The following is a 139,425-nucleotide window of genomic DNA, read 5'->3' as shown; positions in this document are numbered from 1 at the left end:
TCTTTTAAAACTACTTCAGCCTGAAATAAACATACATATATATACAGGAATATTCATTTTATTTTGGGGATTTTAACACTTTAAAGGCCAGTATATTTACACAGCTCCACTGATTTTAATCAAACAAAGTCACAAAAACACAAATATACAAACACACACACACTTTTTACACACACACCATGATCCAACATCAGTAGAGACACACGTTTATCAATCCAGTAGCATGGCACCTTTGCAGAATACAGTGAAAGTGTGAAATTTTGCAGCATGCTTTGATAGGGAAAAAGTAGCGCCATCAGGTGGACAAATATAAAAATTAAAAATTAAAAGTGTTTACTCCAAAATAGAATCAAACATAAAGGAATTCATTAGTTTATGTTAAGATCAATGTGGGATCAAAAATTTCCTTTTCAATGGTTTTCAATGGGGCATTTTTGGTCCTGTCTGTTTTTGTGTAGTTTAGCCATTTTAGGCTAATTTAAGAAACTGACCACATTTCTAAAATGCTTTAAAACTGAATTTTTCTGGCAAATTTGAGCTTTATTCATTCAACACAGCTAAAATGGTTTGAAAATAAGAATTTGAATGGCATAAAACGTCCCAAGGATCTCTCAAAGCCTGGTGTACACTGTGCGATTTTCGTCGGATTCAACTTTGAGCGTTGAATCGCTTTGAAGTCGTGCCGACTTTCCTTCAGTCTGATCAGGTGTTGTTTGTCGTGCTTTGTGCAGGGGAATACGACAGCCTACATAAACCCAGTCAGCCGACTGGTCCATATGACCCAAGCGGCAACCTCTGGTCCTGAATGAAATCAATTGATTGATTGACTGATTTCATGAAGGACTTTTTCGTGTTAGCAGACTGTTTACTCAGCTTTATTAACGTTTTTTTTATTTAGGACAAAAAACAGAAAACAACCTCCGGTCTTTCAAAATGAAGCCAATGCAAAAAATTGCAATACTGCAAGTGTCCACTAGAGGCTGGCTGCAGGAACACCACAAGTCCAGTCTAGACACCAGTTAAAAAGCCGATTTTTACGCTAGAAATAAACTGGTTTACAGCCTGGTTCTAAACACCAAACGTGTCTCATTAGCTAATGTCTTCATGTGCTCTCACTGTAATATGGAGGGGGGGTATACCACAATCGTTTAGATCAGGGGTTTTCAAAGTGTGGGAGAGTGAGCCTCCCCTAAGGAGAAATTGGGTTTTTTTGGAGGACCCCCACCCACAAAAATGATTAAAATTGAGAAAAAAATTAACAACATTTTAAACATTTATGTCTAATCTCTAAACATTTTTAAAATTAATACACATTGGATATTTTGGGTTGCACATGTCCTTAAATATCTGCCTTTCCCTCTTATTCAGTTATAATGCCATTAAATACCTCTTTTTCATATTTTTTTGGCCATTTTAAAACTTCTTTTTTGCCACTTTTTCCCAATTTTTTCCACTTTTTACCCCATTTTTGCCCCTTTTCACCTTTTTGCCCATTTAAGCTACCCGTCATCATTAAATGTCCCTTTTATCCCTTTTTTGTTGCTTATTTTTGTGACATCTTTTTGCTATTTTTTCTACTTTTACTCCCATTTTTTGCCACTTTTTGCCCATTTATTAAACTACCTTTTGCCATTACATGCCACTTGTTTCCTATCTTTGCCCATCTTTGCCATCTTCACCGATTTTTGCCCATTTTAGTCACTTTCCACTCATTTTTTTGTCACTTCTCACCCATTTCTGCTTCTTTCTGACCATTTTTCCGCTGTTTCTCCCCATTTTCACCCCTTTTTACCCATTTTTTGCTCTTTTTTGACCATTTTGCCACCTTTAACCTATTTTTATTGCTACTTCAAGCTGTTTTTGCCACTTTTCACCTCTTAGATTATGGCTTTTGCAAAGGTATTTTTCAACAATTTTGCTCTTTGGTGGAGAGTTGAGTAACACTGCTCTATAGCATAGTCCCTACAGTAACTATAAGTCTCAATGCACAGCAGAGGTTAGCAAAGCAAATCACCTTTTTTCAGGTTTATGGTTCCACACCTCCCCTGAAGCTCTGTGGTGCCCCCCAGGGGAGGCCTGCCTCACACTTTGAAAACCACTAATTTAGATTATATTTAGGAAAAACCTCACTGTGGACTGACTGGCGCGTCTAATTTCACTGACAGATAGCTCGACAGGCAGAGGCTACGTTTCTGTCAACCAGAATGCTAGCTAGCTAGCTGACAGGAAGTTGCGCTTGGTGAACGGGCCGTTAGGTCGATCCAGAGTTCGACTGAGACCGTGATTTCAATATGGAAGCCTCCGTGGATTGGCTTCAAGAGCTGTTTGAGTCCGCCTATTGTAAGCAGACGGCTGACGTCACACAGGGTTGGTCCAATTCTTTCTACAGTCTATGATCTGACCCGAATGGTCTGCTGGATTTCTGACACCTTTGATATTTTGTTTTGTATGACTCCAGACACTCCCACACAACAGAATAAACAACATCGGAAGATTTTTTCCTTTGTAAACTGTCAGGAGATGTCCCGACTTCTCTCATACAGTGTGGGCACTCAGGTCATGCACGACTAGCCGCACACAAATCGTGTGCAATGGTTGTGCGTTGTAAATGATTCAGACGCACAGTATGAGTTGACATTCTGCCATGACTGTCATATGGTTGGCTTAATATCACAGTGTATACCCAGCTTAAAGGTTAACCAAGCACTTGTAAAGTAAAACACTAATGCAGCTCACTATGACTTTATTTTTCTTTCAGGTTACATCCAAAAATGCCAATCTTCCCTAAAATCTTTCCTTGAAAAGGAAACAGAGAATTTGTGTCAGGGCCCAGAGGAAGATGGATCATCAACTCTTTCAGACAAGATCTATACGGAGCTCTACATCACCAAAGGAGGCAGTGGGGAGGTCAACACTGAACATGAAGTCATTGAATTAGAGTTTAAAAGGTGTCAGAGTGAGGAGACAAAAATTAACCTCAATGACATTTTCCAACCTTTATCAAATGAAGACAACCCACCTCGGAGAGTTCTGACCAAGGGAATCGCTGGGATCGGAAAAACGGTCTCTGTTCTGAAATTCACTCGGGACTGGGCGAGAGGGGACACCAACCAAACCTTTGAGTTTTTATTTCCATTCACATTTAGAGAGCTGAACCTAATCAAAGATAAGAGATTGAGTCTCATGGAGTTGATCACCCACTATTTTATAGAAGTGCAGGATTTGGAGGCCTCAGATTACAATCGTTTAAGGGTATTGTTCATCTTTGACGGCCTGGATGAAAGCAAATTGGATTTCAAGAAAAACAAGCTGTGCCGCAGCGTCACAGAGCCTAACACAGTGGACGTCCTACTAACCAACTTAATCAGCGGGAAACTAATGTGCAACGCCTCGGTCTGGATCACAAGTCGGCCAGCAGCATCCATGAAGATTCCCCTGGAGTACATCCACAGGGTGACCGAGGTCCGCAGCTTTAATGACGAGCAGAAAGAGGAGTACTTTCAGAAGAAAGTGACCGACAAGGTTATGGCTCAGAAGATCTTCCAGCATCTCCAGTCCAAGCCCCTGAGAAGTCTCTTCATCATGTGCCACATCCCTGTCTTCTGTTGGATTTCTGCCACGGTTCTCCAGAACCTTCTGACAGAAAGTCACGAAGGTGAGCTACCCAAGACGGTGACTGAGATGTACACACACTTCCTAATAGTCCTGCTGAAGATGACACAAGAGAAGGATTACCAGGACAGAGAAACAGACAGAGTGCTGATTATGAAACTAGGAAAGCTGGCTTTTGAACAGCCGAAGAAAGGCAACGTGATCTTTGATAAAAATGCCCTGAGAGACTGTAAGATTGACCTGATCCAAGCCGCGAGTTATTCAGGACTTTGTAGGCAGATCATCAAAAAAAGAACGTGGCCTTCACAAACATGAGATGTACTGTTTTATACATTTGAGTGTTCATGAATTTCTTGCAGCCCTGTACGTCTTAGAGACCTTCATTGATCGTGGAAAAAATCTACTTGGCAGATGGACAGATGTATGGACAGGAATGATGCCAAAACTTCAGTCAACCATCTTCCTCCACAGGAATGCTGTAGATATGGCTTTGACCAGCGACTACGGACAGTGGGACTTGTTCCTGCGCTTTCTGCTGGGTTTATCCCAGGATGAAAACCAGAGGCTCATTCAGAAAGTATTTGAATTCAAAGCAGGACGTCTGCTGAGCAACAAGGAGGTGATTAGCTACATTCACCAGAAGATTAAGAAGCAGACTTATACCAAACATAGTATCAATCTGTTCCACTGTCTGAACGAGCTGGGGGACCATTCTCTGGTAGATCAAGTCCTGAAGTACCAGAGCTCAGGATATATTGGTGAGATCTCACCTGCACACTGGTCAGCCTTGGCCGATAACCTGCTCATTTCCAATGAAGACCTGGATCTCTTTGACCTGACGAAGTTCTGTAAATCAGAGGACGCTCTGGAGAGGCTGCTGCCTGTGGTCAAAGTCTCAAAGACGGCTTTGTAAGTATTAAACCTCCTAAAACAAAACTGCTATAAGGGTGGTTTCATGTAGGGACCTGGGCCCAGATCCATAAACACTTGAACTCAAAGTCCTGTTCATTAGATCAGTGTGAACACTGGCGTACCAAACTAAAATCTGATCCAGGCTAACCTTGCATAGCAGATGGATTCGCCCATTTCCGTGTTTCTTTTCCGTGAATCCACCTTGCAAAGCTCCCGTCTGAACCGTTTGGGCCCGGTTAGAAAGTGACAGGACCAATCAGCATTGAGGAGCAGTACTTTAGCAGTCCTTTGGGCGGAATCGTGACATAGGCAAGTAGCAACAAGAGGCCGGTATAGATACGGTGACAGACATTAGTGTGGATGCTGCTAAAGCGCCAGTTTTATCAGAACTTGATGACTATGCTTCATTAAAACAAGAACAAAAAACAGTAGTGAGTTGTTTTGTTTTCAAAAACCACAAAAGTCGTGTACTGACATGTCTACAGTCGCCATGGTTCACATTATTCCTCGGTAGCAGCACATGTGCAGCTCGGTGGTGGCTACGTCATGTGTTTTGTTGCTCTGATTGGCCCGTAAAGATGTGACAGACAGTCACATCCAATCACCCCCTGAGTTTTTTTTTTCAAATCCTCAGCCCTTTCCCAAATGCTGTCTATGAGTGGTTTTCCAGATGGATGTGTGAAACAAATCCATCAAGCTGTCAGGTTACTGTTTTTTATACCCTATCATAGATGAAGTCTCTGAACATCTCTGAAATCTTTGGCGCCCCCTAGGGGTGCCAGGAGCCCAGGTTGGGAACCACTGATGGACTATCAGGCTGTTCACACTGCTAGTGTTCTTGCACTGGGGGTAGGGATGTTCTCTAACTTTATTTTAACTGAACACTGGTTAATTCTGCTGTTTTTTTACCTAAGCTGACTGACTGTAGGCTCACTGACAGAGGCTGTCGCTACATGTCATCAGTTCTCAGCTTTAAGTCGTCTGGTCTGGAGACGTTGGACCTGAGCAGAAATAATCTTGGCGACTCTAGAATGAGACTGCTTTCTGATGGCCTGAAGAGTCCCAACTGCAAACTCCAGAGGCTCATGTAAGGAGAGAACACTAGGACTTCCACTTTTAGGACTCTACAGGGCGCTTAGACCAAGAGTCACTGTTTTCTATGGAGCACTGATCATGTACAGACGTCCAGATGTGTTTTTGCAGAAAGTGTAAGAGAAAGTCAAAGCCTCTGAGTCTGATAGTAGATGCCAGTTTAGGATTCTCTTGTTCTTGCATTCTTTCTAGTGTCCAGCAGGAGGGGCTCTACTGTTACCCATGCCTGGTTAAACAACAGTCCTACTGAAAAGGAGAATGATTCCTTCAGTAAACCTATCCTCAATGTGTTTAAGGTCTTAATCTCTAGTTTAACGTCTTTGAGAACACAGCATGATGTTACTTTAGTAAATTATAGTAATTCAGAGTCAAATGGAGGATAAAGCTGGGGAGGATTTAGAGCAGAGCTGTCTGAGATTAGTCATGCAAAATCTAAAAGAAACACAGGAATCAGCAGCTCTTCTTAGATACACATTGTCTAAAACTTTTGTCCATCAAAAAAGGATCCTAATAATCTGTTTACTTTGGATCTATCCTCAAATGACCCTGATTGATCCGTTCACTCTCTGTCCAAGAACAAGTGCATCAGCTTCAAGGTTTGACAGATGGATCAGCCTGATGACAGACACAGAATCTGGACCATCAGCTTTGTACGCTCAGCTAGAATTAATGTTGGAGCTGAACTGGAATGTAGGCAGCTCCAAGTCGTCCTGCCAAAAACGCACAGTCAGCACCACAGCAGAAGCTAGCGCTAAACCAGCAACATGCACAAAGTCACTGTAGATAGTCAGATCTACCCAGTGGTGGACAGTAACAGAGTACATTTACTTGAGTACTGTACTGAAGTACATTTTTTCAGTATTTGTACATTACTTGAGTATTTGTTTTTTGGAAACTTGTGACTCCCACTCTACTACATTTCAAAGACAAATATTTTACTTTCAACTCCACTACATTTCTAGGAAGCTTGTCGTTCCTTGTTCCTTTTAAGTTCAGCACAGCTCTGTAGTCAGATGTTGGTGTTTTTCTTTTCTAAAATGCAATTGGCCACACCCTGTGCTCCTCACAGAAGGGAACCAATCACAGTCACCGCTCACACCTGGGATGGATTTGGAAATAGGCTATGTCATCCTCACTGTGTAGCAAGCTCTCCCGCTTTCATTCAAACAAAACTCGGCAATGGAGATGGCAGGAGAAACTCAAGCTGAAAAACCAGCGCACCCATGGCCATATCTCAGCTCCATGTTTGAGATTTCAGAAATGAGAAATGATTCATATCATTTCAAATGTCTTCTGTGTACACTGCAATCAAACTACATTTCTGCATTCAAGAACTCATTAGGTGGTTTCAGAAATTTACAAGGTTCTGTCAAAGCACTGAGAAAACAATACAGCAATGTACTGATATTAGAAAATGTACTTTGTACCTTTGAATACTTAAGTATTTTTAAAAGTAAGTACTTTAGTTCTTTAACTTGAGTAAAATTTCACTGAGCAACTTTTGCTTGTACTTGAGTAAGATTTGACTCAAGTACTGGAGTTCAATACTTTGTCCACCACTGGATCTACCTGAGTTCTCCTTTGGTGGCTGTATCATTTCACAGCATAAATCTGTGGTTGCAGGCAGAGGTTTGGTGAATATGCATGTATCTCATTCAGACTTATTCATTCCTCTTCTCCTAATCTACACCGTATTTCCTACAGGTTTGAGCTTTGTTCCCCTTTTTCTTTTGTACAGCTTAAATGGATGTAAAATCACCATGGAGGGATGTCAGTCTTTGGCCAGTGCTTTGACTTAAAACCCCTCACACATCAGAGAGTTGGATCTCAGCGAGAATAGATTCCAGGACAAAGGACTGCAGCCACTTCTAGGAATTCTTGACAGATGCTCTCTGGAAACTCTGAGGTAACTTTCAAACAGCAGTTTATCATTTCTAGAACTTTCTAAGAAATAGTCCAAATGTTCCTGAGGGAGGTGAATGTGGGAAAAATCTTTGGGTCATTAAATCCAACGGGTACGTCCTTTAGAGAGCAGGAAAAAATCAGGACCTGCCACACCAACATGTTAGATTCTGCTGTGGAGTTTGCCCAAATGATGTGGTGGGGAGGGAGTAGGAATCATCCGCTGGGGACAATAACTGTTAACTTCTGCTGAACTAAGAGCCAGGCGTCTCCCTGCAGGCTGTGTGACTGTGGCATCACAGGGAGTCTGGGTCTCAGACTGAATCCACACAACCTGAAAAACCTGGATCTGAGCAAAAACCATCTTACAGGACCCGCATTCAACCAGCTCTCTGACATTTTGAAGCACCCTGACTGCCAAGTGGAAAGACTTTGGTAAGTTTGATAGAGGAAAGACTCAAACCATTGGTTTTTAATTCAGGAGAAACAAAATGTTCAAGTCTTTGGAAATTTGGCACGGAACTGTAGAAATACTTGTATGATTGTAAAGCTGCATTGATAACCATAAACTTTCATATTAAAGCCTAGCTCAAAGTGTGCTGTCTAACTTATTCTCAGGATTAAATGGTTATTACCAGAGGTATTGGATTTAAATACACTATATTGCCAAAAGTATTCCCTCACCTGCCTTGACTCGCATATGGACTTTAGTGACATCCCATTCTTAATCCATAGGGTGTGGGCTTGTTTTTCAGGAGCTGGGCTTGGCCCCTTAGTTCCAGTCAAAGGAACTCTGAATGCTTCAGCATTCCAAGAGATTCTGGACAATTCCATGCTCCCAACTTTGTGGGAACAGTTTGGGGATGGCCCCTTCCTGTTCCAACATAACTGTGCACCAGTGCACAAAGCAAGGTCCATAAAGACATGGATGAGAGAGTTTGGTGTGGATCAATTTGACTGGCCTGCACAGAGTCCTGACCTCAACCCCACAGAACACCTTTGGGATGAATTAGAGTGGAGACTGAGAGCCAGGCCTTCTGGTCCGACATCAGTGTGTGACTTCACAAATGTGCTTCTGGAAGAATGGTCAACAATTCCCATAAACACACTCCTAAACCTTGTGGAAAGCCTTCCCAGAAGAGTTGAAGCTGTTATGGCTGCAAAGGGTGGACCCACATCATATTAAACTCTATGGGTTAATGGGATGTCACTTAAGTTCATATGTGAGTCAAGGCAGGTGAGCCAATACTTTTGGCAATATAGTGTACTTTGCTTTGGACAAAGGTGCTTAGCCTTTGAAATTATGTCAAACTCGTTTCTGAGTTCCTCCTTCAAAAACTCCCTCACTCATCTCCCACTGGCTTTTTCATGTTCCCTCCTCTTGACAAATGTATTTCTTTCTGCCATCTCGACCCATAGAGCAGATGTCCCCTGCTTCCAGGCTTTCCCATGATCTCGTTTCATGCAGCTATGTTTGTTTTTTACCATCATGAGCAGACAAACAGGGTTTGATTTCAGAATCAGGATGGTTCCTTTTCCATGAAGTGACAGCTACAAAAATGAGAAAGATCACAAGTTGCTCTTAGAGACCCTCAGTATGAAGGTTTTTAAAAAAGGAAACATTTTTCTGAAGGCTTTATAGGACAAGTCTACAAGAGGAAAGAGCTGACACCCTGATCTCTGCTCTCCTGCTGAACCCTTCCCACCTGAGGGAATTGGACCTTGGATTGAATAATCTCAGCGACAATGGAGCGACGAAGATCGCTGCTCTGCTGAAGGATCCAAACTGCAGAGTGGAAACACTGAGGTGAACCATAACGTTACCAACCCTGTCAGACCAGGTCCAGCTTTTTAGACAACAGACACATTCACTTATACCCCTTTCCCACTGGCCGAAAAACCTGTTTAAACCCGCTAACAATTGGCTTTTGTCAGCAGTGGGAAAGGCTCTAATCGGCATTCAGACCCGGGTCAACCGACCCTGCAATGGGTTTTTATCAGCTCGTCTCCGATCGGCTCCAGTGGGAACGTCACACCCGGGTGAACACGGGATGACTTTGGCATAATGTGCATATGTTTATATTAATACAAGTAATACATTTATGTTCCTTGCCTGTTGTGATCTCATGGATCCTTTTTGTTGTTGCACAGAAACTTTATTCTGTCAGCTATGCGTTTAAGCCTGATGAGGAGGCAGGAGTTTAAAGGCAGAAGTTTCACAGCACGGCAGCGCAGTTTAACGGCACATATAAACACAAAAATGCTTGTCTAGCTCACTCTTGTCATAATGAAGATATCTACTGAAAGCTGTTATTTTTTTGTGAACCAGTCAGGCTTCCACAGCCTTGGATTTCTCATGGTTTATCACATGAAGCGCAGCGCTTCCTGCGTAAAAACACAGCTGGAGAATGGGAGACTTTTCTAAAAGGTTGTTTCCATTTTCCTTTATCATATGTCTGCTCCTTGGAAATGACTATATATTCTTTTTTTTTTTTTTTTTTTAGTTTTCACCCTTAAATCTCAGTCTGAATAGTCTGCCATCTCCTGCATCAGCTGTTTAGCCTGATGACAGCTGATGGAGGGCACAGGAGTTTGGCAGGCTGAAGTTTCTGTTTTAAATCATTAAAAAGATCGGTTTGCCTAATATTTCCCAGAAGCAGATAGATGTGAAAAATGAAATGGAAACATTGTTTATAAAAGGTTCTCCTTTACTTTATTTGGCTGCACTCATAAGTAGGAAGCGCTGCACTTTGCTGGATAATCCACGACAAATTCAAGGCTGTAGGAGCTGAATATGTCAGTAGGACATTAATTACTCTCAGCAGATATCTTTGGTATAGAAAGACTGAGCTACAAAAGCAACGTGATGACATCAGCTTGATGTACCAGAGGAAAAAAACAGCCATGCAGCTCATCTGCTGGCGATCAGACCCGGGTCTACTGGCAATGGGAAAGGAGTCACTTGCCGATTGTTACCAGGTTTACCCGCGTTTAAAAAAACCTGCTTTTACACGCTAATTTTAGTGGGAAAGCGGTATAAGTTAGTCCACGTCTTTGGTGACTAGCCAGAGAACCAGCTAGGCCTGGGAACACAGCCCTGAACTTAATCCCTGCCAAGATCCGAGTTCCTGAAGGCCATAGGGTCACCCTGTGAATCCAAACCAACGCTTGACCAGTAAAATTCTGGATATCAAAGTGTTCTGGTTTCTATTTCTACTCCACGTTAGATCGTCCTCTGGTGTTTCAGTGAGCTTTAATTGTATGGAGGTAACTGCATTGGTCACATGGTTGAATGAAGAGGGATGTGAAGCATCAGCCAGAGCAAATGTAGCATGGCCCTCAGGGTTGTACTTTTTTTTGCCATAGTCAGGGGTCCAATGGTTCAGAGTTAGAGATCTGAACATAAAGAGCCCTATCCTTAGTGTTTCTTTGGCAGGTTTGGTAGCAGGTTGGGTGAAGTCAAACATCACTGCCCCTGTATTTAAGCATTAATGACTAAATCTGTTTTCCTGACAGGCTGGCTGATTGTGAGTTTTCAGAAGTCGGCTGTGCTGCTCTCGCTTTCTCTCTGAGATCAAACCCCACCCACCTCAAAGACCTGGATCTGGGAGGGAATAAGCTCAAAGACAACGGGGTTCACAGCCTTTCTGAGTTTTTGACTGACTCGCTTTGTGGACTGGAGAGACTGAGGTGAGTCCTAGGCTGTGTGTCCATGACAGTCTTCTTTTGCACTGGCAGCACTCAGGACCTCAGGTCCAGACCACTTCTGGTTGCTGACCAGTGAGTCTCTGATGATCTGATCCACTGTTCAATCTGTTTAAATGTCTTCCAGTTTGAACGTCTGCATGCTTACAGAACTCAGCTGCTCTTATCTGGGCCAAATCCGCTGCCCAGCACTCAAGGAGCTGGACCTGAGCTCCAACCAGCTGGGGGAGGCAGGGGTGGAGCATCTTTGTAAATGGCTGGGTAAACCTCAGTGCTGTCTGGAGATCCTGAGGTGAGGAGCTTCTAAATGTTTGTCAATCAGTCCACTTACAGCAACAATATGTAACAAGTCAGTACCGTGTTCCTCGGCGCCCATCAGAGGTCTACAACTGATCCTGTTTCCACCAACTCACCAATAACAAGAGCTTCAAGCTTTTGTTTACATTCAATTTAGCCAATTTCATGTGAAGTAGACAGTCATTTTAACGAATTGCCGTAATGGTCAATTTGCTCTAACATGGGAAAACGCCAAAGACTTTCAAATAAGTCAACACTTTGTTTTTACAAACACATGTAAGGAAGTTTAGCCTATCCAACCAAATAGCACACACACAAGCCACGAAAACACTCAACCTTACCTCTAAGAAATGATTAAATTTTAGCTCCAGGAATCCTTTAACAGATATATCCCGGACGAGCCCCCATTTACGTTACGACCCAGCTCGTGAGGGGATAGGGAGGTAACATAAAAACCAGATTGTGTGGTTCATCAAAAGTTATTTATTAACAAAGAAGTAAAAAATGTTCACAAATCTAAAGGTGAGGCTAATAGCAAAAGAGAGGGCATGCAGGTGCTGATTACATAAATTATGAACTAGAGCAAAAGAGAGTAACTAGAGTTTGAAGTGCTACCTTACCTTAGTGAAACAAAATGGAAAGAAAACCTAGCTCCCTACTCTCTCTAACCAACCAAAATACAAGTGAAACAGCAGCCCTAAACCTAGTGACTCTAACAAAGCAAAAGTACTAAAGTCAATGTGTGTGTGCTCCTAAAGATGACTAGATTCCTAGCCCAGACAAGAGAAACACCAGTGCCTCCTAACAAGAAATACTAAGTCACATAACTGGAAGTTGAACAATATGACTAAAACCAACACTAACAAAGAGGCACAGAGGCCAGCTGAATCAAATGAAGCTGGGCCCAGACTGAAAGGTGGACACGCTTTTATAGCTGCAGGTTCTCAGGTGCTCCTCTCTGATTGGTTGATTGACCTAGCAGGGCTGCACACCAATCAGGCTTGATAGCTGAAAAGACACCATCACACATACCACACACACACACACACACACACCCACACACCCCTACACACACACACACAAATGCAAACACACACAGAACACTCCAGAGTGGGGTTAGTCACCTTTCAGGAGAGGGAGTACAGCTGTGGCCGTAACAACTGGTGCTTCAGTGAGCTTTAATTGTATGGAGGTAACTGGATTGGTCACATGGTTGAATGAAGAGGGATGTGAAGCATCAGCCAGAGCAAATGAAGCATGGGCCTCAGGGTTGTAGTTGTTTTTTTTTGCCATAGTCAGGGGTCCAATGGTTCAGAGTTAGAGATCTGAACATAAAGAGCCCTGTCCTTAGTGTTTCTTTGGCAGGTTTGGTAGCAGGTTGGGTGAAGTCAAACATCACTGCCCCTGTATTTAAGCATTAATGACTAAATCTGTTTTCCTGACAGGCTGGCTCGTTGTCGGTTTTCAGAAGTCAGCTGTGCTGCTCTCGCTTCCTCTCTGAGATCAAACCCCACCCACCTCAAAGTCCTGGATCTGTGCTTGAATGAGATAAAAAACAATGGGGTCCGCAGCCTTTCTAAGTCCTTGACTGACTCGCTTTGTGGGCTGGAGAGACTGAGGTGAGTCCTAGGCTGCGTGTCCATGACCATCCTCTTTTGCACTGGCAGCACTCAGGACCTCAGGTCCAGACCACTTCTGGTTGCTGACCAGTGAGTCTCTGATGATCTGATCCACTGTTCAATCTGTTTAAATGTCTTCCAGTTTGAAAGGCTGCAATCTTGCAGGACTCAGCTGCTCTTATCTGGGCCAAATCCGCTGCCCAGCGCTCAAGGAGCTGGACCTGAGCTCCAACCAGCTGGGGGAGGCAGGGGTGAAGCATCTTTGTGAATGGCTGGGTAAACCTCAGTGCTGTCTGGAGATCCTGAGGTGAGGAGCTTCTAAATGTTTGTCAATCAGTCCACATACAGCGACAATATGTAACAAGTCAATACCGTGTTCCTCGGCGCCCCCCCCCCCCCCATCAACAACATGCAGATGCCCAGCATCAGACCTGCAGCTGACTGCTTCACAAAGTTCTCGACAGCTTCATCCGTCACTCTCATACCCCTTTTCCATCAAAAGAACCAGGTGCTCGTTTGGTGCTGGTGCTAGTGCCAGTGCTTAGTTGGTTCTAATCACATTCTTCATAAGAACCGGTTTGGTTTTTCATCGGCAAGGAGCCAAGTTGGAGCCACGTCACTGCGTCACCGTAAAACGTCAGTACGTCACTGCATACGCAGCCTTTAACCAAAGGACGCTCGCGCCATGCGCAAGTAAACAAAGCAATGGAGGAGATCATCGTATACATGCGATCGATGTTCCTGGCTTTGCAAGCCTGTATAAAGATCCAGAGCCAAATGTAAAACAACTGCTACAGAATATCCGTCTTCATTGGAGTCACAGGGAACAGAGACTACGTTTGAGAATACAGGTAATTATCAGACACGTTAGTGTTAGCCTTTGCTAACACTACTACTTAGCCTCGACTACGCTTGCATCAAGTACATAGCAGTTAAACAAACGTAATAAATTGACGATATGTTTGTTTATGATTATAGATGGTCTTCAGGCTGACTGTGAGGAGGTGCATTCTAAAAGAAATGACTACAAGCTGGAGCTGAGCAAGAAAATGTCGATGACCTGCTGTGTACTCCATAATGTTTAACCATGCAGATCGGTGATTTTCTTTGTGTGTGGCTGAAGGCATGCTGTTCTATCCAAATAAACTGTTTTTTGTTTCGTACCCAGCGCTGTTGTTTGACTTGTTTGTTTGAGATGAGGAAATCACCATTTCATTATTTACTGAAATGCCCCACTTTTTATGTCAGTATAGCATGAACTTATTACATTTTCCATAGATTTATCGAAATCAACAATACAAATCAAGTAATATATGTGCTAGAGTAGGACATTATCTATCTAGCTTGGTATGAAAAAAGAAAACTCACATGCTGCTATGTTTGAAATTGAAAATGTGTGGATGAACTCATTTTTGACACTATTAGCCCCTTTTCATTATTTCATTCCTGCATATTTTTGCCCCTTTGTGCCACTCCAAAGCACATTTTGCCACTCTCTAACCCCTTTAATCCCTCACTCAGGACATTTTTGCAATGTTTCTGCCAGTCTTAACCCATTTTTTTAAAAGGATATTACTAATAATGGCTGAAGAGTAAATTTCTGTAGAAACAGATCAACATCAGATCATTCTAAAGCTATTTAAACAGTAATTGTTTTTGGGGTGAATTTAAAAGCTGCAGACATTTGAAGCCAAAAGATACTCTTAAAACCAGAGCCTGATTTGGCCCTCGGGCCGCCAGTTAATGATCAGTGGCTTATGGATGAAACATGCATCTCTTTTTACAAATAACTTTATTTACACAAAGTACAAATGAACATAATCACAAATAAACTTTTAAACCAAACTATTTGGTCCGAGAGGAAGACGAAGAAGACGAGCTGCAGGATGGAACAGGCGTGCTGCAAGATGGGACTGGCGATGCTGGCTGTGGTAACAGAGCCTCCAAATCCAAGGTCGACGACTCTAAAATGAGCAAGAAACGTTGTTACCATAGAGTTCAGTAATATAATTAAACGGGCCATCGTGTAACAGCGAGGGAAGTTCTGAATACAGGTCTTGCAGGGAATTATTGCTGCTGCTTTTTTTCAGGATTCTTAAGGCATTGTTATTGTTTGTTAGCTTACTAGCGGCTAACTGGCCTGCAAACAATAGCACGCACCACGTTAGCTGGCGTAACGTTCATAATATTGATGAGGGAATATTGTAGCAAGTGTATTCATGGTAGGCGAACAACAGGGTGAATTAAAACTTACCAGGATCAGTAACTGTGGTCTGCAGAATGGAGCCAACCAGCACGTACTCCGTCTGTGGCCAAGTTCAAAATGGCTGTTTTCCACCATGTCATGATAACCCCACCCCATGTCCCCTGTCCCCCCTTAGGCCAGTTTGCTCTGGCCCTCGCTCTGGCCTAGCAAAGAGTTGATGCTTGTTAAGCACCAGTTTTTAGCACCTGGAGCCAGTGCTTTGTTGGTGGAAACAGAAAGAACCGGTGCTAACCCAGGCACTAGCCTGGAACTAGCCCTAGCACCAGCTCGGTAGAAAAGGGGCATCTGTTTCTTCAGCCTTTGTATCAAACAGCTCTGAGATGGGATAACTGGCTTCTTTTTAGCACAAGGCTGGTGTGTGGACTGTAAAGATGTACAAACTGCTCATGACAGGATCACGGCCCACTGCCAAAGATACACAGGGACGCCCTGTGGACATGAAAACACTGTGTTCTTCCTGTCTGAACTTCCTGTACAGCTAGATCCACCTGAAACTACTTGGGAAAGTGGAAAAGTTACAAATTGTTGCTTTAAAGTTCCTCCTTTTGTCCCTGACAGGCTCACATAGATGGTAGCAAAAATATCTCAGAGCAACATTTAGAAACAGACCGCTGTTCCACTTTAAATATGGCACTCAAAGTGCTTTTATTCAGTCTCCACAAACGTGTTTTCATCAATTTGGGAATCTGATGGATTATATCAAATCAAAGATGTGCAGGAAACTCCTAGTGAGCGACTTTAAGGACCTGAGAGGTGATTACCAGGTGAGAAAGCCTACTGAAGTCTTGTTTTCAGCTTCTATTTTTTGTCTCTCAGGTTGTCTTGGCTGTCAGGTAGAAGCTGTGAGGATCTGGCCTTGACTCTGAAGAAGACTTCACAACTCAGAGAGCTGCACCTGAAGGGGACTAGAAAAGAGGGGCCTGGTCTGGAGCATTTGTATAACCTAGAGAAGGATGATCAAAACACACTGAAGATTCTTACAGTCACCAACTGATCAGATAATCAGCCACAAGAACCAGGACCAAGAGACTCGGTTTCCAAAGACCCACTACCTACTACTATAGAGCTGTTTGGATTTTATCTGGCTTTTCTAAAGGAGGCAGAACAGGGGGAGGGGGAGGGGGTTAAGGATCTGCTCCACTGCTATAGTTTCTCTGTAAGCTTCATCCATTATACACTAAACAACAGTCTTCTCCTCTGTGTTTGCTCTGACGCCACCTTGTGGCAAAAGTCATGCAGCACATCTTTCTCTTCACAGGTTAACAACAGCTGCAGAAATAATGATCCAGTTTAGAAAAAGACACCAACACTGGCAGTAAAAAGGCTCAAATAGTCAGCAGAGTACAGAAAAACGGTGTAGGGAGGCGCTACACGTGATCCTAGGGCCGGGCAGTCTGGTTTAAAAATTCAAATGACAAATAAACTATTCAAACAGGTTTACTTTCATTTTATCAACAGCATGTGACAAAAGTAAAGAGAATTTTCCTCTACAGGTTAAAGCAGTGATACTCAACGTGGGGCTTTGATGTCTGTGTAGGTCTCACTAGGTTCCAGTGCTAGCTATCCCACCAGCTAAACAGTCTCCAAAGAACTCCACAACAAGATGACTTTCATGACGCTTACTTCATCCTATGTTTCATTCTTGACTGTGAAGCTGCAAAAAATACAAACAGTTCCATTAAACCTTTTACAAAAAAATAAAATAAGACATGTCTAAACATAAATTAACACAGAATTACTCTATTAGTTGGGTAGTGCTAGCTTATTAGCATGTTAGCATTAGCATATCTGCTAGCCACAAGCTGTTTCAATTAAGGATGCAGTAGGTAACTTTCTGCTAACAATGCTAATTTTGTTCTGTTCTATTTAGATCAAATGTTCGTACACCCATAGAGAGCTCTTAATGATAGGAGTAAAATGACACTATTGCCAGATCTCTGTTTCCATATGCCTGAGTAATCAGCAGCCAAAAATTCTCCACCGCTCCAGGTATCACCGACCAATCAGATTCACCTCTGACTTCTCTACCCTGATTGGTTGAGGGGCAGGGCTTACTCCCCTGCCCTGATTCGTTGAGGAGCTTTCCCTGCGTGAATGCGCTTGGAGGACTAAACAACATTGATCATGGCTGAAAATGGCAAACAGTAGCTACTCAAGGAACGGAGACAATATTGTATTTTTTTTTCTTTTGCTAACACAGCAATCAGCATACCAGTATACCAGTAACAACACGACTAACACACTGCAAACGCTTGGAGAGAGGAGGACTGAGCAGGAAATAAAACCAGAGTAAACATGGGCGCAGCGTGCCATCTGAGGAAGGCTGGGAGCTGGAAAGTTTCATTTCAGATGCAGGGCTGACTACTTCTCTCCTGGACAGGTAACTGGCCTTTTTCTTTATCATGCTATGTTGTCTCGCAACGAGAAGTATAACTATTTGTATAAATATCACCTGCTGTATGATTTAGCCTTATTGAGGCCTACTAGCCCGCAGCGTAGCGTAGCCTTGTTGACCGGGGAAATGTCACTGCCGTTGAAGGCTCATTACCCCGAGTTAGGGGGATTTATTGGGGAAATTCAGGACTATATGGACATACATTACACCCGTTATGAAGCGTTTTTCCAGAGCCCAGGAATGCTTCTTTGTGAAAACCGGGACTTCTTGTGTACACATTACACCGCGCAAAGTGGAGGCATTGCTGGGGGGCTGCGTTTTAACTTAGCGGTGCTGCCTGGAGATAACCTTGCAAAGCAGGTGGATACGCCCGTTTCCTTGTTTTTCGCTGGCGAATCCATCTTGTTAAGCACCCGTCTGAACCGTTTGGGCCCGGTTAGCTGGCGACAGGACCAATCAGCGACGAGGGGCAGTACACTCGGCAGTGTCGTTATGCAAACAAGCAGCAGCAAGAGCTGGTGCAGTTATGGAGGAAGAGATTAGCGTGGATGCTGCTAAAGCGCCAGTTTTATCAGAACTTGATGACAAGTCTTCATGAAAAGAAGAACAAAGAACAGCAGAGAGTTGTTTTCTTTTCAAAAACGACAAAAGTCGAGTACTGACATGTCTATAGTCGCCATGTTTCGTGTTAATCCTTGCTAGCAGCGCGAGCACCGCTAGATAGCTACTACATCACGTGTTTTGTTGCTCTGTTAGGCTGAGATGTGACAGACGTTCATCCAATCACACTCCGAGTTTTTTTTCAAATCCTCTGCCTTTTCTCAAACGTTTCCTGTTGAAGCTTGGATGTGTGAAACACACACATCCATCTGGCGTGTCAGGTTAGCCTGGAGAGACTTCTGGTAGAGTTTACGGGTCCTAGTTAACATTTTCTAATTGTTTTGCATTGACAGCTGGTAGGATGATGATATTTCAGTTTTCAAGTCATTTTACCAGCTAATCAGAGAAGGTAATATTCTCCCGCACTAACCCCTGAGCTTGCTTAGCACGGACGTGGTTTTAAAGTCATTATGTGGAAACATGTAACACTTACCAGAAAGAGGGGCCGGTTTAAGTTATTTCCCTTTCCCCTCAGTTTTAAGTCTCATGAATTTGTGCTATAGAATAAATGACAGCGAATGTATGGCATTGTATTAGATATTGGTTTAGAGACAGTAGGTTTTAATTTGCATTAACGATTAAACTGTTGTCTTCATAGCATGTGTTCACTGGAGCTTAGAAGCTCCTTTGTTCTATTTACAGATCCATTAAGTTCACTCCAACATTATTACTCCCAGGAAGTGATCAGAAAACATCTGTGACCCTGAATAGATAATAAGAGGACAGCTTCATCTATGTTATATACAGTATATGTCAGAGTGCTCAATACAACAGCAAGGCCATTGAAATACAGCACAGATAATCTACAGCCACACTGTTGAATTTACAGCCATTGGATGGTGGATCAGTGTATTCTGATTTCTTCAGTGCCTTTCATTTTTGTTTCATCAGGACAGGTGGTGATCTACAGAAGAAGTAATGGTAGGATGCACTTCCAGCTGTGAAACTGTATTAAACCATGGATGAAGAGTAAACTCCTGAAGATGCACTCCTACCCCCAGACCATGTCCCAGTCTGCTGCACTGAAGATCTCATAGGACAAGCATTCATTGCTTATTTCAACTGTCTTAGACAGCTAGCTGAGAACCATATCTTATGCACAAAAAATCTGTTTATTATACCTGATAAAATACTTTTGGACCATATTTTCTCATCTTTTATGCAGCATAGTACTTGGTGATGTATTAAACAAAGTTACAGTGATTACTTACATAAGAGAGGATGATTTATTTCAAGGGTGGCTTGAAACATATACATGGCACATTAATGATTTCATTTTACTCTAAAGTCAATGTTTTGACTGCACATCTACAAGTACTTTACAATGCTAAGGGAACAAAGTAAAAGTATAGCAAGTGTTGAAATCGCTAAAGGTAAAACTAAGGTATAAAGCAGAATCAAATTTTAAACTGAAAATAAATAAATAAAATAAATTATACAGTAAAAAAAATTGAATTAAACATGATAACCTGGAACCTAAAAAGGGAAACATGTAAATGTCCACAGAGTAATAAGCGTATTAAAAACAAACCTGTATGATGATGGCTGTGAACCCTGGATGGTGATGAAGATCTTTCAGTCATCTCTGCAGCTGCTCCAGGGTGAGGCCTCTGATTCTACCCTGGTAAAGAAAAATAAACAGCCTCATTACAAATTTATACAAGAGGGGTCAACTACATCAGCTTTACAATGTGGAAAATATGCATTCAAAGACACACTCACTCTTCTGCCATTATTTGAGCTCCGAAAGGCTTCACCTCTACGAGATCTTTGTTTATCAGACCGTCGGCTGTTGCTCCTCCATGTCCATGTCCAGCCACGGCCGCTTCTCCCTCGGCTCAGCAGCTTCGGTCGCGCCGGCCCCGCTACACCTCGCCTTCCAGCTGTGGATGGTCCCGACTTTTAGCCACCGCTGGAGTCGAGGCTTTCGTCTTTTTCATTCTGAAAATAAAAATGTGTTTCTTTATTCGGTGCTCGCTAGCGTTTGTAAACCTATACTGTGTTATTTCAGTGCTAACTAGCCGGCTAGCTGCTAGCATCGTCCTTGTTTAGCTGGTATAAGCTATCTGAGCTTCGTTTCTGACAAATATTCAAATGTGAAATCGCAGGATGTAAATCCCTGAGCTTATATTTGAATTATATTCAGACATCACAAGCTTTCTTACCTTAGAATCAGATAAGGCCGTATTCCTCGCTTCTTCTGCTGACAACTGTCCGATGCCATGTTAGTTAAAACTAGATTGTGCGCGAGCTTGTGGGAGGGGCTCAGAGGAGTGTGGGGAGTGGACTGAGAGAGAAACATTGGGCCTCATTCACAAATAGTGCGTACACACAAATTTGTGCTTAAATTGTGCGTACGAATGTTTGACGCACAAATCAGTGATTCATCAATATGTTCTTACTTGAATTTGTTCTTACTCTGCGAACAAATTTATAACCTCCTAAGACCATGCGTACGCACAAATAATGAAGGATTACCTTTCAGAAACTTTAAACATATATTTTACCCAAGATACACAATGCATTGAAACTACATTGATTTATAAAGGGATTAAAGATAATCATTAAAACCGGGAATTAGCTTAAAAGTTGATCAAATGTACTAAATAACCATGAAATGGACACTTTTCCATTGTTCATATACTTAAAATCTTGAATCTTCAATTTAACACTTCATTTACCAAAAAAAAAAAACAACTTTGACACGTCACTGTCATCTGGGCCTACAGATTAATTGATTGTTGGAATCAGCATTGGCAATTTCAGTTAAATAAAGTTTTTTCTGATTGACTTCACTCATTTGCAAGAGATTAAGAATTCCAGCTGTAAACAAATAAATAATTACAGGTAACCTGATGGATGAATGTCATCACTTTCACCCTCGTTCTGTTGACTTAGGCCAGAGATGGATGAGTTTCTAATTACTGCAGCCAGTCGCTCATCCTGTGGAGTGAGATCAGGTGGTCCTCCTCCAGTTTGCTTCTTTTTTCTCTGGTCTGATATCCTTTTCTTTGCATCCACCTTAATATGAAACCACTTTCTCTTCACCTGAGCCTGTGCGGACCTCAGGTGACACTGCATTGACAGCCTCTGTGATAGAGGCCCAGGTATCTTTTTTATCATCGAGACTCCAGTGGAAACGCTTTGAAAAAGTGTCGTTTTCCTTGACTCCACCTCTGACACGATAACTTCAATTTCCGCCGTTGTGATATTTCTTCCTCTAATTTTTGGGGCCATCCGTCGCAATTTCAAACCTTCTCACCGATTTCATTTTGATGCATCAAACGGATGTCCTTTTATAGAGAAACAGGGGCGTGGTTTACGCAGATTGCAGGCACAAGCCTGTCAATTTGAATGATTCTGATTCACTAACATACAGACTGTGGTGAGTAGAAAATTAGCCGGTGCGCATGTGTCATGAATCCGACGGTGATTTTGCATATACACTGAACTTGTGCGCAGAGTAAGAACATTTCTACGCATTTATCAGTGAATGAGGCCCATAGACTGTAGAAAGAATTGGACAAACCCCGTGTGACGTCAGTCGTCTGCTTACAATAGGCGGACTCAAACGGCTTTTGAAGCCCATTCGTGGAGGCTTCCATATTGAAAGCGTGGTCTCAGCCGAACTTACCGCTCACCCACTAAGCGTGACTTCCTGTCAGCCTGCTGGCTAGCATTTCGGTTGACAGCAATGGAGCCTCTGCCTGCCGAGCTATCTGTCAATCAAATGAGATGTGCCAATCAGCTTTCATCCTAAATATCAGCCAAACGATCGTGGTACAAAGAAATTCACCCCCCGTACAGTGGGAGCACAATAAGACGCTAGCTAATGAGACACGTCTGGTGTTTTGAACCAGGCTGTAAACCAGTTTATTTCGTGTGTCAAAACCAGCTGTTTAACATGTGTTCAGACGGGACTTCTGATGTTCCTGCAGCCAGTCTCTAGTGGAAACCCACGGTATAGCAATTTTTTCTGCATTTCCGCATTGGCTTCATTTTTCAGGACCGGAGGTTGCCACTTGGAGAGAAACAGGTCGGGAGGGACTGTGCTGGTTTTCAAATCTCAACCTAGCTGGCTGTGTGCCAAAATATTACCAACTGCCCCTTTAACATCACATAAACTTCAAAGAAACTTCCAAACACAGCAGGTAAGTCAACATAAACATTGTAAACACTGTTCATACTTACAGACATTGCTTTAGCATGAAGAAAGGAAAGAATCCAAGCTCAACTGGGTGCTAACGGACCACAGAATCACTGAAATAACGCTGCTTCTGGTTTAGACAGGAAGTGCAGGTAAAAATACGTGAGAGCAGAAAATAATACTCCCGACTACCACAAGATGCCGTCATTACATTACAAACATGGACAAAATAACATGACCACTACTGTGGGGGCAGAACAATGTCTTAATTTTAAATATTATTCTCACAGTAACCTTAAAAAAGGGATTTTTTTTTAACCAATTTTCACCCATTTAAGCTACCTTTTGATTTAATAACCCTTTTTCCTGTTTTTTTTGGCCCATTTTAGCCACTTCTTTTTGCCATATGTTTCCAATTTTTGCCCCTTTTTCACATTTTTTGCCATTTCTTGCCCATTTAAGCTACCTTTTACCATGAAATACCACATTTCCTATTTATGCCCAGTTTTGCCACTCTTGACTGCTTTTTGCCCATTTTAATCACTTTTCTAACTTTTTTTCGTAATTTTTTTTCACTTTTGGACCATTTTTGCCCTTTTTCACCATTTCTTTTGACACTTTTTGCCCATTTAAGCTACCTTTTACCATTAAATACCAATTGTTTATTCTTTTATGTCTGTTTGGCAACTCATTTTTAAAACTTTTTTTCCCATTTTTGCCATTTCCTACTGTTTTGCCCATTTGTGCACTTCTTTTTGCAGCTTCTCTCCATTTTTTGGCCACTTTTATCCCATTTTTGCTCTTTTTCCTCCCAAATTTTGCCCATTTAAGCTACCTTTTACCATGAAATACCACTTCTTTCCTTATTTTTCCCAGTTTTGCCACTCTTGACTGCTTTTTGCCCATTTTAGTCACTCTTCTTAAATTGTTTGCCACATTTTTGCCACTTTTGGACCATTTTTATGCCACCTTGAACTTGTTTTGTTGTCACTTCTCACCCATTTGTACTACTTCAATACCCTTTTTCCATGATTCCTCCCCATTTTCTCCCCTCTTCACCCATTTTTGCTGCATTTTGACCATTTTTGCCTTCTTTAACTCATTTTTATTGCTACTTCTAGCTGTTTTTGCCTCTTTTCACCATGTAGATTGTGGCTCTAGCAAAGGTATTTTTCAATCATTTGTCTCTTTGGCTGAGTAACACTGGGTTAAAGTGTCAGCTTTAAAAGAGTGCACTGTGGAGGGTTATTTACATGAACACTCAGGTTCTGAGTTTTTATCTGCTTCAGAAACAGACTGAAAGGAATGCTGATGTCTCTCCATGATCATTGCAACTAAACAAGAGCATCAGGAGATTGTGTCTGTATTTGTGTTTGAATGACCGAAAGGATGGACCATTTAGTGGACTGGGCTGCCAGAACTAACATCAAACTGAAGTTCCTGACAGTAGTTTTTACTGTTTGTACTATTGCAGGGACATTTCCAGGGAAATCTAAAATTTTAATTTTCCAAAACCAGATTTATCCATTTTTTGTCTAACAAATCTGATCTATGTACATTTTTAGGAAATTGCAGATAATAAACTCAGCCATAGGCCACCATGCTGTTAACTCTGCAGGGCATCCTGGGTAGTGACATCACTCAGCTTCTTCATCCTCTTCCTGGTTCCTGTTCCCTGTCAAATAAACATCCATCAAGCCTTTTACAAAACAACCCCTGGCTCTTAGCCCCCCTAGGAGGTGGCACGGTGCTGTTTGAAACTAAACCTACATTTATTTACAACCAATAGTTAAATGAGACAATAATGTTAAAGTAGTCCGGTGTCGCCATAGCAACCTAACAAAAATCGAACTAAGATGGGGAGCGGGGATCAAATGAGGAGCAGGGTCTCTCAGCCTCTCCCTCCTAGTTCCCACTGAAGGTGAGCCTGCTCTGATTATGATGAGAACACCGGGCCCAGGTGTTCCCAATCTGATCGCCCGCCAGGCCACACCCACTGGTTCCTGAAAACAAAACACGCCACAGCCAGCAGACTGGCAACCAGTACACTGTAAATGATTTGGTGCTTACCAAGATTTAAAACCTTAGATTAGGAAGTGTGAGATAGTTTATCTTGTTTAACAGTTAATTTATTTTAAGTGTGTAACTTTACAGTTTAATCTTAAATCAAGCATGATCATGTCTTTTTTGTCTCTATTAGTCAGGAAGTCCTGAAACTAAGTAAATAAGTGTTAAAATAAGCTTCATTAGTTCTCTCACCCACAGTCTCATCAAAATAGATCTGCTTTCAAGATTCAGTAACAAACTCAAGCTGATGATTTAAGAATTACGGAGCCCCAGACATGACATGGTCAAAAAAATTAAATTCTGGCAACAATATAGCTATAACGTGAGCACGAAATACTAATTAATAATATGAATATCATTCCTGGACAGCTGGGTAAGCAAATTGAGTGCACCTTCCTATCCTGGGGTCTAAGTCGTACCTCCGCTGGTAAAGCAACCTGGCTCTCAGTATTGTGTTTAAATGCCTCTGGGTAATCATGGTTCCTTCAATGCCAGGCTTTAGAATGTCTTTGTAGCTCATTCCAGCCTCACATCAAATTCAGTCATACTATCCTTGTCCATCGTGTAGCTTCAGCCCCTCTACTGCCTCTACCTTAGACCTTAGAGAAGGTGCGCTCCATTTGCTTACCCAGCTGTCCAGGAATGATATTAATATTATTAATTAGTATTTTGTGTCCACGTTATACTTAATTCATGGTCACGAATTAGTGTTTTGTGGCCATGAATTACTATTTCGTGTGCATGTTAAAGCAATATTGTGGCCACAATTTAATTTTTTTTTTTCCATGTCATGTCTGGGCTCTGTAAAGAATCACACATAAAGCATCAATAGAAAAATATGAGTGCTTGCTATTCCACGTTTTTTTTGTGTTGTTTGCTTAAATCACTCAGCAGGTTGATCTTAGGTCTAATTTTGACTTTACAGAGGCTTGAATTTTAAAAGATACTTTAGTTGACAAATGTTGATGTAGAGCTGAGATGGCTGAGAGATAACGCATTATTTTAACTTTTATTCTTCTTTTTTCTTTGGATTGTCTCGTCTTCCTTTGGCATTAAGAACATAGGTTTGTGTGATGATTGCCGTTTGCTCTGTGGTTCTAAAGTTCTGTTAAAATGTCTTTGAGCCATAAAAAGGTGGTGAATGTTGTCAGACTGATGTTGAGAGTGTGCAGCAGCCCTCACTCTCTGTTGATTGTGCTGACAGTTATCAGACCTATCATCCTGGTTGTGATTTCAGTAGAAACATTAAGATGTATGGTCTAGAAATATGGACTGGTTTTAACTTTTATGGTTTAGTTTTAACATGGATGTAGACCGAGGCTGCACGGTGGTGCAGGGGTTAGCGCTGTTTCCTCACAGTCAGAAGGTCCCTGCTTCACTTCCCGGTCAGGGACTTTCTGGGTTTCCATGTTCTCCTTGTGCATGTGTGCAACCTGGAATTGAAGAAAACACATCAAAAACAAGGCAATGATGCAGCAAGGAATAAAACCTGAGTTATGGAATTGAACGTTACTTTGTAAACAAACATGGTAACATCGTCAACATCAGCTCATCATAGGTGATTGCCTTAGGTCAAGTATTCTAATAGGAGGACTAGCTAGTCCTTGTGAGCTACTATTTCTCTCCATTTAGGTTTCCCACCTTGCAGTGACATCACCATTGAAATACATGATTGTCAGCCTCTTTGTGTTTAGCTCAGTGAGTGCTTCTGGCTTGTCTGTGAGGAGACTTTTGTATTTGCTGAAGCTCCTCTCACAGTCCACTGAGCTGACTGGGAAGTAGATGCAGGGCATGGCTACTTCAGCAGCTCTTGGGAATCTTGCACTTAGGCCTCTCCAGTAGTTAGCAAGCTGTGTATGATCAGTGGGCAGGGGCACTGTTCACTGAACTCTGCCGATGGGTTTGCCGTGGGCGTCAAATCTGAGTAGGCTTCAATCTGCTTTTCCATTGCTGGAGCCTGTCTGGGATCAAACACTCTGATCAGCCTGTAGACCTCTCTGGCTGGATGTGTGTCCCACTGCTTTGAGAACTTTGTGAAAGCCAAATGGAAAGCATCATGGAGATTGTCCAGCACCTCCCTCTTCTCTGGAACCCCCATTTGTCTCAGTAGTTCATCTGCCTTGGCACCAAAACCACGTTTTTGCCGTAGCACTCACCAGGTAAGAGCCCAGATCCTCCATGACATTGAATGCAGACACTGCTGTGGGAATGTGGGTTCCTTCCAGGATGGTCAGGGCTGTCATCAGTTTGGAGCAGGCCTCTGAGATGAAGGTAAGCTAGAGAGCAAGGGCCTGCACCTTCTGGTCTGTTTCCAGCTGGCTGAGGACATTAGTGACTGCCATGGCAGTTGACTCCTCTGCCAACAGGAACTCTCTGTACAGGTGAAGATGCTCTGCATGATACTTGACAGCCTCAAACCAGCTATTCCTTGAGGAGGAGACTTGGTCCACCCATCTTCTCTTTCTAGCAGGTTTTCTGAAGAAGACTGATCTCATCCATGTCATAAGTGAGGCAGCATCTGAGAAGTATTTGTAATGCTGCCAGGTCTCACCCACCATTGCTCCTTCTGAAGATCACCACCTGTCCTGTTTACACAAAAATGAAAGGCAAAAAAGAAATCAGAATACACCGATCCACAGTCCAATGGCTGTAAATTCAGCAGTGTGGATGTAGATTATCTGTGCTGGATTTCAATGGCCTTGCTGCTGTATTGAGCACTCTGACATATATATAACATAGATGAAGCTGTCCTCTTTATTCAGGGTCACAGCTGTTTTCTGATCACTTCCTGGGAGTAATAATGTTGGAATGAACTTAATGAATCCAAATAATGATACTTGAAATTAAGGAAAAGGAAAGTAACTAAAACAGTTAATAACAGTTAATCCAATCAGGGTTCAGGGCTCTGGGTTTAGGGAGGAGTTTGAGATTCAGCCAGAAACTAAAACGGAGTAAATCAACCTCCCAGCGGTCAATGCAAAACAGTTTGAAAATGTTACCTATGACCTGTAAACTCTACCAGAAGCCTCTCCAGGCAGCAGCACTATGATAAAAAGCAGCCCCCCCCCCTTTGCTGGGTGTAATGTGTACACAATAAGTCCTGGTTTTCACTGAGCTAAGAAGCGTTCCTGGACTCCAGAACAACGCTTCATAACAGGAGTAATGTATGCACAGATAGCCCTGATTCTCCCCAATAATGCTGCGTCCCATTTACCTTGGAGGTCAGAAGTCTGAACTGGGAATGACGTCACATTGGTCTGCAAAGACAGATTTCCCAGTTGTTTGTCGTAACCACGATGAGTTGGTAAAAAATGAGCGTCTCCATAGTGGCTTATTTTGGTGTGGATGTAGAGCAACTCTCTAATGTACAAACCGGCTCCAAAGTTGGGCTGAAAGAAAAGGATGCGATCTTTTACTATGACAATAGAAACGGAAACTGTCAAAAGCTTTATCTTTTGAATGTACTTGTATTGTTTGATAAATATTATATCCATAAGTGTAAATGGACTCAAAGGTTACCACAGATACAACTTCAAATGGAAACAGAAGATTATATGAGCTCACTGCATGGAATGAAACACAAAAAAGCAATGACAACTCTGAACTTTAGTGAATCCCTAAATGTGTTTATTTCATTTCTAGGTAGCCCATGTATATAGTGTATTAATGCATACATACACAGGTGAATCATTTCAATAATGCCTGTAAGTATGCGTGTATGTGCTTCACATATATCAATAAATAAAAGATGGAAAAGTGGCAGATGCTGTTCTTGTGTTAGGCTGTCATTGTTTTTAGCAACATTTATCAGTTGTTAGCAGATAACGCTTTAAAACAGCACATTGCGCAGTACTTCATGTACTAAAAGACTGTTGCTGCACACGACATACAACCACAGGGTAGTGCTGAGTCTACAATTTCTAAAAATGCACTGAGAAACAGCAAAAACTTTGGTACCCTGTAGTTTTGTTTATATGATGTTTATAACTCTGTCCGGACCGGATTGGGGCGGTAACCTTCTCCTCTGGCACACGCCCCTCTCCTCCTAGACACGCCCCCAGGGGCAGCAGTGCTGCTGCAGGTAAATGTTCCACCCAAACAGCTGAGAGGAGTGTAAATGGCAGACTCCAGTCCTAAGCGGTCGACCGAAGGCCTGCCATCGACTTCCCCTCCACCTAAAAAGCCTCGATATTTGTCTAGGAAACTCTCTGACAAAGCGAAAGGAAAAACTAGAGTTAATATCAGACTTGCTTTTCCTCGGTGGCGAGCCCTACGCGATGCTAAAAAGCCCTCGCATGACTCAGAACTGATTTGCTTCTCGTGGATACGTAAGTAGGCTACATCTTTTCATTCATTGTGCGCATTGTCTCAACGTTTGTCCAGTGTTGATTTATTGACACAGCACTATTCTTATGGTTGGACATTTAAGCTGAGTGTGATAGCACGGCTGAAATAAATGTGGGGTAAAAATGAATGGAAGCTAGGCGTGCTAATGTTAGCCTGCTGCTAATAAATGGAGGCTGCAGACGGAGGTAGATCTACTCAAATCAGGTAGTGTCTCAAAATATGTTTATCTCAAATCACCCAAGTCTTGTTTGAAGCTGATGTTTTCATGTTTAATTGATGCTATAACATAACCGGCCAGGATAAGAAGAACTCGTGAAATGGTTTACTGCAGCTGAAAAAAGGTATTAGCAGTAAAGGTTGCCTTGAACGTTACATATAAACTTGTACATGATCGGTGTTTAGGATCAACAGAAGCTAAAGTGGCTAAAGGGGGAGGCTTCAAAGTGGCGGAGGTGTGTAAAAACTCCTCTTGTTTACATTTTCAAGGCTCTGCTCTCCTACGACACCTAGTGGAAAAAAAAATTGCATAGTCTACCTTTAAAAACTCTCTATGGGTGTATGAACATTTGATCTACATAGAACAGAACAAAATTAGCATTGGTTAGCATAAAGTTACCTAGTGCACCTTTAACTATTGGTTGTAAATAAATGTAGGTTTAGTTTCAAACAGCGCCGTGCCACCTCCTAGGGGGGCTAAGAGCCAGGGGTTGTTTTGTAAAAGGCCTGATGGATGCTTATTTGACAGGGAACAGGAACCAGGAAGAGGATGAAGAAGCTGCGTGATGTCACTACCCAGGATGCCCTGCAGAGTTAACAGCATGGTGGCCTATGGGTGAGTTGATTATCTGCATTAGACAAAAAATGGATAAATCTTTTTTGGAAAATCAAGATACGGAAAATTGAAATTTTAGATTTCCTTAGAAACTTCCCTGCAATAGTACCAAAAGTAAAAACTACTGTCAGGAACTTCAGTTTGATGTTAGTTCTGGCAGTCCAGTCGACTAAATGTTCCATCTTTTAGGTCGTTCATACACCTGACAGTCCGGGGGACTCGGTCTGGTTTGGGCTCAAATTGCAGCATAGTTGCTCTTTCCTGTGGTTGGGTTCACTTTCACACTGATCTTGGTCAAAGAACCGAACTGCCTGGAGAACATCTGCAGCCATACTTCTGTGGCGATGGCACTGGTGAAGAAAAGGAGACGTAGAAGACAAAACCAGAAATCCACCTCCTTCAGCGGGTCTTTTTCTAATCACATAAACAATGAAAGCACACAAGCTGTTCTTTACATCAGACGACTGAATCAGTACGTAGAAGAAGACAATGAGAGAAATGGGCTACCACATGTTGCCATGGTTACACAGATGCAGAGCGAGGTACTGACATGTATTTGAATATATCGAATCACATGAATTTATCCATAAATCATTTCACTTTATGCCACTTCCTGCCTTTGGTTCACAAGTTGGTCCGCTTTGCTTTCACACCTCAAACAAACCGCACCAGGATTAGTTTGGAGGCGAAACCAAACCCCTGAGTTCATGTGAGCTGTCATACCACTCCAAATGAACCGGACCCCCCTGCGAAACAGACCTGGGTTCATTTAAAGAGGACCAAACAGCTGCGGTGTGAACGCGACCTTACTTACATGCTGCTCATGTGTAACCAGTGTTCTCAGGTATCAAACTGAAATGTCTTTTCCTCTGACACTGAACCTGTGGCAGCGATGAAAAGCAATCAAACACAAATACAGAAATAATCTCCTGATGCTCTTGTTTACTTGCAATGATCATGGAGAGACATCAGCATTCCTTTCAATCTGTTTCTGAAGCAGATAAAAATTCAGAACCTGAGTGTTCATGTAAATAATCCTCCACAGCGCATTCTTTTTAAAGCTTACACTTTAACCCAGTGTTACTCAACCAAAGAGCCAAATTATTGAAAATACCTTTGCAAGAGCCACAATCTAAGTGGTGAAAAGTGGCAAAAAAAGGTTGAAGTAGCAATAAAAATGAGTTAAAGAAGGCAAAAATGGTCAAAATGCAGCAAAAATGGGTGAAGAGGGGAGAAAATGGGGAGGAATCATGGAAAAAAGGCTAAGAAAGTAGCAAAAATGGGTGAGAAGTGACAAGACAAGTTAAAGGTGGCATAAAAATGGTCCAGAAATGGCAAAAACATGGTAAAAAAATGTAAAAGGGTAACTAATATGGGCAAAAAAGGAAAGAAGTTGTATTTAATGGCAAAAGGTTGCTTAAATGAACAAAAATGGGGAGGAAAAGGGGCAACAATGGGATGAAAGTGGCAAAAAAATGGGGAAAAGTTGCAAAAACAAGTGACACAAATGGGCAAAAAAGTAGGAAAATGGCAAAAATGGGATGAAAGTTGTAAAAAGAAGTTGCAAAAATAGGTATAAGACAAGGAAAAAGTAGTATTTAATGGCAAAAGGTAGCTTAAATGGGTGAAAAGTGGCAAAAAAGTTTCCCTTTTTTATGGTTAATGAAGGAATAATATTTAAAATGAAGACATAAAAGAGCCACACGTTGAGTATCACTGCTTTAACCTGTAGAGGAAAATTCTCTTTACTTTTGTCACATGCTGTTGATAAAATGAAAGTAAACCTGTTTGAATAGTTTATTTGTCATTTGAATTTTTAAACCAGACTGCCCGGCCCTAGGATCACGTGTAGCGCCTCCCTACACCGTTTTTCTGTACTCTGCTGACTATTTGAGCCTTTTTACTGCCAGTGTTGGTGTCTTTTTCTAAACTGGATCATTATTTCTGCAGCTGTTGTTAACCTGTGAAGAGAAAGATGTGCTGCATGACTTTTGCCACAAGGTGGCGTCAGAGCAAACACAGAGGAGAAGACTGTTGTTTAGTGTATAATGGATGAAGCTTACAGAGAAACTATAGCAGTGGAGCAGATCCTTAACCCCCTCCCCCTCCCCCTGTTCTGCCTCCTTTAGAAAAGCCAGATAAAATCCAAACAGCTCTATAGTAGTAGGTAGTGGGTCTTTGGAAACCGAGTCTCTTGGTCCTGGTTCTTGTGGCTGATTATCCAATCCAGTCCCTGACTATCAGAGTCTGCAGTCTGTTTCGATCGTCCTTCTCTAGGTTATACAAATGTTCCAGACCAGGCCCCCCTTTTCTAGTCTCCTCCAGGTGCAGCTCTCTGAGTTGTGAAGTCTTCTCCACAATCAAGGCCAGATCCTCACAGCTTCTATCTGACAGTCCAGACAACCTGTGAGACAAAAAATAGAAGCTGAAAACAAGACTTCAGTAGGCTTTCTCACCTGGTAATCACCTCTCAGGTCCTTAAAGTCGGCTTACTAGGAGTTTCCTGCACATCTTTGGTTTGATATAATCCATCAGAATCCCAAATTGATGAAAACACGTTTGTGGAGACTGAATAAAAGCACTTTGAGTGCCATATTTAAAGTGGAACAGCGGTCTGTTTCTAAATGTTGCTCTGAGATATTTTTGCTACCATCTATGTGAGCCTGTCAGGGACAAAAGGAGGAACTTTAAAGCAACAATTTGTAACTTTTCCACTTTCCTAAGTAGTTTCAGGTGGATCTAGCTGTACAGGAAGTTCAGACAGGGAGAATAGTATGGGCTGATTTAGCTGATAGCTTGATTTGAATGTGAATTCAATGTTTTGAAATTGAATTTAATGTTTTGAAACAGAATTTATTTGCTTTGAAATTGAATTTTATTCACTTGAGCATTCAACTCTATATATTCCTTAAATTCAAAAATAAGAAATTAAAATTCAGCTCATTCAATTCAATTTCAGTTCAGTGTGGCACACCGTTTATGTCACCCACTTCCTTGAGGAAGAGTAATCGAGCACAGATAGTTCTCAACTGAGCGGGACTGCCGAAAATACAAGTAGAAGAAGAACTGAGCGGAGCTGGCGTCTTTTCTTTTTACAAGAAAAAAAAAAAAAAAAACGCAGTCTAAGTCCTAACATTACTGTAGCTATTGGAGCTAGCTACTAATATGGTTCAGCATGGCCGCAGTCAATATGACAGGGATAGCTCGCTTCCAGTGTTTTCCTCCAGTGCATGTAATGCCCAACAGCCAAGCTACCTTAACGCCATTTAAAATAGTTATTATTTTGCTGTTCTGTGCTCCGTGTATGAATGAGGCTTTTAAAGAATGACAGAGCGTAACAGCGCCCCGCCAGAGGTTCGGCAGTTTATTGATCACGGAGACAAAACTTTTATGAAACGAGGTGCCCAGATGGTCGGCAAAAATCCCTCTCAGGTATAATCGGACACTGATGTGAAACCCTGCGCTGTCAGACAGCCATTCCCCCTGTTCATGCTTACCTGTTCAGTAACAGGTGCACTGTGGTTGTCAGACAGCCTGTCTGTCCTGTTTCTTTGCGTGCAAACATTTTTACTATTTAAAATGGCGTTAAGGTAACTTGGCTGTTTAAGAGGAACAATTTCCACCACCCTCCCCCAGTCTTTTCGTGTCATCAGTGCGCTCCTTGTGTATCTTTGGCAGTGGGCCGTGATCCTGTCATGAGCAGTTTGTACATCTTTACAGTCCACACACCAGCCTTCTGCTAAAAAGAAGCCAGTTATCCCATCTCAGAGCTGTTTGATACAAAGGCTGAAGAAACGGAGAGTGACGGATGAAGCTGGAGAGAACTTCGTGAACCAGTCAGTGCACGTATCTGCATGTTGTTGATTGACAAACATTTAGAAGCTCCTCACCTCAGGATCTCCAGACAGCACTGAGGTTTACCTAGCCATTCACAAAGATGCTCCACCCCTGCCTCCCCCAGCTGGTTCCAGGTCAGGTCCAGGTCCTTGAGTGCTGGGCAGCAGATTTGGCCCAGATAAGAGCAGCTGAGTTCTGTAAGCATGCAGAGTTCCAAACTGGAAGACATTTAAACAGATTGAACAGTGGATCAGATCATCAGAGACTCACTGGTCAGCAACCAGAAGTGGTCTGGACCTGAGGTCTTGACATGCCAGTGCAAAAAGAAGATGGTCATGGACACACAGCCTAGGACTCACCTCAGTCTCTCCAGTCCACAAAGAGAGTCAGTCAAAAACCCAGAAAGGCTGTGGACCCCGTTGTCTCTGAGCTCATTCCAGTCCAGATCCAGGACTTTGAGGTGGGTGGGGTTTGATCTCAGAGAGGAAGCCAGAGCAGCACAGCCGACTTCTGAAAACTCACAACCAGCCAGCCTGTCAGGAAAACAGATTTAGTCATTAATGCTTAAATACAGGGGCAATGATGTTTGACTTCACCCAACCTGCTACCAAACCTGCCAAAGAAACACTAAGGACAGGGCTCTTTATGTTCAGATCTCTAACTCTGAACCATTGGACCCCTGACTATGGCAAAAAAGAACTACAACCCAGAGGCCCATGCTTCATTTGCTCTGGCTGATGCTTCACATCCCTCTTCATTCAACCATGTGACCAATCCAGTTACCTCCATACAATTAAAGCTCACTGAAACACCAGTTGTTATGGCCACAGCTGTACTCCCTCTCCTGAAAGGTGACTAACCCCACTCTGGAGTGTTCTGTGTATGTTTGCATGTGTGTGGGTGTGTGTGTGTGTGTCTGTGTGTGGTATGTGTGATGGTGTCTCCTCAGCTATCAAGCCTGATTGGTGTGCAGCCCTGCTAGGTCAATCAACCAATCAGAGAGGAGCACCTGAGAACCTGCAGCTATAAAAGCGTGTCCACCTTTCAGTCTGGGCCCAGCTTCATTTGATTCAGCTGGCCTCTGTGCCTCTTTGTTAGTGTTGGTTTTAGTCATATTGTTCAACTTCCAGTTATGTGACTTAGTATTTCTTGTTAGGAGGCACTGGTGTTTCTCTTGTCTGGGCTAGGAATCTAGTCATCTTTAGGAGCACACACACATTGACTTTAGTACTTTTGCTTTGTTAGAGTCACTAGGTTTAGGGCTGCTGTTTCACTTGTATTTTGGTTGGTTAGAGAGAGTAGGGAGCTAGGTTTTCTTTCCATTTTGTTTCACTAAGGTAAGGTAGCACTTCAAACTCTAGTTACTCTCTTCTGCTCTAGTTTGTCATTTATGTAATCAGCACCTGCATGCCCTCTCTTTTGCTATTAGCCTCACCTTTAGATTTGTGAACATGTTTTACTTCTTTGTTAATAAATAACTTTTGATGAACCACACAATCTGGTTTTTATGTTACCTCCCTATCCCCTCACGAGCTGGGTCGTAACATAATTGGGGGCTCGTCCGGGATATATCTGTTAAAGGATTCCTGGAGCTAAAAGTTATTTATTTCTTAGAGGTAAGGTTGAGTGTTTTCATAGCTAGTGTGTGCGCTGTTAGGTTGGATAGGCTAAACTTCCTCACATGTTTGTAAAAACAAAGTGTTGACTTATTTGAAAGTCTTTGGCGTTTTCCCATGTTAGAGCAAATTGACCATTGCTGCAATTTGTTAAAATGACTGTCTACTTCACATGAAATTGGCTAACTTGAATGTAAACATTAGCTTGAAGCTCTTGTTATTGGTGAGTTGGTGGAATCAGGATCAGTTGTGTTATTGGTGCAATTAGTATCTGCTGAGTTTGACCCAAACAGCATGAGTGTGGGGGCGGGTAGCAACAAACCTGTGGTCAGCGCTGGCCCTGGGGTGGCTGATGTTACTCTACCAGCATGTAACCTGCTGAGGGATGCACCCCTCCCTGCGGGGGGGGGGCAGCCCTATGTGTGTTTGGGACAGTGTAGTTACACCTGTAGACCTCTGATGGGTGCCGAGGAACACGGTATTGACTTGTTACATATTGTCGCTGTATGTGGACTGACTGACAAACATTTAGAAGCTCCTCACCTCAGGATCTCCAGACAGCACTGAGGTTTACCCAGCCATTCACAAAGATGCTTCACCCCTGCCTCCCCCAGCTCGTTGAAGCTCAGGTCCAGGTCCTTGAGCACTGGGCAGCAGATTTGGCCCAGATAAGAGCAGCTGAGTTCTGTAAGCATGCAGACTTTCAAACTGAAAGACATTTAAACAGATTGAACAGTGGATCAGATCATCAGAGACTCACTGGTCAGCAACCAGAAGTGGTCTGGACCTGAGGTCCTGAGCGCTGCCAGTGCAAAAGAAGACTGTCATGGACACACAGCCTAGGACTCACCTCAGTCTCTCCAGTCCACAAAGTGAGTCAGTCAAAAACCCAGAAAGGCTGTGGACCCCGTTGTCTTTGAGCTCATTCCTTTCCAGATCCAGGACTTTGAGGTGGGTGGGGTTTGATCTCAGAGAGGAAGCCAGAGCAGCACAGCCGACTTCTGAAAACCCACAACCAGCCAGCCTGTCAGGAAAACAGATTTAGTCATTAATGCTTAAATACAGGGGCAGTGATGTTTGACTTCACCCAACCTGCTACCAAACCTGCCAAAGAAACACTAAGGACAGGGCTCTTTATGTTCAGATCTCTAACTCTGAACCATTGGACCCCTGACTATGGCAAAAAAAACCAACTACAACCCTGAGGCCCATGCTTCATTTGCTCTGGCTGATGCTTCACATCCCTCTTCATTCAACCATGTGACCAATCCAGTTACCTCCATACAATTAAAGCTCACTGAAGCACCAGTTGTTATGGCCACAGCTGTACTCCCTCTCCTGAAAGGTGACTAACCCCACTCTGGAGTGTTCTGTGTGTGTTTGCATTTGTGTGTGTGTGTGTGTGTGTGTGTGTGTGTGGTATGTGTGATGGTGTCTCCTCAGCTATCAAGCCTGATTGGTGTGCAGCCCTGCTAGGTCAATCAACCAATCAGAGAGGAGCACCTGAGAACCTGCAGCTATAAAAGCGTGTCCACCTTTCAGTCTGGGCCCAGCTTCCTTTGATTCAGCTGGCCTCTGTGCCTCTTTGTTAGTGTTGGTTTTAGTCATATTGTTCAACTTCCAGTTATGTGACTTAGTATTTCTTGTTAGGAGGCACTGGTGTTTCTCTTGTCTGGGCTAGGAATCTAGTCATCTTTAGGAGCACACACACATTGACTTTAGTACTTTTGCTTTGTTAGAGTCACTAGGTTTAGGGCTGCTGTTTCACTTGTATTTTGGTTGGTTAGAGAGAGTAGGGAGCTAGGTTTTCTTTCCATTTTGTTTCACTAAGGTAAGGTAGCACTTCAAACTCTAGTTACTCTCTTCTGCTCTAGTTTGTCATTTATGTAATCAGCATCCGCATGCCCTCTCTTTTGCTATTAGCCTCACCTTTAGATTTGTGAACATTTTTTACTTCTTTGTTAATAAATAACTTTTGATGAACCACACAATCTGGTTTTTATGTTACCTCCCTATCCCCTCATGAGCTGAGTCGTAACGTAAATGGGGGCTCGTCCGGGATATATCTGTTAAAGGATTCCTGGAGCTAAAAGTTATTTAGTTCTTAGAGTTAAGGTTGAGTGTTTTCATAGCTAGTGTGTGCGCTGTTAGGTTGGACAGGCTATACTTCCTCACATGTGTTTGTAAAAACAAAGTGTTGACTTATTTGAAAGTCTTTGGCGTTTTCCCATGTTAAAGCAAATTGACCATTGCTACAATTTGTTAAAATGACTGTCTACTTCACATGAAATTGGCTAACTTGAATGTAAACAAAAGCTTTGGGCTCTTGTTATTGGTGAGTTGGCAGAATCAGGATCAGTTGTGTTATTGGTGCAATTAGTATCTGCTGTGTTTGACCCAAACACCATGAGTGCGGGGGCGGGTGGCAACAAACCTGTTGTCAGCGCTGGCCCTGGGGTGGCTGATGTTACTCTACCAGCATGTAACCTGCAGCGGGGGGGGGGGCAGCCCTATGTGTGTTTGGGACAGTGTAGTTACACCTGTAGACCTCTGATGGGTGCCGAGGAACACGGTACTGACTTGTTACATATTGTTGCTGTAAGTGGACTGACTGACAAACATTTAGAAGCTCCTCACCTCAGGATCTCCAGACAGCACTGAGGTTTACCCAGCCATTCACAAAGATGCTTCACCCCTGCCTCCCCCAGCTGGTTGGAGCTCAGGTCCAGCTCCTTGAGCACTGGGCAGCAGATTTGGCCCAGATAAGAGCAGCTGAGTTCTGTAAGCATGCAGACTTTCAAACTGAAAGACATTTAAACAGATTGAACAGTGGATCAGATCATCAGAGACTCACTGGTCAGCAACCAGAAGTGGTCTGGACCTGAGGTCTTGACATGCCAGTGCAAAAAGAAGATGGTCATGGACACGCAGCCTAGGACTCACATCAGGCTCTCCAGTCCACAACGTGAGTCAGTCAAAAACTCAGAAAGGCTGTGAACCCCGTTGTCTTTGAGCTCATTCTCTCCCAGATCCAGGACTTTGAGGTGGGTGGGGTTTGATCTCAGAGAGGAAGCCAGAGCAGCACAGCCGACTTCTGAAAACCCACAACCAGCCAGCCTGTCAGGAAAACAGATTTAGTCATTAATGCTTCAATACAGGGGCAGTGATGTTTGACTTCACCCAACCTGCTACCAAACCTGCCAAAGAAACACTAAGGACAGGGCTCTTTATGTTCAGATCTCTAACTCTGAACCATTGGACCCCTGACTATGGCAAAAAAACAACTACAACCCTGAGGCCCATGCTTCATTTGCTCTGGCTGATGCCTCACATCTCTCCTATTCAACCATGTGACCAATCCAGTTACCTCCATACAATTAAAGCTCACTGAAGCACGAGTGGACGATCTAACTTGGAGTAGAAATGGAAACCAGAACACTTTGATATCCAAAATTTTACTGGTTAAGTGTTGGTCTGGATTCACAGGGTGACCCCATAGCCTTCAGGGACTCAGATCTTGGCAGAGATTAAGTTCGGGGCTCTGAGCCCATGCCTAGCTGGTTCTCTGGCTGGTCACCAAACACGTGGACTAAGTAAGTGCTCTCTAAAGCAGTGGTTCTCAACCTTGGGGTCACTGATAGGGGGTCAGTAGATGCCTTAAAAAAAAAAAACTAAGAATATTTTTTAGATAACACTGTTGCCACTTTACACCAAATTTACCAAATTTTAACCCAATTTTATCACTTTTTAACACCAATTTTGCACATATACACATCTTTGTCACATAAAACACATTTTTGTCTATTTAAAACCCTTTCCATCACTTTTTCTGCCTTTTTGCCATTTCTAAACCAATTTTTGTCACTTTCTAGCTATTGTTGCCTCTGTTGACCAAATATTGCCTCTATCAGCCCCTTTTGCACCCCTTTTATGCCAATTTTAACCATAGTTAATGCAATTTTCCCAGTTTATATCAATTTTTCATCCATTTCCACCAACTTTCCAATAATTTTTTGCACTTTAAAGCCATTTCAGGCACTTATAAATCCCCTTTTACCACTTTTTTGTGCCCATTGTTGCCACTTTAACCAATTCTAGATTATTTATTGCCCCTTTTATCAATTTTTTTGCCGCTTTTAACCCATTAATGATCTTTAAAAATCCAATTTCACCGCCTTTACCATTATTTTTTGCCATTATTATCCCATTTTAGGATTTTAAACCTATCTAAATTATGTTTGTAAGAAATTTTTTTTAATCTAAAGACGGCTAAATGAATAAATAAAGATGTTTGTTTCTTTGGTAAGAGTGGTTATTATTCAGGTTAAATATAAATTATGGTTTTCACAGCTTAAGTCCACAATGGACCATAGTTTTGTTGACCTCCATGGGCCCCCAGTTTGGCTGAGTCCCAGGGTGCTTCCACATTAGGGACCCAGTCCCGGATCCAAGTGCACTTTAGCCTAAAGTCCACTTTGTTTGGGTAGTGTGAATGCAAATAAAAACGCGCCTGGGCCCACTTGGGGAGGTGGTCTCGGGCACGATTTAAGTGGACTCTGGCTTGGTTCAGATGAGATGTGAATGCAACCGCGCTCAGATACGGGACAGAGCGCCCTATCAGCTTAATGACGTCATCATAAAACCTAAAATTCTTTCCACAGTCCAGCAGTTTGTTCAAATTTTTCCTCAATAAAGGGCGGAAATCATCAGAATCCAGTCAATAAACGGTCTGTTGTGACTCACCTTACAGATGAACACAAGTTGGAGTCAGTGAGAGGAGGTGCAAAGACAATAAAAGTCTCCTGTCACCCCAAAAACCGCTGTATCTGCACAGCGCGAGCCCATTTAATCCTCTGAGCTGTAGTAGATGTGCAGATATGAAGAGCGACGTTGCTGGCATCTTAAAAAGTGATTTTAAATCCTCCATGGCTGCCGGGTGGATTTTTTGCCATGTCAAAACAAAAACAATCTTCATTACCCCAGTGGTTGCCATGGTAGCTTCTTCTTTTTTCTCCTCCCTGTTGGGGTTTAAAACCTGCTACGTGCATACCACCACCTGCTGTTTCAGACTGAGTAAATACACAAGTGGGCCCAGGCACATATCGATGTTGCTAGTGTGAAAGCAAGCCAGCGAAGGGGAAGGGGGAGGGGGAGGAATCACGCCATGGCACGTTTCGAAACAACTGGGCCTAATGTGAAAGTGCCCCCAGAAACCTTTCCCTTTATCCCCCCTTATGGACGGCCTTGTCTCCACATGACTTTTCTAGAATGTTCCTGGCTGTTCAACCACCTTCAGGTACAGTGGGGGTCCTCAGTCTCTGGCACCTTTATTTTGGGGGTCGGGGGCTGAAAAGGTTGAGAACCTCTGTTCTAAAGGACGTACCCGTTCAATTTAATGACCCAAAGATTTTTCCCACATTCACCTCCCTCAGGAACATTTGGACTGTTTCTAAGAAAGTTCTACAAATGATAAACTGCTGTTTGAAAGTTACCTCAGAGTTTCCAAAGAGCATCTGTCAAGAATTCCTAGAAGTGACTGCAGTCCTTCATCCTGGAATTTATTCTCGCTGAGATCCAACTCTCTGAGGTGTGAGGGGTCTGAAGTCAAAGCATTGGCCAGAGAATGACATCCCTCCATGGTGATGTTACATCCATTTAAACTGGACAAAAGAAGAAGAAGAACAAAGCTCAAACCTGTAGGAAATACGGTGTAGATCAGGAGAAGAGGAATCAATAAGTCTGAATGAGATACATGCATATTCACCAAACCTCTGCCTGCTACTACAGATTTATGCTGTGAAATGATGCAACCATAGAGACCAAAGGAGAACTCAGGTAGATCTGACTATCTACAGTGACTTTGTGCATGTTGCTGGTTTGGCGCTAGCTTCTGCTGTGGTGCTGACTGTGCATTTTTGGCAGAAGGACCTGGAGCTGCCTACATTCCAGTTCAGCTCCAACATTAATTCTAGCTAAGTGTACAAACCTGATGGAGGGTCCAGATTCTGAGTCTGTCATCAGGCTGATCCGTCTTTCAAACCTTGAAGCTGATGCACTTGTTCTCGGACAGAGAGTGACCGGATCAGTTAGGGTCATTTGAGGACTGAGGATTGATCCAAAGTAAACAGATAATTAGGATTCTTTTTTTTTTATGATGGACAAAAGTTTTAGACAATGTATCTAAGAAAAGCCACTGATTCCTGCATTTCTTTTAGACTTTGGATGACTAATCTCAGGCAGCTCTGCTCTAAATCCTCCCCAGCTTTATCGACCATTTGACTCTAAATGACTATAATTTACTAAAGTAATATCATGCTGTTTTCTCAAAGATGTTAAACTAGAGATTAAGACCTTAAACTCATTGAGGACAAGTTTACTGAAGGACTCATTCTCCTTTTCAGTAGGACTGGTGTTTAACCAGGCATGGGTGACAGTAGAGCCCCCCCTGCTGGACACTAAAAAGAATGCAAGAACAAGAGAATCCTAAACTGGCCTCTACTATCAGACTCAGAGGCTTTGACTTTCTCTTACACTTTCTGCAAAAACACATCTGGACGTCTGTACATGATCAGTGCTCCATAGAAAACAGTGACTCTTGGTCTGAGCGCCCTGTAGAGCCCTAGAAGTGGAAGTCCTAGTGTTCTCTCCTTACATGAGCCTCTGGAGTTTGCAGTTGGGACTCTTCAGTCCGTCAGAAAGCAGTCTCATTCCAGAGTCTTGAAGATCATTTCTGCTCAGGTCCAACGTCTCCAGACCAGACGACTTAAAGCTGAGAACTGATGACATGTAGCGACAGCCTCTGTCAGTGAGCCTACAGTCAGTCAGCCTAGGTAAAAAAACAGCAGAATTAACCAGTGTTCAGTTAAAATAAAGTTAGAGAACATCCCTACCCCCAGTGCAAGAACACTAGCAGTGTGAACAGCCTGATAGTCCATCAGTGGTTCCCAACCTGGGCTCCTGGCACCCCTAGGGGGCGCCAAAGATTTCAGAGATGTTCAGAGACTTCATCTATGATAGGGTATAAAAAACAGTAACCTGACAGCCAGATGGATTTATTTCACACATTCAACTGGAAAACCTCTCATAGACAGCATTTGGGAGACAGCAGAGGATTGGAAAAAAGTCGGAGGGTGACTGGATGAACATTCTGTCACATCTTTACGGGCCAATCAGAGCAACAAAACACGTGACATAGCCGCTACAGAGGAGTAAACTCCATAGAGAATTGCATTACGTCAACCATGGTGACTGCAGACATGTCAGTGCATGACTTTTGTGGTTTTTGAAAAGAAAACAACTCACTGCTGATCTTTGTTCTTCTTTTAACGAAGAAATGTAGCCAAGTTCTGATAAAACTGGCACTTTAGCAGCATCCACGCTAATCTCTTCCGCCATAATTGTACCAGCCTCTTGTTGCTGCTTGCCTACGTCACGACTCTGCCATGCCTGCGAAAGTACTGCTCCTTGATGCTGACTAGTCCTGTCACTTTCTAACCAAGCCCGAACAGTTCAGACAGGAGCTTTGCAAGATGGATTCACCAGTGAGAAACACAGAAACGGGTGTATTCATCTGCTATGCAAGGTTAGCCTGGATCACTGTTTCAAGCAGGTTTTAGTTTGGTACGCCAGTGTTCACACTGATCTAATGAACAGGACTTTGAGTGTAAATGTTCATGGATCTGGGCCCAGGTCCCTACATGAAACCACCCTTGTAGCAGTTTTGTTTTAGGAGGTTTAATACTTACAAAGCCGTCTTTGAGACTTTGACCACAGGCAGCAGCCTCTCCAGAGCGTCCTCTGATTTACAGAACTTCCTCAGGTCAAAGAGATCCAGGTCTTCATTGGAAATGAGCAGATTATAGGCCAAGGCTGACCAGTGTGCAGGTGAGATCTCACCAATATATCTTGAGCTCTGGTACTTCAGGACTTGATCTACCAGAGAATGGTCCCCCAGCTCATTCAGACATTGAAACAGATTGATACGGTGTTCGGTATGAGTCTGCTTCTTAATCTTCTGGTGAATGTAGCTAATCGTGACCTTGTTGCTCAGCAGACGTCCTGCTTTGAATCCAAATACTTTCTGAATGAGCCTCTGGTTTTCATCCTGGGATAAACCCAGCAGGAAGCGCAGGAACAAGTCCCACTGTCCGTAGTCGCTGGCCAAAGCCATATCTACAGCATTCCTGTGGAGGAAGATGATTGGAAGTTCTCCTGTCATTTTCATGCCTGTCTGTCTGCCAAGTAGATTTACTCCACTATCGATGAAGGTCTCTAAGACGTACAGGGCTGCAAGAAATTCCTGAACACTCAAATGGATAAAACAGTACATCTCATGTTTGTGAAGGCCACGTTCTTTTTTGATGATCTGCGTACAAACTCCTGAATGAATGGCGGCTTGGGTCAGGTCAATCTCCCAGTCTCTCAGGGCATCTTCATCAAAGATCATGTTGCCTTTCTTCAGCTGCTCAAAAGCCAGCTTTCCTAGTTTCATAATCAGCTCTCTGTCTGTTTCTCTGTCCTGGTAATCCTTCTCTTGTGTCATCTTCATCAGGACTATTAGGAAGTGTGTGTACATCTCAGTCACCGTCTTGGGCAATTCACCTTCGTGACTTTCTGTCAGAAGGTTCTGGAGAACCGTGGCAGAAATCCAACAGAAGACAGGGATGTGGCACATGATGAAGAGACTTCTCAGGGGCTTGGACTGGAGATGCTGGAAGATCTTCTGAGCCATAACCTTGTCAGTCACTTTCCTCTGAAAGTACTCCTCTTTCTGCTTGTCATTAAAGCCACGGACCTCGGTCACCCTGTCAATGTACTTGAGGGGAATCTTCATGGATGCTGCTGGCCGACTTGTGATCCAGACTGAGGCGTTGCACATTAGTTTCCCGATGATTAAGTTGGTTAGCAGGACGTCCACTGTGTTAGGCTCTGTGACGCTGCGGCACAGCTTGTTTTTCTTGAAATCCAATTTGCTTTCATCCAGACCGTCAAAGATGAACAATACCCTTAAACGATTGTAATCTGAGGCCTCCAAATCCCGCACTTCTATAAAATAGTGGGTGATCAACTCCATGAGACTCCATCTCTCATCTTTGATTAGGTTCAGCTCTCTAAATGTGAATGGAAATAAAAACTCAAAGGTTTGGTTGGTGTCCCCTCTCGCCCAGTCCCGAGTGAACTTCAGAACAGAGACCGTTTTTCCGATCCCAGCGATTCCCTTGGTCAGAACTCTCCGAGGTGGGTTGTCTTCATTTGGTAAAGGTTTGAAAATGTCATTGAGGTTAATTTTTGTCTCCTCACTCGGACACCTTTTGCACTCTAATTCAATGACTTCATGTTCAGTGTTGACCTCCCCACTGCCTCCTTTGGTGATGTAGAGCTCCGTATAGATCTTGTCTAAAGGAGTTAATGATCCATCTTCCTCTGGGCCCTGACACAAATTCTCTGTTTCCTTTTCGAGGAAAGATTTTAGGGAAGACTGGCATTTTTGGATGTAACCTGAAAGAAAAATAAAATCATAGTGAGCTGCATTAGTGTTTTACTTTACAAGTGCTTGGTTAACAGTTAGGTCTACAGTTACTCCAAAATTCAGCAGCACGTGTCCTGACTAAGACCAGAGGGCGGGCCCACATTACACCGGTTTTAGAATCACGGCATTGGCTCCCCGTGTGTTTTAGGATCAATTTTAAAGTTCTTTTACTGGTTTTTAAATGTCTTAATGGTCTTGGGCCTTCTTATCTTTCAGAACTGCTATTACCTTATGAACCCTCACGGACCCTGCGCTCCTATGGCAGCGGGCTCTTAGTCATTCCCAAAGTCAGGACACACACTCACGGCGAGGCGTCTTTCCAGAACTACGGCCCTCGTCTATGGAACAGCCTGCCAGAGGACCTCAGGGCCGCAGAGAACGTCCATGTTTTTAAGAGCAGGCTCAAGACACACCTTTTTAGTTTAGCTTTTGATTAATATTTATCTATTTTATTTATGATATTTATTTATTTTAGGCCTTCAATCTGTATTTATTTATGAATTTTATTCTTTTCCTATCTTAATTTTTTAGTTATGCTATTTTATATTTTAGTTCTTAGCTTTTATTTGTATTGAGGTTTTACTTATTTTTATCCTTTCATCATTTTTAGGATCTCCAGTGTTTCCTCTGGGGGAGCCCTCTGCACCAGGAGCAGTGGTCGGCTGTGGCTGCAGGGGTCTGTCTCGTGAGTAAACACTTTCATTTTTTTTTTATATTTGTCCACCTGATGGCGCTACTTTTCCCCTATCAAAGCATGCTGCAAAATTTCACACTTTTACTGTTTTCTGCAAAGGTGCCAAGCTACTGGATTGATAAACGTGTGTCTCTACTGATGTTGGATCATGGTGTGTGTGTTTGTATATTTGAGTTTTTGTGACTTTGTTCAATTAAAATCACTGGAGCTGTGTAAACATACTGGCCTTTAAAGGGTTAAAATCCCCAAAATAAAATTAATATTCCTGTAAATGTATGTATGTTTATTCCGGGCTGAAGTAGTTTTAAAAGACTGACTTGTTTAAAGCGGAAAAATATTAATACAGTTTTTGGGAAGCTGACATTTTTTGTCCTTAGAGACAGATACGTTAGGATGTTAAATGAACTCTTAAGGGTTAAAAAAGCCATAAAATCCTGACCTGAAACCCCCCTGAAAAGTTAAATATGACCTCTACCTTTATCTTTGGGAGGACCTTTGGCTGTCTCGGTCAGAGCAGGCTGACCTGAAACAGAGAAATGCAACATCTGTTGAGTTATGGATGTTTGAATCAAATAGTCAGGTAGTTAGTGGATTAATAAGAGGAAACATTACCGTGTTGGAGGACAGTAGCAGTGAGATGAACATCTCTAACATTAGCTCCAATAATCTGAGGATTGATGATGTTGCTTCCACCCTCAGCGGTGTATGTGCCACTTCCTGCTTCCCTCTGAGTGTCAGCTGATAGAGACCAGACAAAGTAGTTAGGAATGATCAACAGCTCGCATTGTTAAAACACTTTGACTGTTGGATCACACTCCAGATGTAGATGAACAAAATATTTCAGTGTTAAAACCTAGCCGTAGATTGTTCCTCCTAGCTGTGTCTCTTCCTCAGGTGAAGGAGTTCAGGTATCTCTGGGTTTTGTTCACCAGTCAAGTCTCTTAGATTGTAATGATTGTTACTGCATGCTTATATCTAAGGAATTCACAGCCATTACTGTCATCATGAGTGGAGAAATCTAGTGGATTCCTCTCAAGCGTAACAGCCGTATGTATGTGAGCAGTGACCACTGTGTGGTTTGGAACTCATGGATCTATTTATGTACATAAAGGGAACACGCCTGTTTCAGAGGAGCTCTGTGTGGCCTGTTTACATGACTACAAAAATACTAGCATTTTCAAAACCTCCTGTTTTCAGACACCCTAAACACTGCTGTGGTGAAAACATGGGCTGAGACTTTGAAACTCTGCAGACGGACCGGCTCATGCTGGTTTGACTCATGTCAGCACACTTGTGGAGAACCAGATTGTGTTCATGTAAAGTCAAAGCTGGTTCCTCTTACCAGTCTGTGGTGGTCCTGGAGCCACATTTTGAGCGCTCTGGTTTTCCATGCTGCTCTGCTCCACCCGGCTCCTCTGACTAAAGAAGAAAAGAATTAAAACCAGAAAAAGAGAACAACACAAAGTGATTTTATTTTCCTCCTCACCTTCAGTGATCCTGACAGCCCGGCTCGTGAGAAAAACATCAGACGATTCTGTCGGTTTCCTCAGAAGTTTCTCTCCTCTAAGCTGCTGTGCTGAGAAAATCAAGAAGGGATTCTTCTTCCTGTTCTTCCTGATCCCGCCCTCCTGTGCCCTGATTGGCACACATTGCAGCCAATCAAAGCGCAGGACTTATAAACTTTGGGTACAGAAGTTTTTGAAGAAGTGCCGTGCTTCATCACTTTCTTACTAGCTGCAAAACACATATTCAGTTTGTTTTTATCATAAATAATGAAATAATAATATCTGCTCTTTTCAAAGACTCACTTAAAAGAGCTTACTCAGCACTTTTACATCAAACACAAACATTTACCCAGCATGCCTCAGTCTGTGTCCACTGTGAAACCAAACACCAACATTGATTTAGCATTTTTGCCAAAACCAGGATAAAAAACAACAAATGTGATCTTTGTGATGGTTTAAGGAAACATGGTGGTTTCTATTCAGACTGGACCTGGAACCATGAGGGTGTATGATCCTGTATCCTGGATGTCATTAAGTCATGAAAATATGAGAAAGTCAAGAATAAAAATAATAAGATAGAAAGAAAGGAATGAGGGAGAGAAATGAATTTGTGTTTTCATTTAATATTTAAAATTTGCATCTAAAAATTATGACTTCAGCTTAGGATTTTGACTTTTTATCTCATATTGTGAACTTTTAGACTCCAATTTTAAATTTCAAGTCTTATTTTGAAATTTCAAGATCATGATTTCAAATTTAATCTCATATTTTGACTTTTTAAACTCACAGTTTAAATTTTATCTCATATTTTGACCTCTTAGATTCACAATGTTAAATCTGAAGTCTTATCTTGACCTTTTAAACACAAAATTTTGCTTTTTATCTCATATTTATCTCATATTTTGACCTTTTCAACTCCTAACTTTGATTTTTAGTCTGAAATTTTGACCTTTAAACACATGATTTTGGATTTTATCTCATATTCTGACTGGTAAAGTCATGATTTTTACTTTACATCTCATAAATTTGCCTTTCTTCATTATTTTGACCCTGGATTTTGTGTTCTGACCTTTTGAACTAATATTTTGACCTTTTTTTAAATCTCAAAATCATTTATCATCAGATCCTGGCTGAGAGTGAGGAAGACTCTGCTAACTAGCCATAACTCTTCCTCCAGGAAGTACTCCAGCATGTCTGCCTGAGGCTGAGAGTGAGGAAGACTCTGCTAACTAGCCGTAGTGGCGCTGAGTGAAGTCCACGTCTCCGTTGTTTAATGCCGTGTCGTATTTATTCTTGTTCGTGTAACCTTCAGTCCTGGGTCCACGTCGGATGAAGAAGGGTTACTGTCTGTTGTTTCCTGTGTGGAGTCATCTGGCGGAGCCTCGTCCTCTCTGGTCTGGAGTCCTGAGGGTCCTGGAGTGGCTGGAGTTTTGGGGTCTGTGGTGAAACCCGGACTGGATTTCTGTAGTGGACGGTGAACTTCTATGGTACTGAACTGGACTGAACTGTGATGTTGTTTTTGATTTGGAAAACCGGAACGGACTGTTGATGAACTGAACTGAGAACACTGAACTGACACACACACACACACACCCCCACACACACACACACACAGTTTGGTTTAGTTTATTTTTTGCTCTTGCGTTGAATACCATTACAAAAATCTGCCTGGGTTTTCTTGGTTATCTTGTGTTGCTGAATTGTTTCGCTGACATTGCTTGATTGTATTGCGTTGTGTTTTCACTGCTGCTGAGGTGAGAATTATTGTTATTTTGTGCTGGTAAAAACTTGTTTGTTTCTAAATTGTCAGACCTGACTCTGACTGGCACCCTGACTAAACCTGTTACAGCTGTTTATTCTGAAATAAAATAAAAACTGCAGCAGGTTTCATGAACATTCCTAATTCTCCTCAGACAGGTGTGTAAGGGTCTTTATATGTGTCAAACTACGCTGAATTTATACTTTACTGTTCCTATCCTTCTTTATATCTGTTAATTATCTATAAACTGAACTATTATCATATTCCCTGCCAATGAAAACGTGCTAGACGTTAAAGTAACGCTCTCTTAACAACAAATGCAGAGATTTTAACATTTATTTGTTCCCCATAAACATAAAGAATTAATGGAATATTAATGCATGGTCCAGCTGATGGTAAACATTTAGCAGCCACAAGAAAAGCATTGGTACAATTATTCCAGAAAGTTAACATCGCTGTGACAAAAACTATTAAATAGAACAATAAAATAGTAAACAGTGACTTCATGATGTCTTCAGATCCTTTTATTTTTTTCATACTTTGTTGCGTTGTCGTTATGCCTAATGTTCACCTTTCCTTTTTGAATCCCACCTTACTACTACATTTATTTCACTACCTCTTGTGTAAAACCTCAACAGAAGTATTATCTGCTTTAAGGTTTATATTGACGCTGCCTTCACAGATTTATGTGGTTGCAGTTCCTGGCTTTGGCCACAGGAGGGCAGCAGAGAGTCAAACTGACCGTTCCATAGTACATCAGAAAAGTACCATATTTACCTTTAAAAGAGAATATTAGCAGTGAGTAAAGAACCAGAAAAACACACGTGTTACTGCCATAGACTGTTTTTATTTTTATTAAATGCTTTATTTTTACAGTTCAGGTCAAACAATAACAAAGAACAAAAAAACACACTGAGAGCTATTATACAATTATAAAAACCAATAACTAAACAAACAGAAAGACATTGGGTTTCTGCCACAGCTGCCCTAAATTAACAGCATTGGTAATTACCAAAATCATTTTTATGTTTCTGCAATGGTTAATACACCAATATGTAGAAGCTCTTTAACCAAAATGATATTTTTAATGCTAAAATAGAATTATTATTATTGTTATCCATGAATTTTCAAATCGACTGATTTACAAAAAAACTGAAAAAATAGTAAAGCACATTAATATTTCTTGATTAATATGTAAAAAATGTTGCAGGTTTTTTAAATTATTGTTTTAAATAAAATAAAATAAAATGTAAATAACTTTTCTTAGTTGAGGTAGTTTAATGTTGGAAGGTTTTAACTAATAAAGATTTGTTAGAAGCTAGCATGGAGCTTCTAATCTGAAAATTTACTAATCATTATAAATTTCTCTCTCAGGATTTTGACTAATTTACTGATTATTTTTATTCAAATGAAAACAAATACAAAAAATAAGAACAACAAAAAAATTGTAATAATAATTATTATCATTACTATTATCATTATTTATTTATTATTAACTTTCATTAATTAAAGTGAAAAAGTGAAACGACTGTGTCATTTATTTAAAGTGCATTTTTATATTGGTCTGATTGAAACTTGTGGTTTCTGCTATAAACTTGTTTTTATCAGTTTGTCTTAAAGTTAATAACACTCCCCCTGGAATAAATCAAAATAATACTTGAACTTAAATAGTTCTTTGACTTCAAACCGAGGGTTTTCATATCACGTGACCTCGTGTCGTCATATCAGGGCACTCCCTATTGGTCCGTTACCTCCACCTTCTGTTAGTGTTTTCCTGCCGCCATATTGGAAGTGAAGACCGCCTGGACTTGAAGAAAAGTCTTTTAAACAAGGTAAGAATTTAGAATTTAGCTGTTTGAAGAGCAAGGTGTGTTTAATCTTTCTGCGTATTTATGGTTAGTGATAGGTTGGACAACAACTTTACCGACTATCGTCGTCTTTTTCTGCCTCTAGCTAAACCAGGACTAGCTTTGCTTGCCTCCGTTTGTCCAGTTTGTCCAGTAGTAGTGCTGCTGTTATTTTACTGTCATGTAGGGGGAGTTAGTGGAAGGCTCTTTTTCTCTAATGTTCATGGCTGCTACGTCGGGCCCTTTCCCTCTCTGTGGCGGGAACATTTTTGGGGGAGGCGTTGCTAACCCGCAGCACACACAGAGCTGACTACAGGAGCAGAGAGAAGACAAGATGGCGGAACTCTGTGGACACTTTTACCCACTAAAATCAGGGCCAGCCCTGCACAGGCAGTGTAGGCAAATCTAGGGGCACCACACGCTCCAAGGGGCGCCGCCATGAGCCCCGAATATTTGAAAAGAAGCCCCAAAGATCAACCAACAACCAGACTGGAGACTTCCCCGTCCTCTCTCTGTCTATGCTTTAAAAATATGTTGAAGAATTTTCATTTCAGGGAATTTGTTGGGATTTTGGAAAGGAAAGTCTCCAAGACATTTCTGTTCAAAGACAAGGCGGATGCTTGAACTTAGCAGGACCTAAATAAGTGAAACTAAAAATGCATTTCAATCAAACGCTTGGGTCTCAGGAGGATAATAATAAAGATACTAAATATTGTAGTGAGATTATAGAAACAGAAATTCACATTCAGCTTCAAACCTTGGTTTTAAAAGAAGACTGAAATACATTTTAAAATATTGAAAATGATAATGATCAAATGTTCAGAAGCCACTTTTATGGTAAATAAGTGTTCAAAGTGCATAAAATAGCATAAAATGAGGCTTTTTGAATGAAAATATTCTGGGGAGGAACCCCCAGACCCCCTATAGAAGTATGTGCTGTGTTTTAATCTGCCAAATAATTACCTCCTCTTGTCTTTGCACATTATTGTAGACAGTTAAAATCACAAAAACTAATTTCTGTTTGCTGTGCAGAATATCTTAAAGATGTACTCTAGTGGAGACCCAGTTAAACTTATGTGGGGGGGGGCTGCTACTGTTGGTTAAACCCACGTTTGTCTGTCTGACCATCTGTCTGATCAAATGCCCCCAAAGACCACCTCAAGCAGATCTGTTCAGAGTAATCAGAGGCAGGGATTGATAGTAGGTGACTGACAGTCTTCTGTCCCACTAACTTTCCACAGTTCCAGTTTTGTCTGAGTGTGTTTGTGCTCTCACCTCTAGAGCCCTGAGGTCAATCTGAAACAAGAGTGTCTGCTGAAGGGCCTAACTGTCTACCTTGGGGAAGACGTAGACAAACTGTTCAAAGACTTTCTGGTAAGTAGTTTAGCTCTGATCACTGAAGCTTTAGATAATACGTTTATTTGAAGAGTTCAACTTTAAAGCCCAGCGGCAACCTCCGCTCCTGAAAAATGAAGCCAATGCTAAAAACTGCAATACCGCGAGTGTCCACTAGAGGCTGGCTGCAGGAACACCAGAAGTCCCGCCTGGAATCCTGTTAAACAGCCAGTTTATACCCTAGAAATAAACTTTTTTACCACCTGTTTCTAAAAACCAAACATGTCTCATTAGCTCGTGTCTTCATGTGCTCTCACTGTACGGGGGAGTGGATTTTTTTGTACCACATTCATTTAGATCAGGGGTTTTCAAAGTGTGGGAGAGTGAGCCTCCCCTAAGGAGAAATTATTCTTTTGGTGGACCCCCACCCACAAAAAGGATTCAAAATTAAAAAAAAAAAAAAAAAAAACATTTCAAACATTTATGTCTAATCTCTAAACAATTTTAACATTAATATATTTTGGATATTTGGGTTTGCAAATGTCCTTATACATCTGCCTTTCCCTCTTATTCAGTTAAAATGCCATTAAAAACCCCTTTTTCATATTTTTTTGGCCATTTTTAAACTTCTTTTTGCCACTTTTTCCCCATTTTTGCCTCTTTTATCCCATTTAAACTACCTTTACCATTACATACCACTTGTTTCCTATTTTTGCCCATTTTGCCATCTTCACTGCTTTTTGCCTATTTTAGTCACTTTCCACTCAGTTTTTTTGTCACTTCTCACCATTTCTGCTTCTTTCTGACCATTTTTCCACTGTTTCTCCCCATTTTCGCCCCTTTTCAGCCATTTTTTGTTGCGTTTTTACCATTTTTGCCACCTTTAACCTATTTTTATTGCTACTTCAAGCTGTTTTTGCCTCTTTTCACCTCTTAGATTGTGGCTCTTGCAAAGTTATTTGTCAAAAATTTTGCTGTTTGGTTGAGGGTTGAGTAACACTGCTCTATTGCACAGTCCCTATAGTAACTATAAGTCTCAGTGCACAGCAGAGGTTAGCAATGCAAATCACCCTTTTTCAGGTTTATGGTTCCACGCCTCCCCTGAAGCTCTGTGGCGCCCCCCAGGGGAGGCCCGCCTCACACTTTGAAAATCACTGATTTAGATTATATTTAGGAAAAACCTCACTGTGGATTAGCGCGTCAAATATGGTTGACAGATAGCTTGACAGGCAGAGGCCACGTTTCTGTCAACCAGAATGCTAGCTAGCTAGCTGACAGGAAGTCGTGCTTAGTGGGCGGGCCGTTAGGTCGATCCAGAGTTCGGTTGAGACCGTGATTTCAATATGGAAGCCTCTGCAGATTGGTATGGCAAGCCATTTTAACATTTAAAAGTTCAGTTTGACTATCCGGAATTAACATTGTAGATATCTGTAATTCAATTTCGCCTAGTCAAAAAGAACATTTCAGATATCCGCAAATACATTCTCCCTATCCACAACTGTCATTTCAGGTATCTACAACGTCATTTTGACGAAATGACGTCACTTTTGCTATTCATGTGTATGGGGTTTCTCATTCCAGACCCAACTTTAGCATCCAGTTACCGCCCCATCTCATTAATCAGTACAGATTATAAGATCATAAGTAAAGCTCTAGCTCACAGACTAGAAAAGGTCATCTGTTCTATTATTCACCCAGATCAAACTGGTTTCATAAAGGTAGGCAATCATCCAGTAATACACGCAGGTTATTCAATTTAATGTAGTATTCATCACAACAACCAACAGACACAGTAATAGTATCCCTCGATGCCGAGAAGGCATTTGACAGGATGAGCTGGGATTTCCTGTTTCCCACATTAGAGAGGTTTGGCTTTGGAGAATCATTCATTTACTGGATCAGAATTCTATACACATCACCTTCAGCCACTGTCATCACCAGTGGGCAAACATCACAGAGTTTCACACTGCACAGGGGGACTAGCCAAGGATGCCCACTCTCCCCCTTTTTATTCACCATCTTCATTGAGCCACTAGCTGCAGCCATACAGCAAAACAAGAGCATAACAGGAATCAAAACACCCACAATGGATCACAAAATCAGTCTGTATGCAGATGATATACTGTTGTATTTAAAAAATCCTCACACATCCCTCAAAGAAACCATCACCTTAATAAAAACTTTCTCAAAAATATCTGATTATTCCATAAACTGGTCCAAATCCACCATCCTTCCTCTCAAAAACAACCACTGGGATGCGGCAGTCCATTCATCACCTGTCCTCTTATGCACCACCCACATTACATACGTAGGAATCCGTATTTCCCCCAGGCTGTCAGAGCTGTTCAATCTAAATTTCACACCAAAAATCAATATCTGATGATCTTCAATGTTGGGCACATTCACCATTATCACTCAGGCAGAATATCAACCATTAAAATGTCAGTACTTCCAAAAATTAACTATCTGTTCACAATGATCCCAATTCAACCTCCCGTCTCCTGGTTCAAGTCACTGGACTCCACCATCTCAAAATATTACTGGAACAATAAGACTCAGAGAATCAAGTTAACTACACTACAAAAACCCAAACAACTCGGAGGATTAGTTGCTCCACATTTCTTTAATTATTTCATAGCCAATCAACTTCAGCACATACAAAAGTGGACCTGTAACAGTCAACCAAACAATCCATGTATCGTCATCCAAAAGACCCTCTGTTCAGACCTCAATATCTCAGATCTACCTTTCCTCAGTCAATCAATCAAACGTAATCCATGTTTTAAATCATTATCCATATCAACGGCTCTGACAGCCTGGTGGAAGTTCCACGAAATCACAAACTTCACTCTCAGTCCATCACAGTACACCCCAATTTGGAATAACCCGGACTTTCTCATTAATAAAAAAACAATCAGTTTTCTCTCATGGATTCAAAAAGGCATCACTCACTTAGGACACATCTTCACTAACAACACCATTCTGCCATTCTTTGATTTGGTCCAGGAGTTCAGCATTGGGAGGAATCAGTTTCTAGAATATCTACAACTTAAATCAGCTCTTAAATCAAAATTAAACATCACACGCATCAATCTAGACGTACCCCCTCTGGCTTCAAATTTAATCAAAATTAACATTACAAAGAAAATACTGTCCAAAATATATAAAATCATAACTCACTCAGATGAAACACCATCACTACCAGCACAAAAATGGGAACAGGACCTGGTCATCACTCCCAACGCTGACTTCTGGAACCAGATTATCAAAAACATCTTCTATATGAGTAACAATAACAACATTTGGCTAATACAATACAAAAGCATTCACAGAGTTCACTTCACAGGCCACAGGATGTTTAAAATGGGTTTAGCACAATCTGACCCTTGCACACACTGCTCCCAAAACACACAGACACCTACCTTCACGCCCTCTGGAACTGCACACCTGTACCACCTCACTCACCAATATTCTGGACTGCCGCATCCCTCTGTCCCCCTCACTCTGCCTCCTAGGAGATCTATCAATAGTCAACCTAAATCCAGAAAAAGGTAAATCACTCCTCGTGGCGCTGACTATCGCCAAGAAAACAATCCTCATGAACTGGAAATCAAAACACACCATAACTATCACACACTGGAAAAACCTTCTGCTCGACTACATCTCACTGGACAACCTATCCTTCTCCACCAAACAGAACTCAAAATCTCAAGATTCAACATTGCAACTCTTCATAAGTTCAATTAACTCATCATAAAACTCCAGCAGTGATTCATATTTTGGTCCTCTTTGCTTACAGTCAACTCTCCCCCAAACACAAAACACACACATACACACACAAAAAAGGAAAAAAAAAAAACTTCTGATCAAACACCTCTGAACACGATATTCTACCTTAACAATGTACTGTAGCATGTCATTGTCTTGTCCTGATGTTTTGTGTTTCTTGTTCACTATCCTGTGTCACTACTTTGTTGTAATGTTTTTGCATGAATTAAAAAAAACAAAAACAAGTGTGTCATTATCAACAGTCAAACGAGTCCTGTACCCACATGGGCTGAAAGGCCACTCTCCCAGGAAGAAGCCATTACTCCAAAAGAAACATCAAAAAGCCAGATTACAGTTTGCAAATGCACACAGGAACAAAGACCTTTATTTTTGGAGACATGTTCTGTGGTCTGACCAAACTAAAATTGAACTTTTTGGCCATAATGACCATCGTTACATTTGGAGAAAAAAGGGGGAAGCTTGCAAGCCTGAGAACACCATCCCAACTGTGAAACATGGGGGTAGCATCATGTTGTGGGGTTGTTTTGCTGCAGGAGGGACTGGTGCACTTCACAAAATAGATGGCATCATGAGGAAAGAACATTATGTGGAAATACTGAAGCAACATCTCAAGACATCAGCCAGGAAGTTACAGCTTGGGCGCAAATGGGTTTTCCAAATGGACAATGACCCTAAGCATACTGCCAAACTGGTTACAAAGAGGCTTAAGGATAACAAAGTCAGTGTTTTGGAGTGGCCATCACAAAGCCCTGATCTCAATCCCATTGAAAATTTATGAGCAGAGCTGAAAAGGCATGTGTGAGCAAGGCGGCCTACAAACTTGGCTCAGTTACACCAGTTCTGCCAGGAGGAATGGACCAAAATTCCTGCAAACTATTGTGAGAAGCTTGTGGAAGCATATCCAAAACGTTTGACCCAAGTCATACAGTTTAAAGGCAATGCTACCAAATACTAATGAAATGTATGTAAACTTCTGACTCTCAAGAAAATAATAAAAAAAATGTCTAAAAACTGATCTCTATCATTATTCTGGCATTTAGCAAATAGAAATAATTTTGGTAATCTAATTGACCAAAAACAGGAAAAGTTTCATCTGATTTAATGTTAGACGGTGAGAAAAAAAAGTTTATGTGCCTTTTTATATAGTGTATGTAAACTTCTGGTTTCAACTGTTTATACAGCGTCATTTTGGATATCCACGATGTGAATTATGGATATCTGCAATAGATGTGGCGGTAAACCGGTATTGATACCGTCACCGGTAAAATTTTTGCCACGGAATGGATTTCTGCAACACCGTCATCACCGGTTTAGGGTTTGGGACCTAAGAGGGTGATGCACGCGCCAGACGTGCACTCCCACAGCTGGCTGAGGGAGTGAGTTGTGACACACAGCAGAGGCTGAGTCTGCTCAATAGCACGTTTAGCTCTAGCATTACATGTAGTCAGGTCACTAACTGAATGTGAGGACTCTTGCCGCTGTAACTAGGCACAGTAAGGAGACAAAAACACGTGTTTTTTCCTCTCAAAGTTTGACGGCTGCCCCGCAACAAAGCCAGCTGCCGTCTCTGTCAGCCTGCCTGCTTAACACAAGCTGCTCGTCTCAGAGCCCAGTGCTACAGATCTTCTCCTTACAATGGTATAAACAACCATTTAAAAGTCTATTTTAACTCATGAATTTCTTTTCTAAGTCCATAGTGAGTCAAAGATCCAGGCTGCAATTTTAAATGAGGTCAGAAAAGCTCCTTTAAACTAGCCATATTCTCCAGTAAGCTAAGCTAACTCAATGCTGAACACAATACTTCCGTCAAGCTCTTCAAAATAAAAGTCCACGGCTGTTATTTTTCTGAAACACTTTTATTGTGAACGCCTTCTGTAGGAAACATGTTCAAGTCATTAGCAGCTTAACACGCCTCATCAGGTTAGAGATGAAATGTTGAACTTGCAGTGAAGTTAGAAGTAAACATAGAGAGACTGAAAAAAAATCAAACATGTTTTCTGTGTTCCTATACTTAGAGATAAATTGAGTATGCCATCAAAGGCTTGTATTAAGGGGAGAAGGGGGGTTAACACTTGAATATGGATTAAAAAGCATTATCTCTTTTTAATTTTGTAATACCGTGATATGATACCGTTATCGTCAAAGGCAAGAAAAATACCGTGATATGATTTTTAGGTCATATAGCCCAGGCCAAATCTGCAAATGAATTGTAGATATCTGTAATTCTAATTCAAGATATCTCTAATTACATTTTGACGAGGCAGAATTAGAATCACAGATATCTTTTTTTTGGGGGGGGGGGCATTTTTGTGCCTTTATTAGATAGAGGAGGACAGTGGATAGAGTCGGAAACAGGGTCAAGAGTGGGGGAGAGACATGCGGTGAAGGGCCTCAGGCCGGATTCGAACACGGGCCGCCCGCGTACATGGGGAGTGCCTTTAACCACTAGGCCACCTGCTCCCCAAATTACAGATATCTTTAATTCACCTCAATTCTATACATTTCAAGATATCTAAATGTCTCTTTTCGGATATCTGAAATTAAATTTTGACTAGGTGAAATTAAATTGTAGATATCTGTAAATGGATATTTGACTAGTCAAAATGTAGTTGTAGATATCTACAATTGAATTATGGATATCTGTAAATGAATTTTGACTAGGCGAAATTAAATTGTGGATATCTGTAAATGGAATTCTGCCTAGTCAAAATGTAATTAGATATATCTTGAATTAGAATTTTGACTAGGCGAAATGACGTTGCAGATATCTGTAATTACGACAAATTTGGCCCGCCTCCCACTTTAGGAAGGAGCGAAGCGGGTTGTTGTTTAAATCATCAAATCTATTGAAATCCGCTTGCCATACTTGTCACATTGTAGGCCTACCTGAGTAAGCTAACGCCATGACTGCTTCTTTCGTCCTCCATTCATAGAAATAAGAAAATCAACCCACTTCTTGTTTGATTATGGCAGGGAGGGGAAATGACGTATTTCTGGTTATCCAAAATACAGCAGCGTCATTGATGATGTCATTAATGACGTTTGAGATATCTTTAATTCACATTCTGCCTAGGCAAAATTGAATTACAGATATCTGTTATTGTCATTCAAGATGTGTGACGAGTTGAATGACGTTTTCGGTGACGTCGTTGCAGATATCTGTAATTCAGTTTCGCCTAGTCAAAATTGAATTACAGATATCTTGAATTAAAATTCCGCCTATTCAAAATGTAATTACGACTAGTCAGAAAGACATTGTTGATACCTAAAAATTTAATTCCGGATAGTCAAATTTAATTTTTAAATGTTAAAACGGCTTGCCATAGATTGGCTTCAAGAGCTGTTTGAGTCGGCCTATTGTAAAAAGACAGCTGACGTCACACAGGATTGGTCCATTTCTTTCTACAGTCTATGATCTGACCCGGTTGGTCTGCTGAATTTCTATATATTTTCTTCATACGACTCCAGACACTCCCACACAACAGAATAAACAACATTGGGGTTTTTTTTCCTTTGTAAACTGTCAGGAGATGTCCTAAATTATCATAACGGCAGCAGGAATGACTTTCCGATGCCCCTCCCCAAACTATGATAAAGGTATTAAACAAGCAAACGAGAGAGACAGAGAGAGAGAGAGAGAGAGAGAGAGAGAGAGGATTTGAATGGAAACACTTCACCCTCAGTGTAAAGTTTTAAAAGGAAGCTGCAGATTTCTGTCACAGTCCGTCCTGACTTCTCTCGTACAGTGTGGGCACTCAGATCAGGCACGACCAGCCGCACACAAATCGTGCACAATGGTTGTGCATTGTAAGCAATTAAGACGCACAATATGAGTTGACATTCTGCCACGACTGTCGTATGGTCAGCTTAATATCACAGTGTATACCCGGCTTAAGGGTTAACCAAGCACTTGTAAAGTACAACACTAATGCAGCTCACTATGATTTTATTTTCTTTCAGATTACATCCAAAAATGCCAGTCTTCCCTAAAATCTTTCCTTGAAAAGGAAACAGAGAAATTGTGTCAGGGCCCAGAGGAAGATGGATCATCAACTCCTTTAGACAAGATCTATACGGAGCTCTACATCACCAAAGGAAGCAGTGGGGAGGTCAACACTGAACATGAAGTCATTGAATTAGAGTGCAAAAGGTGTCAGAGTGAAGAGACAAAAATTAACCTCAATGACATTTTCCAACCTTTATCAAATGAAGACAACCCACCTCGGAGAGTTCTGACCAAGGGAATCGCTGGGATCGGAAAAACGGTCTCTGTTCTGAGGTTCACTTGGGACTGGGCGAGAGGGGACACCAACCAAACCTTTGAGTTTTTATTTCCATTCACATTTAGAGAGCTGAATGAAATCAAAGATGGGAGATTATGTCTCATGGAGTTGATCACCTACTATTTTATAGAAGTGCAGGATTTGGAGGCCTCAGATTGAGATCGTTTAAGGGTATTGTTCATCTTTGATGGCCTGGATGAAAGCAAATGGGATTTCAAGAAAAACAAGCTGTGCCGCAGCGTCACAGAGCCTAACACAGTGGACGTCCTACTAACCAACTTAATCAGCGGGAAACTAATGTGCAACGCCTCAGTCTGGATCACAAGTTGGCCAGCAGCATCCATGAAGATTCCCCTCAAGTATATCGACAGGATAACCGAGGTCTGCAGCTTTAATGACGAGCAGAAAGAGGAGTACTTTCAGAAGAAAGTGACGGACAAGGTTATGGCTCAGAAGATCTTCCAGCATCTCCAGTCCAAGCCCCTGAGAAGTCTCTTCATCATGTGCCACATCCCTGTCTTCTGTTGGATTTCTGCCACGGTTCTCCAGAACCTTCTGACAGAAAGTCACAAAGGTGAGCTGCCCAAGACGGTGACTGAGATGTACACACACTTCCTGATAGTCCAGACAAAGATGACACAAGAGAAGGATTACCAGGACAGAGAACCAGACAGAGAACTGATTATGAAACTAGGAAAGCTGGCTTTTGAGCAGCTGCAGAAAGGCAACGTGATCTTTGATGAAGATGCCCTGAGAGGCTGTGAGACTGACCAGATCCAAGCCGCCGTTTATTCAGGACTTTGTACGCAGATCATCAAAAAAGAACGTGGCCTTTACAAACATGAGATGTACAGTTTTATACATTTGAGTGTTGAGGAATTTCTTGCAGCCCTGTACGTCTTAGAGACCTTCATCGCTAGTGGAGTAAATCTACTTCCCAGACAGACAGGCGTGAAAATGGCAGGAGAACTTCCAATCATCTTCCTCCACAGGAATGCTGTAGATATGGCTTTGGCCAGCGACTACGGACAGTGGGACTTGTTCCTGCGCTTCCTGCTGGGTTTATCCCAGGATGAAAACCAGAGGCTCATTCAGAAAGTATTTGGATTCAAAGCAGGACGTCTGCTGAGCAACAAGAAAGTGATTAGCTACATTCACAAGAAGATTAAGAAACAGACTTACACTGAACATAGTATCAATCTGTTCCACTGTCTGAATGAGCTGGGGGACCATTCTCTGGTAGATCAAGTCCTGAAGTACCAGAGCTCAGGACATGTTAGTAAGATCCTGCCTGCACACTGGTCAGCCTTGGCCTATAGCCTGCTTATTTCCAATGAAGACCTGGATCTCTTTGACCTGAGGAAGTTCTTTAAATCAGAGGACGCTCTGGAGAGGCTGCTGCCTGTGGTCAAGGTCTCAAAGACGGCTTTGTAAGTATTAAACCTCCTAAAACAAAACTGCTACAAGGGTGGTTTCATGTAGGGACCTGGGCCCAGATCCAAGAACACTTGAACTCAAAGTCCTGTTCATTAGATCAGTGTGAACACTGGCATACTAGGGGTGAAACGGTACAGAAAAATTTCGGTTTGGTGTGTACCTCGGTTTTAAGGTCACGGTTCAGTACGTTTTCGGTATGGTGATTGAAACCAATAAATGAAAAATAATTTGAATTTTTTAATAAAATTGTATTAGAATAAATAGGCTGAGTAAACTACATTTAAGTTCTAAATAATGCTGCGACCTCCCTCCAAAAGTTCTTCAATGATTAAAAAGATTAATAAATAAATGCATTTTTGAAAAACTAGGTCATTTTCATTGATATATTGACATATTTATACCCATTCTTTAAACACTAAAATTTCCCAGCCAACTTGAACGCATCATTACACAACCGCAAGTTAGCTTATTAAGTATGACAATTAGCGTCTTTTTTGCTGATTTCAACATGGACTTCAGCACTCGACTACTTTTTTAACCAATGGGACCTACTACAAACTTTGGGGGAACTTTTCACAGCCCATCTTGGAGGATAACGAGGTTAAAGCCGAGTGAAATTTGAGGATAACTTTACCTATGACACAGCTGCAGAGTCCCTCTCTCACTCCTCTGAGGCTGATAGTTGGAGGTAAAGTTAATATGATTCACAGAGCTAGAGCACCATTGCTATACGGGTGACTTAAATGAAGCCGGCGGCTCTTCTAACTCCACACGCACAATCACTCTTCTTTGTTTGTTTTTGTAACTGCTCCTTCTTCTGTAATGACGGTTGCTGGCAGCTTTTAGGCTCATTGCCGCCACCTGGATTGAAGTGAGAACTCGACTTTATTTTAATACTCACTCAGACACATTTGTCATATTACTGTGTGCACCAAACCGTGACAGCCGTACCGTGACGGTACGGCATGAATAAAAATACCTTTACACCCCTATGATGTACCAAACTAAAATCTGCTTGATCCAGGCTGACCTTGCATAGCAGATGGATGCGCCTGGATCTGTGTTTCTCACTGGTGAATCCATCTTGCAAAGCTCCCATCTGAACCTTTTGGGCCTGGTTAGAAAGTGACAGGACCAATCAGCATTGAGGGGCAATACTTTCGGGCGCGGCAGAGTTGTGATGTAAGCAAGCAGCAACAAGAGGCTGGTGTAGATATGGTGACAGACAGTGTGGATGTTGCTAAAGTGCTAGTTTTAATCAGAACTTGATGACATTTCTTCATTAAAAGAAGAACAAAGAACAGAAGTGAGTTTTTTTCTTTCAAAAACCACAAAAGTTGAGTACTTGCATGTCTGTAGTCACCATGGTTACCATTATGCAGTTCTCTATGGAGTTAACTCCTTGGTAGCGTCTACGTCACATGTTTTGTTGCTCTGATTGGCCCGTAAAGATATGACAGATGGAACTTTCACCCAGTCACCCTCCAAGTTTTTTTCAAATCCTCTGCCCTTTCCCAAACGCTGTCTATGAGAGGTTTCCCAGATCGATGTGTAAAACACATTCATCTGGCATGTCAGGTTACTGGTTTTTATACCCTATCATAGATGAAGTGTCTAAACACCTCTGAGATCTTTGGCGCCCCCTAGGGGTGCCAGGAGCCCAGGTTAGGAGCCACTGATTGACTGTCAGGCTGTTCACACTGCTCGTGTTCTTGAGCATGGAACCACGTTCCTAATGTGAAAACAGTACTGGGGGTAGAGATGTTCTCTAACTATATTTTAACTGAACACTGTTTTGTTCTGCTGTTTTTTTACCTAGGCTGACTGACTGTAGGCTCACTGACAGAGGCTGTCGCTACATGTCATCAGTTCTCAGCTCTAAGTCGTCTGGTCTGGAGACGTTGGACCTGAGCAGAAGTTATCTTCGTGACTCTGGAATGATACTGCTTTCTGACGGCCTGGAGAGTCCCAACTGCAAACTCCAGAGGCTCATGTAAGGAGAGAACACTAGGACTTCCACTTTTAGGGCTCTACAGGGCGCTCAGACCAAGAGTCACTGTTTTCTATGGAGCACTGATCATGTACAGACGTCCAGATGTATATTTGCAGCAAAACGTCCGTAGGAGAAAGTCAAAGCCTCTGAGCCTCTGTATTTCTTACAGGTTTGAGCTTTGTTCTTCTTCTTTTGTCCAGTTTACATAGATGTAAGATCACCATGGAGGGATGTCGGTCTCTGGCCGATGCTTTCACTTCAAACCCCTCACACCTCAGAGAGTTGAATCTCAGCCAGAATATATAATCCAGGACGACGGACTGCAGCCGCTTCTAGGAATTCTTGACACATGCTCTTTGGAAACTCTGAGCTAACTTTCAAACAGCAGTTTATCATTTCTAGAAGTTTCTAAGAAACAGTGCAAATGTTCCTGAGGGAGGTGAATGTGGGAAAAATCTTTGAGTCATTAAATCCAATGGGTGCGTCCTTTAGAGTAGAGGTTTTCAACCTTTTCAGCCCGCGACCCCCAAAATGAAGGTGCCAGAGACCGGGGACCCCCACTGTACCTGAAGGTGGTTGAACAGCCAGGAACATTCTAGAATAGTCATGTGGAGACAAGGCTGCCCATAAGGGGGGATAAAGGGGGAGGTTACTGGGACTCAGCCAAACTGGGGCCCATGGAGTTCAACAAAACCATGGTCCACTGTGAAGTTCAGCTGTGAAAACCATATTTTATATTAGACCTGAATAATAACCATTCTTATGAAAGAAACAAACATCTTTATTTATTCATTTAGCCATCTTTAGATGAGAAGATTTTTGTTACAAACATAATTTAAATAGGTTTAAAATCCTAAAATTGGTTAATAATGGCAACAAATGGTAGAAAAGGTAGTGAAATTGGATTATTAAAGAACATAATGGTTAAAATTTGCAAAAATTGGTTTAGAACTGGCATAAAGGCAGAAAAAAGTGATGGAAAGGGTTTAAAATAGACAAAAATGGGTTTAAAGTGACAAAAATGTGCAATACGGGCAAAATTGGTGTTAAAAAAGGATGAAAATGGGTTAAAATTTGGTAAAATTCCTGTAAAGTGGCAACAGTGTTATCTAAAAAATATTCTTAGTTTTTTTAAGGCATCTGCTGACCCCCTATCAGTGTCTCGTGACCCCAAGGGGGTCCCGACCCCAAGGTTGAGAACCACTGCTTTAGAGAGCTCTTAGTTAGTCCACATCTTTGACCAGCCAGAGAACCAGCTAGACCTGGGAACACAGCCCTGAACTTAATCTCTGCCAAGATCCGATTCCCTGAGGGTTATGGGGTCACCCTGTGAAACCAGACCAACACTGAACCAGTAAAATTTTGGATATCAAAGTGTTCTGGTTTCCATTTCTACTCCACGTAAGATCGTCCAATCGTGCTTCAGTGAGCTTTAATTGTATGGAGGTAACTGGATTGGTCACATGGTTGAATGAAGAGGGATGTGAAGCATCAGCCAGAGCAAATGAAGCATGGGCCTCAGGGTTGTAGTTGTTTTTTTTGCCATAGTCAGGGGTCCAATGGTTCAGAGTTAGAGATCTGAACATAAAGAGCCCTGTCCTTAGTGTTTCTTTGGCAGGTTTGGTAGCAGGTTGGGTGAAGTCAAACATCACTGCCCCTGTATTTAAGCATTAATGACTAAATCTGTTTTCCTGACAGGCTGGCTGATTGTGGGTTTTCAGAAGTCGGCTGTGTTGCTCTCGCTTCGTCTCTGAGATCAAACCCCAACCACCTCAAAGTCCTGGATCTGGAAGGAAATAAGCTCAAAGACAATGGGGTCCACAGCCTTTCTGAGTTTTTGACTGACTCGCGTTGTAGACTGGAGAGACTGAGGTGAGTCCTAGGCTGCATGTCCATGACTGTCTTCTTTTTCACTGGCAGCGCTCAGGACCTCAGGTCCAGACCACTTCTGGTTGCTGACCAGTAAGTATGGAAGTAAATCAGTGCCATCTGAGTTTGAATTTAAATTTCTAAAACTGAATTTTTTTTAGCATCAAAGTTGGATTTTGAATTTGAAAACCATCAAATTAGCACCAAATCTTTTTTTTGCCACTGAATTTTTATCCAATGCGCAAAATTAATTCAGTGTAAAAATAATTCAGTGTCTCAAAAATTTAAGTTTTTAAAAATTCAACATCGAAAAAAAATTCAATGTTAAATAATTCAATCTCAAAAAATTCAACTGCAAAAAATTCACCTTCAGCATTAAAAGAGACCGAGTAAACCAGGGAGAAGCAATCCATCCCTGTCTCAATTGATCTAATGTCCAGCCAATCAGGTTACGCTCCCTCGGTCATGTGACCCAGACCCTCGAAGCTTAATCAGCAATGTCAGCCAGCGGAGGAGACTGTGCCTCGGTAAGTGTGTCTACTTTCTCATGAGGGGTCCAGCTGCAGACCTCCACTCTCATTTGGCTTAACGGCTCCTCCAATGTGAAGTGGAAGCCACCTCCATCATAGGATGGAAGTGAGGTTAATCTAATCCTCCTTTGCGGTCCCAGCCGTCTGATAGGCTCCTCCAGCTCCTCCTCTTCTGTCATAGTACGGAAATGATGGGCATATTGTGCGTTTAAGTTTTTGCCGGGCAGCTGTCCCTGTCTTCAGATCTTCAATGCTCCATTTCTCCATGGTGCCTGCTCTGATCGGTGCCCCGTTAGTGGCCATTATTAGCTGGACCATTATGGACTATGATTTTGTGCACCTGATTACGGCGCAACACCATAACTTAACTTTTATGTCCAAATAGCGGCCACCGTGACACCTGTGGAGACCGCTATTACCTGCCCGTGGATCTCCTGTGTTTTCCTCGGGGCAGACTGTTTCTCTTTCATGTCCACCCTCAGATACAGTCCCCTCTGTTATTCTGACCACAGTGAATGTTTGATCCTTCCTGCTGAATAGCGGCGTCAATTAGTACTTTTCTCTCCAAACTCCTAACTTATCAGCCCCATACTGCTGTGTTACGCTCTGACAGCATGGGATCATCTGGTTATACCCTAACCCTCTGATCGCTGTTTTTGGGGACAATTGGGGAGTTTAAATGGTTTAAAGATGGGCTACTGTTAGCCTAGCAGTGGCAGTCCGCTAGCTTTGCCTGTCACGTTTTTGCCCTTGTCTTTGATTCGTTATTAGGAGAGATTGTGTGGGCTCCCTATTAACCCTTTTTGGTTGCCACATGCTCACTATTCATCAAGGCGTGCTCCCATTGGCTACAGCACTGTTTTTATTAGAGAATGCATAAAACATTAACACAAATGGCACAAGATAAAATATGCCTGCCTAACGTAAAACAATGTCTTGAACGTTCAGATACCCTAGCATAAGACAATAAGCTTTAGACTGTTGGAATCACTTTAATCACATCATATGAAAAATAACTACAACTAAAAATGGTATCATGAAACTGACTTGGCAATGCCCCTGATTTTATTTTGTATTTGTTTTACTTCATATCCTGACGTCACTTCCTTCTGACGGTGGAGGGGATCTCAGAGTGGAGCCGAATGAGAGTGGAGGTCTGCAGCTGGACCCCTCATGAGAAAGTAGACACACTTACCGAGGCACAGTCTCCTCCGCTGGCTGACATTGCTGATTAAGCTTCGAGGGTCTGGGTCACATGACCGTGGGAGCGTAACCTGATTGGCTGGACGTTAGATGAATTGAGACAGGGATGGATTGCTTCTCCCTGGTTTACTCAGTCTCTTTTGATGCTGAAGTTGAAATTTTTGCAGTTGAATTTTTTTTTAGATTGAATTATTTAACATTGAATTTTTTTTTTTTCGATGTTGAATTTTTTAACACTGAAACTATTTTCGCATTGGATTTAAATTCAGTGGCAAAAAATTCCAGTGCTAATTTGATGGTTTTTCAAATTCAAAATCCAATTTTGATGCTAAAAAATTCAGTTTTAGAAATTCAAACTCAGATTGCACTGATTTACTTCCATAAGGGAGTCTCTGATGATCTGATCCACTGTTCAATCTGTTTAAATGTCTTCCAGTTTGGAACTCTGCAAGCTTACAGGACTCAGCTGCTCTTATCTGGGCCAAATCTGCTGCCCAGCGCTCAAGGAGCTGGACCTGATGTTCAACCAGCTGGGGGAGGCGGGGGTGAAACATCTTTGTGAATGGCTGGGTAAACCTCAGTGCTGTCTAAAGATCCTGAGGTGAGGAGCTTCTAAAGCCGTGTTTCCATCAGGGGGTCCGGTTTGATTCAGTTCGGTTTGGTATGGTTTGGTGCGCTAAACCCCAAAATAGTTAGCATTTCCACAGACACCCGTGCTCTCACTTGGGTGGGCGGGGCTGTGAAAGCATGCATGTGAGGTCACAGACAGCGCGAGTTTGCTGGTCCATCTGCAGAGTTATAGAAAGGATGAGTGAAAGAAATCAGTAGAGAATCAGCAGTAAACAGCTTTATGTCAGCTGAAAGTGCTTTTTAAAGAAATAACTACATTAATGATGTTAACCGCTGTCAGCACAGATCCTCAGCTGATGAATACGTGTACAGAGACGGTCATAACGCTACGTTAATGTGTGAATATATCTAGTCTTGAACAGTTTATACGGTAAAATATGAAAGTTTAGAGCTGTACTGTGAGAATTCATCACATTAAAAATAAAGTAAAAGCTCAGCTGGTGTTAAAATCAAGCTAGATTAAGTCAGAAATCTGGAGTGCGCTGATCTCGTTTTAAAATAGTCTGCAGCCTGAAGTTTTACGAGCCCGTTCAACAACCACAGAGCGATGTTTTCACAGGTTACCTAACGTAAGAAGTAGATTAATAACTAGTTACAGATAAGAACTGTTCTAAGGCTTTAAATTCACAAAACTTCAGCATTAATTTAGTTTCTCATCCATCGTGGATGGATCAGGCTGATGTGAGCCTTCAGGTTCTGCTTTGTGTTCTTAAAATCATCCAGATAAACGTCAGGAAACTTGATTTGTGGCCAGATACCAATATCCACAGACTGGACCTCCGTCGAGTCAAAGTATTTCCCATTTAGGCAGATATTAGTCCATTTTTCTCCCGTTTTTGCTCGCTTCTCACAGCACAGACTTCTGTGTTTGAAGCCCGGATGCGAGCAGCTGAGCCGTGTGCTGACGTGACGTCAGTGCAGCCCCTATTGTTGTGTGTAGCTCCACCTTTTTGGTACGGATAGGTAAGACTGGCACCCCTACGGAAGGGTGCCGAAAAGTGGGACAGTACGGGTGGGTTTTTTGAGACCCTTTCTCTATGGAAACGCCAAAATTAGCATGCCGTACCGCACCAAACTGAGCCAGACTGCTTGGTGGAAACGACCTATCAATGTTCGTCAATCAGTCCACTTACAGCAACAATATGTAACAACTCAGTACCATGTTCCTTGGCACCCATCAGAGGTCTACAGGTGTAACTACACTGTCCCAAACACACATAGGGCTGCCCCTCTCCATCAACAACATGCAGCTGACTGCTTCACAAAGTTCTCAGCAGCTTCAACTGTCACTCTCTGTTTCTTCAGCCTTTGTATCAAACAGCTCTGAGATGGGATAACTGGCTGCTTTTTAGCAGAAGGCTGGTGTGTGGACTGTAAAGATGTACAAACTGCTCATGACAGGATCCCGGCCCACTGCCAAAGATACACAGGGACGCTCTGTGGACATGAAAAGACTCGATTCTCCCTGTTGGAACTTCCTGTACAGCAGCCATCCCCAAATGGCTGCCTGCGGGCCACTTCCGGCCTACCATCAGGTGTCATCTGGCCCGCGAGACATTTGAGAAAAAAAAGACAGAAATTTTTAAAAATATATGCATTTTCAATATTAATCTTTTTAGGTGTTTAAAAGAAAAAAAATCACTAATTTATCGTGATCTTTCCACAATTATAGCAAGGAAAGGTCATCATACTATGCAATAAATGGGTTAGATATGGTACATAACGACGCACGGCAGAGCGGCAGCAGCGCAACTGCTTCTTCACCTCAGCTCTGCACACACGCTTTCCAAAAAGAGTCTGATACAGACTGCATGATTTTTTAGACTGAAGGAGAAGGATTATTTTGTTTGATTTTGATTTTTTTAAGATGAAGAATTTAACCACCGTGCGCAGCTGCACAGACTCTCATAGAGTCCAGCCGGGCCCCTCTGACAAATTTTCTGCATCTCAGGCCTTAATGAATATCAGAGGTTTTTGCCTTTTAAAACCAAACATCTATTCTTGTGGGGGATTTAAGCAGCTGCTCTCATGATAGCAAATACTTTCCCTGCGTAATAGTCTGTCAGCCACAAACGCAGACATGTATCTCGCTTTTGGAGTGATTTAGTTCAGTCTCCAGCCTGATATAATCACTAACTATAAAAATGTGTAATGCCAAACTAATATCAACTAAATTTACTTACATAAGATGTAATTTTACGTCAACAAGAAGTGCAATTATGGTCTTGATCACTTTCGTTTATACGGACATCCTGTGGCGTATTTGACTCCAGGTCTCATCAAACAGTAAAAATTCCTCTCATAATGATAGAACAAATTCTTTATAATCGAACATTTACTCCCACACAGGCTGTCCTATGACAGAGATCGGCATTTTTGGTCTTGATGCAGTGCGAAAAGGCATAATTACGCACAGAGATGTGCCACTTCATGATGCACACAGGGATGTCAGGGGGACTCAGAGTGAAGGGGCATGCTGAAGAACGACTGTTGTAGCTCAGACATGTGCTTAGAAGTCAAATTTTAACTCAGTAGGTGAGGGTTCATAGCTCTTTGAGCAGTTAGGGAAACATCCTACTATCTCTCTGGACACTGTGTACTGATCTCATGTCGGGTGAAATAATCTGGGGGTCAGGTCTGATATTGTGGACATTAGGTTTTCATTTTAAAGCCAAAAACAGTCATGCTGAATGAATGAATGTTTATAATGAATATTCCAGTCTTATAAATTTAGCATCAGTGGGTCACAAACATTAAAAATGTGAAAAAATTGCCACCTGATACAAGGACAGCATATTTATGACTAACCTGTTTAGATTACTTACAGGTAAATCCTCTATCTAAAGTAGCTAATTAACCAACACACACACACACACACACACACACACACACACACATATATATATACACACACGTTGACAAAATTGTTGGTACCCCTCTGTTAATGAAAGAAAAACCCACAATGGTCACAGAAATAACTTGAATCTGACAAAAGTCATAATAAATAAAAATTCAATGAAAATTAACCAATCAAAATCAGACATTGCTTTTGAACTGTGGTTAGACAGAATTATTTTAAAAAACAAACCCATAAAACAGGCCTGGACAAAAATGATGGTACCCCTAGAAAAGACTGAAAATAATGTGACCATAGGGACATGTTCAACCAAGGTGTGTCCTCTAATTAGCATCACAGGTGTCTACAAACCTGTAATCAGTCAGTCGGCCTATTTAAAGGGTGGCAAGTAGTCACTGTGCTGTTTGGTGACATGGTGTGTACCACACTAAACATGGACCAGAGGAAGCCAAGGAGAGAGTTGTCTCAGGAGATTAGAAAGAAAATGATAGACAAGCATGTTAAAGGTAAAGGCTATAAGACCATCTCCAAGCAGCTTGATGTTCCTGTGACTACAGCTGCACATATTATTCAGAAATTTAAGATCCACGGGACTGTAGCCAACCTCCCTGGACGTGGCCGCAGGAGGAAAATTGATGACAAATCAAAGAGACAGATAATAGGAATGTAACTAAAGAACCCAGAACAACCTCCAAAGACATTAAAGGTCAACTCCAAGGTCAAGGTACATCAGTGTCAGATCGCACCATCCGTCGTTGTTTGAGCCAAAGTGGACTTCATGGGAGACGACCCAGGAGGACACCACTGTTGAAAACAAATCATAAAAAAGCCAGACTGGAATTTGCCAAACTGCATGTTGACAAGCCACAAAGCTTCTGGGAGAATGTCCTATGGACAGACCAGACAAAACTGGAACTTTTTGGCAAGGCACATCAGCTCTATGTTCACAGACGCAAAAATGAAGCATACCAAGAAAAGAAGACTGTCCCTGCTGTGAAACATGGAGGAGGCTCTGTTATGTTCTGGGGCTGCTTTGCTGCATCTGGCACAGGGTGTCTTGAATCTGTGCAGGGTAAAATGAAATCTCAAGACTATCAAGGTACTCTAGAGAGAAATGTGCAGCCCAGTGTCAGAAAGCTTGGTCTCAGTCACGGGTCATGGGTCTCACAACAGGATAATGACCCAAAACACACAGCTAAAAACACCCAAGAATGGCTGAGAGCAAAACACTGGACTATTCTGAAGTGGCCTTCTATGAGCCCTGATCTAAATCCTACTGAACATCTGTGGAAGGAGCTGAAACATGGTGTCTGGAGAAGGCACCCTTCAAACCTGAGACAACTGGAGCAGTTTGCTCATGAGGAGTGGGCCAAAATACCTGCTGAGAGGAGCAGAAGTCTCACTGAGAGTTACAGAAATGGTTTGATTGCAGTGATTGCCTCAAAAGGTTGTGCAACAAAAGGCCTGTTTCATGAAATTGTTTTTTTAAAATAATTCTGTTCAACCACAATTCAAAAGCAATGTCTGATTTTCATTGGTTAATTTTCATTGAATTTTTATTTATTATTACTTTTGTCAGATTCAAGTTATTTCTGTGACCATATATATATATATATATATATATATATATATGCGAACATCCAAGAAATTTTAATGGTGTCAAAAAAAGATAATCCATGTCTGGCCCTTGACTTGCTGTCCTTGAAATATTTTGGCCCCCAGGAAAATGTAATTGGGGAACCCTCCTGTACAGCTAGATCCACCTGAAACTACTTAGGAAAGTGGAGAACTTACAAATTGTTGCTTTAAAGTTCCTCCTTTTGTCCCTGACAGGCTCACATAGATGGTAGTAAAAATATCTCAGAGCAACATTTAGAAACAGACCGCTGTTCCACTTTAAATATGGCACTCAAAGTGCTTTTATTCAGTCTCCACAAACGTGTTTTCATCAATTTGGGATTCTGATGGATTATATCAAATCAAAGATGTGCAGGAAACTCCTAGTGAGCGACTTTAAGGACCTGAGAGGTGATTACCAGGTGAGAAAGCCTACTGAAGTCTTGTTTTCAGCTTCTATTTTTTGTCTCTCAGGTTGTCTTGGCTGTCAGATAGAAGCTGTGAGGATCTGGCCTTGATTGTGGAGAAGACTTCACAACTCAGAGAGCTGCACCTGGAGGAGACTAGAAAAGGGGGGCCTGGTCTGGAACATTTGTATAACCTAGAGAAGGACGATCGAAACAGACTGCAGACTCTGACAGTCAGGGACTGGATTGGATAATCAGCCACAAGAACCAGGACCAAGAGACTCGGTTTCCAAAGACCCACTACCTACTACTATAGAGCTGTTTGGATTTTATCTGGCTTTTCTAAAGGAGGCAGAACAGGGGGAGGGGGAGGGGGTTAAGGATCTGCTCCACTGCTATAGTTTCTCTGTAAGCTTCATCCATTATACACTAAACAACAGTCTTCTCCTCTGTGTTTGCTCTGACGCCACCTTGTGGCAAAAGTCATGCAGCACATCTTTCTCTTCACAGGTTAACAACAGCTGCAGAAATAATGATCCAGTTTAGAAAAAGACACCAACACTGGCAGTAAAAAGGCTCAAATAGTCAGCAGAGTACAGAAAAACGGTGTAGGGAGGCGCTACACGTGATCCTAGGGCCGGGCAGTCTGGTTTAAAAATTCAAATGACAAATAAACTATTCAAACAGGTTTACTTTCATTTTATCAACAGCATGTGACAAAAGTAAAGAGAATTTTCCTCTACAGGTTAAAGCAGTGATACTCAACGTGTGGCTCTTTTATGTCTTCATTTTAAATATTATTCCTTCATTAACCATAAAAAAGGGAAACTTTTTTGCCACTTTTCACCCATTTAAGCTACCTTTTGCCATTAAATACTACTTTTTCCTTGTCTTATACCTATTTTTGCAACTTCTTTTTACAACTTTCATCCCATTTTTGCCATTTTCCTACTTTTTTGCCCATTTGTGTCACTTGTTTTTGCAACTTTTCCCCATTTTTTTGCCACTTTCATCCCATTGTTGCCCCTTTTCCTCCCCATTTTTGTTCATTTAAGCAACCTTTTGCCATTAAATACAACTTCTTTCCTTTTTTGCCCATATTAGTTACCCTTTTACATTTTTTTACCATGTTTTTGCCATTTCTGGACCATTTTTATGCCACCTTTAACTTGTCTTGTCACTTCTCACCCATTTTTGCTACTTTCTTAGCCTTTTTTCCATGATTCCTCCCCATTTTCTCCCCTCTTCACCCATTTTTGCTGCATTTTGACCATTTTTGCCTTCTTTAACTCATTTTTATTGCTACTTCTAGCTGTTTTTGCCTCTTTTCACCATGTAGATTGTGGCTCTAGCAAAGGTATTTTTCAGTCATTTGTCTCTTTGGCTGAGTAACACTGGGTTAAAGTGTCAGCTTTAAAAGAGTGCACTGTGGAGGGTTATTTACATGAACACTCAGGTTCTGAGTTTTTATCTGCTTCAGAAACAGACTGAAAGGAATGCTGATGTCTCTCCATGATCATTGCAAGGAAACAAGAGCATCAGGAGATTATTTCTGTATGTGTGTTTGATTGCTTGTCATCTCTGCCACAGGTTCAGTGTCAGAGGAAAAGACATTTCATTTTAATCCCTGAGAACACTGGTTACACATGAGCAGCATGTAAGTAAGGTCACATTCACACCACAGCAGTTTGGTCCTCTTTAAATGAACCCGGGTCTGTTTCCTAGGGGGGTCTGGTTCATTTGGAGTGGTGTGACAGCTCACATGAACTCGGGGGTCTCGGTCCACCTCCAAACGAATCCTGGTGCGGTTCGTTTGAGGTGTGAAAGCAAAGCGGACCAACTTGTGAACCAAAGGCAGGAAGTGGCATAAAGTGAAATGATTTATGGATAAATTCATGTGATTCCATATGTTCAAATACATGTCAGTACCTCGCTCTGCATCTGTGTAACCATGGCAACACGTGGTAGTCCATTTCTCTCATTGCCTTCTTCTACGTACTGATTCAGTGGTCTGATGTAAAGAACAGCATGCTGGGCAGCTCGTGTGCTTTCAGTGTTTATGTGATTAGAAAAAGAGCGGCTGGAGGAGGTGGATTTCTGCTTTTGTCTTCTACGTCTCCTTTTCTTCATCAGCGCCATCGCCACTAAAGTATGGCTGCTGATGTTCTCCAGGCGCTCCGGTTCTTTGACCAAGATCAGTGTGAAAGTGAACCCAACCACAGGAAAGAGCAACTATGCTGCAAAAAGCCCAAACCAAACCCAGTCCCCCAGACTATCAGGTGTGTGAAAGACCTAAAAGATGGAACATTTAGTGGACTGGGCTGCCAGAACTAACATCAAACTGAAGTTCCTGACACTAGTTTTTACTGTTTGTACTATTGCAGGGAAGTTTCCAAGGAAATCTAATATTTTAATTTTCCAAAAACCAGATTTATCCATTTTTTGTCTAACAAATCTGATCTATGTACATTTTTAGGAAATTGCAGATAATAAACTCGCCCATAGGCCACCATGCTGTTAACTCTGCAGGGCATCCTGGGTAGTGACATCACTCAGCTTCTTCATCCTCTTCCTGGTTCCTGTTCCCTGTCAAATAAACATCCATCAAGCCTTTTACAAAACAACCCCTGGCTCTTAGCCCCCCTAGGAGGTGGCACGGCGCTGTTTGAAACTAAACCTACATTTATTTACAACCAATAGTTAAATGAGACAATAATGTTAAAGTAGTCCGGTGTCGCCATAGCAACCTAACAAAAATCGAACTAAGATGGGGAGCGGGGATCAAATGAGGAGCAGGGTCTCTCAGCCTCTCCCTCCTAGTTCCCACTGAAGGTGAGCCTGCTCTGATTATGATGAGAACACCGGGCCCAGGTGTTCCCAATCTGATCGCCCGCCAGGCCACACCCACTGGTTCCTGAAAACAAAACACGCCACAGCCAGCAGACTGGCAACCAGCTGAATTTAAAGTGGCAACAAAAAGGAAAAAAGGGGCAAAAAATACAAATAAGGCCAATGGAAATATAAAGATAAAAAATTACACCATACACAACCTGATTGATGGATAACTTCAAAGTTTCCCTTTTTTAAAGGTTTTCTGGGGGAATAATTTTTCAAATTCAGACACAAAAGAGTCTCACGTTGAGTATCACTGCCTTAGACCAGGGTTCTCAACCTTTTCAGCCCGTGACCCCCAAAATAAAGGTTCCAGAGACCGGGAACCCCCACTGTACCTGAAGCCAAACCGGGGGCCAGCAAACTACTGGTCCATGCTGTGGTATTTGCTTATCAAAGAAACAAATATCTTTTAAATTTATTTGTATAGTAAGTAGCCCTCTTAAAAATGTAAATCCGTTTGTAAAATACAGAATTTAAATATATTAAAAATAGCTAAAATGGGTTAATAATGGAAAAAATAGTGGAAAAGGTGGTGAAATTGGATTTTAAAAGTAGCAGAAATGGGTTAGAAATGCCAAAAATTAGATAAAAGTGGTAAAAATAACCAAAAAAATGCAAAATGGGTAAAAGTGGCAAAAACAGGAATATAAAGTGGTGAAAGGGGATTAAAGAGAATGTGGCTAAAATGGTGTTAAAATGCCAAAAATACATAGAAATTTGGTGAAATGGGATGAAAAACTGATATAAACTGGCAAAAAAAAGGGTTAGCTGTGGCAGAATCTGGAAGAAATGGGTGAAACTGGCAAAAATGGGCATATGAGATCGTGAAATATAGCAAAAAAAAAAAAAAAAAAGTGGTAACGAGGGGTTAATAGTGACAATAATGGGACAACAGAACCAAAATAGGCAGAGTGTCAAGATTTGGTTCAGAAGTGGTAAAAACAGGCAGAAATAAAGTGGTGGAAAGGGTTAAAAATTGAGGAAAAAATGGGTTTAAGTGGCAAAAACGTGTTAAAATTTGACAAATTGGTGTAAAGTGGCAACAGTGTCATTTAAAAAATACTCTTCGTTTTTTAAGGCATCTCAGTGTCTCACTACCCTAAATGGGGTCCTGACCCCAACGTTGAGCACCCCTACCATAGGTGATCTTTTTATTTACAGCTATGAACCGTAGGATTCCAGTGTGAATACGTTTTAAATAAAGATTTGGCTAAAATCTGAACACGGCGTCTGCCATTCCTGAAAACGTCATCAGACGCATAACAACTCATGAAGCTCTCAGAAAGTTCAACCCACAATGTCCTGAATTTAGCCCATAGGTGTGAGCGTGCCTGCTTGTCAGTCTCTTTATGTCAGCCTTGTGATTGGCTGGTGACCCGGTCCAGGTTTACCCTGCTCCTCGACCAATGACAGCTGGGATAGGCTCCAGCGTTCATAAACACGACCCTATTTAAAGGAAAACAACAACCATGGAAGCATTTGTCTGAAAGTCACCCATTGACTAGGTCACTGTTTAAACCGTAACACCGGCTGCAGGCTGGTCACAGTGATGGACTCGCCGTCCAGCAGCAGGTCGGTGTGTGTGTGTGTGTGTGTGTGTGTGTGAGGTCACAAACAGCTGACATTGTTTGGACAGTAATCTGACCCCCCACAGGCAGCAGGATGATCTGCAACCCCTCAGCATTTATTCTTAGAGTCTTTGTTCTGCTGACGGCCGGCGAGCGTGACGACATGTGGAAGGTCAAACGTGAGTGTTTTCTCTGCATGCCTCTGGTTTTCTCTCTTTGAACTGAGACCTAGAAAGTCTGCTAGTCTAAATCTGCTGAGTTTTAACATTAAACAGTGATGGATGGACCTGGACCCTCAGAGCCTCTGATGTCTGCAGGAAGGGCGTCTGATTCTCTAGTTTCAAAAAGAATTTCTAACTCAGAGCACAAATACACAGGTAGACCATCAGGCTGATATTTAACATCTAACCATGAAGACTGGAGGAGGTCTCACCCTGAGAATGGACCCTGATAAACCCAGAGAATGGACCCTGATAAACCCAGAGAATGGACCCTGATAAACCAGAGAATGGACCCTGATAAACCCAGAGAATGGACCCTGATAAACCCAGAGAATGGACCCTGATAAACCCAGAGAATGGACCCTGATAAACCCAGAGAATGGACCCTGATAGACCAGAGAATGGACCCTTATTAACCCAGAGAATGGACCCTGATAAACCAGAGAATGGACCCTGATAAACCCAGAGAATGGACCCTGATAAACCCGGAGAATGGACCCTGATAAACCAGAGAATGGACCCTGATAGACCAGAGAATGGACCCTTATTAACCCAGAGAATGGACCCTGATAAACCAGAGAATGGACCCTGATAAACCCAGAGAATGGACCCTGATAAACCCAGAGAATGGACCCTGATAAACCAGAGAATGGACCCTTATTAACCCAGAGAATGGACCCTGATAAACCCAGAGAATGGACCCTGATAAACCCAGAGAATGGACCCTGATAAACCCAGAGAATGGACCCTGATAAACCCAGAGAATGGACCCTGATAAACCCAGAGAATGGACCCTGATAAACCCAGAGAATGGACCCTGATAAACCCAGAGAATGGACCCTGATAAACCCAGAGAATGGACCCTGATAAACCCAGAGAATGGACCCTGATAAACCAGAGAATGGACCCTGATAAACCCAGAGAATGGACCCTGATAAACCCAGAGAACGAACCCTGATAAACCCAGAGAACGGACCCTGATAAACCCAGAGAATGGACCCTGATAAACCAGAGAATGGACCCTGATAAACCAGAGAATGGACCCTGATAAACCCAGAGAATGGACCCTGATAACCCAGAGAATGGACCCTGATAAACCCAGAGAATGGACCCTGATAAACCCAGAGAATGGACCCTGATAAACCCAGAGAATGGACCCTGATAAACCAGAGAATGGACCCTGATAAACCCAGAGAATGGACCCTGATAAACCCAGAGAATGGACCCTGATAAACCCAGAGAATGGACCCTGATAAACCAGAGAATGGACCCTGATAAACCCAGAGAATGGACCCTGATAAACCAGAGAATGGACCCTGATAAACCAGAGAATGGACCCTTATTAACCCAGAGAATGGACCCTGATAAACCAGAGAATGGACCCTGATAAACCCAGAGAATGGACCCTGATAAACCCAGAGAATGGACCCTGATAAACCAGAGAATGGACCCTGATAAACCCAGAGAATGGACCCTGATAACCCAGAGAATGGACCCTGATAAACCAGAGAATGGACCCTGATAAACCCAGAGAATGGACCCTGATAAACCAGAGAATGGACCCTGATAAACCCAGAGAATGGACCCTGATAACCAGAGAATGGAACCTGATAAACCAGAGAATGGACCCTGATAAACCCAGAGAATGGACCCTGATAAACCCAGAGAATGGACCCTGATAAACCCAGAGAATGGACCCTGATAAACCAGAGAATGGACCCTGATAAACCAGAGAATGGACCCTGATAAACCCAGAGAATGGACCCTGATAGACCCAGAGAATTGACCCTGATAAACCCAGAGAATGGACCCTGATAAACCCAGAGAATGGACCCTGATAAACCCAGAGAATGGACCCTGATAAACCAGAGAATGGACCCTTATAAACCAGAGATTGGACCCTGATAAACCCAGAGAATGGACCCTGATAGACCCAGAGAATGGACCCTGATAGACCCAGAGAATGGACCCTGATAAACCAGAGAATGAACCCTGATAAACCCAGAGAATGGACCCTGATAAACCAGAGAATGGACCCTGATAAACCCAGAGAATGGCCTCGATAAACCCAGAGAATGGACCCTGATAAACCAGAGAATGGACCCTGATAAACCCAGAGAATGGACCCTGATAAACCCAGAGAATGGACCCTGATAAACCCAACATTTCCATAATAAGGTTTTCAAAAATGTTCATTTGTTCAAATGTCTCCTGATCATTTGAATCAATAACCACAGAACGGTGATGATCTTCAGTCATATTTCCACAGAAGCAGACATGGTGCATTAGTCCTTTAGTTTAATTATTATAAATACATGTTAAATAGATATATATACCTGTGTGATGTTGAGTTTCACTTCTGCTTGTCTTTGGTGCAGCTCCTGTTATTTTTCCTAAAGAGCTGAGATACCGGCCCATTCTGGAGGTAAAAATCACAAACCAGCATGACAGCAAAGCTTTAAGAGCGACTAACGTTAACACTAAAACTTACTTCAACATTATAAAACACCAGGAAGCCTGAATCACTGAGGCTGGACTATGGCCACTAATGCTGTCCTAGTAATCCACATCACTGTCTCCTCCTCTCTGCTCAGCTTAGACCATAAAGTTTATTCTGATGATATTCACTCATCATCAGCTTCATGAAGCTGCAGCTCTGTTAGCGCTGCTGTTAGCGCTGCTGTTAGCCAGAGAAACTCTCTACAGCAGTGTTACTCAACCCTGCTCAACCAAAGAGTCAAACTCTTGAAAAGTTCATTTGCAAGAACCACAATTTAAGTGGTGAAAAGTGGCAATTAAAATAAGTTAAAGGTGTCAAAAATGGTCAAAAAGCAGCAAATACTGGGACAAAAGCGGCAAAAATGGGTGGGAAGAGACAAAAAAAGAGTTAAAAGTGAAAAAACGACTGAAAATACTAAAATGGGGAAAAAATTTAGAAAAAAAGGCAGCTTGAATGGGTGAGAAGTGGCAAAAAAGGGCAAAAAAATTGCAAAAAATGGGGTAAAAAGTGTCAAAAAGGGCAGAAAGTGCCAAAAAAAAAGGGTGAAAAGTGGCAAAAAAATGAGTTACAGGTGACAAAAATGGTCCAAAAGTGGCAAAAATGTGGAGAAAAATGAGTGAAAAGTGACTAAAATGGGCTAAAATCATGAAAGAATGGTGAAATGGGAACTTAGTGTCATTTAATTGCTAAAGGCAGCTTAAATGGGAGACAAGTGGCAACAAAGGGACAAAAAAATGCAAAAAGCAGGATAAAAGTGTCAAAAATAAGCTAAAAGCAGTAAAAATGGAATTAAAGTAGCAAAAAAATGCAAATATGTGCGACGGAAATATGCAGACAAAAACAGGTGGACAATTAAAGCCACTGTTTTAGTGTGGGAAACACTCAATGTGACTTGTAATGGATCATTTCTGATGTAAAACTTTCCTTTTTAAGGGAGTAATATTTGAAATGAAGACCTGAAAGAGCCACATGTTAAGTTTGACTGGACATTCTGATAGTTTTTCTCTCTGCGATATATGTTGTGGTTTTTGGATTAAATAAAATATAGCCATAAAAATGAAAGTGCTTTTATGCAGATTCATTAAAGTAAAAAATGATACATATTTTTTTACTTGCTGGGTCTGTGTGCCATTTTGGATTAAGAATATCCCACTCAGGGTTGGTGTGGTTTGGCTTTTTTATGATAAATCAGTAGTTTAATAACGCTGCACAGAGCTCCTCCCACTGATGAGGATTTCAGGTAGACTTTATGCAGCAAAACTGTGCTAACATGGCTAAAATTCCTTACCATGTGACTACTGCGTAAGCGTACATCACCATGGCGATAGAAACGTGATATATCGTTTATATTGGCCCTAATAGAAAGGGACATTTCCCCCAGATGACTGCATGATGGATCGTAGAAACTGGACTTCAGGGTAAAAATGCTGCATTGCATCATGGGACATTTCTCCCAGGCGGTTAGAAGAACACTCAAACAACAGTACGGCTGAAGTTTAATAACTCTGCTAGCACTGCTCAGTTCATCTTTCTCATCACTCCTCTTCCTGTCCCCTCTCTGACCACTTCCTGTGCGCTTAGAGTTTGGTTCCCCCTGACCCCATGTCCCAGTTCAACCTGAGGAGAGGTTCCCCTGACGACGAGTTCCCCGACCTGTGCAGGAACGCCACCGTAATGGGACGGATCCTCACGCCCGCCATGTACCGCCGCCAGTTTGAGCGCTGTACCCAAAGCGGAGTCATGTTTGATGATGTCATCCGCCCCGGCCTGGAGGAACCAGGTGATGTCATCATGGATGTCAGTGCGGTGTTAAAGGGAACGCTGGCGATGGAAAATTACAGAAAGGTTAAAATCGGGCAACAGCTAACGAAGGACACTAAAACCATAAACACTTAAACCATGAAACTGCTTTAGTAGGACCGATCCGGTCTCAGTGTGAGTCTGATTCAGCTCCAAGCTTCTGCAGGGCCAGCTTTAGTAGACTGGAGGTCCTAGACCAGGGGTCTTCAACTCCCTTAGCTTTAGTAGACTGGAGGTCCTAGACCAGGGGTCTTCAACTCCCTTAGCTTTAGTAGACTGGAGGTCCTAGACCAGGGGTCTTCAACTCCCTTTTCAAAGGGCCAGCTTTAGTAGACTGGAGGTCCTGGTCCATGTCACAGGTTTGCAGGGAAAAACTCAGAAGGGAGGACCCAAATGCAGATCAAACAAATAACTGATTTAAAGAACAAACAAACAAAAGAACTTACTACAAAATCAATCAGTCCATGAAACAAACTAAATCCAAAAGAAGCACGAGGAGTAATAGGCACGAGGAAGACGTCAAATGAACCGACACAGACGCAGGGAGACACAGAGACTAAACACACGGGGAGTGATTACACCATGGGAGACAGGTGTGGAAAATGAGACACAGCTGAAACTGGTGAGGATAATCAAAGTGGAGGGAAACTCAGGCAGGAAGCAAAACTGGAATCACACACAAGGGAAGGCAACTACAAAATAAAACAGGAAACATGGAACCTAACACAAGAAGCAGACGAGGACTGAATGACAAAACTAAACACTAGAAGCTGAACAAAGAAAACACAGGAGGACACAAAGAACCAAACACAAGGAGGGAGACTAAAACACAGGGAGGAAATCTAGAACATGGAATAACTAAACAAGAAGCACAGGGAAACTAAACATGAAACAGGGAATGAACTAGACATGAAATACAAGGAGTAACTCAACATAAAACACAGGGAATAACCTAAACATGAAGCACAAAATACACGGAAACACAAGGACTACAAGAAACACCTAAGAACTAAACACCAGAAATATACAGACTAGGAAACCTAAATACAAAGTAAAACTAAAAACACGGAAATCACAGAACAAGGAAAACACGAGGGATCAAAACTAAACTGAACTAAACACTAGAAACATGAAATACACTGAATAAACACAGGAAACACACTAGAAAACGAATAAATTTACTAAGAACCTGGATCATGACAGTCCAGGGGTCTTTAACTCCCTTTTCAAAGGGCCAGCTTCAGTAGACTGCAGTGAACCATGACCTGAAGTACTCGTATCTTTAAGGTGATTGGTCGGGTCCTGTCTCTGTCGGCTGTGTCGCCGGTGACGCTCAGTCCTACATCCTGTTCTGTGACTTCTTTGACCGAGTCATCGAGGCGTTTCACGGACACAAGGTCACCGACCAGACGCCACAGAGCGACCTCAACTCTGACAACCTAAAGGTAGCAGCGTGTCGACTGCTGTGTTTGATCTGATATTCTTTAACAGTTATTCTATTTAACCGTGAGCATTTTAGCCCCGTTTTCTCATTTCAGGGCGGTGACAACTTGGACGGCTCGTATGTCGTCGGCTGTGAGGTGAGCGTCGTTCGGGGCGTTGAAGACTTCTGCTTTCCGACCCACTGCAGCCGAGGAGAGCGCAGACAGCTCCTCTCACTGGCTAAAAAAGGTGATGCTCGTCTGTACTGGGTGTAATCCTGACCAGCAGGGGGCGCTGAGACAGAGACAGCAGAGTCTCTGATGCCTGCTCTAACTGTGTGTCCATTTTTAGCTCTGCAGCGTCTGGATTCAGAGCTTCCAGGTCACCTCGTCTCTGTGGAGGAGCTGAGCGAGGAGCAGCAGAGGCAGCTGAACATGAACGCCCCGTCGGCTCTGCAGCTTCGCACCGGTGTGGCCCGTGATTGGCCCGACGCCAGGGCAGTCTGGTCAGTCTGTCAAATCCAACACCACCACTGAAAAACTTCTCATTATTGCATATGTAGATCAGAAACTCCTGTGTCCACAGCTTTGGTCTCACCAGGACCCGCCACCAGCAATCACAACCAGAACTTAGTTTATTTTATTTTCCAATCAGATCCATTCATTTAGACCAGAAAGTTCAGAATGAGACAAAACTAAGAGAATGAAAAATACCACAAATTTTTTGTGTGGCGTGTTTGTCTAAAATAATCTTCCTCTTTGTTAAACTGAGATACGTCTGGCAAGTCTCAATCCAACTCTCTTGTTTACCCATGATCCCTTGCTGCAGGGTGAGTGATGACAGCAGTTTGGTGATCTGGATCAACATCGAGGACCACGTGAAGCTTGTGTTAAAAAAAGATGATGCCAATATCACCGAGGCTTTCAAAGACATCTACACCTACCTGCAGAAGGTGAGCAAGGATGACGTCATCTTCAAAGGCAAGGATGGAATGTCTAATGAGCTCAGAGGATGATGTCATCTTCAAAGGCAAGGATGGAATGTCTAATGAGCTCAGAGGATGATGTCATCTTCAAAGGCAAAGATGGAATATTTAAAAAGCTCAAGAGGATGACGTCATCTTCAAATGCAAGGACGGAATGTTTAAAGAGCTCAAGAGGATGACGTCATCTTCAAATGCAAGGATGGAATGTTTAATGAGCTCAAGAGGATGATGTCATCTTCAAATGCAAGGATGGAATGTTTAATGAGTTTGAAGATGACGTCATCTTCAAATGCAAGGATGGAATGTTTAAAGAGCTCAAAAGGGATGACGTCATCTTCAAATGCAAGGATGGAATGTTTAATGAGCTCAAGAGGATGAGGTCATCTTCAAATGCAAGGATGGAATGTCTAATGAGCTCAGAGGATGACGTCATCTTCAAAGGCAAAGATGGAATATTTAAAAAGCTCAAGAGGATGACGTCATCTTCAACTGCAAGGATAGAATGTTTAATGAGCTCAAGAGGATGATGTCATCTTCAAATGCAAGGATGGAATGTTTAATGAGCTCAAGAGGATGAGGTCATCTTCAAAGGCAAGGATTGAATGTTTAATGAGCTCAAGAGGATGATGTCATCTTCAAATGCAAGGATGGAATGTTTAATGAGCTCAAGAGGATGACGTCATCTTCAAAGGCAAGGATTGAATGTTTAAAGAGCTCAAAAGGGATGACGTCATCTTCAAATGCAAGGATGGAATGTTTAATGAGCTCAAGAGGATGACGTCATCTTCAAAGGCAAGGATTGAATGTTTAAAGAGCTCAAAAGGGATGACGTCATCTTCAAATGCAAGGATGGAATGTTTAATGAGCTCAAGAGGATGCCGTCATCTTCAAAGGCAAGGATGGAATGTTTAATGAGCTCAAAAGGATGACGTCATCTTCAACTGCAAGGATGGAATGTTTAATGAGCTCAAGAGGATGATGTCATCTTCAAAGGCAAGGATTGAATGTTTAAAGAGCTCAGGAGGATGACGTCATCTTCAAAGGCAAGGATGGAATGTTTAAAGAGCTCCAGAGGATGAAGTCATCTTCAAGGGCAAGGATGGAATGTTTAAACAGCTCAAGAGGATGACATCATCTTCAAAGGCAAGGATGGAATGTTTAAAGAGCTCAAGAGGATGAAGTCATCTTCAAGGGCAAGGATGGAATGTTTAAACAGCTCAAGAGGATGACATCATCTTCAAAGGCAAGGATGGAATGTTTAATGAGCTCAAGAGGATGACGTCATCTTCAAATGCAAGGATGGAATTTTTGGCTGTTTATCAGGAGACCTCAGACCCTTAGCTCCGCCTCTGTCTGTTCCTGGAGCGTTGAATGAAGCAGCAGAGATTTCTGTGTCAGGCGTCTCTGTTCATCTACATATGAGCCCAAAAACAGAGTTTTTACACTGCTTTTGTGAATAAATTTCTCATAACCAGGGAGAAAAGCGGTTAAAAGTGGCCTCAATGATTCGGGCTGCAGGCAATCTAGAACACGTTTGTAGCATGTGGTGCAAACTAAAACAGTTTTTACCCTTACTATGAGAAATTCATCCATGAAACCATAACACTGCCTCAGTGTTCAGTAGGTCCACCTTCTGTAGTTCAGATTTTGTTGAACAGTCCTCAATTTAAAACAGGAAGTAAGCCATGGAGGTTGGCCGACCGTCTCTACTCGTCATCTTGTCACCACTGCGATTGTTGTGGTAAATACCGTGTAGTTCAGTTAAAGCTTTGTTACCCTAACGCCACTTAAAAAACAAACATTTTAAAAGTTCTTTTGAAGGCATCAGAAAAAATATGACCTTAGACCAATCATCGAAACAATCCTGATGATCCCACATCCCAGTAACACAGGTTTGTTTCCTGCTGTAGCTGGGCGACTTCTACAGAGAGCTCAAACACCCGTTCATCTGGAAGCATCAGCTCGGCTGGGTGACGAGTTCCCCCGCTGATGTGGGGACGGGTTTAAGGATCGGCGTCCGCCTCAAACTGCAGCACTTCTCCCGACACAGACGAGCCCAGGACATCCTGAGGAGACTGAGGGTCTCCATGGAGAGGACAGGTACCGACAGAGGCCAGTGGTAACATCAGTGTCATTTATTCTGATGGGAACTTTGATAGACGTTAATAATTCTATTAAGAAATAACCAGAGTTAGCACTGATGTTAGTGTAGTAGATCCCTAAATAAGCTCTTCCTCTAACTCATGGATCTAAAATATGTGTATAAACCTGACCTAGCCAGGCACAGCGGTGTTAATGTTGTTTTAAATACCAGGCAAAGCTGCTGGAATTCAACAGCTCTGCTTTGAAACATTCTGTTTAATTTCCCAGAATCCCCGGCGCTCTACCGTGTGAGCAACGTGGCGACCTTCGGTGTGAGTGAGGTGGAACTGACCCAGCTGGTGGTGGACGGGGTCAAACTGCTCATCGCCATGGAGAAAAGGCTGGAGGACGGCAGGGACATCGATGACCTCGTTCCTGCGCAGAAGTAGATCTGGATGATGATTGGCTAAAGTGAGGAGGCATCCTGACCAATCAGATTAGGGGAAAATAATACAGGCTTGTTGTTGCTGATCAGAGATAATTTTCACCTAAATGCTTCAAATCATCAAGCTAATTTTAATATTAGACAAAGATGACCGGAGCAAACACTAAAGTCAGTTTTTTAATGATGATTTCATTTATTAAGGGAGGCTGGCCACCCCTGAGAAAGTTCACCACTGTTCACAGTTTTCTCCATTTGTGGCTAATGGCTCTCACTTGTGTTAGCTGGAGTCCCAAAGCCTCAGAAATGTCTTTGTAATCCTAAAATAACACTCAGTTAACCCTCAGGCATCTCTAGGGACATTTTTGTCCATCTGGGCACATTTGTCCTCTTTCCCTGCTCACCATTCTGGCTGTGTTAGTGCATATGGTCTCATTTTTGTAAGAGTTTGTTTCTAGGCAAATTTTCAAATTCAAATTCCAATGTCTCTAATAGGGCAGTAACCTTGCAAAGCAGATGGATACGCCCGTTTCCTTGTTTTTCACTGGCGAATCCATCTTCAAACATAATCAAACTGGCATTTAAAGGGTTAAAATCCTGAATATTATTCATTATGTGATTGTTTTGATCAGAACTGAAGTTGATCAAAAGAAAAAAAAAAAGCAGAAAAAATATTTATGTATATTATTTTCATTGACATTTTTGGAAGTGGATGTTTTTTGTCCTTAATGACTGGAAACATATATTTTAAAAGATGCTACAAAGAACAGCAGTGAGTTGTTTTCTTTTCAAAAATGTAAAAAGTCGAGTACTGACATGTCTGTAGTCGCAATGTTTCACGTTAAGGCCCATTTATACTCCACTTTACGCATTTAAAAATGTATACGAAATAAATCTTAAAAAATAACTAAATAAAATAATGCATCAAAGTCAATATTTTGGCTAATCATGGACATGTCCAGGCTGGATTTAGGAATAATGCTCCAGCCATCCAACATTTGGTTTAAGGAAGATTTCACATTTTTCACCTTTTTCATAAAAACAACATTGAATTGAAGTAATCTGTTAAGTTTTTATGGCAGTTTTTTGGAAGTGGTCTTTTTTGTCCTTAATGGCTTGAAAGGGTAGTAAATGAAAGTGATGCCTGAGGGTTAATGAATGAAATCATGATTAAAAACTGACTTTAGGATTTATTCAGGTTATCTTTGTCTAATATTAAAATGATTTTGATGATCTTAACATTTACGTGTGACAAATATTTTTTCACTTTACTGTAGATGTCACCTAGCCCACTGCTGTTCAGTGGATCAGTAACACAATGCAGTTGCCATCTCGGAGAGGGGTAAGAGATCTGATTCATGATTGGAGCATTTCAGTATAGGGACCCGTACTTCCAACTTCACCAAATATCCCGGCACATAAATACACGTCTGGCGGTTGTAACAAAACAAACAACTTGTATGATGGTTCAGATTTTAGCAACTAAAGATTTTTATAAATCCTGGACAGATTCTAGCCGTCAGATTTATGGATCCTCTAATGTAATCGTGTAGTTGCATGTGGGAAGCTAGGCATTCAAGGGTTAACTGTACAGGAACACACTAAAGTCAGTGTCACCCTGTTTCCCTCCTGTTGTTCTATTTAAAAATACTAACATGACATTATTTTTTATGCCACACAAAGACCAAGACAACAAAAAGAATCTACCAAACACTACTTCATTTACTTTTGGTGCTACATTTGGATGAAATCCTCATTGTACCTTCTTCTGTTTTCATGACATTGGATGAGTTCATTTGGTCTTTTTGTGGTTAAAGAAACCCTGATTTTAAGGCTCCATTAATGACTCACTGCTACCCCTCTCCAAGATGGCGTCCGTGTAAGCCGATGAGCAGGATGTGTGTAGACTTTGTGGATGAAACAGCTTTGAGATGAGGAGAATTCTTGACATTCATGCTGTAATAAATGGTTTTTATCTCTGCTCTTCTTGGACTGTTTGAACGTCTGTGGTGAGAAATGACTGGAGATGAAAACAACATTTCTTTAGTGTGTTTTTATTTGAAATGAATCCATCATGGCTACACTGGATGTCTGCTACTCTCACTGAGCTGACGAGTCTGACGACCAGCCCGTCACCCCCGACTTCCTATCTGTTACTACCTGTGAAGACTATTTTCAAGTAAGAGGCTCAGATTTACAGTCTGTCCCACGCTACATGAAGGCAGCATCATAATCAGACCTCAATGATCCCAAAAGAGTAGTTAGATTCCAACCAAGGCCTTATTTTTACCTTTTAATAGCTCAAAGTTTCAGAAGTTCTCTTACAGCAGTCAAACAGGCTGAGTCTGTCCAGGCTGACAGACCGCCAAGCTCCGCCCACCTCTACTGCGACTCAAACCGAGGAGTCTTTTCCATCAAAACTGCCCTCTAAAAGGTTTACTGAACGGTAACCGTTTCTGTTTCATAGATGAATTTCACAGAGAAAAGCTGTTCAAGGACAGAAGCTTTCCTACTTGGTGCAAGTGATCCCAGAATGCAGTGCAAACTAGCCTCTCTCTCATTGGCTGCTGCAGGTATTCTGTCAGAGGCGGCCCAATCTGGAGTCAGTGCTATCATACTGGTTTGACAGCATTTAAAAAACCGCCAAGCTCTACAAGAAGCAGCCAGTCGATGGAATAATCATGGCCGACAAGAGACGGACGTGGTCCAGAGTGAGGCTTCATTTTACACCAGAGGGGTCCAAACTTTGTCACTGAGGGTTAAAAAATAAAAATAATACAAGGTAGACGGGGCCACTTTAACCTAGTATTAAAGTTAGTGGAACCAATCCACTAGCAAGGATTTGAGGGCGGCCAATCAGATATCTGTTAGCCCTGGTTGACCTGGCTACCACAGGGCAGATAGCAGAACACAGAAGTGAGACCCTGGCTGCTTTTTGCTGCCATAGTCCTTTAGTCTTTATTCATCAGAGCGCAGTAAATAAAGACGTCTTTGCTGTCTGTGGCATGCCAATGGATTTTTCTAGACAAACTGTTTGTTTACAGCAGCACTGATGTATGCTGACGCTAAGGAGTACGATAGAGTCAGGCACAAGCCTCAAATTCAACATTTACTTTTCAAGAATTTCCTGCAGGTCACTTTGAAATGGACTGTGGGCCACATTTGGTCCCCAGGACTCAGTTTGGACAGCACGGCATGCATCGTTTGTCTGAATGAAGACGCTTTAGATTAGTGTTACTCAACCAAAGAGCCAAAGTGTTGAAAAATACCTTCGCAAGAGCCACAATCTAAGTGGTAGAAAGTGGTGAAAATGGGTTAAAGTGGCAATAAAATAGATTAAAGGTGGCAAAAATGGTCAAAGAGGAAGCAAAAAAAAGGGCAAAAAATGGGTCAAAGGGGGAAAAATAGGCATAAAATGGCACAAAAAAGTTTGAAAGGGGCAAAAACTGGGTAAGGAGTGACAAAAATGAATAAAAAATGACCAAAATAGGGAGAAGACAGCAAAAATGTGGGAAAAATAGGTAAACATGAGGAAAAAAAGTGGTTTTACTGGCAAAAGGCAGCTTAAATGGGTGAAAAAGTGGCAAAAGCAGCAAAAAAGGGGTGAATTTGCAGAAAAAAAAGCAGCCAAAACTGGCGAAAAAAGGCAAAAATGGATTTAAAGTGCCATTAAAATTAGTTAGAGGTGTCAAAAATGACAGAAATGGTGAGGAGTGGCAAAAAAAATGAGTCGACTAAAAATGGCAAAAATAGGAAAAATTAGAAAGAAAGTGGCACACAATGGCTAAAGGCAACTTAACTGGGCAAAAAGTGGGGAAAAAATGGCAAAAAGGGGGGAAAGGACTGAAAATAGCAAAAAGCAGGATAAAAGTTTCAAAAACTGGGTTAAAAAAGGGGCAAAAGCGGGATAAAAGTGACAAAAACAGGTTTAAAAAGGGGCAAAAGCAGGATAAAAGTGACAAAAACAGGTTAAAAAAGGGGCAAAAGCAGGATAAAAGTAATTAAAACAGGTTTAAAAAGGGGCAAAAGCAGGATAAAAGTGACAAAAACAGGTTAAAAAAGGGGCAAAAGCAGGATAAAAGTGACAAAAACAGGTTAAAAAAGGGGCAAAAGCAGGATAAAAGTGATTAAAACAGGTTTAAAAAGGGGCAAAAGCAGGATAAAAGTGACAAAAACAGGTTAAAAAAGGGGCAAAAGCAGGATAAAAGTGACAGAAACTGGTTTGCAGTGTGTGGCCAGCCTAAATGTTTTAAAAACGGTCTTCCCTCCTGTGATGCTATCAGAAACTGAAACTAACAATCTGAACCAGAAAAACGACATTCAGAGGACACGTTCATCCTACACATCCCCGTCTGTTTGACTGCTGCAGGATGAGCTTCTGCTGGTTCAGCACCAAATCTTCTCGTTCCTGTTTGTTTCCGCCTCTGTAAAAATACGACCCTGGGTAACAATGTCGGGATCCTTCTAGCAGATATGCATCGGTTCTTACCTTCTTTTTTTATAAGTGCTACGACATACAGTACAAAGTGTTCCTCGACAACCAGTGATGGAGAACCATTGCACAGTGAACGTTCAGGACCTGGACACTAAAGAGTCAAAGACTGAGAAGCTCTCTAGTTAGAAATGTTAGATCGTGGTGCTCTTCCACTCAGACAGCGGCTCCACTCGTCTCCAATCTGCTCAACATTTCTTACTTCCATGATGCCTGGGGCTTTTTTGGAGCGGATACTAAAATGTGCCGTTAGGACACCGTGGACCCCCGATTGGTCAGAGAGAATCGTCACTAGGAGGGTCACCAGTGGGGCGTCTGACACAGGAATCAAACCCCTCCTATCGCTGTCTTTGTCCTGCCATATGACGTCCCAAACCCTCCTAGCCACAGACCGAGAACCAGGTCCACTATCACCGCCATGTCCTCCATTGTTGTTGGACGTCATGGCAGTTTCACACATGAAAAACCAAGAACCTGGTACTGAAACAGAGTCGAGCCAGTCCCACATATGGAAAAGCACCAATAGTGTGAATAAAAACTCAAAAATACATAAAATAAAACCCTCAGATTTCCTCTGGAACAACTGAACGCCTCAAATATAAAGCAGTCCAATCAGAAGGCAGTAAATGGTGGAATAGATAGAGTTGAGGTTTTTACCAGAAACTGTAAGACACATGCTTAAAGGCCGCCGAGGAAACCGTCCTTCAGAACACTGGTTCCCAACGTGGGGTCCAGGACCCCCTTAGAGGGTGCTTCCAAGAGGTCGTTACTGTGCAGTCAGTGAAACGGTTCAAATCGTGCTGATCTTTAACATCAGTGTTTTTGTTTTTAACGTGGGTCTTTGGGGGCTTCTTAGATAGGGGGTGTCCGAGGACTGAAGGTTGGGAACCACTGCCTCAGAATAGAAGTCTGGTAATTTTATACATTTCTTCTCCTACCGTGTCCTAGCGGTACTAACATGAGGCCAGTATCAGTGACAAAACCTGTTGGACTATCTTGTAAGAAACGCAGCGCCCTGCTCGTTTTTGTCTCTCGCATCGACATGGAGGAGGAATAAGGGGTCTGAGGCCATGGTTCTCTGCCTGAAAATGTCAGATTCCTTCCTCAAGGTTTGGAATGAGTCTCTGCCGCGGGTGAAGGAGTTCAAGTATCTCTGGGTCTTCTGCATCAGCAGCACTGAGGGCGTTGTGCCGAACCGTTGTGGTGAAGAGGGAGCTGAGCTGAAAGGCAAAGCTCTCTCCCGTTGATCCACCTCCCAACCCTCACCTATGGTCATGAACTCTGGGTAATGACCGAAACAAGGAGGCTGTGGTTCAAGTGGTCGAAATGAGATTCCTCAGGAGGGTTTTCAGATCAGCCTTAGAGATACAGGTGAGGAGCCTGGACATCCGGTTTGTCTTGAAAGGAACCAGTTGAGGTGGGTCAGTGTACCTTCTGGCAGATCCATTTCCTGGTTGAAACCAGACTGAAAAAGACACCGTCGTTATTCCGTTTTTTCAATATCGACCAAAAATGGAAAAAGATGAAAAAATGAGCCGATTTTTCATTTTTCTGTTTTTGACCACAAATGAAAAAAGAACAGAAAAACGAGTTGTTGTCGCGTTTTTTTTTTTTTTTTTCATTTTGGGCACAAAACAGAAAAACAAATAACATTTTAAATAAAGGGTCCAATTTTTGTTTTTCAATTCCGTTATTTTGTTTTCTTCATTTAATGTAATACTTGAGGAAAAGGAAGGTTTATGCCACAGCTGCCCTAAATTAACAGCATTGCTAAATACCAAAATCATTTTATGTTTCTACAATGGTTAATACACCTATATGTAGAAGCTGAAAAAAACTGAATAAATAGTAAAGCACATTAATATTTCTGATTAATATGTCAGATTATAGTTATTTACTGTCATTCCTGAAGAGAAAAATGAGTTTTAGTGGTTGAATGTTATGCTTGATTCATTTCTGACTTCTCAGAGAAGCCCAGTGAGCCGGCTCAGATTTGGGTGAATTCAGTTTGAAATTCCTCATTCCTGTTCAAAATGGTAAAACGTAGAGAGCTGACTGAAAATGAGAGAGTCCGCATTAAAGCACTTCATGATGCTGGATGGTCTCTGAGACAGGTATGACAGGTGGGCTAATACATTTGTTAAGCTCTCTACATATATATATATATATATATATATATATAATTTTGAAATGCTTCGCTTTCCTAATGTGTCACATGATTTCCTTTTCCTCAAGTATTTCATTAAATGAAGAAAATAAAATAACAGAATATAAAAACAAAAATTGGACCCTTTTTAAAAAAAATGTATTGTTTTTTTTTTTGGTCAAAAAAAAAAAAAAAAAAACTGGAAAATTGGCTCATGTTTTTATTTTTTCTATTTTTGACCAAAAATGGAAAAAATGAAAACATGGGCCAATTTTTCATTTTCTTAATTTTTGGTCAAAAACGAAAAACGGAATAACAAAAGCTTCACCAATTTTTTCAGTCTGGTTTCAACCAGGAAATTAATCTGCCAGAAATGACCCTGACCAAGGTGGTTCTAGGTCAGCTTCCTGTGACGGTCTTCCGGGCACGTCGAACTGGAAGGAGACCCCAGGGTAGACGCAGGAGATGCTGGAGGGATTGTAGATGTCCTTTGTCCTGGGAATGCTTCAAAATCCACCAGGAAGAACTGGACAAAACTGATGGAGAGAGTGGTCTGGGTGGACTTGCTCAGCCTGCTGCCACCATGACCCGACCCCAGATAAGTGGAAGAAGATGGATGGATGGCATTTGAACCTTTGCGCTCTGATTTGTGTTAACACTGGGGCAACACATAAGGTTTAGAAAAATATAAAATCACCAGATTAGTCCTTTAAGTTTGAAGGGTGGTAAATGGAAAACATGATTTCCTGCTCAAACTGATGGTTCTGCTTCAAGCGACAGAAACCATCAAAATAAAACATACACATTTAAAAACAAAGACACAAAATAAAAAAAATGTCAAAATAAAATCAGACTGTACACAACGAAATACTGTGCCTGCACATATTCACCTGGACAGGTGGTGTTTTCTACAGCGTTAATAATGTAGAATAGAAATGAACACATTCTGTTCTGTCAGCTGTTCATGAGGACAAAGATTCATGGAGCTTTACGGTTCAGGTTCGGCCACACACAGAGCTCCAGTCTTATTGCAAAGTGCTCATATCAGCCAGCAGGGGGAGCAAGAGGGATGTCTGAAGACAGCGTTGTATTCCCTTGGAGGTTTCACCAAAGATGGTATGGAAGGAACGGAGCACGGCCACCGGATGAACTCCTTACAGTCCTGAAGACTTCCAGTTATCAGTTATTGAGTGATCATTCAATGTCCTCATTAAAAAGCATTCATACTGACACGCTTGCTTGAGTTGACTGTTCATGGTTGGCAACTTCTAGAGAAGTGGGTGGAACTGGTGAGGAGCGAGGGTTTATTCAAATCAAATTCAGAATATAGGACAAAATTATTGCAATAAGACATTTTTGTTAGATTGATTTGAATTTTGGGGGGATTTTTGCTTAGAAATCTTTGGATATTTTTGCAGAAATTTGAGAAATTTATTTGGACATTTTTAGAAATTTGCTGAGAATTTTGGGGTGGGAAATTGGCTTTGAAAATTTAAAGTATCTTCTTGAAAATGTGATCAATCTATTTGTAAATTTTTGGGAATTTGATTTGAATTTCTTTGGAAATTTATTTAGAAAAATTTAGGTATTTCAATGGAAATTTTTTAACATTTCTTTGTAAATTTTTGGGAAATTCATTCAAACTTCAGGGAGAATTAGCCATGAAAGTTTTAGGTAATTTCATGATAATTTTTAACATTTATTTGTTATTTTTGGGGAATTTGATTTGACTTTGTTTGGAAATTTATTTAGAAAAATTTTGGTATTTTAATGGAAATTTTCAACATTTATTTGTAAATGTTGGGAAATTTGATTCAAATTTCTGGGGGAATTTGCTTTGAAAACTAAAGGTAGTTTCATGAAAATTTGAGAAAGTTATTTGTAAATTTCTAAGAAGTTGATTTGATTTTTTGGGGGGGTTGCTTTGATCTTTTTTAGTATTTCTATAAAAATTTGAGGAATTTATGTGAAATTTTTTGTCAACTTGGTTTGATTTTTTGGGTGGTGGAGCAGCTTTTTAATTTGTAGTTATTTTCTTAGAATCTTTTAACATTTATTTGTAGATTTTGGGAGATTGGATATAAATTTCTGGGGGGAATAATAATATAGATTGGTTTTTAACCTGAAGAATATTCATGTTAAATTGCGATTGCAATGTTGGGTGAAAAAATCACAATTAGATTCTTTTTCAGCCCTGATCCTAACCACAGTTGGAGAGCCACAGGAATGCTGTTAGAATAAGAGCTGGTTTCATCCAAATGTCCCCACTTCTTGTTCTGGATTTCCAAGATGCCAACAGCCAGGAGTCGTCAACATATAAACCGCTGTCGTCATGGTGGCTACGTCCTCGTCTTTCATGCCGTCTGGGGTTAAATCTGACAGTGAACTGCATCTTTATCATTTTATCCTCAACGGTAAACTGTGCAACAGGCAGAATTATCAATAAAGCTTTGTTTTAGTGCCATTAGATGGAAAAACTTTCCGTACAGAAAGATTGCCAACATTTTTGTGCAATTTAGACCAGAGTTGGGTGGCACAACAAGTCAGTTTTAGAACTTCTCGAGAGTTGAGCCAATGCAGCTGGAATCATGGAGTAATTCTGGAAATTTCTGGACAGAAAACCTGAAATAATCACCTGGTTTTGACTGGATATAAATGCCTTTAAAAATGTTATCAAAGTAGATAAAATCAAGCTGTGAATTTCAGAAATGATTTTTCCTTTTTCAAACAAAACTCTTCACATGGAAACTTAAGCCCGTAAACCAGGGGTGTCAAACTCAGTCACAGCAGGGGCCGGATTCTGAACCTGGGTCTAACCTGAGGGCCTAACAGGGTCAACATTTCACCATAACATGCCAACCTTATTTTCACCAGAAATAAAGTATGGGGGGAAAAACTTGGCACTGATGATAAATGATTTTGAGATTAAAAGGTGAACATGATAAGTTAACAGCTCATTCTGAGATAAAAAGTCAAACTTAGAAGTTTAAAGGTAAAAACATGACATTTAAAGTCAAAATAATATTTTTAAAAGGCAAAATATGAGATAGAATACTGAAACCATGAATTTTAAAAGTCAAAAACTGAGATAAAATTCAAAATCATGATTTTTAACAGTCAAAATACAAGGTTAACACTGAAATCAAGAGTTTTAAATGCCAAAATATTAAACAAAATTAAAAATCATGATTTCTACTGTAAAAAATGAGATAAAATTTAAAGTTAGGAATTGAAAAAGGTTAAAACGTGAGATAAAAGTCAAAACCGTGATTTTAAAAGGTCTAAATAGGATATTAAATTTAAAATTATTAACCTGTAAGGGTTAAAATATGAAATAAAAATTAAAATCTATAATTTACACTCATAACTGTGAGATGCAAAAATGAAAATATGGAGAAAACATGAATTTTCTTCCCCACATTCCTGACTTTTTATCAAATTGTTTTTCCTTTTTCTAATTTTTTATGACTCAACAAGGATATTATAAATCATCCAGGTTAAATTTACATTTTTATACTGGAGGAAATCTGCAGACCTCATACTGGTGGGACAGTTAGAATAAAAATATGATATGATTTGGTGGGCCGGGTGTAACTGTACCATGGGCTGGATTTGGCCCCCAGGCCTTGAGTTTGACACCCCTGCCGTAAACACTCCTGTCCCCTCCATCAGCTGTAAGCAGCACACGCGGCAGTGGGTAAGATAATATCTGAGAGGCTGCAGGAAATGTGGATCTCTTAATTTGGTGTGCAGAGCAAATATCTGCTGAATTCAGATTTTTGAGTCACACGACTGACTAGGAGGTCATGCTGTCTTTGGCTCTGACTGTGGGTCGTTTGTCACGCGGTGTTCAGGGACTCAACCAAGACCCGACTACTGGCCAACCAGCTGCCCCTGATTGGACGATGGATGTCCGACATGTTTGGGTCATAAGACAGCACACACTCCAACAGAGAGAGCAGAACCACGAGCAGAATCCTCAACTATGGGGCTTTTTTCCTCGTAAACTAACAGTCAGTGTCTTTCTCCGACACAGGAGAAAGGCAGTGTTATTTTTGGCAGCTATTTTTAATTTTAGTCTTAGTTTTAGTCTTTTTAATACATTTATTTTAGATTTAGTCACATTTTAGTCAATTCTACCCTTTTTAGTTTTAGTCCATAAAGGTCCTCACATTTCAGTCTTTACTTTTAGTCCAAGCATTTATTCTCTTGTCTAAATCTGGTACCAAACCATGGTAGTGTGCTCCCTGCCAAACCTGGGGTCCCTGCTTTCTACAGCTGAGAGGAAGAACAGATACAGATGTATTGTTTTTGACAGATTTACCCACAGTGGAGAAATATGGATTTTTAATGTTAGGTGAAAACTAACATGCTAGACAAAAACTTGGTCTAGTTTTAGTCACCACAGATCTATTTTTGTTAGTCTAGTTTTTTTCATGGAAAAAAGGCTGTTGACAAACATTTTAGGTCAGAGTTTTAGTCGACAAAATTAACACAGGAGAAAGGCCTTCCTGCAGACCTCCAGCTGAATATTTATTAGTGTTTAACTGCTAGTTTTGTCTGTTGGAGATGCTAATTATGTGTCAGAGAGATGAGAGAGATTTTGTTGCTGTCTTAAGCATCAAAATGAGACAACAGATCCGACTTCAACCAGTCTGAGACTGTTCAAAGGAGATTTGTCATTTGTTAGTCCTGATTTCACTCGTACAGCATGACCTCGGGTCGTGCACGGACATCGAAACGTAAAGTGTGATTACATAAGTTGTGCACAATGGTCGTGCATCGTAAGCGATTCAGTCTGAGTGTAAGCTGGCGTTCCACCACCTCTGCTATAGAACCGACTTGAAATTGCTGTCATAGGCAGTTTCAACTCCTCTCATCAACCAATCTTTGGTGTGAACTGGGCTCTAGAGAGTGTGGATGGTATCAAACATGAATTATCAAATCGAGAAGCTTTGCTGTTAAGTTTACGATGATTGCATCATTTTAAAAACACTCATAGACGGGTCTTTAAGCTTTTTTCCGGCTTTTTGTACACAAAAACTGCATTTGAGGATGGTGAAAACTCTCCTTTTGGAAAACTCCTTCCAGAGTGAAGATTTTAAGAAACTGCAGCGTTTCTGTGCAGACTTGAATCTTGAATCTATCGGGGTCGGGTCAGGGTGGATTTGGGGATCTTTGGGCCTGATTGAAGCTCTTGCAGACATTCTGCCGTTTCACGGTTAAATCTGAGGTAATGCTTGGATGTCTGTTTACTTGCACTCCAGAAATCCGATTAGCATCACGTTAAGACGAAGACTTGGATGATGCGGTAGCATGCATTGTAAGGATATACGTCTAAAAGTCCAGATTGCATGCAGTTTGGTTCGTCTTCATGTTTTCATCATCAAACTTCGTCATGCCCAAACATTTCTGATCAAGATTCTTCAGGTTTCGCCTAAAAATATTCAGAAAGGCTGAGTTATCAGCTTTAACCTGATGAGGTTTCCTTTGACTGCGTTTTTAAAAATTCTGTGCCGGACACATCTGAAGTGCATTTAAACAGCGGCTAACAGCATTAGCGTCTTTTCAGTGGCGCTCGTTTCTTCTGTAACTGAGGGAGGAGCCTGCTGATGTCCTTTCTTCCTATATTTGGTTTCAAACACGTAGTGCTAACGTTACGTAGTGAGTGAGTCGACTATATTAAGGTGTGTTTTTGCTGAGTCATACAGCAGTTAGCGAGGAGTCAGCGTGAAGAAGAGGAGGAAACGTGTTCTCCTCTCAGTGTTCGGGTAAGAGACGAAGTTCACAGCCGGAGCTCGTTGGCCACTTTGGAGGCGATGTTTTTGAAGGCGATCGACGTGCCAGAGATCCTCTTGAACCGCACGCCATTGAGCGAGAGGCGGGGCAGCTTGCACACTTCCATCTCCCATTGGACCAGGCTGTCCTGCCGGGCGTCGCCGTGCACGCAGAAGAGCAAATAGCGCTCCCGCTGCTCGTAATCGCAGTTGTTGGCGTCCAGGACCCTCCGGATCTCCTTCATCATGTCGCCCGGCTCCATAGACGACGTGGTCTTCATGCTCCAGGTGAAGCGCAGCGAGCGAGGCTTGGACTCCCGCCCCTCCTCTTTGGGCTCACCTGAGAAACTCCTGCAGGGACACAAAGTCTGCATTACTGTCAGATAGTCTGCAGAGATCGTAGCGACAGACCCGTTCAGGCTCCGGATCGTATGAAAACAGATCGGTACGTTTGAAACGATACGACGGTCTCTACCCGGATACTCACGTTTGGCCTTAGGTTTTACTTCACACATTTTCCACATTATTCTTTTTAGTTTTGATTTTTTACTCCGGCTTGACCTGTCAGCTCATTGCTGAGAAGTCAGATACTGTTTTAAAACTTAGCTGTCTGCAGGGGAAACAGAATAGTGGCGTGAGTTGTGTCTGCGTCTGGCGGGATGGGTTTGTACCTCGACAACAGCTGGGAAAGCTGCGTGTTTGGAGGAATGCTGAATGGCATCTGTGTTTTTGTCTGTACCGACCTGCGAACAAACTTGGAGGTGATCTTTCCGATGAGGGAGCCGGAGGTTCCGCGGCGGGGCGAGGCGGTGTGCTGGGACAGGCTGGGCGAGGCGGGCGGGCCGTTGTAGGTGGCGGGTCGTCGGTCTCTGAGCTGGGCGCCGTGGAAGGTGGAGCGACTGGAGGAGCCGCGGGGGAAGCGGGTCCGGTCTGGCGTGGTGCTGCTGCTGGTGATGCTGAAGGCTGACGGAGATGATGGCGGCTGCTGCTGGGGCGAGCTGAGGGGGAGGAGTTTGATGTTGGCGTGTTGATTTAAAAATACAGGAATCATTTCTTTGGTCAAACACTGGATAAAGTTAATCACCTCTGATATTCAGCATTATCATCGATGGGGGGCAGGCAGGACTTCATGGGATGTCCCGACGCTGACATGGACTTCACATGGCGAGGCCGTGTGGAGGACACGGTTGCCCCTGGCGATGGTGAGGGAGAAGCTGCAGGTACCTCAGGTAGACTGAAACAGACAGACCGGTTATGAGTCCAAATACACGACGAGTGATACTTGAAAACTCCCAGAATTCTTCTCACCTGTTGTCCTTCCCGTTGTGAACGGCCGCCAAGTGGCGGTCAGTGCTCGTCCTGTCGTTAACGTACGTGTTCCTGCGAGTTATGCTCTGTAACGCAAACACAGAAGCGATTATGGAAGTGAACATGTGAGAACTCCTGTCCAGTGTAGAAATAGAAGATCTTTGTTTTTACGGAGCTGCTTTCATCAGATTTGCAAAGAATAAACCAATCAAACCGATCAACAATCTACTTATCAGTTTGAAATCTAGAATATAAACAGAAAATTATTAATAAAGTCATTTTATCCTCTGGTAAATTGAAACCAGACGTTTAATAGCGCCGTCTGTTTTAGCTTGGCGCCCGTTCGAACCCGGTTTGTGTGTTTAATGATATCAGCTCCTGGTTCAGACCAGAATCTGGATCGTCTCACCCCTGAGGCTGTGGCTGACCTCCTGCGGTCTGGAACTCCCACAGGCGACGCCGGATCCTCCTTCCTGTCACTCTCCACACTGTTGGCATGGCAACGCTTGGTGTAGGAAACAGGCGGGGGGATAGAGGGCGCCACTGAGACAGAAAACAAAAGCATCAATGATTAAGACGATCCAGGATGGAGAAGTATTCCTAAAAGCATCATCACGTATTCATCAGTCTCACCGTGGTCACTGAAACGCCGCTGCTTCTGATTGGTCGTAACGTTGCGAGAGTGGGCGGGGGATTGGCTGGCGCCGTTGAGTTCACTGCTGGGTCGTGACCTTTGACCCAGGTTTGTGCTGGACAGAGACTCGCTGCCTTCAAACTGGTGGAAAAAAGTCAGAAATAAAGGGTTTACAGTAGGAGGCTAGGCTAGCAGTTTCCCTCTGCTTACAGTGTTTATGCTAAGCTAGGCTAATGACATACGGATCACAGATTAATGTGACCCTGAACTCAGATCTCCTAGAAATATTAACCTCTGCGTGGAACATCACAATCCTGGATGCCACCCAGATGGCAAAACAGACGTGTTACTGACTGGAAGTCAGGGCCGAAGAAAAACTTCTCTGCAGTGTGATGTAACCTCCGTACGGTGCACTGCGCTGTCAGCCACTCTAAATAAATCTGTTCATAAATAATAAACGGTGAGCCACAGGGCTCAGTAGTGGGACCACTTAGACTTTCTATCAACATCGGCACAAATAAAAAAGATTTGGCACAAAATATGGATAATTCATTAATTTAACCTGTTTATTTTCTAATGTAAATCTGTTAAGTGTAGTCTTAGTTTTCAGTGAAATTCTGATTTTTTCGATCCTTGGATTTTGATGCCGCAGGGATAACCTCGTCATCTGGGCTGCTTTTTTACGGTGCTGATAATTTCCTTATTGACTCCACTGTGGACGGTGATTATTGAGGGAATAGAGAGCAGGAAAACACAACAAATAAACAACAGTAGAGGAACAAACCTCAGCAGGTTTCCTCCCCAGCAGCAGGTAAACCGCCGTCACCTCGTTGTATTTCTGACCTTCCAGCGCCTTCTTCACTTCGTCCTGAGGGAAACCCATCGTCCCCATCAGCTCTAGAAACACAAACATAAGGCAAGGATGGAATGTTTTAGAAGCTTTAATGACATCATCTTCAAAGGCAGAGGATGCTATGTTCTATAAACTCTGATGACGAATCTTCAAAGGGAGAGGATGGAATGTTTTATAAACTTTGATGACATCATCTTCAAATACAGAGGATGGAATGTTAATAAACTTTGATGACATCATTTTCAAATGCAGAGGATGGAATGTTAATAAACTTTGATGACATCATCTTCAAATGCAGAGGATGGAATGTTAATAAACTCTGATGATGAATCTTCAAAGGGACAGGATGGAATGTTTTATAAACTTTGATGACATCATCTTCAAAGGCAGAGGATGAAATGTTTTATAAACCTTGATGACGTCACCTTCAAAGGGAAGCTTTGTTGACATAATTTCCAAAGGCAGAGGATGGAATGTCTCAGAATTTTTCATTACATTGTTTTTAAAGGCAAGAATGGAATGTTGTAGAAGCTTTGATGACTTCATCTTCAAAGGTAGAGGATGGAATGTTTTTTAACCATTGGTGGCTTCATCTTTAAGGGGAAAGGATGGAATAGTGAAGCAGGTATGTTGAGAACTTTTGCCTCCTTTTTTGCCTAATAGTAGGCCATAGTTGGCAACTTTTGGAAAGGTGTAATGGAACTGGCGAGGAGCAAAGTTGCCAACAAAAGGGAAAGACTACTGGTCTATACGTGTATGAGACCAACTCATGATGAGTCGATCATGAACGAGTCGGTTCTATGAGCCGGCTCTTTTATATTAATGACAGCAGCTAGCTCCTGTTTGAGTGCCAGTTTCCTTTCCTTTGTTGTTATTTAATGCACATTTAAAAAGCCAATCTGATGCCAAATGAAGAGCCGTTTACGGGCCAAAAGAACAGCTCTTATTGCTAGTTTGAGCCAAATGATCCAGATCTCTAAAAAGAGATGGATTTCCCATCTGGAGTGAGGCTGGACGGGCGGCATCTAAATCCTGCCCCCATCTGGAGTTCTTCAACTTATTCCTTATCTGAACATTTTGTTCCTGATGGCATCAAAACATGTAGAATGGGGCCCAGCTGTAATTTTCCGTTTGAGTATGTGGTTGAGGTGAACTGAGTGAAACAGGCTCTTATTTAGCAGTAGCATGTATGTTGGTGTCTGACCGATGCGTTTGAGGTCGTTGAAGTCTTGTTCTGGTTCGATGTACGACTTCAGCTCCTTTTCCTCGTAGCCCACGTTCATCCATCGATCCTTCATGACTTGCTGTCCAACAAAAACAAAGTGAATTAATGTTTGGTACTTTTATTTCCGTCATGTTTATTTAACCTAGTAATAAAAGTGCTTCCTAGTATTCACATTTTGTCAACCTGCTTTTCTATAAAACATCTTTCAACATCCATTCTCATGCTTTTATTGTGAAGCAGCTACAGGAAGTACTATTCCCCTACACAAGGGTTTCAGGTTGCAGGTGTGAGTCTCTTACCTGCAGGCTGCCTCGTTTCCCCGGGTTTAAAACCAGCAGCTTCTTCAGCAGGTTCTCGCAGTCCGTCGACATGTAGAACGGGATCCGGTACTTTCCTCTGAGGACACGCTCCCTCAGCTCCTACAAACACGGACAGAAGGCATGTTGGAGTTTTCTATGGAGTCATTGTTGTTACAAAACTCTATGGCGTATAATGTTGAGACTCTCTTAGTGAGATGAAGCAGACATTTAGAGCTCAAACTGAGAAAATCTAAGAACAAGGAGGCAGTTTGAAGAGCATCAGAGCCTAAAATCAAAAAGCCATGATCTCAAAACATTTAAATGTGCTCTCAAGTTTGCAGCAATAATGACTCCATACTAACCTGCAACACTTAATCATCAAAAACAACAAAACGCCAGTAACTGGGTGTCTAGGACTTGGATTTTTTGCTCTGGATCATATCAGTGATTAAAGTTCTCTGTATCATGATGCTAGACCAGTTGTCTACATCAGGGGTTCTCAACATTGGGGTTGGGACCTCCATGGGGGTCGCGAGACACTGAGAGGAGGTCGCAAGATGCCCTAAATGAACTAAGAATATTTTTTAAATTAAACTGTTGCCACTTTAAACCAATTTTGCTAAATTTTAACCTGTTTTATAAGTTTCTCCCCACCAATTTTGCCAAATTAAACACATTTTTGCTACTTAAAAAACATTTTTCCCATTTCAAACCCTTTATTCTGCCAGTTTTTGCCACTTCTAAACCAAGTCTTGCCATTTTACGCCTATTGTTGCCTCTTTTGACCCATTATTACCTCTACTAACTACTTTTAACCATATTTCACTATGTGATATACTCATTTTTCCACTTCAACGCATTTTTGCCAATTTCTGCCCATTTTTCTGAGTTAACCCTTTTTGTAAGTTCATATCAATTTTTCATCCAATTTCACCAGATTTTCAACCCACTTTTTCAAATTTAAAGTAATTTCAGCCATTTTTAATTCCCCTTATCACCATCTATGACCGTTTTTGCCACTTTTTGCTTATTTTTTTACCAATTTTATCAAACTTTTGCCACTTCTTACCAATTTCTGCTATTTTAAAAATCCAGTTTCACCACCTTTTCCACCATTTTTGCCATTATTAACCTATTCTAGCCATTTATTACCCCTTTTTATTTCAGTTTTTAACAAAAGGGATTTGAACCCATTTTTAAGAAGGCTACCACTCAAATGAATAAACAAATATACTTGCTTCTTTGGTACGAGTGGGTATTTTTCAGGTTAAAGCTCTCCCATTTATCCCCCCTCATGCACGGCCTTGTCTCCACATGACTTTTCTAGAATGGCTGTGTTCAACCACCTTCAGGTACAGCGGGGGTCCCCAGTCTCTGGCTCCTTTATTTTGGTGGTCCTGGGCTGAAACAGTTGAGAACCCCTGATCTAGATAATTCCAGACTAACGGGTGTTTTAAAGTCCATTTTAAACTACAGATTTTTACAGGATTTATAAACATGCTGTTCATTTCTGATGTCTGTTAGTTTAAACAGACACCGTCTTAAAACATCAAAAGCAGAGCATCAGTGTTGGAAGTGTTCTGTGTTTTGGTATTTCACTGGTCAGAACCGGGACAAGGACTGACCCAGGACACAAGACCTGGTCAACTGGTCTAACATCAGGACCCAAAAACCCCAACAACAAATCAGGACCAGAATGTCCACTTTTTTCAATCATATCTTGATATTTTAATGAATAATGGGGCAGTTTGAACAAAAGATGTGAGAACGAGATGGAGGCATATCTTTCAAAATAAAAGCACATAAAAACCTTTTTTTAAGATCTGTTTGGGGCTGATTGTGCTTTTATTTTATAAAGGGGGAAGACAAATGCCAGGAAGAGGCCACAGGCCCGACTTGAATCATGGGAAGTGACCTAATCGCTAGACCGGGCCTGTTCAATCAGCGGCCCAGGGGCCACATGCGGCCCAGAACCAACCCCCAAGTGGCCCAACCTGTAGTCATGCCAGAGATGCAGAGGGCAACCTGTTTGGCAAGTTTTTTTAAAAATAAATTCCCACTGTATTTCAGACCGTGAATGCAACACTCCGCATAGCCTAGCAACAGTCTACCCACAATGCACTGCGTTGTTTTAAAGTGGTTGTGATGCTGACAGAAGTAGCCCCAAGACACCGAGTATAAAACGTCCTTTTCAACTGAAGCTACACGTGCAAATGTAGTTCTTATGCACTTTAAGATACGCCTGGGTAAGATGTGACCAAAATTATTATTTACAGAATTTCATTTTATTTTTTCCTTCTATTTATTTTTATTCACGTAAAAACATTTCTACTACCTCAGGTTATGTTCAAATGCAGCTCTGTTGGTGTGTTTTAAGCACTTTTTCATGTGCTTTTGTCCTGGCACCAAATTTAAAAGGGAGACTATAAATAAAAAGTGCATATTTTTTTTATCAAATTGGTCTGTATTGGTTCCAAATTTGACATTACCAGCTGCTTACTGGGCCCAAACATGTCTGGCCCAGCTACATATCTTGATTTTAAAATTTTGCCCTCTTGAATTTGTAATTGAATAACCCTGCACCCCAAATTATAGACTTTTTCAGCATTTTTTCTCCAGGTATACACCTGCAGGCCACTGACAATGGCTTCAAGACCCAACGTTGGGCCTTGCTGCAAATCAACCCAACCATTATGTCAGACTGTGCACTTACATAACCGCATAAAAGGCTGCAATAATAGAAGCATTCAGGCTTATAACACTGTCATCCCAAACTAGTGTTTACCAGTGGCTAAGCTAGCTAGCTAGTAAACAGCTATAGAACAAGCTAGTTCCTAAACCTCATGACCTTTATTTGATCTATCAGCCGGTGAGCTATTTCACTTTTAATGTGAAAAAACTAACATGCATGAATAGTTTTGTTCTAAAGCGTCCTGACACCCACATTTCTGCAGTAAATTTATGTTTGCATCCTCAGATGCTGAAGCGTTTATCTCTACGTTTATTTATTTGTTTATCTGTTAGAAGGATCGTGACCACAGCTGCTCCTGCTGTTTTTGTACCTTCAGGTTTTGTCCATCAAAAGGCAGCGAGCCGCTGACCAGCGTGTACAGAATCACTCCCAGACTCCAGACGTCCACCTCCGGCCCGTCGTACTTCTTCCCCTGTAGGTGGTCAGAACTACATTACCCAGAAGCCCACAGCTTTACGATGAGCAAACACATGAACCTGCAGAACTCCTCCATGTTGAATTAACATCCTGAGCTGTCACTGAAGAACCTCTTTAACAGATCAGTCTCATGGTTGGTAAACAGTCTGGCCCAGTGTTTTCTGTCCCTCTTGGTCAGCGGTAGTAAGAGGTATCAAACCAGCGCTGCTCAACCCTGATCAACCAAAGACCGAAACTATTGAAAAGATCTTTGCAGGAGCCACAGTCTAAGAGGTGAAAAGTGGCAAAAATGAGGTTAAAGTGGCAATAAAAATAAGAAACGGGGCAAAAATGGTCAAAAAGGCACAAAAGTGTGAAAAGAAGGAATAAGATGCAAAAAACAGGGTGAAAAGTAACAAAAATGGGGAGAAAATGTGGCAAAAATGGTCATAAAGTGGCAAAAACGTGACAAAAAATGAGTGAAAAGTAAATTAAATGGGCAAAAGGCAGCAAGTGGTGGTAGAATGGGCATAAAGCAGCAAAGAGTGGCAAAAAATTAGGAAAAAAAGTGGCATTCAATGGCAAAAAGCAGCTTAAATGAATGAAAAGTGGCAAAAATACCAAAAAGCAGGATAAAAGAGTCAAAAATTGGAAGGAAAACTGGATAATAGTGACAAAAATGGGAAAAAGGTTGCAAAAAGAAGTGGCAAAAGTGGGCTTAAAGCAGTAAAAATGGATTAAAGGAGACAAAAAAAAATGGAAAACAGGAAAAAAAAAGGCAAAGAAACTGCAAATACGGGCAACGGAATAAAGGCTGAGGATTACAGTGCGGGAACAAACTGATTAATGTGACTTGTGATGGATAAATTCTGAGGTCAAAGTTTCCTTTTTTAAGGGTTTCTGGGGAATAATATGTCAGATTAAGACATAGTAGTGGGTGGAGTTTACCTGGAAGAGTTCAGGGGCGGCGTATGGAGGAGATCCACAGAACGTGTCCAGCTTACTGCCCGGGGTGAACTCGTTACTGAAACCAAAGTCTGCGATTTTAATGTTCATGTCGGCGTCCAGCAGCAGGTTCTCCGCCTTTAGAGAGCAACACATTTATCTATTCAGCCATACTGTCATGAAAAGGTTACATTTATACTATACTTACTGTGGCTCATACCTTCAAGTCTCGATGAACGATCCTCTTCTGGTGACAGTACTCCACCGCTGACACAATCTGACAGAAACACAGAGACAGAGGAAGAGGAGGACGAGGAAGGAGACTCATTAGACTGAGACTTATTGCCAATACAGAATAAAAATGAATTTAAATGACTGTAGCATCAGGCTGAAACCTAAGAAAACTGAATAAACTGAGACTGTAATTAGATCTCTCTCCTCTTTACGGTGGCCCTCTAAGGACATTTAGGTCCTGTTTATACCAGGCCTATGTAGAAAAGTAGCAAAGACCCTGGAGGTTAAACACAGAGCAGCTCAGGGGAGTGAAAAGCCTCCCAGCAGCAGAGTTTGTTTAACACAGCTTGTTAGCGGCTATGCTAATGGACTATAATAAAGCGGATGCTTTTTATTAGAGGTCACATGACTGATGGCGGAGTTAACCTGACCTCAGGGAAGTGTGGTCTAGAGTTTATAAAGGATTAATCCATCACATCTAGCACCAAACTGCATTTAAAAACTGAAGTTAGAAGTAAAATAATGAAGAGATTTGCCATAATCAAGCAGCCCTATTAACATGATAGAAACATCCAACCTGGTCAACAAACTAATAACAGAGGTCCTTGAATGCACCATCAAACATCAGCCATCAGGGATCATGCGCTGTCAAATAATCTCACCTGGCGAAACTTGGCCCGGGCCTCCTTCTCCTTCATTCGTCCGTGAGCGACCAGGTAGTCAAAGACTTCCCCTGAAACACAGAGAAAGGTGAAAAGACCTGAAACACCTGCCGCTGGAAATTTAAACAAGAAAGCACAGGATCAAAGAGGAGGGCACACATGGATGGAGAGGTAGACACAGACTGGTTTTAGGAACATAGAAGCCCTGGGCAGAAACCAAATATGGGATCCATCTCTTTAGCAAGTTATACAAAAAATAACACATTCTGTCCTCCGTCTGTGAAGATGATGTCATCAAAATTTATTAAACATTCCGTCCTCTGTCTGTGAAGATGATGTCATCAAAATTTATTAAACATTCCATCCTCTGTCTGTGAAGATGATGTCATCAAAGTTTATTAAACATTCCGTCCTCCGTCTGTGAAGATGATGTCATCAAAGTTTATTAAACATTCTGTCCTCTGTCTGTGAAGATGATGTCATCAAAGTTTATTAAACATTCTGTCCTCTGTCTGTGAAGATGATGTCATCAAAGTTTATTAAACATTCTGTCCTCCGTCTGTGAAGATGATGTCATCAAAATTTATTAAACATTCCGTCCTCCGTCTGTGAAGATAATGCATCAACATTTAATAAACATTCTGTCCTCTGTCTGTGAAGATGATGTCATCAAAGTGTATTAAACATTCTGTCCTCTGTCTGTGAAGATGATGTCATCAAAGTTTATTAAACATTCCTTCCTCTGTCTGTGAAGATGATGTCATCAAAGTGTATTAAACATTCTGTCCTCTGTCTGTGAAGATGATGTCATCAAAGTGTATTAAACATTCTGTCCTCTGTCTGTGAAGATGATGTCATCAAAGTGTATTAAACATTCTGTCTTGTTTGTGAAGATGATGTCATCAAAGTGTATTAAACATTCTGTCCTGTCTGTGAAGATGATGTCATCAAAGTGTATTAAACATTCTGTCTTGTCTGTGAAGATGATGTCATCAAAGTTAATTAAACATTCTGTCTTGTTTGTGAAGATGATGTCATCAAAGTTTATTAAACATTCTGTCCTCTGTCTGTGAAGATGATGTCATCAAAGTTTATCAAACATTCTGTCCTCTGTCTGTGAAGATGATGTCATTAAAGTGTATTAAACATTCTGTCCTCTGTCTGTGAAGATGATGTCATCAAAGTTTATTAAACATTCCGTCTTCTGTCTGTGAAGATGATGTCATCAAAGTGTATTAAACATTCTGTCTTGTCTGTGAAGATGATGTCATCAAAGTTTATTAAACATTCTGTCCTCTGTCTGTGAAGATGATGTCATCAAAGTTTATTAAACATTCTGTCCTCTGTCTGTGAAGATGATGTCATCAAAGTTTATTAAACATTCCGTCCTCTGTCTGTGAAGATGATGTCATCAAAGTGTATTAAACATTCTGTCCTCTGTCTGTGAAGATGATGTCATCAAAGTGTATTAAACATTCTGTCCTCTGTCTGTGAAGATGATGTCATCAAAGTGTATTAAACATTCCATCCTCTGTCTGTGAAGATGATGTCATCAAAGTGTATTAAACATTCTGTCCTGTCTGTGAAGATGATGTCATCAAAGTGTATTAAACATTCTGTCTTGTCTGTGAAGATGATGTCATCAAAGTTAATTAAACATTCTGTCTTGTTTGTGAAGATGATGTCATCAAAGTTTATTAAACATTCCGTCCTCTGTCTGTGAAGATGATGTCATCAAAGTTTATTAAACATTCCGTCCTCTGTCTGTGAAGATGATGTCATCAAAGTGTATTAAACATTCTGTCTTGTCTGTGAAGATGATGTCATCAAAGTTTATTAAACATTCTGTCCTGTCTGTGAAGATGATGTCATCAAAGTTTATTAAACATTCTGTCTTGTCTGTGAAGATGATGTCATCAAAGTTTATTAAACATTCTGTCCTCTGTCTGTGAAGATGATGTCATCAAAGTGTATTAAACATTCTGTCTTGTCTGTGAAGATGATGTCATCAAAGTTTATTAAACATTCCGTCCTCTGTCTGTGAAGATGATGTCATCAAAGTGTATTAAACATTCTGTCCTCTGTCTGTGAAGATGATGTCATCAAAGTTTATCAAACATTCTGTCCTCTGTCTGTGAAGATGATGTCATCAAAGTGTATTAAACATTCTGTCCTCTGTCTGTGAAGATGATGTCATCAAAGTTTATTAAACATTCCGTCCTCTGTCTGTGAAGATGATGTCATCAAAGTTTATTAAACATTCTGTCCTGTCTGTGAAGATGATGTCATCAAAGTTTATTAAACATTCTGTCCTGTCTGTGAAGATGATGTCATCAAAGTTTATTAAACATTCTGTCCTGTCTGTGAAGATGATGTCATCAAAGTTTATTAAACATTCCGTCCTCTGTCTGTGAAGATGATGTCATCAAAGTTTATTAAACATTCTGTCCTGTCTGTGAAGATGATGTCATCAAAGTTTATTAAACATTCTGTCTTGTCTGTGAAGATGATGTCATCAAAGTTTATTAAACATTCCGTCCTCTGTCTGTGAAGATGATGTCATCAAAGTTTATTAAACATTCCGTCCTCTGTCTGTGAAGATGATGTCATCAAAGTTTATTAAACATTCCGTCCTCTGTCTGTGAAGATGATGTCATCAAAGTGTATTAAACATTCTGTCTTGTCTGTGAAGATGATGTCATCAAAGTTTATTAAACATTCCGTCCTCTGTCTGTGAAGATGATGTCATCAAAGTTTATTAAACATTCCGTCCTCTGTCTGTGATGTCATCAAAGTGTATTAAACATTCTCTCTTGTCTGTGAAGATGATGTCATCAAAGTTTATTAAACATTCTGTCCTCTGTCTGTGAAGATGATGTCATCAAAGTTTATTAAACATTCCGCCTCTCGATCACCTCAAAGAGCTTCACTGTAAATAGAGAAAGGTCATCAGTGTCAAATATCAAAGTGTATTAAACATTCCGTCCTCTGTCTGTGAAGATGATGTCATCAAAGTGTATTAAACATTCTGTCCTCTGTCTGTGAAGATGATGTCATCAAAGTTTATTAAACATTCCGTCCTCTGTCTGTGAAGATGATGTCATCAAAGTTTATTAAACATTCTGTCCTGTCTGTGAAGATGATGTCATCAAAGTTTATTAAACATTCTGTCCTGTCTGTGAAGATGATGTCATCAAAGTTTATTAAACATTCCGTCCTCTGTCTGTGAAAATGATGTCATCAAAGTTTATTAAACATTCTGTCCTGTCTGTGAAGATGATGTCATCAAAGTTTATTAAACATTCTGTCCTGTCTGTGAAGATGATGTCATCAAAGTTAATTAAACATTCCACCCTTGTCTTTTACATGCAGCCTAGCCGTGGGCCTGCCTGGCTTCAGTAATTTTGAGACCTCTACAACTACAGGACATCCCCACTGGAAATCTGAGGGGCAGGGGTAGAAGTTATTTGATCTGAGTCTTAATCTCGAGGCGACTAGGAGAATAAGGCCACCACCTCCCTTTGCTTTGTGGGTAAACTGCTGGTAGAAGGACAGATGGGGCTAAAAGTCAGAGGAGACTCACCGATGTTTGGGTGGTTGAGGATCTTCATCACACTGACCTCCCTGAAGAGCTGAGGAGATAAACAGAACCATCAAATCACAAATACAATGGCTATTTCCATTCCAGAGTAAGTTTCCTGTTTAAAACATGAAGAAGAGAAGGTGCAGGAAAGATTCAGATATGCCAGTCTTGAGGAATCATAGTGGTAGGGAGTTTTGGGCACATGGTTGATCAGGTTTTACTAAAAATGTTCTCATGGTCATTTTTGGGCCCCACATTTGAGGATGAGCTGTGCCAGTGCAGTCTGATCTGGCCTTTAACGACTCTACTGACTCTTGACAGGGATGTTTCATCATCTAATACCACAAAGACATATAAAAAGAATGGTATTGTTATTTTTATAAGGGGAAGCTGGAGGTGGAGGTTCAGTGCTCTGTGGTTGAGGTTCTTCATTTTAAACTGACCTCACACACAGACAGCTGAGGAGATAAACAGAACCATCAAATCACAAATACAATGGCTATTTCCATTCCAGAGTAAGTTTCCTGAATCCAGTCAGAACCAAGACAGAGTCATGAAGGTGGTGAAAGAGTATCTGAATCTCTGTGGGAATAAGGCTGCTTCACTGAAATAACAGAGACGTGGTGTCAAAAAGTACCGTTCTGACTCTTTCATTCTTTTTCATGTAATTATATCTTTTTTTACATAATTTAGCATTTTAAAAAATGACACTTTAATCTCTTAAGGTTTTAAAAGATTAAAAAAAGATCAAAATTATCAAAAAGCTGAGAAAAGTCAAAAAAAGAGGCTTGAATCATTAGACAGAATGAATACGTGAAGTAATGATGATAATGGGATTACTTCCTGTTTAATCTTGTTACCGTGGAGAGTTTCCTCTCTGACCTCTAGTAAACTTGTAAAGCAGCTCTGTGCACTGACATGAGTTTAAGGTGAAAAAGTCACATAGAAACACGTCCCACAAAATGAACACCTGGTGGGGTTCAGCTGAGTCTTATCAATGATCTTGATGGCAACCTGCAGGAAGACAAAACACATCATCAGGTTTAAAAAGCTGCATACGAGAGGGGTGACAATCTCTGATGAGCACTCAACAGTCACAGAGTCACTCTGATGGGCACTCAACAGTCACACAGTCACTCTGATGAGCACTCAACAGTCACAGAGTCACTCTGATGAGCACTCAACAGTCACAGAGTCACTCTGATTACCACTCAACAGTCACAGTCACTCTGATGAGCACTCAACAGTCACACAGTCACTCTGATGACCACTCAACAGTCACAGAGTCACTCTGATTACCACTCAACAGTCACAGTCACTTTGATGAGCATTCAACAGTCACAGGGTCACTCTGATGAGCACTCAACAGTCACACAGTCACTCTGATGACCACTCAATAGTCACACAGTCACTATATTAGCCACTCAACAGTCACACAGTCACTCTGCTTACCACTCAACAGTCACAGAGTCACTATAATAGCCACTCAACAGTCACAGAGTCACTATCTTAGCCACTCAACAGTCTCACACTCACTATAATAGCCACTCAACAGTCAGAGTCACTATATTAGCCACTCAACAGTCACACAGTCACTCTGATGAGCACTCAACAGTCACAGAGTCACTATGATAGCCACTTAACAGTCACAGAGTCACTCTGATTACCACTCAACAGTCACAGTCACTTTGATGAGCATTCAACAGTCACAGGGTCACTCTGATGAGCACTCAACAGTCACACAGTCACTCTGATGAGCACTCAACAGTCACAGAGTCACTCTGATGACCACTCAATAGTCACACAGTCACTATATTAGCCACTCAACAGTCACACAGTCACTCTGCTTACCACTCAACAGTCACAGAGTCACTATATTAGCCACTCAACAGTCACAGTCACTCTGATGAGCACTCAACAGTCACACAGTCACTCTGATGACCACTCAACAGTCACAGAGTCACTATAATAGCCACTCAACAGTCACAGAGTCACTATCTTAGCCACTCAACAGTCACAGAGTCACTCTGATGAGCAGTCAACAGTCACACAGTCACTATAATAGCCACTCAACAGTCACACAGTCACTATAATAACCACTTTACAGTCACAGAGTCACTCTGATGAGCACTCAACAGTCACACAGTCACTCTGATGACCACTCAACAGTCACACAGTCACTATAATAACCACTTTACAGTTACAGAGTCACTCTGATGACCACTCAACAGTCACAGAGTCACTCTGATGAGCACTCAACAGTCACACAGTCACTATAGTAGCCACTCAACAGTCACACAGTCACTCTGATTACCACTCAACAGTCACAGTCACTATATTAGCCACTCAACAGTCACAGAGTCACTCTGATGAGCACTCAACAGTCACACAGTCACTCTGATTACCACTCAACAGTCACAGTCACTCTGATGAGCACTCAACAGTCACACAGTCACTCTGATGACCACTCAACAGTCACAGAGTCACTCTGATTACCACTCAACAGTCACAGTCACTTTGATGAGCATTCAACAGTCACAGGGTCACTCTGATGAGCACTCAACAGTCACACAGTCACTCTGATGACCACTCAATAGTCACACAGTCACTATATTAGCCACTCAACAGTCACACAGTCACTCTGCTTACCACTCAACAGTCACAGAGTCACTATAATAGCCACTCAACAGTCACAGAGTCACTATCTTAGCCACTCAACAGTCTCACACTCACTATAATAGCCACTCAACAGTCAGAGTCACTATATTAGCCACTCAACAGTCACACAGTCACTCTGATGAGCACTCAACAGTCACAGAGTCACTATGATAGCCACTTAACAGTCACAGAGTCACTCTGATTACCACTCAACAGTCACAGTCACTTTGATGAGCATTCAACAGTCACAGGGTCACTCTGATGAGCACTCAACAGTCACACAGTCACTCTGATGAGCACTCAACAGTCACAGAGTCACTCTGATGACCACTCAACAGTCACACAGTCACTCTGATGAGCACTCAACAGTCACACAGTCACTCTGATGACCACTCAATAGTCACAGAGTCACTATATTAGCCACTCAACAGTCACAGTCACTCTGATGAGCACTCAACAGTCACACAGTCACTCTGATGACCACTCAACAGTCACAGAGTCACTATAATGTGCACTCAACAGTCACACAGTCACTATCGTAGCCACTCAACAGTCACAGAGTCACTCTGATGAGCAGTCAACAGTCACACAGTCACTATAATAGCCACTCAACAGTCACACAGTCACTATAATAACCACTTTACAGTCACAGAGTCACTCTGATGAGCACTCAACAGTCACACAGTCACTCTGATGACCACTCAACAGTCACACAGTCACTATAATAACCACTTTACAGTTACAGAGTCACTCTGATGACCACTCAACAGTCACAGAGTCACTCTGATGAGCACTCAACAGTCACACAGTCACTATAGTAGCCACTCAACAGTCACACAGTCACTCTGATTACCACTCAACAGTCACAGTCACTATATTAGCCACTCAACAGTCACAGAGTCACTCTGATGAGCACTCAACAGTCACACAGTCACTCTGATTACCACTCAACAGTCACAGTCACTCTGATGAGCACTCAACAGTCACACAGTCACTCTGATGACCACTCAACAGTCACAGAGTCACTCTGATTACCACTCAACAGTCACAGTCACTTTGATGAGCATTCAACAGTCACAGGGTCACTCTGATGAGCACTCAACAGTCACACAGTCACTCTGATGAGCACTCAACAGTCACAGAGTCACTCTGATGACCACTCAACAGTCACAGAGTCACTATAATAGCCACTCAACAGTCACAGAGTCACTATCTTAGCCACTCAACAGTCTCACACTCACTATAATAGCCACTCAACAATCAAACAGTCACTCTGATGACCACTCACCAGTCATAGAGTCACTCTGATGAGCACTCAACAGTCACAGAATCACTCTGGTGACCCCTCAGCAGTCACAAAGTCACTATAATGACCACTCAACAGTCAAACAGTCACTCTGATGATCACTCAAAAGTCATAGAGTTACTCTGATGACGACTTAACACTCACAGGGTTTCTCTGAAGACCACTCAACAGTCACAGTCACCTGGATGACCACTCAGCAGTCACATAGTCACTATAATGACCACTCAACAGTCAAACAGTCACTCTGATGATCACTCAAAAGTCATAGAGTTACTCTGATGACCACTTAACACTCACAGTCATCTGGATGACCACTCAACAGTTACATAGTCACTCTGATGACCACTCAAAGGTCAGAGTTCCTCTGATGACCACTCACCAGTCATTGAGTCACTCTGATGAGCACTCAACAGTCACAGAGTCACTATAATAGCCATTCAACAGTCACAGAGTCACTATCTTAGCCACTCAACAGTCACAGAGTCACTCTGATGAGCAGTCAACAGTCACACAGTCACTCTGATGACCACTCAACAGTCACAGAGTCACTATAATAGCCATTCAACAGTCACAGAGTCACTATCTTAGCCACTCAACAGTCACAGAGTCACTCTGATGAGCAGTCAACAGTCACACAGTCACTATAATAGCCACTCAACAGTCACACAGTCACTATAATAACCACTTTACAGTCACAGAGTCACTCTGATGAGCACTCAACAGTCACACAGTCACTCTGATGACCACTCAACAGTCACACAGTCACTATGATAACCACTTTACAGTTACTGAGTCACTCTGATGACCACTCAACAGTCACAGAGTCACTCTGATGAGCACTCAACAGTCACACAGTCACTATAGTAGCCACTCAACAGTCACACAGTCACTCTGATTACCACTCAACAGTCACAGTCACTATATTAGCCACTCAACAGTCACAGAGTCACTCTGATGAGCACTCAACAGTCACACAGTCACTATATTTCCCACTCAACAGTCACAGAGTCACTCTGATGAGCACTCAACAGTCACACAGTCACTCTGATTACCACTCAACAGTCACAGAGTCACTATATTAGCCACTCAACAGTCACAGTCACTCTGATGAGCACTCAACAGTCACAGTCACTCTGATGACCACTCAACAGTCACACAGTCACTCTGATTACCACTCAACAGTCACAGAGTCACTATATTAGCCACTCAACAGTCACAGTCACTCTGATGAGCACTCAACAGTCACAGTCACTTTGATGACCACTCAACAGTCACAGAGTCACTCTGGTGAGCAGTCAACAGTCACACAGTCACTATAATAGCCACTCAACAGTCACACAGTCACTACAATAACCACTTTACAGTCACAGAGTCACTTTGATGACCACTCAACAGTCACAGAGTCACTCTGATGAGCACTCAACAGTCACACAGTCACTATAGTAGCCACTTAACAGTCACACAGTCACTATAATAGCCAGTCAACAGTCACACAGTCACTATAATAACCACTTTACAGTCACAGAGTCACTTTGATGACCACTCAACAGTCACAGAGTCACTCAGATGACCACTCAACAGTCACAGAGTCACTCTGATGAGCACTCAACAGTCACACAGTCACTCTGATGAGCACTCAACAGTCACACAGTCACTATAGTAGCCACTTAACAGTCACAGACTCACTATAACAGCCAGTCAACAGTCACACAGTCACTATAATAACCACTTTACAGTCACAGAGTCACTTTGATGACCACTCAACAGTCACAGAGTCACTCAGATGACCACTCAACAGTCACAGAGTCACTCTGACGACTGCTTCCAGCACAAACAGGAAGTGTCTTTTTGTTGCCTTTTTCCCTCATCATGCATAATTAAAAACAGAACGTTAATTGTCTGTTCAGCAAATATGCCCTCTAAGTGGATGTTTTTATTGGACAGAGTCCTCAGTTCAAAATGGGTGAGATGGATGCAGCTTATCTGGACTCTTTATACAATTTTATTGTTTTGATAAAGAGCCCCCTGGTGGTGGAATTTTACATAATGTGTGTTTAAAGGACATCTTAAATGAAGAAATGTGACCAGTAGACCTGGGTAGTGTGTCTCCTAATTTGTACGGTGGTGGCAAGAAGAAAAATTACCAAAATCCTCAAGAGTTGAGGGTAAAAACATTGTTTGGCTGCCATGTCTGTAACTCCCCTACAGCCTGGCCTGGCCTGTGGGTAGGGGTGGGGATCCTAGCCTGACCCGGCCTGTGGGTAGGGGTGGGGATCCTGGCCTGACCCGGCCTGCGGGTAGGGGTGGGGATCCTGGCCTGACCCGGCCTGCGGGTAGGGGTGGGGATCCTGGCCTGACCCGGCCTGCGGGTAGGGGTGGGGATCCTGGCCTGACCTGGCCTGTGGGTAGGGGTGGGATCCAGCCTGGCCTGGCCTGCAGGTAGGGGTGGGGATCCTGGCCTGACCCGGCCTGTGGGTAGGGGTGGGGATCCTGGCCTGACCCGGTCTGTGGGTAGGGGTGGGGATCCTGGCCTGACTGGGTTTCGGGCCCTCTTTAGTACTCTGGTTATTCTGTGACATTACTGCATCCCAGACTCTGTAGTCCTGATTTTAGTGAGTTTTCAGTCCAGAGGTTTGTTGTTGTGTCGGAGCTTTAGAGGGTTTATTGGAGACGATTCCTGGAAATATGGCAGTGAATCAAATCAAGTTGTAAAGAGCCCTCGCCTAAAAGGGTAAAAGTGCAGTTGTGCTTCCCTGAACCATTCTTATCTCCGTTACTGCATTAAAGATCTAGAGCTATATTTCTATGCTGTGCTGCTGTCTCAGTAGCGTTTCTGTCATGTCTCCATGCTGACTGGAGCCCAGGTCAGGGGAATGAGGTTTAGAGGTGGTTCTGTCGGCTCTCAGGGATTCGTCTCACACAGATGTCCAGCGACTCAAGGATGAACTGCTCTGGAGATTTTGGAGGTTTTTGGTCAGAGGTCATGGGGCCTTAAGGTCGTCCCTTTCCTGTTAACATGGCGGCCCAGAAACCCTGGAGAATGTTCTCCACACTTTGTATAAAAGTCGACTCTGACATGGGAACGGATGCTTTGGACGGTAAAGGTCACATGGTCTCCTGCTCGTACCGTCCTTTCTAAAGTAAAATCTCACTGCTATAATATGTGTGTCCACTCTGACTCCAGGATAAACTCAGTAACTTTACAACACACTCTGCAGTACTTCTAGTTTTCATTGATCAACAGAAATGATCTGATTTGAAAACAAGCCCCATGTTCTAAAGATTTACTGTTTTAAAGGATCATTCTGTATAAAAAGCAGAGAGCTGTTCTCAGTGAGTCAGCAGGAGTGTGTTTTATGGAGTGTGTTAGTCCAAAGAAAGCTTAAAAGACGATCAATGAGGTTCAAACGGAGCAGCAGAGACATCAGACCTAGAGCTCCACACCCCCTCAGAGACTGAGACAGCAGCCGATTGGACGGCTCAGAAAAACGAGTCTCTAAATAAAGGAAAACATCACACACACACGGTTTGATCTCCTGACCAATCAGCTGTGAGCGTGTGACGTCTGCAGCATCAATAATTGACGGTGAAGCTGTTGCGAGCGCTGACGTGTCAGATTTAACCTCCATGACCCTGACTGAAGAGAAAAACCAGGATGGAGCAGAACAGGACCGGATTTATATGACAACATGTATTTATATGACAACGAATTATATATATTAATTACCTAAATATATCTGCATTTATACTAAATGGTAATTATTTAAATTAACATTAATTATCTAAAGATATCTCCATTTATACTATATAGTAATTATTAATATTAACATTAATTATCTAAAGATATCTGCATTTATACTATATAGTAATTATTAAAATTAACATTAATTATCTAAAGATATCTGCATTTATACTAAATGGTAATTATTAAAATTAACATTAATCATCTAAAGATATCTGCATTTATACTAAATACTAATTATCAAAATTAACATTAATCATCTAAAGATATCTGCATTTATACTAAATACTAATTATTAATATTAACATTAATTATCTAAATATATCTGCATTTATACTATATAGTAATTATTAAAATTAACATTAATTATCTAAAGATATCTGCATTTATACTAAATGGTAATTATTAAAATTAACATTAATCATCTAAAGATATCTGCATTTATACTAAATACTAATTATCAAAATTAACATTAATTATCTAAATATATCTGCATTTATACTATATAGTAATTATTAAAATTAACATTAATTATCTAAAGATATCTGCATTTATACTAAATGGTAATTATTAAAATTAACATTAATCATCTAAAGATATCTGCATTTATACTAAATACTAATTATCAAAATTAACATTAATTATCTAAAGATATCTGCATTTATACTAAATGGTAATTATTAAAATTAACATTAATCATCTAAAGATATCTGCATTTATACTAAATACTAATTATCAAAATTAACATTAATTATCTAAATATATCTGCATTTATACTATATAGTAATTATTAAAATTAACATTAATTATCTAAAGATATCTGCATTTATACTAAATGGTAATTATTAAAATTAACATTAATCATCTAAAGATATCTGCATTTATACTAAATACTAATTATCAAAATTAACATTAATCATCTAAAGATATCTGCATTTATACTAAATGGTAATTATTAAAATTAACATTAATCATCTAAAGATATCTGCATTTATACTAAATACTAATTATTAATATTAACATTAATTATCTAAATATATCTGCATTTATACTATATAGTAATTATTAAAATTAACATTAATTATCTAAAGATATCTGCATTTATACTAAACATTAATTATTAATATTAACATTAATTATCTAAATATAACTGCATTTATACTAAAATATGCCATCTCTCTTCTGTAGTCTATCTTTTCCAAGGATACGAGGGGAAACTAATGAGCCGGAGTGCACAGAGGAAGATCGTCTACAGAGGGACACTAAGAGAGAGAGGAAGAGAGGAGGGACACTCTAGTGGGGCAGGTGAGCAGCAGAGTCCAGAGTTACCTGGTGGTGTAGTTATGGAAAAACTGTGAGTCCATGAACGTGGAGAGCTGCTGCTGTCCTGACTGGGACATTTCTGATGGAGGACAGCTGCTCACAGACGCCTGCAGCCTGCATCACTCCCCATCCAGAGTTCCTGCCTTACTGAACACCAGTGTTTTACCGACCTTCAACTTTTTAGACATGAACTGTAAAAACCGACCAGGAGAGCTGATGGAAATCTGTCATCTAAGTAAGTCTAGGTCCTCTGCTGTCTGATAATCAGAGATGCTGCAGTCTGTTACGTTTACTGGATGACATCGATGTGTCGTCAAAACGGAGATAACTGACTTTACTTTAGTTTGATGTTGTCTCTTAGTTTAGAGCAAGAAGGAAGGTTTGGACTGAGAGTCTGATGAAAATATCTGAGCCCAGAATCAATAAATCATGTTCTCAAAGCATTAAAATGCTCTCTTGATTTTTTAAAACTGTAGTGACTCCATAAATCTCTCCGTCCTTTACTGACTTTCATGGTGGTGGTGGAAGGAGAAGGGTTGTAGATAAACTGGCATGAAAACATCTCTGAGCATCACTGGTTCCTGGCCGTTTTCACTCTGAGACACCCCTACTTGTATCTAAGAAGACCCGTGACGGGGAAAAGATGACCCAGCGCTGTCAAAAATCATCGATTTTAGTCATTTTGTTGATAAAAACCTAAAAAACAGCGTTTAACATGTTTTTATAACCAAACAGGTGTTTAAAATATTTAAAAGTGTTCTGTGGTGATTTTAGTTCATATATCTAAACCTAACTTTGACGACCTCATAGCCGACTAAGCCACGCCCCCCTGAGATCTTCGGTGCCTGGACCTTAGGTTGTGAACCAATGATTAAAACGGTGCCTCTGTGCTGCAGAAGAGTCCATTAGCATCCTCTTCTTCTGTGTTTGTTATGGTTGAAACGTGCAGCGCCACATAGTGGTCAACAGTAGCAGCCACTCTCCTCAACTCTTTTCGCCCTCCAGGCCTCCGTACCAATCACATGACTGAAAGCTATGAATTGTGTTGCTACATCCAGTCTCCATGACTGCGAGCCTTTAGATCAATTCTACGATGTATTTCATTTGGCCAATCGAAATCAAGAGGGGGTGGGACTTCTGATCAAAGTGGATGGGAAACCGATCTGACTCGTCTCTTAAAGGTCACATATTATGCAAAAATCACTTTTTCAGGCTTTTCTAATAAAAACATGTGCCCCTGGCCTGTCCACAAGTACCGGACCCCCCCCTGTTTTTCCACCTTTCAGAAAATGTGTGCTGGGACAAGCCATTCTCAGAGTTTCCCCTGATGATGTCATGTGGGGAGTTAGCCCCGCCCCCAGGTTTGGTTGACCCTCCCTGCTTGGGAGAAAGTGCTGTCCTCCTCTCTAGATCCTTCTCTCAGCTGGCAGCTAAGAGAAGGTTCTGGAGAGCCACATCCATTTCCTGAATGGGGCGGAGCCAAGCAGCTCAGTAACATTTAAAGCCACAGACACAGAAACAGCTGGCTCTGAGCTGAAAAGAGGATTTTAGACATGCAGACATCAGTACTAGAGATAGACCGGTATGGTTTTTCAGGGCCGATACCGATTATTAGTTGTCAAGGAGGCCGATAACCGATATTTGGAGCCGATATTCGTTTGCAGTAAAAATGAAAATATTGGCGTCAAAATTTTGAATAATACAACCTCCAACACCTAACTTGGTCAAAACTAGGCTGCTGCGTTACTATCAATTAATGTTACTATAGCTGAAACAATAGTACAATAGCAACAGAAGAGACTACTCATCCCTGAACACCAGGCAGTTCATGTAGGCTTTATGATGCAGTTCCAGTATGTCTTCAGTCTTGAACAGCGATATCCTGCTCCCCTCTACAAGAAACTATCACAGACTGCTTCAGGACACACTTCATCTAACAATATGTCATTTTCTGCTGCTTGGGATCTCAATCAACAGAAAAATGTAAAGTAAAATAGCTTGGTATTTAAACAGCCATTACTGCCCTCTCACACAAACACACTTCTTACTAAAATCACTGATTATTTCTCTCAGTATTATCAGCAACCTTGTTTCAACTGATTAAACCATTAAAAACACTAAATAGCCTACAGCATCTTCACTTTAATAATCAGTGTTTATCATAGGAACAGACAGGGGGCAGTAATGCACCACAGTGATGGATGCCAACTGCCGTAAAACCAACGAAGAAGAAGGAACAGCTATCTGCCGCTAACAGTAACGTTAGCAGTCGTGAGTTGTAGAGTTTCTCATGTGTCTTCCACTCAAACACACACTCTTCTCCACCATAACAGACGTTCTCCCCATCGCTACAGTCAGCTGAGCGTCTAGAGCCAGAGGAGGAGAGAGCGGACCGGTGGGCTAACGTCACGCTAAAAGCTAACCAGCCTTCACCTGAACGTACTTTTCTGCAATAAAACTGGACTGAATTGAGTTCATTAGGTTTTACTCTCTCTCTCTCTCTCTCTCACACCCACACACACATACACACACACACACACACACACACACAGCCTCTTCTACTATCACAGACTATTTCCATATCGATATTATCAGCGACCTTGTTTCCAGTGGTGAACAGACACGTCTGGAGGGACAGCGAGCGAGCAGAGCTGCCGATTATGTTCATATAACGTTACTGGGCTCACAGTGACGTTACTGGGCTCACAGTGACGTTACTGGGCTCACAGTGACGTTACTGGGCTCACAGTGACGTTACTGGTAGTTGTGGGTGTAGAGGACTGGGATGTTTGTTACAGTTTCAGGAGTGTCTGCTGCCTTAACTTACCCTCCAAACATAGAACTGCTCTCCAGAGCATCTCCTCTCTGCAAAACTTTTCTCCTCTAATCTCCGCTGTGTGCATGCGCACAGCTTTCACTGCTGATTGGCTGTTACCCGTGCCGTGGCGCTGTGTGTAACCAATCAGATGGTGCTGTTGGCGGGACAATGCTGCAGCTCAGGCTGTGCTGGAGAGAGAGTCGAGACTCCAGACAGACAGGTGCGGCTGCATCAGAGCCAAAATAACAGTTTTAAATTGATCTCTTATTGGCCATCGGATTAAAAAAAAAAAAAAAAAGGCTCATGCCGATATGAGTCAAAATGCTGAATATTGATAATTGCTCTATCCCTAATCAATACTGGAGTTTTTTTACAGCAACAAACTTCACAGGCATGTTTGAGGACCTCTGAGACCGATATAAGCTGGTCTTAAAGGGTAGAACATGTCTCCTTTAAGGGTGAAGTTTCCAGGTCAGCGCTGCTAAGATCAGGACAGGATTCATTTACTGCTTTGATGGTTTCTGGTGTGATTTCCTCTAAAAGAGGAAGTATGAAGCACAGAGCTGCCTAAAAACATTGTGACGGATTCTACCAGAACATTTCAGAAACAACAAACGCCTACAGGAGCTCTGAAACTGAGGCTGTGGACTCAGGGTCTTAGTGTCGATGTGGAGTATGGAAGCTTCTACTGAAGTCCAGGACCACGCAGCAGGGTCGGAGGTTAAGCCTGAGATCCTCCGTGGTTAAGTCCCTGAACTAGAGATTAGAGTCGCCGTTTAAAGACGTAAACGCCGAGTGGCGTTCTCACCTCTCGGCCCGTCAGCGTATGTCGAGCCAGTTTGACCTTGGCGAAGTTTCCCTTTCCGATGGTCTTCAGCAGTCGGTAGTTTCCGACGTGAGGCTGCTCGTCTGCAGAGGGCGTCACCGAGCCGCGACATGGCGGCAGACTGTGGCGACTCGCTGACTTGGTGGGCGGGACCGGCGGTTCAGGGAGGCCATCGGGAGACTTTGGCTGGAAGGGTAAACACAGGAACAGATCTTTATTTAAAATGTAGGCAGTTCATTCTAATCAAGAGTCTGGCTCTATGGAGGTTTGCTGTTTAAAGATTAAAGGGACAGTCTGCAAAACTTTACACTGAAATATCCTTATTATTCAAAAAAGCTACAATCTCTGTGATTTCTATTTTTAACTGAGGTCTGACATCACCTCAAATATGTTTGACCTCAAATACGTTTGACCTCAAATATGTTTGACCTCAAATACGTTTGACCTCAAATATGTTTGACCTCAAATACGTTCAACCTCAAATACGTTTGACCTCAAATATGTTTGACCTCAAATACGTTTGACCTCAAATATGTCTGACCTCAAATATGTTTGACCTCAAATATGTCTGACCTCAAATACGTTTGACCTCAAATACGTTTGACCTCAAATTCATTTGACCTCAAATATGTCTGACCTCAAATACGTTTGACCTCAAATATGTCTGACCTCAAATATGTTTGACCTGAAATATGTTTGACCTCAAATATGTCTGACCTCAAATACGTTTGACCTCAAATTCATTTGACCTCAAATATGTCTGACCTCAAATACGTTTGACCTCAAATATGTCTGACCTCAAATACGTTTGACCTGAAATATGTTTGACCTCAAATATGTCTGACCTCAAATACGTTTGACCTCAAATACATTTGACCTCAAATATGTCTGACCTCAAATATGTTTGACCTCAAATACATTTGACCTCAAATATGTCTGACCTCAAATATGTTTGACCTCAAATACATTTGACCTCAAATATGTCTGACCTCAAATATGTTTGACCTCAAATACATTTGACCTCAAATATGTTTGACCTCAAATATGTGTGACCTCAATTACGTGTGACCTCAAATATGTCTGACCTCAAATACGTGACCTCAAATATGTTTGACCTCAAATATGTCTGACCTCAAATATGTTTGACCTCAAATATGTTTGACCTCAAATACGTTTGACCTCAAATACGGGTGACCTCAAATACGTGTGACCTCAAATACGTTTGACCTCAATTACGTCTGACCTCAAATATGTTTGACCTCAAATACGTGTGACCTCAAATACGTTTGACCTCAATTACGTCTGACCTCAAATATGTTTGACCTCAAATACGTCTGACCTCAAATACGTTTGACCTCAAATATGTTTGACCTCAAATATGTTTGACCTCAAATACGTTTGACCTCAAATACGTCTGACCTCAAATACGTTTGACCTCAAATATGTTTGACCTCAAATATGTTTGACCTCAAATACGTCTGACCTCAAATACGTTTGACCTCAAACACGCTTTCAAAGCCAGAAAATAACGTTTTTTTTAACTCTAACAGGACGTTTCTTCTCAGTCATGAGCTCAATAGCCCTAACTCTGCCCCCACCAGGCGTTTCCAGGGTGTAGAGACCAGCACCGCTCAGCATCACCCATCGCCATGGTCTACTTCCCAATACTACTTCCTGTTTGAAGCTGACTGTTCAGTCATGAGGCGTGTACAGAAAACCGGCGTTTTAGTTTCATTCATGAACTGAAACTTTAAAAGTCCACGTCTGCATCCACACAGGCCAGAGTGCATTCTGGGTCGTCACAAACATGAACCGGGTCGATAAGTTTGGCCCTAAACTGATGGGTCAGGACCCAAAAGTGGGCTCCAAAGTCATGTTTAATGGGCTGCCGGCGTATGCCTGGAAAAAAAAGTTAGAAACAATAATGTGTTTTATTTTGAAGGACAAGTCTTCATCTATTTCCCCGTCATTTCCTGTTCCAGCTCAGCCCCAAACGTCATTTCTCCATTCAAGAGCATTTGAGTGTTGTGATTGGTCCTTTAAGAGACTCTGGGTCCAGAGGCTAGACCAGAGCGACCTGGTCTACAGGACAAGTTCTCAGTAGAGGAAAGACTCCTTGAACTAGTCTCTGCACACCGTGTGAACCGAACACAAACTCAAAGATCTGGACTAATATTGATCCATGTTCTAATATTGATCAGGATCAGGGATTTTAGGGGGAGAGTTCTGGTTTAGTCCATGACAGACTATCAGAGTGACGGGTGCTGCAGGCCAGAGTCCATCAGAGGAACCTGAGCCGACACAAACCAGTCTGACTGCGTCTGAATCAGCCGGAGGAGCCGAACGCGTCTACTGTTACACGATGACATCACACCTCGACGCCACTGAAACCACGCCAGGCAGGGACGTCCTGATCACAGACGGGAGTCCATGATCATGATAGTTATTTCATTTTTGAATATCTGGGATTTCTACAACCGCAATTCCAAAAAAGTTGGGACACTGTGTAAATGGTAAATGAAAGCAGAAGTCAGTGATTGTTGAATCTCATAAAACAGATCAGATGTTAAACTGAGACATTCTAACATTTCAGGAAAACACATCTCAAAAAAGTAGGGACGGGACAACAGAAGGCTGGAAAAGTGTTACTAATGAAAAACAGCTGGAGGAGCATTTTAACACTAATGAGGTTAATTATCAACAGGTCAGTCACATGACTGGGTATAAAAGGAGCATTTTAGAGAGGCGGAGTCTCCCTCCATCTACAGTCCGTAATATCAACCAGAGAAATCTCTGAGAGCAAGGGACAAGGCTGAAGGGGCCCTCAGGGGCCACGTCATTAAAAACAGACATGATTCTGTAGTGAAATCCCTGCATGGGCTCAGGAACCTTCCAGAAATCATCGTCTGTCAACACAGTTGGCCGTGCCATCCACCAATGACAGTTAAAGCTGATCATGGAGAGAAGAAGCCATATGTGAACAGGATCCAGAAACACCGTGGTCCGTCTTCTCTGGACCAAAGCTCATTTAGCATGGACTGAGGAAACATGGAAAACTGTTCTGTGGTCAGAGGAAGCATGGAAAACTGTTCTGTGGTCAGAGGAATCATGGAAAACTGTTCTGTGGTCAGAGGAAGCATGGAAAACTGTTCTGTGGTCAGAGGAATCATGGAAAACTGTTCTGTGGTCAGAGGAAGCATGGAAAACTGTTCTGTGGTCAGAGGAATCATGGAAAACTGTTCTGTGGTCAGAGGAAGCATGGAAAACTGTTCTGCGGTCAGAGGAATCATGGAAAACTGTTCTGTTGTCAGAGGAATCATGGAAAACTGTTCTGTGGTCAGAGGAAGCATGGAAAACTGTTCTGTGGTCAGAGGAAGCATGGAAAACTGTTCTGCGGTCAGAGGAATCATGGAAAACTGTTCTGTTGTCAGAGGAATCATGGAAAACTGTTCTGTTGTCAGAGGAATCATGGAAAACTGTTCTGTGGTCAGAGGAATCATGGAAAACTGTTCTGTGGTCAGAGGAAGCATGGAAAACTGTTCTGCGGTCAGAGGAATCATGGAAAACTGTTCTGTTGTCAGAGGAATCATGGAAAACTGTTCTGTGGTCAGAGGAATCATGGAAAACTGTTCTGTGGTCAGAGGAAACCACAGACGCCGTGTCCTGTGGACTAAAGAGGAGAGGGAGCATCCAGCTGGTTCTCCTGGCTCAGGTCTAAAGCCTTAATCAAAACCAGAAAAGGGAATGGGACAACATTCCTCTCCTCCCATCAGCTGGTCTCCTCACTTCCCAGATGTTCTTACTTTTCCAGCAGTAATTCAGAGTTCATGGAGCATTCATGATGGCATTTCACAGGATTTCTATCTTTGTTACCTAACCAGTTTTAGTTTGGTTTTTACTAGAATAAAAATAAAACGGGTTATCATTCTGGTATGGTGACAACCATTTGTGACGTCTTCGGCCATAGTCATGTCCAGATTTATCACGTGATCATCACTGAACTAAAACATGAAGGTGTAACTTTGCCCAGCCCTACTGAGGCTGTCAGCCAACAGACTCCTCTCTGTTCAACTGTCAGACTTCAGAGACTGGCTCAGATTTAAACTCAACATCTTACACAGAACGACTCTTTTGTTTCAAAGATAGTTAGAAACCTGAAGAAATTTGGTCATAAAGTCCGTAAATTCTGAAAGAGCAGCATAAATAATTGACTAAAGTGAATAATTAATCGATAATCGAACCGGACTGACCTGCTCGGCGTCCCTCTCGGTCACCGTGGTCAGAGGCATCCTGCCGGACATCTTCCTCTCCTCAGGCCGGGAGAAGCATCTCCTCCCCCGGGCTGCTCTACAGCATCTCTCCCCGAGAACAGGCCTCCTCAGCGGGGCTCAGCTGGAGGCTCCGCCGGCCGAGGGAGAGGAGGGCTGGGGCGGCGGCTACACGAAGGCCCGGGGTGAGCGAGAGGGAAGGGAGGGAGAGAGAACCCCGCATGGAGACAAAGAGCGAGAGAGAGCGGGGGAGAGAGGGGAGGAAAAGTAATGAAAGTAAAAATCCAGTCGGTGGTTAATCCAGTCAAACAGCAGCACTGCGGAGCCACAAAAAACAGAAACAGAAAACCACGACGTCACAGCTCCTCCCTGATGCCGCTATCCGGCTCCGGACGGGCGTCTACGTCGGCGCCATCTTGGAGAGGTGGACTAATGTTCAGTTCCTCCTCAATCTGATTGGTTTTGACACACACAGGAAAGTAAATTCTCACACAGTAAGTCTAAATCAGTGCTGCCCAGCCCTGCTCAACCAAAGAGACGAATCGTTAAAAAAAAACCTTTCCAAGAGTCACGATATAGGAGGTGAAGTAGCAATAAAAGTACACTAAAGGGGGAAAAATGGTCAAAAAGCAGCAAAAATTGGTGAAAATAGGGCGAGAAAGTGGAAAAATGACCAAAAAGTAGCAAAAATGTGTGAGAAGTGAAAAAAAATATTTACTGGTGGCAAAAATGGTCCAAAAGTGGCAAAAATGAGTGACAAGTGAGTAAAATGGGCAAAAAATAGGAAATGTGGTATTTAATGGCACGAGGTAACTTAAATGGACAGAAAGTGGCAAAAAAGAAGAGGCAAAACTTGGGGGAAAAGAAGAAAAAAGTGGTATTTAATGGCAAAGGGGAGCTTATTAGGACAAAAAGTGGCAAAATGATAATAAAAGGGGCAAAAAATGGGGGAAAAAGTGTTTAAAAAGTTGCAAAAATGGGCAAAAAAGATGAGAAAAGGGTATTTCATGGCAAAAGGTAGCTGAAATGTACAAGAAGTAGCAAAAAATGGTGAAAAGGGGGCAGAAATTGGATGAAGAATTGTGGGAAATAGAGAAAAGATGGCAAAAAGAAGTTGCAAAATGATTTAAAAGATAGGGGAAAAAGGGTGTTTGATGACAAAAGGTAGCTTCAATGGGTGGAAAGCGTCAAAAATTGTGAAAATGGCAAAAAGTTTCTCCTTTTGTGAGATTTTCTGGGGGAATAATATTTAACATGTAGACTTAAAAGAGCCATAAATCATCACAAAAGAGCCACACTGGAGCATCCCTGGTCTAAATGGTCTGTGCTGATGAAGGACTCTGGACTAGGCTGATTAAATTCAGTGATCTGGACCGGTCCATGTTTGGCTGCTCCTGCATCTTTTTAAAAATTTTCTCTTTGTCTTAAGTTTGCATGCATTGTTGTACTTTTCATTAAGTATACTAAGCTGCTTTTTATGTTCATATCTGTAATCTGTAAATATAAACCAGAGTTTATTCTGCTGACTAAAACTAAAATATTAGCCAGCTGCCTTTTTCCATCAGGACGACGAGACCAAGACTGGAAAAAATAAAAACTCAGAGAAAGTCCGTTTATTTTTAGGAGACTCAAGTGAGAGTAAAATGACGAGCTGTTGGTAATTATTGGTAAAAACACACGCAGAGAGCACTGAAGATATGTCAGAGCTTTCTCCAGTTTAATACTGTGATGAGACTGATTTCATAATACGGCTAATTAAACTAGTTTAAAGAGAATTAGAGTTATTATTTGGTTTGGTTTGTTTACCATCCCTGATTTTATCTTTGTCTTCATTTTCATACATTTTCAGTGTTTTAAGCTAAACAAAAACAAACAAACCTGCACATATACACAAACAAATGAATAAATAACAAATAAACAAGTACATAAACACAAACAAACAAAACAATAAACACAAATAAATAAATAGACATATAATCAAACAGATAAATAAATACATACACAGGTTGATAAAGAAGTACAGCTCCAGTTTAGAGTGACTCTAAGTCCATTCATGACCCATGAAAACCAGCATTTATGAAACCCTAAACCAAGAATCCTGGCTCCTTCATTGTTCCATCCTGATTGGTTCTCCTGACGCCACAGAGCTGCATTTTACCCCTCTCCAAGATGGCGCCTGTTTAGCTCCACTGGCCCAGGCAGGCTTCTCCCCCGTCATCCTCTTCCTCAGCATCGTCATCCTGAGATATCCCAGCATCCTCTGCTGCCTCATCTGGATCTTCCTCTCCTTTTTTATCAAGGCTTTTATTTTGAAATGTGTTTTAAAAATATTAATACTTATGACTAAAACCATTTATACTTATCTTTGTTTACATGCTAACGCTAACTTATCATTGAACATTTAAACATAGATCGATATTTGACATTTCTTATATTTGTATTTTTATATACGCTGATTTTATGCATTTTTAATCCCACTTTGTTTTGTATCCTGATATCTGGTAATAACATCCATGAAGACGTGCTGTATTTAAATGTTATATTCCCCCTTCTCTATTTCCTTCCCTCTAAGTTTTTGGGACCCTCTCTTGGCCCCCGGTGGGCCAGAACCTCCACTTTGACCACACTTTTAACCAAACTGACTTGATTTCAGGGCATGCTGTCTTCTGCTGCCCCCTGCTGGTTACTAGTCTCCTCTGCACCCTGCTGAGTCTGGTTGGTATTTTTTTAATTGCATAAAATGACTTTATATTTACAGATTGCACATGAAGATTTCAGCAGTGACCGCCCACTAGACTATAACGATGGTAAACAGTCACACGCAATAATCCACAGATTGCTGAGTAATCATTTTATGATGACGTCCAGGAATAACTTCCTCCTTTAAGCCTCATGAGTGGATTTCACATCTTCTGGCAGGAGGACTGGTTCTTACTCATACCTCTCCTTTCTTCTGTTCTTTCTCTCCCCCGCTCAGCTGATTATGGGCGTTCACTCGGTACTAAACTGATCACATGGTTTAACCAATCATCTCCCTCGACAGCTCTAGGCCTGTCATTTCAGTGGACTACCCTCCTCCGCCCCAGCTACCTCCTTTCCAGTTCAGCAGCATCTAGTCCAGATCCTCACAGGTCTTCTGCTCCTCCAAGCCACCTCATTGGTGCCCCAGTCCAACACCACCACCAAGATCTGGACTCCATAGGGGGTCTCCGGTTTCTGCCGTTAGCCTCACTACCCCTTCAAGCCCTTCTTAGAGGGTCATGGATGTGTGCCTGGACTAAACGTGGCAAAATGTCCATGATGTGCTTTTATTTTGAAGGAAACAGCTCTCTTTATTCCCTTACATCTTTAAAAATAAAAATATGATTGAAATATTTGATAAATGTAGGCTGTGGATGGTCACTGCTTAGATGTTGGAGACTCCTGACAACCAGATCAGAACCTCATCTTTATGTTGGACCGATACATTCTGGTCTTTCTAGTCTCCCAGTCCCTGCTGCTGAGAAACACCCCCACAGCATGATGCTGTGGGGGTGGGAACCAGAGACCTGGAGGACTCTGGTTCCTCTCAGAGTCCTCCAGGTCTTTCCTGTTCCTCTCTGAGGAGTCTCCATCTCTCCTCTCCTCCATGAAGTCCAGATCAGTGGAGGTCTGCAGTGATGGTTCTCCTTCTAGAACTTTGTCCCATCTCCTCCAGGATCTCTGGAGCTCAGTCAGAGGGACCATCAGGTTCTTGGTCTCCTCTCTCTCTATGGTCCTTCTCCCCTTCTCTGGTGACCAGGTCCAGAAGAGTCCTGGTTGGTCCAGACTTCATGTGAGAATTCTGGAGGCCACTGTTCTCTCTGGAACCTTCAGAGCAGCAGAAATTTCTCTGCAGCTCCTCTGACCTTTGACCCTTGGTTTCTGCTCTGATGTTGTCAGCTGTGGGGCCTTCTACAGACAGGTTTGAGCCTCTAGATCAGAGTTACTCAACCAAAGAGCCAAATATTTGAAAAACACCTTTGCAAGAGCCACAATCTAAGAGGTGAAAAGTGACAAAAACAGCTTAAAGTAGCAATAAAAATAAGTTAAAGGAGGCAAAAGTGGTCCAAAAGTGGCAAAAAAATGAGTGAAAAGTGACTAAAATAGGCAAAAGGCAGTCAAGAGTGATAAAATAATAGGAAACAAGTGGTATGTAATGCAAAAGGCAGCTTAAATGGGCAAAATATGACAAAAAAAATGTGAAAAAGGGGAAAAAAGTGGCAAAAAGAGGCGGCAAATTTTTTGGAAATAGGAAACAAGTGGTATTTAATAGAAAGAAGTAGCTCATTCAGACAAAAAGTGGCAAACAATGGTTTAAAAGGGGCAAAAAGTGTCAATAAAGTTGCCAAAAAATTTGAAAAAAAAGTGGTATGTAAAGGCAAAATGTAGCTTAAATGGGAAAGATGTGGCAAAAATGATGAAAAAGGGCAAAAAATGGGCAAAAATTTGGCAAAATTTTTGGAAAAAGTAAACAAGTGGTAATTAATGGCAAAAGGTAGCTAATTTGGAGAAAGAGTGGCAAAAAATGGTTATAAAAGAGGCAAAAAGGGGACAAAATAGGCAAAAACTGGGATAAGGTTGTAAAAATGCACAATAAAAGGAAAACAAGTTGTATGTAGCTTAAATGGGCAAAATGCGACAAAAAAAGTGAGAAAAAGGGCAAAAATGTGGCAAAAAGAGGATGCAAAATTTTTGGAAAATGGAAACAAGTGGTATTTAATGGCAAACGGTAGCTAATTAAGACAAAAGTAGCAAAAAATAGTTTAAAAAGGGCAAAAAAATGGGGGAAAAGTGTAAAAAAGTTGCAAAAATGTGCAAAAAAAGGGGAAATGTGGCATTTAATAGCAAAAAGGGCAAAATGGGAATGAAATGGCAAAAATTAGTTATAGAATGGCCAAAAAAAGCTTGAACGGCTGAAAAGTAGCAAAATTAGTGAAAAAATGGGAAAAAAGTTTCCCCTTTTTAAGGTTTTCTGGGGGAATAATATTTAAAATGAAGACATAAAAGAGCCATGAAGCTCCAGAGCCACACGTTCAGTATCACCGCTCTAGAATCCTGTCCAATCAGGTTCATTTCAGCACAGGTGGACTCCAGTCAAGGTGCAGAAACATCTCAGCAGAGACATGGAGGAACCTGAGCTACAGCTCCAGACTATTCCTCCTGAATCATAAAAACTGTTGACAACTATTGAGATCGCTCAGGAACTGGAAGGATCGTCCGTTTTCATCACTCCTCCTCGGAGGGGAGGAGGACGCCCTGGAAAACCAAGGTTTAAAGAAGAACACAGAGGCAGTGGGCGGTCGTGTTGTAGGAGTTTGGTTTAATATTGTACTGAAAAATAAATTAACGAAAATAACTTTAAAATGCAACAGAAGACAAAGAGAAAAAAAGATCCAGATTATAAACATTCTTTGCCAGCAGGGGTGGAATCGCAGTGCTCATGTCGGATTAAATTTACAAATATATATAAAAAAGGAATTTTATTAGACATATCCACACGTCACAAAAGCATTCCTTTACATCCAGTGAGCTGAATGTGGTCTAACAGCCGCAGCGTCCGCCCTCCAGCTACAAAAGGTTCTAGAAAATTTATATTTATATATGTATATATATATTCATACACATGCCCTATGTGAGTGTGGAGGAGGCTGTACAAAACTAAACTGTACAAAACAAAAAGCACGCGGTGGTGAGGGCGTGGTGGATGGAATGATCAAGAGAAACCATGTGATCCAGGTCCACGTTTGGAGTCTTCGATGCGTCTATTCACAAAGTTTTGGCTTTAAAACAGAAGCGTCGTCTTTAGCGTGTTTATGTGACAGAAGAGAAAAAAAAAACGAGCACAAACTGGACTCCTAGTGTTCTGTGGTGCTTTAAAAACATGAGGACAAAGAGGAGGAATGAGTTAAATTTCATCTCTGCGTCTCACCACGGACTGGAGGAAAGAATTAAAGGAATGACCATTAGCATCAGAAAGACTAATCATGGAAATGTTCAGATAAATAAAGAATATCAGGATGAGTTAAGACTTCTGTCTCTGCTGGAGATCAGGATAGTGTTTCAGAGCTTTAAACCTCGACTGGTTTCACGTTTTGGGCTCTAAGTGACTGAAAGATGCAGAGAAGTACCGTGGATCTGTCCGTCCTGCAGCAGGGAAACAGACGCCATGGTCAGTTCAGGCTAAACGTCAAAGTGCTTGGTTCATCAGCGGAGGTAGACGCTGAAAAACGCTTCACCGCTGCAGGATGAGACTTCTGAAACAGAGGAGGTCTCTATCCTCCTCTAATCTGCAGTTTAAGATCAGCATCAAAAACAGAAATCCAGGAGTACTGAAGACCACGGGGGTTTAATGAAACTTTTAGTTCCTCAGATTTCTCCAGCCTGCAGCAGTGAAACAGACGGTACCGGCTGTAGTCTCGTTGGGGTGAAGTGCTTCTTATCAAAGTGCTATGTTCATAAAACACGGGTAACAACGCTGCGTCTGCAGCCTGTTTCACTGCTGCTAGCTTAACGGTTTACTGGAGAACCACCAAACATTTTTGCTAATAAGAAACGACCAAAGCAGAAATACAGAATTCATTTTGAGCCAAAGATAGAAAAGGTTCAGGCTGACAGGAGGAGCCGTGGAGGAAGGTTCTTGGTTCCTCATCGGCTCTACTTTTATTTCTCTGGTAGATTTCCTCAGCCTCGTGTTTGAGCCACCTCTCTGATCATTCCTCAAACGTCTGCACCAGTAGGAAGTCATTTAGAGCCCAAAACCAGTCCAAACAGCGTGGAGGTTTGAGAACAGCGGGTGTACCTGTAGGATAAACTTCAGTCAGTAGAGAACTAGTACCTGATCCACTCTACCCGGGACTCCTGCTAAAATAATGAACCTTTACGTGATCTGAGAACCATAAAAAAATACTGAATGTCAGGATTTTTACATTAAAACTCTAATAAAATGAACCAAGTCATGCTCCGGTCCAATGATACGAGTCAGTGATGCTACTTCAGGGGTCGGCCGGCTTCAGGGAAATGTAGCTTCAGTTTCCTACAATTAATCCAGGATCAAACTTGTCCTAGAGAGCAGGGGGGTTAGGTCTGCATAATACTGTCAAAAACAGAGGAGGTCTAGGGTTTCTGGTCTGGTTCATTAACAACGGGGCGAGAGATTGGCTGACGGGCAGAGACGGGGGTGAAAAGCTTTGGATTTATGGACGATCTTGGTTCTAACCTTCAGCAGCGGTCCTGAGCTCTGGATCAGGACTAGAAGAACCTGGAACAAGCGGCTAACAGACTCCTCTGGAGGATGGCCGGGCTCGGCCTGAGGGTCAGGGTCAGGGTTAAAGTGGTTCACACATCCAGTCAGAAAGACTCTTTGGCGCCTCCCTGTGGAGATCCTCCAGTCCTACCAAGTAGGAGACTCCAGGGTAGACCTGGAACTTGCTGGAGGGACCAGATCCTCCTGAGACCCGCATGTGCATAAGACGTTTATTTTTGGCTTTCCTCCTACAGTAAGAATTCCTGCTGTTAGAATTTCTCAGGTAACTCTCCAGGATTTCCATGGAAGTTTCAGTTATTGGCTTGGAATGTCGGGAATTTGAAATTTCCAGGCATTTTCTTAAACTGTTGGAGGTGTTTGTATATTTGGAGAGTTTGGAGAGGTTTGGGGGTTGCTTGCTTTTAAATTTTCTCCTGTTTGGAAAACTTTTAGGAACTTAAAGAGAGAATTGAAATTAATTAAATTTCCAGGAATTTTTATAGATTTTTTAAAAATAAATCTTTAGGCTTTCTCAGAAAGGAAAAGTGAAATGTTTGGGGAATATTTAAGGACATTTTGGGCATTCTTAAGGGATGTTTAAAAAGGTCAGATATTTCATAAAAATATTTTGGATTTTTTGTTTATGTTTTTGAAACTTCTAATCCTTTTAAAGGATTTTTAAAGACCTTTAGAACTTCTAGAGCATTGTTTCCCAGCCTAGGGTCCAGGACCCCCTGGGGGGGCGGCAAAGATCTTTTGGGGGGGGGGGGGGCTATGTCTGATCTGAGGCTGCCAAAATTAGATTTGCAAATTTTGACTTGAACTTTGATTAAGCAGTTTTTAAGTATTTTATACAAAGGTCTTTTGAGAAGAAACACATGTACAGGCCGTTTTTTAGGGTCTTATCAGTGAAGCAATTAAAATCAGGGATGATTTTTGATGTCAGGATGTCACTTTTTCTTCTCTCTTGGGTCCTGGGGGGCCCCACTTTTCTTAGGTACACGTAAGGGGGGCTCCAAGGAAAAATGGTTGGGAAACACTGTTCTAGAGGGAAATCAGTCCATCCTTGGCCTTAACGTGTTCTTATGGTTCATCATCAGGAGGTCAGAAACCTTCCAGAGTTTGTCTAGGAGCCGTCTTTAACACTTAGAAACATTTTCTCTGTGAAATATCCTCCAACAAGTAAAGAACAGTGTTTGTTGTGTGTTGTATAGTAAGATTAGCCAAAAACAACTTCCTGCTCCCAGACAAGGCTCAGGCTTTATACGTTTAAGATCCTTCTGATCCCAAATAAAAGGGATCAACTAAAAATGTATTCAAACAAAAGCTCAGGAGGTTAAATCCCATCTAGCCCGGGATCTTCTCTGGATCTCCCTGGAGGAGCAAGAGATCCCCGCAGGGAAAAGGATCCCTGGTCGACTAGTTCAGCTATCATGATCTGGCCTCGGATGAGTAGAAGAGAATAGATTAGCGCTAAAATTCCCTCAAGACTTTGGTGAAAACTAAAGAAAAGAGTCTAAATTTACCCCTCAAAGACTCTCCAAACCCGGGTATTTATCAGATTTCTTTGACATACTGCGGTTGAGCCAATCAGCGGGATAAAGAAGTCAAACATGGCAGGAAGTTTGTGATTCCTGGTGAGAAAGAAACTCAAAGTTTCCCTGAAGTTCGGCCGTCAGTTATCTACAGTTTCCCGTTTGTCAGTCAGTCGCTAGTTCAGTCTGAGAGCCGCTAAGAGTAAAGCTGTAAACTTTGGTCGGGACTCCTCCTCCACAGAGACTCCGCCCACATCAGGAGGCGACGGCGGTTAGGAGGGGAGGGAAACAAGAGGAGGAGGGTCTGTGGTCATGCTCTTCACTCATACATTCACAAAAAATGGAATCATTAATGTCGACAGGTGAACACACACCTGGGATGATGATCAGTGATAGAATTATGGCCCCGCCCACCAATAAATACCTTAACCCCGCCCACTGACAAATAATAAAATACATCACGCTGCCTCGTCCTGGTCTACGTCGGCTCCTGCAGCCAGGAACCGTCTACAGTCAGAGAACAAAAACTGATTTACACGTCTCAAACCGTCCTAAAAACGTTGTTTCAAACCGAGCCGGGGGAGGAGGGGGAGTAGAGGTGACCACCGAGGCGTGCTGCTAGTTTTTCTTCTTCACGTTGTTGTTTGAGGCAAGCCGGGGCCGCGGCGACGGGATCAGGCTGCCCAGAGGAACTTTACTCCGAGCCACTTCGAAGAGTTTGGAGAAAACCTGGAAGAAGAAGAAGAAGAGCCCGTTAAAAGCCTTTGAATCCATTTAATACTTCTATTATTGACAAGATTAATTTTACACCACACCATGTCTGACTAAAATTACATTTTTGGTCCCTAATAAGCAGCTCTTGTTTGTATCTCTCTATTCACAGCCAGTGAGTGAACAGGAACACTGATATACTATTTAGACAATGAGAGTCAGACATGTCTGGGCTGTTTACCTTCTAACAACATGACATGGCATAGCATGCTCGCTGTCCACACACGATAACAATAGGGATGCACGTGATTTCCTGATATATTTACAAAACAACTTTAGCTGACAGACAATGTAGTTCAGACCTAAAACATCAGTCCTTCACACAACTTTTTAAACTTTGACGGTGAACAAATGAACACATTTTAGTTCTTAAAACAGAGTTTAAGTGTAAGGCAGCATTACTCAACCCAAGAGCCAAAGTGTTGAAAAATATCTTTGCAAGAGTGAGAATCTAAGTGGTGAAAAGTGGCAAAAACAGCTAGAAATAGCAATAAAATAAGTTAAAGGAGGAAAAAAGGTCAAAAAGCAACAAAAATGAGTGAAAAGGGGGAAGAAATGTGGAGAAAGGGTCGGAAAGTAGCAAAAATGGCTGAGGAGTGACAAAAAAATGGTTACAGGTAGCAAAAAATGGTCCAAAAGTGGCAGAAGTGTGGCAAAAAAATGAGTGAAAAGTGACCAAAAAAGGCAAAATGCTGCAAAAATGGGCAAAAAAAGAGAAAAAGTGGTATTTAGTGGCAAAAGGTAGCTGATATGGGTGAAAAGTAACAAAAAAAGGCAAAAAAAAAAATGGGATATAGGTGGCAAAAAACGTGTAAAAAGTTGCAAACGTGGCAAAAATGGGCAATACAGTAGGAAAAAACTGGTATTAAATGGCAAAAGGTGGCTTCAGTGGTTGAAAAGTGTCAAAAAAATGGTGAAAAAAGGCAAAAATGGGTAAAAAGTGGCAAAAAATGAGTAAAAAGTTGCAAAAAAAGTTGCAAAAATGGGCAATAAGAAACGTATTTACTGGCAAAAGGTAGCTTAAATGGATGAAAAATGGCAAAATGGTGAAAAGGGCAAAATTTCTTTTTTTCCGGTTTTCTGAGGGAATAGTATTTAAAATT

The 139,425-nt window shown here is 41.8% G+C and overlaps 4 protein-coding genes and 2 pseudogenes across 7 annotated transcripts in view; 3 read left to right on the top strand and 3 right to left on the bottom strand.

The window, feature by feature from the left end:
• The first annotated feature begins 2,608 nt into the window (after positions 1–2,608).
• Positions 2,609–16,399, top strand: LOC121508369 (annotated as a pseudogene).
• Positions 16,400–31,492: 15,093 nt separating this feature from the next.
• On the bottom strand, positions 31,493–48,433 carry LOC121507864 (NACHT, LRR and PYD domains-containing protein 12-like). Of its 4 annotated transcripts, XM_041784227.1 has the most exons (15): positions 48,341–48,433; positions 47,016–47,263; positions 46,872–46,948; positions 46,142–46,267; positions 46,005–46,052; positions 43,052–44,804; positions 41,959–42,132; positions 40,799–40,966; positions 38,250–38,423; positions 37,944–38,108; positions 36,157–36,330; positions 35,850–36,014; positions 34,050–34,223; positions 33,744–33,908; positions 31,493–32,257 (listed from the first exon to the last, which is right to left on the bottom strand). In XM_041784227.1, the coding sequence occupies exons 3-15, from the start codon at positions 46,918–46,920 to the stop codon at positions 32,071–32,073; spliced, it is 3,522 nt and encodes a 1,173-aa protein (XP_041640161.1). In that variant the 5' UTR covers positions 46,921–46,948; positions 47,016–47,263; positions 48,341–48,433; the 3' UTR covers positions 31,493–32,070. The 4 variants fall into 4 exon arrangements, with proteins under 4 accessions (XP_041640161.1, XP_041640162.1, XP_041640164.1 ...); XM_041784230.1 differs by lacking the exon at positions 48,341–48,433 and having other exon boundaries at positions 32,102–32,257; positions 33,775–33,908; positions 47,016–47,410; XM_041784228.1 differs by lacking the exons at positions 47,016–47,263; positions 48,341–48,433 and having other exon boundaries at positions 46,872–47,002.
• An 11,125-nt stretch (positions 48,434–59,558) lies between these two features.
• On the top strand, positions 59,559–73,422 carry LOC121508368 (annotated as a pseudogene).
• Positions 73,423–77,147: 3,725 nt separating this feature from the next.
• Positions 77,148–86,512, top strand: zgc:172076. Its single transcript, XM_041785169.1, has 9 exons — positions 77,148–77,232; positions 79,653–79,699; positions 81,356–81,554; positions 82,862–83,019; positions 83,113–83,245; positions 83,348–83,501; positions 83,825–83,948; positions 85,892–86,081; positions 86,352–86,512. The coding sequence occupies exons 1-9, from the start codon at positions 77,148–77,150 to the stop codon at positions 86,510–86,512; spliced, it is 1,251 nt and encodes a 416-aa protein (XP_041641103.1).
• A 10,882-nt stretch (positions 86,513–97,394) lies between these two features.
• Positions 97,395–129,068, bottom strand: LOC121509169 (serine/threonine-protein kinase MARK1-like). The gene is made up of 20 exons (XM_041786414.1): positions 128,735–129,068; positions 124,467–124,670; positions 112,782–112,825; positions 112,694–112,703; positions 111,812–111,860; positions 111,133–111,157; positions 109,423–109,436; positions 108,229–108,326; positions 107,553–107,609; positions 107,336–107,470; positions 106,302–106,403; positions 103,240–103,359; positions 102,920–103,019; positions 101,647–101,759; positions 100,862–101,003; positions 100,638–100,771; positions 100,229–100,314; positions 100,005–100,154; positions 99,664–99,918; positions 97,395–99,271 (listed from the first exon to the last, which is right to left on the bottom strand). The coding sequence occupies exons 1-20, from the start codon at positions 128,783–128,785 to the stop codon at positions 98,929–98,931; spliced, it is 2,232 nt and encodes a 743-aa protein (XP_041642348.1). The 5' UTR covers positions 128,786–129,068; the 3' UTR covers positions 97,395–98,928.
• Positions 129,069–134,073: 5,005 nt separating this feature from the next.
• The window catches only part of zgc:158270 (uncharacterized protein LOC791213 homolog), a 37,827-nt gene continuing 32,475 nt past the window's right edge, over positions 134,074–139,425 (bottom strand). Inside the window, exon 13 of the mRNA XM_041784860.1 lies at positions 134,074–138,280. Within this exon, the coding sequence (XP_041640794.1) occupies positions 138,170–138,280 (111 nt within the window). The 3' untranslated portion in view covers positions 134,074–138,169. The remainder of the gene's footprint in view (positions 138,281–139,425) is intronic.

Source organism: Cheilinus undulatus, linkage group 4 (genome assembly GCF_018320785.1).
Source record: "Cheilinus undulatus linkage group 4, ASM1832078v1, whole genome shotgun sequence".
Classification (NCBI taxonomy): domain Eukaryota; kingdom Metazoa; phylum Chordata; class Actinopteri; order Labriformes; family Labridae; genus Cheilinus; species Cheilinus undulatus.
Note: the sequence above shows the minus strand (reverse complement) of the source record. Positions and strands in the feature narration are given on the sequence as shown.

Coding starts and splice junctions, on each gene's coding strand:
- LOC121507864 (XM_041784227.1), bottom strand. CDS start 46,920: ATGGAAAACCAGAGCGCTCAAAATGTGGCTCCAGGACCACCACAGACT. Junction 44,805..46,004: donor AGGTCCTCCCAAAGATAAAG/GTAGAGGTCATA, acceptor TTTTTCTTTCAG/GTTACATCCAAAAATGCCAG. Junction 38,109..38,249: donor TGTGGACTGGAGAGCCTGAT/GTGAGTCCTAGG, acceptor AATGTCTTTCAG/TTTGAAAGTCTGCATGCTTA.
- zgc:172076 (XM_041785169.1), top strand. CDS start 77,148: ATGATCTGCAACCCCTCAGCATTTATTCTTAGAGTCTTTGTTCTGCTG. Junction 77,233..79,652: donor CGACATGTGGAAGGTCAAAC/GTGAGTGTTTTC, acceptor TCTTTGGTGCAG/CTCCTGTTATTTTTCCTAAA. Junction 79,700..81,355: donor GATACCGGCCCATTCTGGAG/GTAAAAATCACA, acceptor CTGTGCGCTTAG/AGTTTGGTTCCCCCTGACCC.
- LOC121509169 (XM_041786414.1), bottom strand. CDS start 128,785: ATGTCCGGCAGGATGCCTCTGACCACGGTGACCGAGAGGGACGCCGAG. Junction 112,826..124,466: donor ATACGCTGACGGGCCGAGAG/GTGAGAACGCCA, acceptor GTCTTCCTGCAG/GTTGCCATCAAGATCATTGA. Junction 101,760..102,919: donor CAACGACCTCAAACGCATCG/GTCAGACACCAA, acceptor TTGTGTTTCTAG/AGCTGATGGGGACGATGGGT.